Below are 128,227 nucleotides of genomic sequence, written 5' to 3' on the forward strand. Positions count from 1 at the left end.
ACACAATGGTTTCAAGTTGTCGCTGCTGCCATTTTGATGGATGGCGTACATAGAATTTTCTTACATCTCATCTCCTAATCTGACTTAAGTATCCTCACAGCCAAACCTAGCTGAAATGATTTTTGTGTTTTCTGCTCGAAATTTTAGAGCTTTTATTATCTGTGGAAACTTAGGATGACACGTCATTAACCGCATGGATTTATTTGTTTTTTTATTTTTTTGTTTTTTGGAAGCAAGCTTTCTCTTTTCATGTAGAAGCCCTTGCTTTGGTAAGAAGATGTTGGCCACAATCCACAATTTAGTCACTATTACTTTTAGCATCAGCAGTCTTGCAATTTCTTCAGCGTACTCTTAGTCTTGTTCCAGCAAATTCAGAGTTCATTGGTACACAGTGTCTGCCTTAACAAAAAGTATAGAAAATATTATTCTGTAATTTCCATTATCTAAATGCTAAACAGGCATCTTTCAGTGATACGTCAGAAAAGCTACTCATTAATTTACCACTTTGTAATTGCATTGCATTGAAGATAGACAAGACCTGCAATAAATTCTTAGGTATAGTCATCCAAATCTCATACATTTTTTACTTACATTGCAATTGTTGACACTGTTACTGTCTTCTAAATGATAAACAAGTCTAGCTTTACTTGAGGCATATATACAAGTACATTCATTTAGTGTGTGTTAACCACTGTGCACACCAATGAGCAATACGATCAGGAAAGGATAACTGGAATTTTGGTTCTCTGCAAATTTTATGGATAAGATCTATTTAGCAACAGAAAGTTTCCACTTCTACCAGAACACTGAATGGAAGAGAAAGTTAGGTTCAGTTGCATATAATGGTTGTCTGGTAACACACCTGGGATTACAAGTTAGCAGGGTCACTGATGTAGGCTTATTTAATCACCAATACAGAGAGAGAGAAAAAAAAAGGGAAGAAAAACCCAGCAAAACATGTTGCTTGTCTAGTTCTGTTTTTTAGTATTTTGTGAGCAATGCAGTGATGCCAAGCTTTTAGAAATATATGTTCTAGAAATGTAGAAACAGAATAGAGGGCTGTTAGTCATTGCTTTTGTTGTAGCAATAAGAATGCCAGTTTTGCCTTTGGGCTTGGATTAGATTTATTTTCATTCGCCTTGCATGTCAGTTTTCAAATATACAACACACTCTGGATGCTCCTCTTCATGCTCTTCTGCTTTAATAAATATTTGTTGATACACCTTTTGTAATAACTTTGGACCTGATCCCGAGTCTGACTTATCTTGAAAGTAAACTTTATTTAATAAGATCACTCGTGTCTTCAGCTACTACTCCTCATCAGTAAGAGTGGTAGAATTAAATTCTACATAAATGTAGACTGATGAGATTTTCTAAGCACGTGGACTTAAATCTATACTTGTGTATTCAATTTCTAAAAAAGTATTTTAATTAGCTCTGACATTGAGTACTTACAGTGAACATCATTTGCCACGGGCATTTTTTTAACCTCAGAATGCCGTGATTTAGACAGCTGTGAAAAATTTTGCAGTCAAAACATTCTTGAAATTGTTGGTTAGCAGATACAGTTCTCACTGCCATATTCTTAAGATTACTTTTTTTTCTCCCCAAACACGTTCCACTTTTCTGTCAAAAAATCTTCTCCAGCCAAACTGGTGATAGATACAGAAGTCTGTGCAACAGCTTTCCCAAAGGAAATACCTTTTCCCTTGAAGTCTTTTATTTAACTTTCTCCAAATCTTTTATTTCTCTGTTTAAATCAACAGTGATTGATGACAAATCATACTGGCCCTTGAGTTTCTTATGCCATAAAATGAATCTTTCTGTTTTTTGCATAGGTGGGCTCAGTCTGTGATCTTACAGCTGGTAATCTGTGCTGAAGCATAGTTCAATAAATCATAAAGGGCCTTATCATTGGTTGGGGAAATTCTCTTTTGCAGCCCCCCGGAATCTTATCATAACGAACAGAAGAACTGTCCAATCAGCCAGCAATCCCTACTAGAGCAACTTAACCCAAACAGAGAAAAGGCAAAGCCAGCAAAAAAAAAACCAACCCAATTTGTTTCCATGTCATAAGATGTCATAATTCTGATGTGGGGAAGGATTGGTGAAGTTGTTTTTTTTTTTGCTTCTGAGTTATCCTCTTGTTTGGTAAATCCTTATGTCTCATCTTTGGTGTTCCTGCACTCCACTGGAAGATAATCATAGGATTATTTAGGTTGGAAAAGATCTTCAAGATCACTGAATCAAACCATTAACCAGACCTACAAAGTCCTATCACTAAGCCATGTCCCTTAGTGCCACATCCAGGAATTTCTTACGTAAGTCTAGAAAGAGGTACTCCACCACTTTCCTGGACAGTCCATATCAGTGCATGACCAGCCTCTCCGTGCTTCTTAATATCCAACTTGAACCTCCCCTGGGGCAACTTGAGGCCATTTCCTCTCATCATATCACTTGTCACCTGAGAGAAAAGATCATCACCCTCACCACTGCAGCCTTATTTCAGGTAGTAACAGAGAGCAATGAGCTCTCCCCTCAGCCACCTTCTCCAGAACAGAAGCCCCAGTTCCCTCAATGACTTCTCATAATCCTTTTTTTTCTGGTCTCTTCACCAGATTTGCTGCTCTCCTCTGTGCATACACAAGCATCTCAGTACCCTTGTCATAGTGAAGGGCCCCAAACTGGGCACAATATTTGAAAGGTGGTGTCACCAATGCCAAGTACAGAGGGACAGTCACTTCCCTAGTCCTGCTGGCTACACTTGCTGATACAAGACAGATTCCCAGTGGCTTTCATGATCACCCGGGCACACTGTAAGCTCATGTGAAGCCAGCTGTTAATTAGAATTTCAGGCCTCCAGCCTGTACTGGGTTGTTGTGACCTGAGTGCAGCATCTGGCACTTAGCCTTCTTGAGTGTCTTGTGATTGGACTCAGCCCATCCACTCAGCTTCTTCAGATCTCACAATGTGATAGAATCATAGAATTGCTCAGGTTGGAGAAGACCTTAAAGATCATCGAGTCCAACCACAACCTAACCATACTACCCTAACTAACTACCCTAACTAACAACTTCCACAAAATTATGTCCCTGAGCACCAGATCCAAATGGTTTTTAAACACATCCAGGGATGGTGACTCAACCACCTCCCTGGGGACCCTATTCCAGTGCTTAACAACCCGTTCTGTAAAGAAATTTTTCCTGATATCCAACCTAAACTTGCCCTGGCACAACTTGAGGCCATTTCCCCTCATCTTGTCACCTGTCATCAGTGAGAAGAGACCAATCCTGCTTTCACTGTAAGCACCTTTCAGATACTGGAAGAGAGCAATAAAGTCTTCCCTCAGCCTCCTTTTCTTCAGACTAAACAGCCCCAGTTCCGTCAGTCTCCCCTCATAGGCCATATTCTCCAAACCCTTCGCAAGCCTTGTTGACATTCTTTGGACCTGCTCCAGCACCTCGGTGTCCTTTGTGTACTGAAATGCCCAAAACTGAACACAGTACTCCAGATAAGGCCTCACTAGTGCTGAGTACAGGGGCAGGATGACTTCCCTGGTCCTGCTCACCACACCATTCCTGATACAAGCCAGGATGCCACTGGCCTTCTTGGCCACCTGGGCACACTGCTGGCTCATATTCAGCCGACTGTCCATCAGTACACCAAGGTCCCTTTCCATCAGACAGCTTTCCAGCCACTCCTCCCCAAGCCTGTAGGGTTGCCTGGGGTTGCTGTGACCAAAATGCAGGACCCATCACTTGGTCCTATTGAAACTCATATAGTTAACGTTGGCCCTTTGTTCCAGTATGCCCAGGTTCCTCTGTAGCGCCTTTCTCCCCTCAGGCAGATCAACACTCCCTCCCAACTTGGTGTCATCTGCAAACTTACTGTGAGTGCACTCAATCCCCTCATCAAGATAGTTAACGAAGATGTTAAATAGAAGTGGCCCCAGTACCAAGCCCTAGGGGACACCGCTCATGACCAGCTCCACTCCACTGACCACAACTCTTTGGGCCTGGCCATTCAGCCAGTTTCACCCAGCAGAGCGTACACCATTCAAAAAGTGGGCAGCCAGCTTCTCCATGAGAATGTTGTGGGGGACAGTGTCAAAAGCTTTACTGAAGTCTAGGTAGGCACATGGGCAGCCTTACCTTCATCCACTAAGTGGGTCACCTTGTCATAGAATGAAATCAGTTTTATCAGACAGGATCCACTATTCGTAAACCCACGCTGACTGGGATTGATCCTTTGGTTGACCTTTAACTAGTCCATGATGGCTCCTGAGATTGTCCGTTACATAACCTTCCTGGGCACCGAGGTGAGACTGATAGGTCTGTAGATACCAGGATCATCCTTCCACCCTTTTTGAAGATGGGAGTCACATTTGTCAGTGTCCAGTCCACCAGGATATCCCCAGTTAGCCAGGACTGCCAAAGAATGATGGAGAGTGGCTTGGCAACCAGATCTGCCAACTCCCTCAGCACTCTAGGGTGCATGTTTGGATCATCAGTAGTTTGCCATATCTACTAAACAGAACTTTAACATCAAGTGTGGAATGTAAATGCTGCCACTTGTCTAAAAGGAAGAGAAAAATTGAGAGAATCATTACAACAGCTTTTTTCAAGCATTCCGGTCCTACCTTTGTGTAGATGATGGCATGTATTGTCCAGAGGAGCAGAACTTCTTCACAGTCACTCTTTCCTCCCAAAAGAAATCTTAACCCCTTACATGCTTCTCATGTTTATGCCACACTTTGATCTATAGGGCATTGCAGATTTTGATGTACAGCAGTTTCCCAGTATGTGATGACCATTTCTACCAATGGATAAATATGAAAGACCTATTTTCATTACAAAAAATGGAGAAATTACACATTGCTTCCTCCAGGTAATCTCACTCCATCAGTCTTGTTTTTCTGAAGTGAAATTCTTGCATTTAGTTTTTTTGATTTCTGACAAGAAAAATACTTTTTTCAATTTTCTTTGCCTTTTTATCTTTTATTTTAACAACATCCTTTAAGGTCTCATTTCTAACTTTATTTCGTAATTAAAAGACATAGGAAGATCTCCTCTCTACTTTCTATCTCCACCAAAAATGAAACTAAAAAGGAAGGTTTTCTCTTGAGCATTCTGACTCTTAATTATCCTCTCAAATTTGATTATTTTTTTGATACTCAAAGTAATTTTGTTTGCCAGCAATTAGTGCTAGTGTGTTGTACAACAAACTGTTCCAAACACTGGGGGAGACCTCAGGAAAATAGTTTCCATGGCATTAAGTCAGACCTGCACTACTGTTGCTTAGTGAGGAGAATAAGACTGAGGCTGAACAGCAGCAAAACAGAGAGGATCTGTTGTTCTGGGTGTCAAACTGCCCATTTGGTCACAACGTCCAGCACTGCTGATGTGCCGTGCCACAGCTTGGATGGGGCATTTCAGTAAGTTGAATTTGTTCGAGATTCTTGGTCTGAAGGCCAGGTTATGATGTTTTTCTTTCTGTTTCACTTGCACAGTTCTGATGAATAAAAGATGATGCTAGCATCTTTTATGAAGGGGGAGATCTACAGAGTTCCCTCTATCAAAGCCCATGCTCTTTCCTTAGCTCACCACTCACATGCAGGAAGATTTCACTGTTCCCTGAAAAACATCCCTCGGCTTCTTTGGCACTGCTCCAAAGCTTCACAGATTCACCCTCATTTGGAGGTAGGCTACTGACTGTCCTGGAGCAGCAGCTCAGGGAGTCACAGCTGAAACCAGTGTTGCAACATTTTAAAGTAAAAAGTGCTATTTCTTGTGCTATTCAAGGGAAAAAGGCAAAGGGAAAATCTCTCTGTAGAGTCATCTGCAAGTGGGACAAGTTCAGGTATAAAACTGTGCAAGAACTGAAGACTTTTGCTTTAATTTGGATGAAGGTGGAACCCGGATATCTAGCTCTATTTAGACAGGACTAATAAATGTCCTTAATAATGATTATGAATGAGGTGAATTCATTCATTATGAAGTGTGACACAAATGTGCGCAAGAACTTCTTTACAGTGAGGTGACGGAGCACTGGAACAGGCTGCCCAGGGGGGTTGTGAGTCTCCTTCTCTGGAGATGTTCAAGACCTGCCTGGATGCCTACCTGTGCGACCTGGTGTAGGGAACCTGCTTTGGCAGGGGGGTTGGACTCAATGATCTCTGGAGGTCCCTTCCAACCCCTACAATTCTGTGATTCTGTGATGTCTGTGAGTTCCCACAAGGCATCCTGGTATTGCCCTCAGTCCCTCCCCCTCAAATTAAATCTATATGTGTATATATCTCCTGAAGAGAAAAGAGATGTGTTGGTCCTGCCTTGATTGCAAGCAAAATTTGTCAGATTCAGAGGCTTTCCCTGTGTTTGTACTGGACAGTACCTGCCTGAAAGCACTGCAGCCATCTGGGAGCTTTAGAAGCCCCAAAATGTTCACTCAGTGGATGAAGGGCTCGTTTGTGCTGTGGCTCACACAAAGGCCTCCTGTTGCACATCTAGGAAAGATGGGATGGATAGCTCAATACTATTATGTCTCATGCTCCAGGGGAAATAGGGCCCTTTTTAGTGCCTGCTGAAGGGCACACTTTACTTTACCCTTTTTATCACCCTCCCTTAAGCATTATCACCAGCATTGGTGCCCAAGTGGCATGCAACTGTGGATTTCTCTGGACTCTTCCCCATGAAGCTGTGGTTTTAGCTACTGCATTACACTGATTTATCAGTCCCTGTTAACTCTCCATCCCCTGTAGATACAGCCCTGTATTTTGCTGTCAAGATAGGAAAAAAAATCTTTAATGCACTAAGCCAGCTCCTGCCCACAAGTGCTCCATTAATTCCATCAAATCTATTTTGGTCTTATTTCTGCCATCACTTCTGCCACATTTTGCACCAGCTCAAACCAATAAGCTAAATTATTAAGCCTGAGAGTCTTGCTCAGAGAATATGGGCACTTTCTGAGCAGCACAGGACAAAGGTTAGTAGAACACAGCAGTGGAAAACAAAGCATAGAAGGGATGTAGCATAATGTCACTGGTTTTCAGTCCTAGCATTAATGCACTTAGTAAATTTTCCTTGTAATTTCGACTATCCTCTTCACAGTTAATTTTGTATCTGAATCTGAGGACTGGGGCTGAGAAGAACTCTTTTGGCAAAGGGGAGGCTACATTAACTATTTGAGAATTAAAGCAGAAATAGTAGAAATGGGGAAAGAAGCTGAAAAAAATTATCTGGGAAAATATGATCCATTGGACTTTCATCATGCTATAAAATGAGTGTAAAACAGACTCAATTTTTGTGAGCAACTTTAGTTTAGAATGGTCTCAAAGCTCTTCACAAATTCAGGTGAGTTTATTCTCAGTGAAAGATACACTTTCCACTGAATAATTATATGATTATAATGGGGAGAGATATGGGATATGGGAGAGAAAACTGGGAGTAATTCCTAGATTTTTTCCTCCTAACTTGAGGAGTTAGGTGTTCAAATAGTATATCATACCACCAACAGTGAATTTCATCTGTTAGTGTGCCTTTCCACCTCTTGATATCCATAGTAGGGACTCCAATTTTGTCCGTATAGTTCACCCTCTTCACCTTCAGAGAACTCCCCAAACAGGCAGCTGCTTTGTAAGCAGTTCTGCCCCCAACAAATGGCAGAAGTGGTGAGCTAATGCTTTTCAAGCAATGTCCTTTTCCCACTTGAACAAGTTGTGATGGAAGAATCATCAAATTTCCAATTTCAGGAGTTCAAGACCCTAAAACTGCCACTGTCTATCTTTGCCTGCTTTTTAGATATCTGCCACTTGTTTGAGATGGCATTGCAATCGCTGAGGACATAATGTCAATTCTGGAATCAATGAGAGAAATTAGGCACATCTTTTTCATAAGAAGAAGCACTACTTAAGATGCAGATACATAGATTCTGACCAATCACATTTTGAGACTTGAATTAAAAGAAATGTAATGTAGGCAGAGACTGGATTATACACGTACATCAACAACTGTGAACTTTATTTCTTTCATTGCCTTTCTTTTCTGAAAAATATGTTTCTTCTCCTCTAAAATCTGTATCAGAAGGGTGAAGCATGCTGATTTGTAAGATTTATTCCCTTTTTATTTCCTCATCACTAGTCTTCACTTGCATAAGCAAGGAAGCTTACTTCTCTGCAGCCCAGAGTTTCAGTTTCTATATTTCTTAGTATAAGCAATTCAGTCTCTTCCTAATCTTTCTTCTTACTCCCATCTTCACTCTTAAAAAGACTATTTTGAGATAGGCCAACCTAAGGATGATATCCCTAGTGTAAATGATTTATAAATGTGATTACAGTCTTTCTCATTTTATTCTTCAGACCAACCTTTTGTAGATTATCTTTCCATTTGTTTTTTTTATTTCCATCTCTGTTAGGTAGTGATCCTTAGAGAACTGGGATTAGTAATTTAGGACTGCATCCAGATTTATAGTGGCATTCAATTTCAAATTGCCACCTCACAATACTGCCTATTTCCCCATTTCTTTCTAGTTTTGCCAAGATTATCTTGACCAATATACTTTTCTTGTCTTGCTGTTTATCACCTTCCCCAGGGTAGATATGCTACACATACATAACTGAGCAAACCTAACATACTCTCTTGATGTGCCACAACAGTCATCCACCATTCATTTGGCTTTTTTTCTTTTTTTTTTCTTGTTTCTTACCCAGTTTCTAGTTTGTGGCAAAAAACTCACTGTCGTCATTGAACTTCTTTTGCATTCAGCATGAAGGATTTTTTAAAGGCAGTTTGAAAATCTAAATAAATTATGTCAATTAATTTTCTTTATCCAATAAAGTATTTTCCTGACATTTTGAGATTGCTAAATGGGAAACAAAACATGATCTTCCTTCTAGCATATTCACCCCTCCAGACACTATGGGCTTTAGAGGATGTATAATTATGGTTATCCCTACAACCACTTCACAGAGTATGCATTCAAGAGATTAGAATTTTTCTAATTAAAAAAAAAAAAAAAAAAAAAAAAAAAAAGATTTTTATCAGACATTAACAGTGTATTAGAATTAGAACAAATGCTTCTGAAAAATCTGATGCTTTTGATTTATTTCTGAGTAGCAAAAAGAGTTTAGACTTTGTGGAAACTTGTCTTTGTCTGCATTCAGCAGATAATCTTCCCTTTGCAAGTCATTTGTGCAGTCACTAGAAGGGAAAGACAGACAGTGTTACACTGATCTTTTAGAACATACAGGAGACCTCAATACTACTGATGTTTTCAATTACAACCACCTTGTTTGGCAGAAAAGTAATTGCAAGATTTAGGTGAGTCATTCTTCAGAACCCCAGATTGGTTACATGTCAAAGCATGCTGGCATACATCAAACACCCTTAAAACGTGAACTCTGTATGCTTTAGGGTTGATTTGGCATTAAAGTACTTTGACGTATTTGCTTATTTAAATAAACAGTTCCATTAATGAATATAAGCCATTGATTTGAACAGTCTTAAAAAGTAACTTTATGATTAAATAGAAGTTAAACCTGTTAAGTAGCAAATTAAAATGTTAGATCACACTTTTTCTTCACTTTTCCTCTGGAATCCTACATCACTTTTGCACAGGTAGTAAATGTGAGTGTTCCTTATGTACGTGGTCCAAATGTGTCATCCCTGTATGCTAATCCCCATAGATCTCTGCTGTATTTCTGTCCAATCACCATTTTTTCCACATTTTGAACTGCCAGAGCGTGTTATTAATGCAACTCCTTCTAACCAACAAGTAATTTTCTGTACATAATTCTCCTTGTTTTCAGCTGGGATGAAAAATACTTTCCTAAGCTTTGTAAAGGTCCTGGAGGCCCAGGATGAAATAAAATATTTCAGAGTGTGAGCAAACCTATCCTACAATAGCCATCAAAACCGATAACATGCGTTGCCTTAGGGAAGTACCTCTTCACTGCCTGTGCAAAGTATATGATTCAACTCCAGGACTGCCTGTACACAGAGATGCCTGATCTTACCCCATAGAAGAACAGTGGGCACCCTGCCCTCATGAACCAGTCTTGAAAATGCAGCGATGTGACTGGTGCTTTTTCAGGGTCTGAAGGAGCATGCTGATATTCAGTGGAGCCTGATGAACTTTACGTGTCATACGCTGCATTAAGTAGATGTACCATAAAGGGCAAAGCAAATGTCAGATGGAGATGGCAAGTCCAGGCTCAGAAGCTGCCAGGAATGTGGATATATTTTTCTTTTGACATCACCCACAGAAACATCAGGGTCTCACTTACAGTCTGGGGTGATATTCTAATGCTAGAAAAACTAATGAGAACCTTGTGGCCTTAAAATTATTAAGACAGGGATTCCAGAAAGCCTGGTGAAAACCTTTTGGCCTTAGAATTATTAAAACGAGGACACAGGACAACATTTTTTTTTTTTTCTGGAAAAGATTTAATCTCTTTAACTGATTCCAAAGGAATTTTAGACCTTTGGCTTCTTTTCCCATTTTATAAATGAGTTCCTTTCCACATGAATGTGTAGATTTTCTCCATGTGTATAGAAAGACAATTTAAATCAACTTTCATTTTTTATTTTACCAGACCATTGCTCTGAATAAATATTTAATGTACGATTTCCTGAAGAAAAACTAATTTTCATGATGGAAAGCCACTAGAAGAAATTTAAGTAAAGAACATTACTTCTGATAAGTTAAGACTGGTATTTGTATATTAAATGTTACGCCTTGAAAATGTTATTGTCAAAATTAAGTGATAAAAACAAATGGCAGATTCTCTAATGTGTGCCCCTGTACTATTTTACTCCATTGCCATGTGTTTACCTCCTTTTCTCTCTGGAGCACAGGTGAGCTATTTACTCAGGCTAATACTGGATGTAGCCTAAATGTGACTAATGTCGTTAAACCAATTATTGTAAAGATAGTCCTTTTTCAATTATTCTTTCTCATAATTTTTCCTGCCACATGCTTTTTTTTAATACATCTCTATTTACTTGTAATTCAGCATTTTCTTTTCAGATTCCACAGAACAGAAAAATAACCAAGTTCTTAAATTTTATGTTCAATTTCATACACTAACTACTTTTTTCTTTTCTATTTAAAAATACTTCTGTTATCATATCCAACTAATGTGGTGTCCTGTGCAATTTATCTTCAGAACACAAAAGGTTTGTCCACTGACTGAGCAAGATGTTTGTAAAGACTGTATGTGTCATAGCTCTGCTTTTAGGTATGCAAATCTCACCATCAGATGTCATATTTACAAGAAATGAGCTTGTTTCTATGCAGAAATACCATCATCTCTCTTTACAGCGGAAATATGTGTGAATGAAAACTTGATTTTTCAAGTAATTTTGGTGACTGTGTAGACACATTCCCAATTTGAAATTGTATTTTCCACTCATAAGTTTAAATTATGTGGCATGGAAATATATATATATATATTTTGTGAAATTAAGCATATTTCAGGCACAGTATCCAAGTATGTCTGTACATAACCATGTTGGCTCTAATCTATGTATCGAGTAAGAGTTACAGATAGTTGCCTTGGTAATCTACTCTAGCAAAAAAAAAAAAAGCTAACTTTTTTTTTTCATCAAAAATTGCAGCTTTTATTGTAACTAGGTATTTCTAATCAGGTGATCTGAATGGCATAAATCATACTGATTTATATCAGCTTCCTGTATGCAGCAAGTGGGGAGTCTTTAATTCATTGAGACTTCCCAACTTGCTTGAATTTTCCATTGTGTCTCCTTCTATTAGTAGAATGGCATACAGTTTGTTCTCATCAGTTCCAAACTATCATCAAAATACATCCACATTATTTTCTTGGTGGGTCAAACAATTCTCTTTGTGCTATTTTGAATAACATTGGGATTGCTTCTCCTTTGGAGGTTAAAGATCTTAATATTTTCTTTAATTTGCTGCTAAGGAAAATACTTTCCAGAAAGTCATAATTTGTCATGCTGATATAGGAGTTGTTAAATACTTTGAACACAGCTTAAATAAAGTCTTTAAACTTATGAAAGACTTTATCAGAAGAGCTTCTTTGAAAGAGAAAGATCTCATACAGAGAAAAAGCTAATTAATATTGGCAATGGATTCACAAAAAAGAAACAATCTTCCTTTCATGTAGTCAAATAAATGACACCTATTTACTCACTGAATCAGAAAAGTTGTCACCTTGCCAAACATTATAGTTCTGTGGTCCAAATACCAGATTCTAAAACTAAACAAAAACAGATTTTCTCACATGTACTGGACAGTTTGTTCTCGGATCGAGTATGTCCTTCTTGGCAATGTGTTGTGAGCTCAAGTGGTGTCTCCAAAGGGCTGAGAATGGCCCAAGGGAAAGAGAAGGGTTCTGAGGGTGGGAGAGTCATGACAAGAAGGTGACTGATGGGCTGCATGGGCTTTTATGGGCAAGAGCCCATAGAGAAAATACTAAAAAGAGCAGAGACTGACCTCTAACCCACGTGGCAGAGAGAAACATGTTATGGATCAGAGAGAGCTGGTTGCAAATCAAAAGTCACTGTGGTCACAGTAACCATGCAGAGAAGCAAGAACTTGCCTGTAAAGATGCAGTGGGTGGATGAGATTTGTTTATATACAATTTTATTTCTATTCTGTATGAGTGACTACAAGTTTTGTCTCTTTAAAAGGCTAATTATTTTGGCTTATATTTAACAAAATCTTCCCTTCAGATGAAAAAGTGTTTTGGTCTTCTGGTCTCTACCATAATGAAAGCATCAAGACATCCACCTCGGAGCTTTACCTGGCTCTGACTACATAATATTGTGCACATCTCCTGTTTAATAGTACATAGGGTTTAAATTTACCAGAATTGGTGACAAATCAAGACTTCCACCCTGTGAAAATGGCAGGATTTCAAAATTTGTTATGCATCAGACAAAAGAAATATTGACACATCTTTCCATGCATCAAATTTCATTCTATTCTTTTGTTTTGTTTTGTCATTCTAAGCTGAACAACACATCTTGATATTTCCACTCTGAGCTCAGCCAAATTCTTGCGATTCATCTTCATTCAATTTACTCCGCAACTTGAGCAGTAAATATTGATGACCCAGCCTTCATACCTCCACTCTATGTTAACTCAATCCATGAAGCTTAATCTCAGCACCGTATAAACCAGTCCCAAACTAAATATTTCATCTCCCAGTGACATGATGAAATATTTTATCCTCTGCTTTTGGGTATGGGACTTGTGGTTTTTAATTTTGGAAAATTCCCAATTAAGTCTACTTTTCATGAATAAAAATCGCACTCTTAATCTGAAGAATTTTTGTCCTAGGGAATGCAGTAACTCTGAAGTTATTTAATACTAACTGTTTTAAGTTGGCAGCATAAAGCATGTTTTTTTCTCCCACTGGCTGCTTTCCCCATTTGGACTCATCCAGGACTTTCAGAAAAACCTCAAAACATCATAAGAATGTATATTTTTAATTACCGTAAGAACGTGTATTTTTAAATACAACTTTTCTGGCATTCCCCTTCCCTTCCCTTCGTTCAAGACCTGCCTGGACACATTCCTGCGTGACTTAATCTAAATCTTCCTGTTAAGGTAGGGGCATTGGACTGGATGACATTTCAAGGTTCCTTCCAATCCCTGACATTTGGTGATGCTGTGATTCTGTAACTGCTATGGAGAACTTAGAGACATCGTAAAAAAAATACTTCTTTCAGTTCTTAGCCACAATTCAAGCATTTAATTTTTTAAATGAAATAATTCTTCTTTTTTCTCTCCTCTCCTCTCCTCTCCTCTTTTCTCCTTTTTTTTTTGTGCGTGTGTCTTCTTTTTTCCCTCCTGATTCACTGTAATTGCATTTTCTTTGTAAAGTATTAAGTTATGAGTACGGGTCTCTAGATTGTAAACCTTATATTTCAGTACAACTATTATTATTTTGAGTACCCTTTTGTATCTAGGGCCTTAATTCAATTCCTAGAATAACTGCTATTTTCAGATTCTGCTTTCCTGCTTCCCTGTTGGTACTCTCTCCTTATCTCCTCTTGCACAGCATTTCCTTTCTCCCCTGCTAGCTTTGTGTGATGTCCTCCAATTACCACAAATACTACTGCTGAAAACTGGGAAGGATCATCCAAAAAGCTTCTTGGTTCTGTGGGAAAGGCACAGATAATCTTGGGTTGTCAGAATTTATTACTTACTTATTTATTTGCAGGCTGAGATCCTAATCTTTAGTTTTAATTGATTCAAAGTAATTTAGAGGTAGTACTCATTTTGGCCAAGCAGCTTACATCATTAATCATTCATGCTTCTCTGGTTTTAACCAGAGTTAAAAACTTGGGAGGTATGTCTGAGATGTTAAATGGCTTCCTAGTCTAAGTGCAAGGGAATATTTTAGGTATCTATCCTTTTTGCCTCATTTATTTTTTAAAGAAAATTTGAAGACACAATGATGAGTACCTAGGAAACTCTTAGAGCCATTCTTTTCTCCTTGCTTTCTTTTTACTCCCCTTTTCTTAAATATAATTCAATATTGAAATCGTGTAATTGTCAGGGTTTAGCTTTAGTATGCTGTCACACTTTTGTGCTGCTTTTCTTGTTTCCACAATAGCTTGTCCGAACATATTTTTGAGTTGAGAATTTGATAAGAACTGTATCACCTTTTTATTATGTGTGCCTACAGTTGTCTTCAAACACTAATAGTTGTGTACTAATCTACATGACTGACTAAAAGGTAAATGAGAAAACACTAAAGAACATCCCATTTCCTCAATAGTATGCAGTTTTATATCTATATGTGTATGTGTGTGTATATTTACACACAAACATACATGTATCCATTCTAAGCCTAACCAAAGGTTATAACTACTCTATGGCCATGTGTGAATATCCTGAAGTTTTAAAAAATATACTTTTATGTTGATGTTATGTCCAATAGCCACAGTATTTATGATATTTTCTGTGTTAAGTATACAGAACTGTATAATATCTATCTGATCATATTACTGTTTTTGTTTAAAATGGCCTCAATATAATGTTGCCCACAATGGCTCTGCTTAGAACTGGGGGAAATGTAGACAAGTAATTAGAAAATATTTTGCCGTATCTATTTTCTTTTCAATGTGTTGAGAATTTGACTTTAGATTATGTCATTTTCTTCTTTCTTGATATCAAATTATGATAGATGTTGACTTATTGTACATAAAACTACTTTCTTGGAACCTCTGTTATGAAATTTCATGCTGAAATAACGTATTTTCAATCTCAGTAGTGTATTTCAGAATATAAAGTCCTGGAAACAGCACAAGTGCCTTTCAGTGCACAGGTACTTCAGTTAAAATAATCAAATGTAATGTGGCACACACGCAACAACTGGATTCTGTGCCTGATTTGAAAGCCCAGATGTAACCACTGAAAACCATGGGAAGTGAGGTCCAGTTTGAGAATGTGAACTCATGACTTGATCTAGATTTAGTGTGTTCTGGTTTAGGAAACTCTAACTGTTTAAAAGCCACTCTGTAATAAGCAACCAGTAAACAATAACTGGTTCAATCTAACTGTTTTCATTTTGAAGGAGATACAAAAGGAAAACTAGAAAACTATAAAGCAAACATACAACTAGATAGGAAATAATAGCATGTTATCACACTACCCGCATGGTTTATCCTGTTCTGACAGCAGCTCCTAACTGCTGCTCCTAACTGCTGCATACATCTGATTTAAATGCAGAATGCCTAGCAGCAGTTACCAAGCTTTGTGTTGCTAGTTGAGAACTGTTTCCACAGTTTCCCATGAAGGAAGCTCTTTCACATTTCTTATTTCAAAGGAATAGATCTATTCCTTTGCAAGACATTTTCTGTTCTATTTCTAATCCAGTGCTAAGAATTTTAATATACTTAATTTTCACTTGATTTGTTAATCTACTTGATTGTTTATACAGTGATCACTTGTGTAGGTGCCTCTGGGATGTGCTTTCTCTAGTATTTTTTATAAATTTGCAGTTCTTTGTGATGCATAATTATCAGAAGAAGTCATCTTTGTTAGGACTCTTTTCAATTATATGGCTGTTGCATTTCACCTTCCTTATTTGTGTAAGGTGATTTCATCCAGAATGTTATTTGTCTTGCTCATTATTATGCAAAAGAGTATTTCCAAATAACTTTCTTCCTTATCTATAATTTGCTTTCTTATAGCTCTTTCTGACTGCTTCAAAATTGCCTTATTTGAATTCCCATAGTTTGACTCTCCTTTCAGCAGGAGAACAGGACAACTTGGACAGTATATCAAAGTATTTTGAAGTTGCTGGTATTGCTGATATTAGTTTTCTTTCCTTCAAGCTCAGCTTTTTCCTACTTCCCCTTTTTGCCCATCATGTTAGCAATATCCTTTCCTGCAGAGCAAGCATCCTTGAAGTAATATGGTGTGTTGTAGTTCTCTAATGCTACTTCTCTTGTTCTATTTCTTCTCCTATTTCTTCATGCTGGAAGATGTCCAATAATACAGCTCTGCCTCTAGTAGTGCAGATATTGTGATACTTAAAAGAGTAGCAAAGTGACTTTTTAGATCTTCACACTTAAATGAGGCAATCTTGCTTTTTTATTTCTTTGTAGATATTTAAATACAAGGAAACATTTACAGACTCTGAAAAGAATTGCTCAAAGGGATAGACCACAAGCAGGTTGGTTAAGATATCTAGGGACACAAAAATTCTAGTTATAAACCTTCAAAGCTCAGAAGATATAAAAGTTCTTGGCCTACTTCTGATAGCTGCAAATATGGCTTTCTTACACCTTCTAATAAACATCCCTTAGAAGAGGTAATCTTTAGGTGCATAAAGGAAAATACGTGCATATGGACACTGTAACTGAAGCAGCAAAAGTATGGTCATCGTTATGGCTATCTTCAATGACAATTTAAACTGATGCAATCAAGTGTCTGTACTGATGAATTGCTGAATTAGTCCCTTGCACATATTGACCTGAGTGAAAAATACCTCCTGACCAGCTTCACAGTACAAGCTGCCTGTGCCAGGGTCCTTTCCCAACAGACAGGTTGGAAGTGGCTACCCTTTTTCAGGGGCTATGAGGACAGCATGGGCACAGCCAGCCAAAGCCATCTGGCCTGGGAATTCATGAATAAAGCATGGAATGAGTTAGTTCCCTATATAGAAGTCACTTTCTTGTCCACTGAGTGCTTGATGAGGTGGTAGCCAGCAGTGAAACTGCTTAGGTGGATGCAAACAGAAAGAATTTCGTCAGTTGTTTTGTGCAAGGATTGCAAATGAGATTTTGCTGAGGCAGACCTTGAAGTACTGCCACAGATCCTGAAGATAGGTTAACAGAGGGTTACATTTCTACTAAATTCTTATTACTGAGATTACAGTTTTCCAGACATATGCTGGAGGACATATATAAATAATAAGGCTCAGTTATTACTTCATAGGCACAAGAGTAGCAAACACAACTGATTAAGTCATAACTAGAATATGGATTTTTGCACCATGATGAGTTAATAATTGAGTCATTAGAAAGAGATCAACATTTCGTAACATAAAACACAAAGGCAAGGATTAAGGAACAGTTTCTAGAGCTTCTACGGTGAGTTAGGAGCTCAGACTGAAAAAAAAAAAAACAAAAAAAAAACCATGTATCTGATAGTGATCCTATGATAGATTGATATGATAAAGCCATATAAAAGGAAAACTAAACAAAATTCCAGAAAGAGTTTACCTGGAATGTAATGTACAATTATGCAATGAATTAAGCATGATAGAAGGCAAAGAAACATAATTAAGATAATTAAGGGGAAAAAAAGGTTTTCTTCTGAGAGGAACTTGGCATTCTCAGTCTAACAAAGAAGAGGTCTATAATGTTGCATGCTAATACACCAGAGAAAAACTGTTTGAACTAAGGACAACTGGCACAAGAACAAATGAGCATATAGTGGCCATTAATAAATTCAACCTAAAAAGTAGGATTCTAATTATAAGAGCAACACAATTTTTGAACAGCTTTCCTAATTGCTGCCAAAAAATAACAATTAAAAAAATTTAGCAAATTTTAAAAAGTTGTTAGAGAGCATGATCACAACCATGTGAGTAAATGGTGTGATTGAACAGCAGAACTCAGATGCTTTTTTATGACCTATATTACTTGAGGGAGACATTACACAAGGTTTTGGGTAATAGAAGCAAGGATCCTGGATGTGTGTGTGAATTCAATGCACACTAACAACAACATTTGTTTTTGCTGATTTTTTGTTTGCCTCACTTAATACTTGTTTTCTGTATCTCTTGTTAATAAAGAAGAGTTTGTATACTTGATTAATGTTTTACTACTGAGATGTTTAACTACATTTTTTTTATTATTAAAGAATCAAAGTAATTAAACATCTCAGTCATTAGATGTGCACTAATTCTTTCAGTAATAATGTATTGTTACATTTCAGTTTGGCATGCTGATGCACAACGCACATTCCCCTTTCCTCTTAGGTTTCCATTGGTTGCTATAGTTACCAGCCATTTCTCCCCTCACGTCATTTATTGTAGGCTAAATTCCTTATGACACTAAATATCTTATGCCCATCTTGCTGTTCCAATTTCATGGAAAGGCAATGCACACAGCTTGAAATAGGAAGAAGACTTAGGTAGAAATTAATATAGCTCATCTGCATGACAACCTTGGTCTACAGGTCTGCACTGCCATATATTTGCAGTCTATGTTAACAACAACCCAGCAAGGTGTTGCACATGCTGTAAAAGAGACTGTCTCGATATTTAGTATTTAATCTATTAAAACATTTGGCTCTGTTCACACACAGTTGGGGGACCAATTAAAAGTCCAGAAAAACCATACACATTTTCTCATGTAATTAGGCATTTCAGGGCATGCTATTAAGGGCCATCTGTTTTCCTGGTTGACTAAAACTGAGAAATGAGATGTTTGCTTTTGCAGTTGGGGTTCCGTCTGTCTTGAGTCTATATTTGATTAGTGCTTTAAGGGGTGGAAGTTGAATTTATCTATAATGGTCTTAATTTGCATTATCTGCTAAGTATGTTTCATCAGATAGGATGTTGAACTGCTTACCATTCTAGATGCCCTTTATTTTTTCCATGAAAATAAGTTTCTAAAGCAATTTTCTCCATCATTTTTCTTGTTTACTTTTCTCCATCACCTTTTTCTTTCCCCCCCACCATTTATCCCATTTTTCCATGAAGTACATCATCGCAACTGGAGAGAAATCACTGATTTCTCATGCTTATTGAATTTAGCCAGTAAAATCAAGCAGATCTTAGCATGAAAACAAAACATACATTGTAAAAATACAAGAATGGTCTCACTGTCAGCTCTGTAACTTCTGTGTAGTCCCACCAAAGGTAATGTAGAATATGTGATAAAGCAGAACAACGTGGAGGTACCCAAAATAACTTTTAATTTCAGGCATTCTTGCTATTCTACCAGCTCTGTGTGTCACCTTTAAAGGGAGAGCTCAGCCCCTTTGAACTGGTACAGCTGGTTCTCCACATCTTTCTCTAAGTATCTTAGGGTAGGTTCATTTCACCAACATTTAGAGAAAGTTACTTATCAAGGGGTGAGTTACTTACCTTTATCTCTCCTTTTAAGGTCAGCAGATAATTATGAGGATTTCCAAGCAGCGATTATTTTCCCTAACTTAGAGAGGGTATATAATTCTATGTAATTAGCTTCCTTATTTGTAGTGAGATGAATCACCCAGGAGCCTGCAGCTCTTAACGCTAATTGCTAAACTTTGACTTGTCTAACTTTTGACTCCCATAAAGTTGATTTCACTCCCCCTTAACTCCACACCCGGCTTCCTGGCCTGCAATAGAAAGAATTCAGCATTTTCCAGCTGTTCATAGATAACTGGAGATGTTCTTCCACCCTCTTGAGAAGCAAGGATATGCATTTTTCTGCAAGGACAATAGAAGTGCAGCCACTGTGACCACGAAGCTACAGCTGTTCGTGATGCACACCATAATGAACACAATTAATAAAGTAGTCCAAAGTTTATTATCCAGTGAGAAGGAAGTGTGAACACTTCTGGATGTAATTGGAAAGAGAATTAAACCTCCTTTTCAGAGAAATTTCCCTGAAATAAAAAGTTCTTTTTTTTAAAGTGAGTGAAGTTGCTTGAAGAATACAACGAAAGCTATTAAAACTTTGACAGATGTTCTGCTCTGCTGAAATGTACAATTGCATGTTAATTTTAACCTAAACGACATAGAGTGTGTCAGAACTTTTTGTTACAATGCTTTTGCAGACTGAAATATTTCTCTTTTTTTTTCCCCCCTTCAGAAATTACTTTGTCTCAAATTTGTAGTTATTCTGTAATCAGAAAATTGGAAAAATACTGAATTATTATTTCAGGATTTTTTATTTCTTAAATAATGCTTGAAAGCATCAAGATTTGGGGGAACTGGGATCATCGGAGAAAAGGAATTTTCATCATTTTTTGCACTCTACTTAAAGGGTGGACCTCTTTGCAACCTCTTGCAAAGGTTTTTTTTATCCTGGGAGCAATCATGCCTGCTCCACTGTGATAATGATGTACAGCATTTTACATAGATTTTAATAACAAATCACTGCAGATTACATCATTACAATAGCACTATGTTTACGGCTGTTGTTATACAAGAAAAAATTTTCTGTGCATTTTAAGACTTGTGTGTTCCAGGTCCATATATGCACACAAAAGCTGAAGTCCAAAAAATGGCAGTGCAAGGAGCAGGATGCAGAAAGGTGACTTCTCCAGACCCCTTGGCTTTCCTATGCACTAGGGAAAGCATGCGGGCTCCCCAGGCTCCTCTCCAACCTCAGTAAACATGTATATAGTACTTACAAGTCTTCATTACAATCTGAATAGCTACAATTTCCATACAGTTTTGATTGTGTGGCCAGAAATTCAGTGAGGTCTCTGCTAGTCAATGGCATGAGCTCTTTTCCTTCCAGTACTTCACTCAGAGATACAACAGCCCATTGACTCTCAAAATCTAAAACAAGATCCAGTTTTGGTGACATCTACAGCTTTCATTCTACACAGTAGGTCACAGGAGACCACCACCTCCTGATCCAGCTGTAAGGGTCCATGAAAACTTTAGAGATGTTTTCTCTGACTGCCATGGAGACAAATCCCTCTTCACGTCATCACCCCTCCTGCATTCCCACTGAGAAGAAATTGTCTGTGGAGTTTGTTTGTTCTCACTGGCAGATGCTTTAAACCCCACACCTTTGTCCCTTGGCCTAATAAACTCTAGACATCCCTGCAATCTGTGCCCAGGTCCCTGCTGCACATCCTTATGAAATAGGTCTGGGCTAAAGCAGCAACACAAGAAAACCACAGCACCCAGCCCATGGGGAGCTTCTATATCACTTGAATTAACTTGCCTTGTTTAAATCTTACATTAGTAGAGATACAAATGGGTACATGTATGTGAAATCTCTCGAGTTAGGAGAGTATTTTAGACTCCATGCTTGATCTTTATTTTAATCAAGGATATAAAAAATACAGATTGAATGTTAGACATATTTTAACAGGCAGAAAGAAGGATGAGTGAGAGCTTAGCAGAATAACACAGGCTAGGAAAATAAGATTCAATGACCTTTTCATCACTGGCTTTCTGGGTTTGTAGAGGAAGATAATTTATTTTCCCTATCCTTCAGTATCTTTCAGTACAGTGGAAAACTTACTTTAAATCAGCCTTGAGAGGACAGATCTTAAATATTGGAAGTTTATTACGGGTTATGATCAAAGAATCACACCTTGCTATTTACTTGGGTAAATAAATTACATGTGTAGAAGCAGAATTTCAGTATAAAATAGGTCATCAAATGATGACGTGGCAAGGCATTCTGCTCTGACTCTGGCCAGAGGGTACTAGAGGACCTGTGGTATCGTATGAGACATATGTACCATGAGCTAAAAAAACAACTGGACGTTAGGGAGCCTTTGACAACCTTCACAGGAAAAGATGGGTTATCACTTTTAAATCTGAAATTACAGATAATTACATTTTCCTCCCTCAGTTCCCATGTAGTTCCAATTAGAGATGCTATTTCTCATTTCTCCTCCCAAAGCGTGGCACGATGCTGCTATGCATTATTGAGCAGCTGCCTCATTTGACCCCAGAGGTGACTGCTTTTGGAACTGGATGGAGCCAGCCGCACGGATTCCTTGACTACACCACAGAAATATTGTGACTGGTTTAATTAGATAATGCTCAAGAAGTGTTGTGAGATACTTGGATTAGAAGCGTTATGTAAGGCCAAATTAATTATGAGTATCAATACAATCTTGATCTAAAGAGTAATTTGAATAAAGGATAAAATAATAATGAGATCTTTGTGAGTCACATACAAGAGTGCTTTGCCTCACTGTGTAAAATTTCTCCCACATCATTTAAAACGTTTCTGCGGAGCAGAGCAGGGAGGGCAGTGCCGCTCAGAAGTGGCAGAAATACGCGCTGCTGAGTGTGAGTCACAGCTGAACTCCAACACTTGCTCCTTTGTTCGTGTTACAGGCATAAGACATCCTGTTCCCTACTACAGAATTGCCTGCAGTTACCTTGATAGAAGAGAAAATGAAGAACCTGGCAGACAAAAAGTGTTGTTTGGTCTTGTTTAGAGGAGCGGGGGTTTAGCTTCACTCCATGTACAGATCTCTGGTAATACAGCACAGCCATTCTCATCACAGGTGAAATTCTGATGTTTCTGAAATCAAGGACATATTTCCTCTGACTTCAGCAGAACCAGGATTTCAACCATTTTTTTAGTCCCATTCTCTTTCAGGTAAGAAAATACAGAAATACTGAGAACAGCATAAACGTATATGCCATGTAGACAATTTCCCTACAAAAACAAAAAATGGAAAAGTCAGACTGAACTGATTTGACTGTTCCACAAATCTCTCTTGATAGCTGGGTGGCCAGCACAGCTTTCCGCTAAAGCTTTTGGCCCGGTAAGTTTTATACATTTTATTTGATATACCAAAGTAAAAAGTTTAGTATCAGATTTATTTTAATGAAATTTGAATGTATGGAGATCAGACTTTTAAGTCTCAAGGTCTTTTATTTCCTAGGATAGATTATTTTGATTAAATAAATATATCTACAGGATATAGAAGACATCTGCTTTAGTATGAACTGAGCTGCTTCTAGATCGGCACTGAGTCTAAGGGATATCTGCAGAAACTAAGTAAACTTAGTCACATGGACTTTATAACTTTCTACTTAAGTTTTGATAAGTATTTTAGGGCCTTTATGACACGGGGCTGAAACACTGAATTATTTAATCATATTAAGCTAGTTAGCACAGAAATGTGAGTACAGAATTGTATTTTACTTTTAAAAGTAGAGTATCTTTGCAGATTTCTTCTTTTGTTTACTACATAGTTGAACATTTGAACTGAGCAATCACTGTCTTTTCAGGTATTTTTTTATCCCTTATTGGTAGTTCAGGTCGGCAGTGATGATTCTGCTGAGAGAAGCCTGAGGGCTATCAAAAATGACTTCAAGGGACTGGGGAGGGTACTTGATGGAGCGGGCATGCAGAAGGTTTTCTCTTCTATCCCTTCAGTGGCGGGGAAGGACACTGAGAGGCTCAAAAAAAAAACCTCCTCATAAATAAATGGCTTAGAGGTTGGTGCAGGCACAAGAATTCTGTTTGTTTTTTTTTTTTTTTACCATGGGGCAATTTACTCGGCTCCTGGCATGATGGCTGCAGATGGAACTCTCCTGTCTGCAAGAGGTAAAAGGATCCTAGCCTAGGAACTGTCAGGACTCACTGAAAGGTCTTTAAACTAGGTCAGAAGGGGGAAGGGGACAAAATGAGGGTTGCTGGGGTTGAACAGGTAGTTTGAGGCTCAAAACAGAGCTTGATGGGTGATGAGGGTGAAGTTCGAAGGGATGGAGGGTGGCAGGGGGATGCTGCTTCCCTGAAGTGTCTGTACACTAATGTATGCAGTATGGGAAATAAACAGGAAGAGTTGGAGATCTGTATGCAGTCACACGGCTACGATCTCATTGCGATCATGGAGACGTGGTGGGACAGCTCACATGACTGGAATGTTGTCATGGAGGGCTATGTGCTTCTTAGGAAAGGCCGGCTGTCGAGGCGGGGTGGTGGAGTTGCTCTTTATGTGAGAGAGCAGCTAGAATGTATTGAACTCTACCTGGAGGAGAGCGGTGTAGCAGTGGAGAGCCTGTGGGTGAGATCAAAGGGCGGGCTGGTATGGCTGACACAGCTGTGGGTATATACCCACATATGAAAGGTGAGATGGGAAAAGGCTATAGTGAATATCTCAGCAACTCTACAAATAGTAGAAAATGCCACAACAAACGCATTACGAGCAATCCAAGAGGAGGCATCCTCTTAGTCCCAAGTAGTACTCCAAAACAGAATGGCATTAGATCTATTAATAGCTAAAGAAGGAGGGGTGTACACAATGATAAATCAGAGTTTCTGTGCTTACATACATAAGGATCTGAGAACAGACTTAAAGAAAATCTGGGAGCAAACAGAAATCCTGCATATTTTGTACTGCGTCCAGTTCTGGGCTCCCCAGTACAAAAAAGACAGGGACCTCTTAGAAAGAGTCCAGCGGAGGGCACAAAGATGGTGAAGGGCCTGGAGCATCTCCCCTATGAGGAAAGGCTGAGTGAACTGGGTCTGTTCAGCCTTGAGAAAAGAAGACTGAGAGGGGACCTGATCCAGGTCTATAAATATCTGAGGTGTGGGGGGCAGAATGGTGAGGCCAGATTCTTTTCAGCAGTGTGTGGAGACAGGACAAGGGGAAACGGCCGGAAACTGCAGCATAGGAAGTTCTGCACAAATGTGCGCAAGAACTTCTTTAGGTGAAGGTGACGGAGCACTGGAACAGGCTGCCCAGGGAGGTGGTGGAGATATTCAAGACCTTCCTGGACATTTACTTGTGCAACCTGGTGTAGGGAACCTGCTTTGGCAGGGGGGTTGGACTCGATGATCTCTGGAGGTCCCTTCCAATCCCTACAATTCTGTGATTCTGTGATTCTGTACTGGACAAATACCTCTAATGACTAGTCTTCACATGAACCCCTCTTACAATACCACATTTTCACATGCAGACTTCCTCATTATGTAAAACTTCAGTTGGCCAACTACAGCAGAGCATATGAAAGATGTTCTGAACATTTAGTTCTAGTTCTTTTACTTTTGTTTACTTCCTTGCTTCATTATAATGAAATACACATTTCTGTGTGTCAAGGATTATAATTACTCATGTCCGTAGAGCAGCTCACTAGAGACTATAATTATTGCTCGCATTTTGGCTCAAGGCAAGAATTAGACTAGCAAGTCTGACACGGTCATGACTCTTACATTTTAATTTGTTCACCCCCTAGTAGCACCCAACAGATCACCTATGCCTCTCCTAATTTCTCATTACAGAGAGATGAAAGTCCTGCCTCTCTTTTTTTTTTTTTTTTCTATGAGGATGCTCTTCATTCCTTAGAATGAAGTTCACATTACAAAGTTGCAGAGCTGTCTAAATTTTCACCTGCTGCACAGAAAAGTATGGCACATAGGGAAAAGAATGGACATGGGTCAATGTCACAGAAACGTCCAAGGCCATGGAAGCATTGGGTAACAGAGCTTAGTGCACAAGGCTAGAAGGCATTTTCTTGTTTGGGTGAATTCAGCGAGGTCATGGGGCAAACTACCAATCTACCATGGCTGGAGAGATATATACAAGCTGGATGCAGCATGTTACTTATGGGCCTGGTGTGGCTGCTGAGGCATCCTTGAGGATAGATGTTGCAATGAGAGTCAGCACCTCCCACTGATAGCCACCCCTTTGCTATTACATAACTGACAACTTCCTACTTATTTCATTTTCCCTCTGGTACGTAGTTCAATTTCCTGAGAATTCATCTGCCTCAATCTATCAGAAGTCTCCACATTTTAACATGCCGGTAAGGCATTATGGTTTGTGCTACATCTTGGACTATAGTAAACAAGTTCTATCAAACAATACAAGCAGGTAACGTCCTTCCTTAGTCTATTACCTGTGAATTACGAGCCTCTAAACCACTGAAAAACACCAGGCATTCACATTTTGTCTGAGTTGGATGAGTCTGACTATTTACAAAGATTTTCCTCCACAGAAGGGAGCCCTGACCATGTCGAGACATAAGCTGTGGGACCTTGATTTGGAAATGACAGCCCCAGATATAATGCTAGCATCAGCCAAGACTTCTCCATGAGGCCTTGATAAGCTGCCTGAGTGCACGCAGAAGTGGCCTTTCTCCTCTACTTGTTACTACTGAGTGAACAGAGCAGCCATGTCTTCGTCTATACCAGGCATGTTCAACTCAGCCTGCGGGCTGCATGCAGCCTCACACAGCTAGTAATGTGGCCCGTGATTAAAAACTTCTAACGTTATGTTTTTTTTCTGCAACATTTTTCGTGAGCTAATCCAACGTAACTAGCAATAGGACTAGAGGGAATGGCCTCAATTTGCTATGGGGGAGATTCAAGTTGGAAAACAGGAAATACTGCTTCTCCCAAAGAGTGGTCAGGCACTGGAGCAGAGTTCCCAGAGAGATGGTAGAGTAACCGACAGTGGAGGTGTTCAAGAAACATTTAGATGTTGTACTGAGGGACATGGTTTAGTGGGAAACATTGATGATAGGTGTAAGAATGGTAGGACTAGATGATCTTGGAGGTCTTTTCCAACCTTGGTCATTCTACGACTCTATACAGCTTGGCTGTGGACTGCATAGAAGGCAATATAACATTGTATAAATACTTTTCAGAAAGAGTGGCCAGGTGCTGGAACAGGCTGCCCAGAGAGGGTACAGTGCAGTGCTAACTCTACCTTTTGTGACCACCACACAGGTGCAGTCAAATCAAAACCTGCCTTGTGGGAACACAAGAAAAAACTGTTCAGAGCAGCAGCTGTGGAGCAAGATAAGCAGTAGAGAACCAAGGACACCTTTTGAAGAACAAAGAACGTCTCATGGATCTGATTGGATAAGTGTCTGTGTGAACAATTTAAAAGTGTTTGCAGAATGCCCTGTTAACATGTATACATGTTAACATGTATTGAGTAATGCTTAACAGTAAAGTGGACTAATAGCTTTTAACCACATTGGTGTGCTGTTATGTCTCTGGCCGTGTTCCTGAAATTCCATAGGCTTCCCCACATGCCTATAGTTTTACATGCATAGGTGAGTACTTCTTCGTAGAGACAAATCATAAGGTGCTATGCTTAATTTGTAAGGAAATCATGTCAGTTTTCAAAGATGACAATTCGAAAAGACATTACATGCAAAAAAACGCTACCAAGTTCAATGCATGTCAAGGAAAGTTTCCAATGGAAAAAACAGTGGAACTGAAAAAAGTCTAAAACAAGTAATTGTTGAAATGATAAAGTTACTACTCAAACAGACTCTATTATATAAGTAAGTTATGCAGTAGAGAACTTGAAAGCAAAAAAAAAAAAAAAAAAAATCAAAATAATTTACTGATGGTAAGTTTATTAAACAATGTATGGAAAGTGTGGCGGATGTAATTTGTTCCAATAAAAACAATTTTTCTGACATCAGTTTGGCTCACAAGACTGTAGCCAAGCAAACTGAAGAAACAGGAAAATGCATTGAAATAAATTTGGAGAGTAAAGCTGCTAATTTCAAATTTTACACTTTGGCAACAGATAAAATAACTGATTCTAAAGATGCAGCTCAACTGGCCATTTTTATTAGAGATATTGATAACAAATGTAATGTCACTGAAGAAATGGCTTCTTTGGTGCCACTGACAAACAGCTAAATCACTTGATTGTTTTAATAAAATATATAAGAAATAAACTGTTTTGTTATTTACATATATTAACTAAACTACAGATTTTATATGCAGCTCAATGTTCACTCAGTGCCACCCTAGAAGGCCAAAAGTTTGGACACTTGTGCTCTATACCCTTTGCTTAGGATGTTACTTTCACTCTGTCACCATTTACAGTTGGCTGCAAGGACTTTACAAAAACCATGTCTATCTTGAAGCCAGGATAAGGAAATACAGCACCTCCAACCTTTTCTTCTTTTTTCTGCATCATGATTAATATTCTGTCACAACATTTTTAGTACTAGAAGCTAGTTGCCAGTTTGGCCATTAGGCGCTTTGTTGACTGGGATATCTCACTTACTGTTAAAGTGAAACAGGATTATAGTTTTTAAATTCAACATGGGATCAGAACTCGTGCGAGTTCCATGCAAACACAACTGGACTTAAACGTACTATTTATCTCCTGCTTGAATTTAGCCCTGTACAAGCTCTTATAAAACAATATTTTTTTGATAAATTTTTTGATAATGCAGATAATTTTCTGCATTACAGAAATGCTGGAAGTGGTAAGATGGACTCACTCAAGTGAGTGAGTTAGTTGTAAATATTGCACTTTCTGTTTTAATAACTGTGTTGTAAATGTTCACCAAAAAAGTGTAAATCAAAAAGCTAGTTCCACATAATTTAAATCCACTTGCTTCTTTTATAAGACATCTCACTGTAGGATTTTAGTTGTTTTCACAAAATTGCTTTAAAAAAACAAAAAGATTATTCTGTAGTGTTTGCATACACTTGATATATATGTTTGCAACTGTTTGTTCTCCTGAGTTCTTTTATTTACGGAATAAAGACTGTTTAAACTTTTACTGAGACAACTTGTAATTTCTTTATAGCAAATAATGAAAGCATTTAAAGAAGCATTTAAAGAAGATTTAAACACAAGAAAAAAGCTTTTCCGTGAGAGCACAACTCTTGAAAAATAACATCAGCTCTGACACTGAAATCTTTATTATTTAATGAAATCTCATTAAGAAGTACTTTATTTCATATATGTTAGGAATTTTCAGTCCAAGAGAATGAACTAATGTGTACTGTGGGAGAGAAAGGCACTGGGAAAATATTACAGCAAGACATCTCAAATTTAGTTAGCTCAGTTGCTGATAACAGCAGTTCATGGCATATATGTGCAGGGAAAAAAAAGAGTCCTGTCCTGTCCCTTCCTTCCCTACTCACCAGCTACATTTATCTATGTTGATACCTAACTTGTCTCACTAGCCCTCTGCTCTGCATCACTGTGACCCAGGTACATCTCTTAACCCACCTACCACATTCAACAGAAGCTCTCTTTGGCCACCACACAAAACCCAGCCAGCAAGCCCAGGTGTGGACAAGGCTGCCAGTACCACATAGGAGGCTCTGGCTTCTGGTTCCCAAGGCACTGATGTACTGCATGCAGCAGCAACGAGCCACACTCACCAGGCAACACCTCCCACCTCCATGGTCATGCACAATTGGGTACCTTCACAGCAAGCAGGAGCTGCTGCTCTGCAATGCCTCTGTACTGTCAGTGGCACTTGCATTCCAGCAGAGCAGGGAAATGCATTAAGACCCTGAAGCTGCAGTTTCTCTCACCAAACTCAGCTGTCTAAAGCTCAGAGATCTAGGTGCTGCTGTGCTCTCTTCCTAGCTAACGGATGGAGACAGGAATAGCTGTACTCAGAGCCAAATTTCCCAGAGGATCTCACCACTTCCTGAAGGCATCTGCCCTGAATCTGTGGGGAAGACAGCTGGCTAACACCAGCTGCATGTGACACTGATAACTGCTTGAGCCACTACTACGTCTCAGGAGTTACCAGAGTTTGCCCTTAAAGTACACCAAGTGCACTTCAGTGTTAAAAGAGCTCCCTTCCCTCAGTGGGCAATTTGCTCTACATAAGGAGAGAGATGCACACGGTCCTTGCCGTACCCGGTCCTGATATTTCAAATTTCCCTTGAAGATGTTAAAATGCAAGAGCAAAACAAACAAACATTGTTCTCAGTGAAATACTGTAGTTAGGAGGCTAATGAAATAACTATCCCACACCTTTCTACACAGGTTTGCCAATATCCCAAGGCTACTCTGAGTTCACTGGAAAGCATTACAGTGACTCACTTTTGAAAATTAATAAAACATAAAATCACACTAGCTTTATCTGAGCAAAATTAAAGATGTAAGCAAAAGAAGTGGAAGCAGATCATTTGCATTCCTCAAAGGTTATTTCTGGACACATGTAAAAATCAAAGGGGGAAATTTAAGTTGATATGGTCAGAAACCAGTATATTTAAAGTACTACTTTCAAGAGCATCTCTGAAGTATTGATCCAATTGAAAGTGATATAACAAAAAAGAAAAGTATTCTTGTTATGTGAAGTGCTTTTTAAATTAAGAGGAAAAATTGACCTACTGAGTAAATTCACATCATTCAACACCTGCACAGAAGATAAATGTTATCAGTGAAACAGGAAAAAAAAAAACCAAAAAACACTAAGCCTGTTTTTGTTCAGTATAAAGTTTTTTACTTAAAATTCCTAAGATTTTTTCTTATGTCAATACCATTTGATTCTTTATATTAAAGATGTTTCTGAACAGAAAACCGAAGTCTTTTATTTGCAAATAAGAAATAACTTGAAATTTGATTAGATACATTTGATCAAATGGCAAAGTATGGCACCAGTAAGTGACTGTGAAGCCCTTCAAGGATAGTAAATGATTTGCTTGATAAAAAACACACATGCTGCACCTTATCTTTCATAACAGAGCTGTTTTGTCTGATTGTATAGTTTTAGAAGTCAGTGAAAAAAGAATGCTTCACTAAAGTGAAAGTCTTGATCAGGCACTGCTGCTTCTTAAAGCTGAAGTAAACACAGAAGCACATTTCTTAGCACACTTAGATCAAGCTTTCCATCTGCTCACAAATAGAGAAATCAGGAGTGGGTGTAGATTAGGAATTTTTCCAGGCCCAAAAAGAAAGATGGGGGGAAGTTTCTCCCTAAATTTCTTGTAACACCATACCTGTCTTCTCTTATGTATTTTCTGAATGAGATTTTCAACAGACAACGTTGTGTCACGTTGGTGACAAACGTGGGTCAGCATAACCATCATGAGTGCTACTGGGAGTGAGCAATTGTAAATATTTCTCCTAGACTGACCCGAGGGACACCTGCTCTTTTAGACAGTCCCAAAATACATATATACATGGATATAAAAGGCCAAGGCCAGTTATATAGATGAAGCTCAGTTAGTTGAATAGTCTCTGAGCTTCAGCTGAAACACTAAGGCTGAGGAGAGAGAGAAGGGTCTTCTGCCATCCCAGACATTGCAGGTAGTGCTGAGCTGGTGGAGGGGCAAGCAAACCCTAAATCCCACACCTCTTGTGTAATTCAATTTCTTCTCTGAATTCAGTAGACACCATATCTTCTTCTTTCAACCATTATTGAGATGAGGAAAAATAGCTTTCCACATCAAACAGTTGCATATCTTTTGTCTTTTCAATTGGTTCATCAGCACTGTCTTCTGAGATAATAGCAAGCCACGTAAGTCATGCTGCTAGATTATTGGAATTTGTTTGATCCTGTGCAATGTTATGTTTTCCATTTCTAGCTCAGAAACTTATACCAGAGTAACAGTTTTCAATTTGTTGAAGAACTCACTCCTAGTTGTTTCTGCTTGACTGCCTTTCTTGGACGCTGGGTTGTTTGGGTTTTCTTTCTCCTGGGTAGAAAGGTATTGCTTATTGATGCAGACATTCCTTTCTACACTGCATCCATCCCAGAACATGGAAAATGAATTATGCAAGTATGAATGTGTAAATACACACGTATACATACAACAGGCACTGAGACCTCTGAGATCCACACTGAAAATTAAAGAGTCTGTTTGATATCAGAACACACAGGTGCCAAACTGAACTAAAAATTTGAATAAATCTTTACCTTATAATTTCTTCCTATTGAAACTGCAAATTTAACCAATATTGGTCACCGGTTGTCAATTAATTTTCTAAACTTTTTGATTTAAATCTATTTCTCACCTGTTTCAGAAGTGTGAGATTCCATAATTACATACTATTTCACTAAACATCCTACTTAATCAGCTCAGTTTTCATTTACTTGTGAGAAGAATATCAAAGAATCTCAAGATTTTCTTTGATCTTCTTATAAAGCTTTAGAGATCTCTGCAAGAATCAAGATAATGTTACTGATTGATACAAACAAGTTTGACACGTGAGAAGGAAGTCCTTGAAATGACTGAAATACTGAAATTCTTTGAAGATCAGATTTCTTGTAAAAGATATCTCCCTCAAACAACTGACTTGGGAGTGCTCAATGAAACTGAAAAGCTTCATAGCTTCCCAGTTAAGCTAATACTAATTCTATTAACTAAGCATATTAAGTATTAGAAACAACTTGCCCTTTTGTTAACCAGTTTCTTGAAAACCAGTTGTAGCCATCAACCCTGGTGTCATGGCTGCACCAACCCAAAAAGGCTTAGAGAAATTTTGACTCCAGATAGTTCGAAGAGCATTTTCAACAGAAAAATAACAGATGGTTTCCAAGCAGCTTTTCATTCTTTTTCCTTATATCATTTAAGATGGATTTTTATTTTCTTAATACCAAGAAGGATCTGGAAAAATTTAATGATGGTTACACATAAGATATTGAGTATTTGAATAAAATGTGACATGCTGCACATTGCAAATGACAGAAGTCATTAAAAACTTTAATGTTAAAGACACTTAAGTAATTTAGGCAATATATTGGCTAGCCCACACATTGGTGTTTCAAGATTAATATTATACTTTTATGGATTGCTGAAATGCCAGTGGTCAGTTACTTTCTTTTTTCACCACCTTATCACAGAATCACAGAATTGTAGGGGTTGGAAGGGACCTCCAGAGATCATCGAGTCCAACCCCCTTATTTTGTGGTTGTCATTAGCAATATCACCTAATACTTTACTGAACTTTCATTAGCCTGTTTTCCCACTGCAAAGATATATTTCTTTTCCCTGCAGCCTAGTACCAAGACATACTATAAATAATATCATCTTCAAAATTTAGTGCCATTATTCATACATGTAAGAACACAAAAATTTTTCAAAGACCAGCAAATAGAGTCAAGTCAATCTTGGACAGCATTGTTAAATTATGATTTTTCTACTTAGATTTGTACATTCATTGAATTATAGGATCACATAGTTCATAAAAAATACTAGGTTATTTCTACTGATTTTGCAACAATACACACCATTACATTAGAAAAACAGAACAGGAAAAGAATGAGAATTGTGTTTTTCTATTAATCATTGAACAGCGTATAAAATTCTACTCTGAGCTATTTGAAGTTTCACCTGAAAATTTTTAGTGGCAATTGGTTATTGAAATACACATATAACACAAAAGAGAACTTTATTAACTGCATTAAAATGGAAAAACAGATGTCAAGCACAAAGGATTCCACAAATTATTAAATGTTCCTTTAACACCATCCTTCCGTAAGGTAGCTGCATAAAGAGATCACCTAGTTGTTGGATAAAAATACCAAGCCAAATGCTGTTACTTCAGCCTCTCATTTTTTAAAAAAGTTGCACAGTGCCAAAGTATTTCATTCCTATAATGTGACAGTTATTTTTTCTCAGTCTGCTTTTTTGTTTGTTTCATGAAATGAATGAAAAAAGGATAACAGGAATAAAAAGTGGAAGTTGGGTCTAAAACTATTTATAGTCTCACATTTCCCTGTTGAAATGCTAAATATCCTTGACCTGAGGATAATTGCAGCCTTGGGTGGCAAAGGGCTTAAAGAGACAGGTTTCATTGGTAATTCTCAGGCTTATAGACTACTTGCAGAAGAAGTCCACCTGTTCAGTCCACATCTACATCCCCTGACATGGTCACTCTTGTCATGTGTCATCTTGGAGGTTTGTTGGAGAGGTATGACAGAAACAGCCTTTCCTAATCCAGGCTGGTGCAAGAAGTGTCTGTCTCTTTTATAGCATGATTCCTTTGCATCACCCACTGATTCAAACCATGAAATTAGATTCACTCTGAAGAAGAAATATAGAGAAATCATTCTATATTCCATCCCTGAAAAATCTTACTGTAGTGTAAATTACAATCAGTGAACAGAGGATGGATAAACAGATGTTATTCTGTTATTCTGTGTGCATTCCTCTTTTGTTAATATCATCAATAAGAAAAATCCCTCACCTTCTCAGGCGGGCTGGGAAATACAAACATCTGAGATTTGACTAGCTTATTTACACAGGTATTTTTTGCTAAATAGACACATTTTTGTATCTTCACTGCACGAACAAGACGAGGTAAACAAATACCCCATGGAGACTGCAGGTACTTATTTAATCACAGGACCATTCACTTGATTTTCTTAAGCTCTCTGCATGTTACTCACTTGATTTCAAGCCCATCTATTAGACAGAATAAGCAATTCACCAAACTTTTAGATTCAGACATCGAAACAAGCCTCATTTATCTGATCAAGTAAATTGAAAATAAGTTTTCACAGTCTCTGACACATTAAAGAAAAATCTTTCCCTGGCTCTCCCTCACAAGCTTGCACCTCGTTTCCAGAAATTCACTGGAGAAGAAACCTGTCAACTACCAAAACTGTTAACACTAAGACTGGAATTAGACAGAATATAGAAAAGTGTTTCAGAATTAAGGCAGTAAAGAAATACGGCAATAATAAGAGCATTCTTATGCTTCTGTTTAGTATTTCCTCATTTGCGTTATTGGTTTGCAGCATCTGCATCTCCTTAGAATACAGGCTAAAAAGAAGGCTTTAAGATAATAGATGTAGCTTTAGGCAAGAATGCTTAAAGGAAAAGGGACAATTTAATATTTTCAAGTCAGTGGAACTGAGTGTGGGCAGTAAGGAAGAGGGGCTTACCTGTAAATTTAACAAGGAGCAATTACATTCCTGCAAGCTCTAAATCTCTTCCCCACTCCCAATTAAAGGTATAGATAACTCCTTGTTGTACAGCAGCTGACAGTTCAGATGATTGAAAATCAGTATCTATCAGTCTTTGTTCACCTCCTGTTACATAAGGGGAATATCAGCCATTCATAGAATACATGGGGGACAAAAAGAGCTTGACTAGCAGTGTAGAGATCATTTCCAGTATCATCCATCAACTCTCTCCAGCAGTACGTGACTGGGTGTTTCACTTGCAGAACACAGGTGGAGCTATCAAAAGAAGAAACAACAGCTTCAATTACCCTTTCAGGCAAAATTTCAAGATCCTAATGACTTTCTGAAAGTCTCTGCATGGTTTCTTAAGCTTCTTTTATTTGCTTTCTTTCCCTCAGAAAGATAATTGCCAGAAAAGTTTATTTGAACTAGCAAGAATTCTTGAGGAGTGGGGAGAAAGGAAAGGGTGTGGGATGTTAACAAGAACAATCAATCAACTCCTGAAGTCTCTCTTCAGTTTGCTTTAAAGCTTATTCAAACCTCTAAACAGATCTGTAAGAAGCTTTAATACTCAGTACCTCATCACAGCCTTTCAATGCTTAAAGAGGGCTCAAGGGTTAGAGACTTTTTACCCCTTGTCCTATTCACTAGAGTTTACAGTTTTAAATTAAACAAAGATAGATTTAGATTAGATATAAAGAAGCAATTCTTTACTATTTACTATTGGGCCCTGGAACAGGTTGCCCAAAGAAGCTGTAGAGGCCTCAGCCCTGGAAGCGATCAAAGACAGGTTGGATGAGACTATGAGCAACCTGATCCAGAAACCTTGGATGTGGCCTGCTGTACTGGGCTGTGAAGCTTTTAGATCCATCCATTAAACATTATGTTTCAGTATTTGTGCCTTGAAGTTCAACTACTTCATTAGTAAAATCCACCAGCAAAAGTTGCTTTCAATGCATAACACTGCTGTCTCATAGCCGAGAAGGCTACAGAACAGTTCCTGATAGATCCAAGGTGTTCCATGTCTCTCCACAAGTTCTTCAGAGGCAAGAGAAACTTGCTCACGTATTTCAGGACTTCAGTAGCAGAGTTAATGCCTGGGAGACTTGACCTGCATGGCTTATCTTCTTGAGCACTCTCGTAACTCTGATATGTGTTCTTGTCTTTAAACAATCAATCTTGTACCTGAAAGTATATAAAAGGAAGACTGACAAACTAAGCTTTGCAAATAGGAATCCAATAGAAAAGTTAGGATCACCTCTAAAATATCTGTTAAAACATCCATGTTTTCATATTAATTTTCAAGTTTTGTATTCTCTCTCTCAGCATTCCCTATTCATTTCACAGAAGATTCCAGGATGATCTTTAATTTATCATGGGGATTTTTCAAGGAATTTATTAAGTAAGAGTTTAATGAAGGTAGCTCATAATATCTTAGTGATACTAACTGTGGAGTAACCAAGGATACCTAAGACATGAATTCCATCTACCGTTATTCATGGATCCAAACCAACAAGCCTACACCTTCAGATTTTTGGTACAGGCAGAACTGAATGAAAAGCATGAATTGGTACTGGTCCTTAGAAGCAATGACATTGCTTCTGATAAGTTCTTTGCAACACCAGGCAAAGCATCATAAAAAATGATAAAAATTATATGTAGGAAAAAGTCAAGTCACCCACTCGACAGAAGGTCTAGCTATAAAAAACACCTTCTCCAGGAGTAGTCTTCATCCAAGCTAGTCCTTAAAGGACCCCAGAGAGGGGTGGACCCAGAGTCTGCCCCTTCTGGTCACTTGGGAAGCACAACTGAATTACTTGCACCTCTGCTTCCTGGGCCATCACCAGATGCTCAATCATCAGTTCAGGCCATGACATAACAGTTCTTACATAAATGGCTTACATGTGCAGTATTCATTTGACTAGGTTACTTGCTTGCCTGCCCTTGCAACTATATGGAAGTCTGGTAGATTCTTGCTAAAAGCTGAAAAGCAGCAAATCCTTCTGTTGTTTTCAGAAGATGCAATGACTTCCTGGCCCTGACCTGAAAACCTACATCTCTAAGCAACGTGTGGAAGGAGCTGAATTAAACCTGTCCAAAACATCTTCCGTAAGAGAAAAATAATCTGCAATCTTTGGAATATCTTGAACACTTTGTACAATGTTATATCTCAATGACATGACATTGAAAAATTAAATCAAAACCTTTCTGTGTCACTTCTGCTGCTTCAGGATTGTATTTCAGTCTCAGATTGGCAGCAGACTCGGGCAAAGTAAAGATAGCAGGTACTGATCTACACCGATATGATTTACCTCTTTTTTATTCATTGACCTAAGTGATTGAAGATCACCCCCATAAAAACTGGCACCAAAAAGACCTGATCAGCTGTTTTTCACCTCACTAGTTATTTTACTCTACACCTGCAGCAGTATTTTTATATATGGAAAGAAAAGATTCTTGCTTTGATCTGAAAATTTCCTATGACTTTTTTATCAGTTCAATCACACCCAAGTAGCATATTTTTGTGTTTAAACATACTGCACAGAGATTTGCATCAAGAAAAGCAATGAAAGAAGTTATACTGATTCTTGGTTGATGTTTCCCGTTTCTGTGCAGAAATTTTCTACAGTTCTTTCTTCTAGTTTCTGAATCTTGGTGTAATTTTCTACTCTTACTATTACCAGGTATTATTTAAAGAAGAAGACATTACAAGGTGCTTGGTTGTTTTTATTTTTCTACTTCACACATCAGAAGAAGGCAATCTCCTCAATAAGCTTTAAAAACATACTTTAAAATGAGATGTTGCCAAATATTTCTACAACCTTTCAAAATCAAAGATATATTAATCTCTATACCTTTTGGTGTTACAAACATAATGTTAATAACATAATGATGTAACAACATCATTTTTGTAGCTTTTACAACTATGTTTGCTATGAAGCGGAATACTCCTCCCTCCCTCCCTCCCTTTCTTTTTTTTTTGTCTCTTTCTTTGAAATTAATCAATCAATCCCTCACTGAAAAGTATCACATAAACACCATGTAAGCCAATCTAGCTTCTAAGAAGTGTGCCTAGACATTAAAAGGATCCCGTTAGCCTTCATTATATGGGGGAAAATAATTAAAAATATGGGAACAATTTCATGTGATTTTGTGGAGTCTCAACTTTAAGTCTTGAATTTCACATTTATTTTTCATTTGAAAACAGCAATTCATATTTCTACCATTTTTTCTTTTTAGCTTGAGCTGTTTTAATCACCTAACCATTAGTTGTTCATGATTTTATTATATTAATAACTCAGAAAGTTCCTTTTCAATGATCTCCTTTGAAAACTCACTAAGCCTTTACAAAAGTCTGATCAGAGATGCATATATGATTTTATAGCTAAGGACCTGTCAGCTTTTCTATTATAAAGTTTTACTGTCAAGGACATTTACATCATTTCTAAATTCCTTCAGGGACATCTGAATGATTCTTTCGGGGTTTCCTGTATTTGTTAGGAACTTGAAAGTTCTCTGTGAGCTACTTAAAACATTTAACAGAGACTTTCTTAGGTCTGTGGTGCAAGCTTACTGTATACAAGTCATGCAACTGTGACTTAAGTACAGAAAATCAGTACGGGATGACATTTGACAGAGTACTTGATAGCAGGGTTTTCAGGTACAAATCATGTAGTATCTCTGGGAGTTCTCAGATTAAAAAACAAAAACAAAAACCCTCTGTCTTGCAAATTTGCAAAGATTTTAGGATTCAGTTTGGAATGACAGTTTGTACACATGCTAAAATCTACTCTTTCGAATTTATAGTCAGGTTACCTAAATACTTGGATTTGAAAACTGCATTAACATCTCTGTTGTATCAATGTATTTGGAAAATATATAGGGATGTTTTACATAGCCACATCCTGGCTTACAGCTGCCACTCCTCCAAAGGAGGAGGAGGAAAACAACAACAACAAAACATAAGCTCTACTCTCTAAGTTAACTGTTAATTAATATCTTTGTTAATCACATTGGTTGAGTAGGATAACCAGCTCTGTTGGGTAGAAAGCTAGTAAAGAAGCTGAAGACAGAGTTTAATTTCTTACTCTGTGGTTGATTCCTTGTGTCACTCTGTTTAATAAAGTTTAAATAATGGCACTTTTCTACCATAAAAATGGCCTAGGAAAAAAAAGGGAAGATGCTCAGCTAAGGTAGTAATGAAGTGCTCAAAACTGTCTAAAAGCTGAAGCAAAGCACAAAGGAGAAAACAGATGCCAGCCAGAAGTCTTCAAGTAATTTTCTAACAGTCTTTCCCAGTGCTGTAAGAGAGAAAAATAAGTTAGACTCTGGGTCTGACCCACTGGGGGCTCTTCTTATGCTTTCTGTGCGCTTCCATGTTTGGTGTCACTTCTACTGGAGTTACCCGATATGGAGACCCAGGTGAAACCATATTATCTGAGACTCTAGGGAGTGATCCATGTTACACTGGGATAATCTCTTTGCCTGTCTATGAATTTCAAAATGCCATAAAGTCCCAGAGCATTCAAATAGTTTATCCTTCTCTGTTTTCCACAAAGAAATTAAAAACGGTGAGGACAAGTTGGTATTCACAAAAATTGGCAGAACATTTTCTAGCTAGGAAAATGAATATATAGGTAATTATTACAGAGGGAGAGAGGTGTTCACCAGTGACAACACAGGCTTCTTTGAACTCTGGCAGTGCCTTAAGAATTCTGGAGCAGTCTGGAACATTTGAAGTATTATTCCTTGAAGATATTTGATAGTGTCATGAGGGTTACCTAAACAAGTATTTCAAATGAAGAAACAAAAAGGAAAGCATACTTTTTACTTTTTATACCATCTTGCTTGCAATGGCCTTAATTATGTTTGAGAATGAGCATCTATCATGACATTCAGAGGTTTAAGAACCTAACCTACATTTTTTCATATTTGTTCACCACCCAAAAATGAATTATTGTGAAAGTGTGCTAAAAATCCACTTTGGCTGGGCCTGAGTTGTGGAATATAAGCAAATAGATTTTGAATCATTTGAAAAATGTTTAGTGTGCCCTTTTATACCTCAATTCAAGTAATATTTAGCTTGACTTATACCTGCCTTTGGCATGTTTAAAGAAATCTGGTTTTTAAATCACCAAGTTATGCATCTTAAAGCTACATACCTCAATCACAACTGTGCCTCATTGCATATTTATTAAAGGGCATATTTTCCCTTGAGAGAAAATGACTTCACTGAGAGTCATACACATATCTGTGTGTAGAATTTGGTGATAAAGCATAGATAAAATAGTAGAGTTGAACAGGGAATGAAAACTGTAAAAACTACTGGAAAATAGCTCCCACCCAAATGCAAGGTGCATGGAAATACAAGAGGATTATCTACATAAATACATTGCTTGGTCCAATTTCACCTCAGATTCTCAAAGATAAGTGCAGAGGAAAACTTCTGATTAAATCTTACTTTTAACTCTTACAAATCTTAAGGAAATTACATATAAGCTACATATATCAAATGTTACATATATTCTACCCAACTTGGATTACTTCATTCTTAGATATGAATTATCCAAGTAACCTACATAAGAATTTCAGTCTGCTGATTTGCTGTTTTGTTTTTCATTGTCCTCCACATCCTTGAGGATTCAAGTTATGCAACAAATCAAGCTTATAGTAAGGGCTGTTAAACTAAACGTTATTATGCACTGATTTTATAGAAACAGTGAATTTTACAAAATAGTGAATTACTTTAACAAAAAGGCTAGAATCAAACTCAGAGCTGAACTAATTCAGTTAATTTTATGAACATCATTTACACAGCAGCTTTCACAGATTTAAATGAAATACTCACTCACAGGAACCTTAGTGATGTTGTAAATCATGATCACTTGGTTTAGTTCCAAAATTATGCATATCATAAATTTATGGTCGGCTTCATTGTATATTCTGTCCTCGTAATCATTTATTTTGGACAAATTCCTTAATGAGTAATTGAGAAACCTTGTTAACTTTTTTTTTTCTTTAAAGTTCCTCATGATGTTTTTTTTTCCATTTATCAGAAATATGATTAAAGACAGCATGTGTATTTTGTCAGATGGACAACTACCTCTTAAATACTCCTACAGAATGGGTATTAGTGGAGTCTTACAGGCACGTGCAACTTTCTCCAGTTAAAATATACACAGCCCAGCCTCCATGGTTCTTTTCTGTAACCTGCAGACCACTTATACCCTGTGTATTTTGAGATGGCTGCAACAGGATTTGTTACAATTCCACTGAATCTGAAATCCTGTCACTTGAGCCATGCCATACAATTGCATGCAATGTCATGCAGATGCTCAAACTATCACCACCATTTTATTTCAGGCATGGGAACCACAGTAACCCATCTCTCTCATGCTCTCAGCAGAAGCTCTTCTCCACAGCAGGAGCAGCTCAGCAGCTGGAAAAAAAGATTTTTTCCAGGTTCTTCCTTCCCAAATGGGCTTCAGGAACCCCAGGAAGAGGGGCATATGAGTTTCAAAGCAGATTCAGTATTGACTGGAGCTCTCTTGATGTGTTAAAATTACGTTCAAACCTTTAGCTGTAAAGGACAGTAGCCACTGAACTGGGATGTGATTTTTCTGAGGGAAGGAAAACTGCCTGTGTAAGGTAAAAAGTGTTTGCTTTATCTTTAGAAGCCAGTTGGAACATATTAGTCAGATAACAAACATTATTTTCAAAGCTTCTTTATGATAATTTGTTTCACTTTTTCACTTGTAACTGTCTGCCTATGTATCAATTAATCTAAATGTGTGTACATACATCAGTATAAGTACATATTTCTGTACATGACCTATCCTATTTATAGTATGTATTGCATTAGAAATTAAAGCTATAGTTCTAAAAAAATCAAGGTTTTTTGAACAGTATTTCTTTTTTCTCCTGTCTGCTTTCTCTATTTGCTAGATACAAGGAATTCTGGGCTTCAGGAATCTACATGTTAAAAAATTTAATCTGAAGCCTACATTTGACAGTAGGAAAAATGAATGTGTTAACTGTTTATGCTTGTTAAACACAGTGGGACACATTTACCATTAGAGCAAACTGACAAAACTCCTTTGAATTGAATGAATCCATGATAATTTACTTTGCTGATTAGATTGTCCTCCACCTCCCCATCTAGCAGAGCAATGTATGTCTTTTGAGGAAAGAAACTGCCCCAGTTTTGAAGATCAAACAGGACTGCTTGGCCCACAGGAGTAGGTCACTAACCACTAGTTATGTGCATGCCTCTGTATGCGAGTGTGCATAGGCTTCCACAAAATGAGAAAATATTTGCATTCCTTTTTGTGGACTGAAGGAGGAAAATTACTTTGGGCTACATCCAGTTCACAGGCTCTAGGTCTGGAATAGCAATGTCTTCAAACTCTGAAGCACAGCCATCATTCTGATTATCTGCTTTGCCTTTTTTCTTGACCTGGATTTGTGGGAATCTTTTTGTATTGGTTTCTGAATGGTGACATTCTTCATGGGAAAGGTTTTCTTTCTGCCTAATGTGTACCATGTAGAAGAGAACTGAATCTGTTGTCATTATCTTACGTGTGCATCTAATTTTATAGTGCTATATAAGTGAGACCCTGGAGCGTGTTCAGAGAAGGGCAACAAAGCTGGTAATGGGTATGGAGCACAAAGCTTATGAGGAGTGGCTGAGGGAACTGGGAGGAGGCTCAAGGGAGACTTTATCTCTGTCTACAACTGAATGACGGTTGTAGAGAGGTAGTGCTTGGCCTCTTTCCATGTAAGCAGCAATAGGACTAGAGGGAATGGCCTCAAGGTGCTCCAGGGGAGATTCAGGTTGGACATTAGGAACTAGTTCTCCGAGACAGTGGTCAGGCACTGGAATGGGCTGCCCAGGGAGTTGGTGGAGGCATTCAAGAAACATTTAGATGTTGTACTAAGGGACACAGAATCATAGAATGGTTTGGGTTCAAAGGAACCTTTAAGATCATGTAGTTCTAACCCCCTGCTATAGGCAGGGACACCTCCCTCTAGACCAGGTTGCGCAAAGCCCCATTCAGCCTGGCCTTGAATGCTTCCAGGAAGGGGGCATTCACAACCTCACTAGGCAACCTGTTCTAGTGTCTCTCCATCCTCACAGTAAAGAATTTCTTCCTAATATATAGTCTAAACCTAGTTTAAAACCATTTTCCCTCAACCTGTTACTACGTGCCCTTATAAAAAGTCCCTCCCCAGCTTTCCTATAGGCCCCTTTCAGGTACTGGTAGACCACTATAAGGTCTCCTCAGAGCCTTCTCTTCTCTAGGCTGAAGCCCCAGCTCTCTCAGCTGGTCTTACAGGGGAGGTATTCTAGCCCTCTGTTCATCTTCATGGGCCTTCTCTGGACCTGCTCCAAAAACTCCATGTCCTTTTTGTGTTGACAGGCTCCAGAACTGGATGCAGTACTTCAGATAGGGCATCATGAGAACAGAGCAGAGCAGCAAGAGCGGAGTAAAGGGTCAAAGTTGTTTAATGGGAAATATTAATGATAGGTGGACAGTTGGACTGAATGATCTCAGAGGTTTTTTTCCAATGATGGTGATTCTGTGATAGCATTTAAATAAACCACTCTGAAATATCTCTTCATAACAGAGCATACCATGGTAACCAATGACATACTGCCTCTTATTGGTAGCAAGTTGTTTCCCTGTTCTCAAATTGTGTCTAACTTTTTACATTGTTTTTGGAAAAGGGGAATTTTTACTGCTTCAGCTGCTGAAGTGTAATCTCCTTCCTGATGGTAATGCTTTATTTGTGCAGTAACAAAGAAGTCATTGCATAACTCTCTGAACATCCTAAATCAGATGATTTGTTTAGAATTGCAGATTATGATCAAAGGGGCTAATAATATACCCGAACCATATTTCTGTCATCATAAATACATACAAAATAGAGCAATTGAAAACACTTTACAATCCGTTTTGAAGAGTGTGATGCCAAGTAATCAAGACACATGATGCCAAAATTTTTATTCTTAATTAAATATGCACTGTAACACAGAAGAATGAAAGCATGAATGAGAAGACACTGGCACTGTTAGTGATTTTCACTCATTCTTCTCAAGTTAGTAAGCACTTGCTCCACATCAGCAATACAAAACTGCAAACTACATCATTTGAGACAACATATTTTGTACGTGTTTTCAGGCACTTTCGTCCTACGGGTAAATTGAGACACACTAAAACATAAAGATGTGTAATGAATTCTGACAAACTGTAGTGCTCCAAATGAAAACTTTTACTTTCACATTTGCTTAAAATGTTGTTGATACTGTAGGCATCCAGTACCAGCAAGGCCTGCATGTTCTACAGTGACATAATTTATTTATACTTAACATTTGATTGAAGGTTGTGCTCTTGTGTTCTTAGTTGACCGCTGACCTGTTTGTAAATATTCAGCATATAGATTGATTAAATACTGAAATTGCATGACCTCTAATGTGATTAAACACCTGCACTGATTTTATATTTAATTATTAATAAAAGCAGCTAATTATTTTGCATGACCTTTTGCCACGAATATATCTTTTGACTGTTTTTCAGATCAAAAAGCACCTTCAGAAATAGAGATCAAAGGAATTTATCTTCAGCTAGTAGAATCGGCTCCCTTTATGATCTACAAACTGCTTGTTTGAAGTCAAAGCTTGGTTTTACTTTTGCTTTGCCTGAGATTACATGAACTGCTAATCACTCAGTGTTTGGATATTAAAATGGAAATTGGATCTTATTTTTTATTTATTGGTTATCCTTAGCTTGCACACATGCACAGATCTGCATATGCCCACTCACTGTTACTTGATTACAAAGCTGATCTGTTAGATTAGATAATCACTGAGAATACTGAGGAAAAAGTTAATACAAGCTTAAAAAAACATTCAAATTATTTTTGAAATGTGTTCTTCCATAGACCAGAATCATATATCTCAAAGTGAACCTGCAGTTGATTGCACCCTTATTTGCTGCATTCTGATGAATAATAAAGAGATGCTCTGTTTAACCATGGGTTAAACAGAAGGTGTGGGTGGGGGAGGGGTGGGGAGGGGAGGAATCAGCTTTTTCCACCTTGAAAATATTGATATTCTTCCATTTTAAATAAAACCCTAAGAGCTAAGAGTAAAGAAGTGCAGGATGCTGGTATTCTGCAGGTTGCATACAGTGAGTTTAGAAGTATGTGACAACACTCCTTTTGACTACTACTAGTTCCAAATCCAAAATAAAAGGGCCATGCAGCTAAAAGAAATTTAAGTACATCTTGAACAATTAAATATAAAATAATCAAGCCTAAATCATCCTATCCCAAGACAGCTGTTTAAAAGCAGAAGGTCTCAGATTTGGTGCCTCTCAGTTAGCCTCCACTTGCAGGTATGACTCATACTCTAAAATAAAGCAGTTAGAGCCCCTTTCTTTTTTAAAATAGTAATGAACTTGCTTCTGCTTAATTCTTCCCCTTGGAGGTAAAAGTACTAATGTCTCTCAATCTTTTCTTTCAATCATACCTAAAAATATTACGTGAAAAGATGGATGTTTTGTGCTACATAATGAGTGCCCACTTTGAAAAGTATCTGCATCACTTGCATGCACAGAAGATGCACAGAAAAGAATAGACACATTGTGTCTGTAAAAAAAATATTTTTTAAAAAAGTCTGAAGAATATTTTATTTCCCTATTTTTTTCCCCTGGGCTTTCTCGAAAATTCAGTACAAAACCAGAATGAAAATATACTCTAAATTATTCAGTCAAGCTTATTTCTATCATTTGAAGTCTGAAATGAAAGTTCCAACGTGTTAATATTTTTCTCTAGTTGAGATGGTAAACTTATTTTTCAAATTAGATTTTTTAAAAACACAGTAGCTCAGAAATCTAGCACTATGTCTCTTGATAAAAGAGCTTTTATGAAGGGATGGGCTTAAAGTGTTAAAAACAAAGCTGTGCAAGTAATCGGAGAATAAAAAAATGGGCTTGAAAATTGTAAAAGTATATATTGCTTGTCACATCTCTTTACAAAGACCAATCTTCCTATACTGAAAAGCCTCATACATTCTGATCAACCTAACTCCATCACATGAAACTGGCTGTTACTGTTTTCTCACCTTGCCTCCTTCCCTCCTCAGCTGCAGACTCCATTTGTGGTCCAGAAGGCCTTAATACAAACTTTTCAATACTTCGTGTAAAAAATATAATTGTACATACAATAATAACTTATTTGATAAGGGGAAATGGTTTAAAACTAAAGGAGGGAAGATTAAGATTTGATGCCAGGGTTTTTCACTCACAGAATGGCAAGGTGCTGGTACTAGCTGCCTAAAGAGATTGTAGCAGCTCCATCCCTGGAGGTCTTCAAGGCCATGCTGGACGGACCCTGGGCAGCCTGATCTATTGGCTGATATCTTTACAGAGACTCAAACACCATGATCAAGCTTCATTCTCAGTACTGCTACTAACTGGGCTTGACACCAAGCACACATCAGTGCAAAAACGTGTGCAAGGCCATTTTAGGTGACTCAGCTGATAATGAGCTCCAAATAAAAGCACTACTGTATGAATGGAATGTTGTTTCTGCATTAGAACAAGATAATTTACTAATAGTTCTTTTCAGAAGGGTCTTTTTACTTCATCAGAGGTCTCTGATAGTCTTCGCATGCTCAGCAGATAGATATGGTCACAGAGATTAGATAGATGGAGTAATTTATAGGTAGAAAGAGTTGAGCTCTTGTTTGCCCAGCCATCTGCAATACCGCTGAGCCTTGAGTTAAAAACAAGTTAGCCCACAGTGTGACAAGCACATCAATAGGCTCGTTATGTTGAAAGACTACTAATTTTTGGTGCTGGACACACAAGACCTGTGTGACAGAAAACTTGAGAAGTCAGACAATGAGCAGTACACATGTTTAGACAGCAATGATTTATGTTTAGCAGGTATCCATATGTTTAGTTAAGCGTCGGGAGGATTTGTGAACCTGAAGTACGCAGCCGATGAGGAACCAAGGGAGGAAGTGTTGGGTAATAGGGCATAAAAGATGTAACGCTGTCTCTGCATGTGCTTCTCTTTGCAGGACGTCCGCCATTTCAATCGCAAATAAAATCTGCAGAGCAGGGCCCATAAAGCCTTGGATCGGGGTGACTGCTCTCCTCAGTGCGGTCCCTCAGTACAGAGCCGGGCCGCTACCCTCGAGGAGGCCGCTTGGAGCCGAGGTGCGGCCGTGGAGCCTGTGAGCACAGCTTCCCGCCACTGCTCCCCTCCATGGAGCCGAGGTGCGTCCCCCAGGGTGGGGAACTCGCTGCAGGTAAGTTGGGGCTTCCTGGCAGCCTCGAGCTCGGTAGGCTGGGGAGGCGGTAAGAGAAGCTAGGCGAGCTCGCGGCCTCAAGAGATGCCCTCGGCCCGCCGCCATTTCGGGGCCGCGGTGGGGCGGTGTCTGTCGGCCGCGGCCGTTGCGGCGTCCACGGACTGCCGTAGGTGGGCATGGCTGCAGGCGAAACTGATCATTTTTTTTTTTGTTTGTTTCTTTTTTAATGCAAATAACACTTAAGCACGTTGTATTGTTGCTAAATTGTCTTCTATAGGTGCGTTTTTGTTTGTTTGTTTTTAATGCTGTTCGGCTTTTAAAAATAAGTCTTTTTTCATTCCGTGCTTTTATCAGTCACTAACAGAGCAAATTGTTTCCTTTTCTTAATTTGAACGAAGTAGCTCTTAAATTGAATTAAAGTGCAAAGCATTATTTATTTTGTGTGGTCTCGGTTGTGAATGCTTGGCACCTCACGTTCTTAGTTTGCTGTCTTTCAGTGCTTCATAAATTATTACTCAAATGCTTCGTTGTGATTATAGTTAAGTTAGTATCTATAATGTAGTAAAGCTTTGGTCTTTTACTGTATATTTTCCATAGGCTTCTAGGAATCTATCTCTGTGCCTCGTCTCAAGAACATTTGCTTTCTTCTGGGCCGTGTCACCTTTAATTCTTCCAATATAAAATTTGGGTAGGAAAGCCAAGCCTTCTTGTAAGTTATTTAAAGGAAACTTCTCCACTGAGAAGTACTGATGTGGCAGGTTTAAGATCCTGTATGAGAATGGAATTACTTGGATAAAATTTGAACAGTATGGTGGTGTTCTATTCAATGTATATGGGAAGAGAAAAGGTGCAAAATAATCTGTGTAATCTTCTAGGCTATTTATTTTTTTTTTTAATCTGCTCTGAAATCCTGCATTTAGGAACAGCTTGTTGCACTTGTTGTAATAGGTAGAACTTGGAGGTACAGCTACTTGTCAGCCTGAGATTATGATTCAGGGTCCAGAATACCAATTGTGGTTTTATATTTAATGTAACTGAATGTTGTTGGCACATGTGAATATTTGTAATTGACTAACGGTCTGACTTCCACTTATAAAGCTGTAATGAAAAGCATATCCTTAATTTCCAAAGCAAGTGGAGTTACATCCAATTGGTTTGATTACAGCTATGTTTTGGAAAGTAAGCATCTGTGTCATTGTAAGAGCAGAAAAATGCACACCATTGAGTTAGACGTTAGTTTCTGAACAGCAGGCTTTATATGATAAATTCCCTTTTGTGTCCACCCCTGAAAAACGTGGGATTAGTAACAGTAATGTGTGGTAGATTGACTAGGTAACATTGTAAATAACACAGCAAAAACAAACAAACAGATCTCCTTGAAAAATAAAACCAGTGCAAGATGAATTCTCCACTTGTAGTTGGAATGTATACATAATTTAAAGCAATCAGAAATCTCTTGCTTATGTTATGTTTTCTTACTTGGTCTATTCTGATGGGAATAGAACAAAAGCAGAATCTTTTTACCTCTTTAAGCCATCTGTATTTCATACACTGTCCCTGCTATCAATTGTTTGTAACGTTTCTTTAATAATAGTGATAGGGTTGAACTTTTGAGTGATTTAGGATACTTCTTTGTAAAATCTGGTATGTTTTTTTCTCTTATAGAAGCGTCACTACAACAGTATGTTGGGGTGGCTGGGGGAGGGAGAAAGGTTTTAAGAGAACCAACCCTGTCAGCTGATTCTGTTCAGAAAGCAAGATGTCAAAACAGCCCAAACCTGCAAAGAGCTAAATATGTAATATAGGTATGGCAGTATTGACATTCTTGTTGTTGAGAGAGTAGTTTTCTTTGGTATCTAAAAATGGGAGTTTGCACATTTTCAAATGTGAGGAAATAAAGTACAATTTCTTCACATGATCTCACTGAACTCTAGTGTATACTAACATTATAAAAGGCTAAACAGGTTGGTTTATGCACATTTAATTCTGGATGTGCTTGATGCTTCACTTGTCTTACTTAGCACACGTATGCAAAGTTTTCTGTTCGTGAATGCTACTAAGTGTTCACAAGGCTGTTCTCTTATTTTTTTTTTCCTATGCTTTTTGTGTTTTGTTAATTTCTTCGGAGATATTTAGAAGACCTAGGATTACAAACTTCTTATAATAAGTGCTAATTTTAGCCCTGCATCATTTCCCTGCTTGGTTAGGCACTTTTTTGAAGATCTGAGCTTTAGTTGCTTGTGGTGCACTCATCTCTCTGAAGTTTGCTGTTCACGAGATGTGTTTGTGCATCATGTCTAGTCACCTGAACTCCCTCTGTAGCCCAGGAAGGGAAACAAGTGTTTCTGGGGCATGACTGACTTAATCACACGGCAGATGTACGAATCGCTTCTCTCACTGTTGACTTTAGAAATCCCTGTTTCTGCCCATTGATCTTAACGGAAGTCTAGACAGTTAGCTCAGCTGAAGTCTTCTACTCTGTAGATTTCCGTATTCAGGAGGAGATAAATCCTGCCCCTTAAGTCTCACTGAAATCCGGAGGGGGTTATGCTTGCTTATGTTCTTAGTGCTAGGCAATGTTTTATATAGTTGGTGAATCTAAGAAGCTCTTTAATTATTTTTTGGGAATTTATCTGACTTCGTTTCAGAGGTCAACATGATTTAAGAATTAAATGGTTTGAAGAAATAAATTTCACAATACGTTTTAATTGAGTTTCTTTGTGCTTTTGACATTTCAGATTTTTTGTTTGTTTGTTTCAGTATCATTTTAACATCTTGTTCTTTTTATATAAAAGGAGATATTTGAAAATGGCTATGCTGAAGGTGTTGTTTAGACTAATGGTAATAAAACTGAATGTTTCAGTAAGTATGTACATGTTATATATCTTTGTTTAAAAATGACACTGCCAAGCAGCATTGGTTTAATAAACATTTTACATATTTTACAATAAAAGCTGCTTAATTGGAACACAAGGCATACTTTAGTTCATCTTGATTATACAGCTGTCCCATTATCATTATTTATTATATACATAAAAGACAGCATTATGTTAGGCATACTAATTAAATCAAGTTTATTTCATTGTTGCTTAATGTTATAGCCATATGTGTCTGCAGCTCAGTTCTGCTAGAGCGCTTGCATCGTTTAGTGAACTATTTTGTGTTCCATTATAACAGGTCAGTAACTTGGTTGCCATCATGTAGTGCATGAGATCACACAGATATGGGTGATTTTTCACCTTTATCTGCAGCATGTAATTGACAAACCTGTTGAAGTGAAAATTGTGCAGACAAAACTGTTTTTCCTATTATGTTTGTACCATTAATGCCAGACCATACACTTAATTTGGATTGTAAACTTTTAAAATATTTATAATGTGATGTTGTGTGGGACTGTGAAATAACTTTCAGCTGCACAGCAGCGGTGGCAGCAATTTAGTGCTGCCCTCGTAAGTCCTTTAGTTTGTAACCATCTATTTCAAGTATGAGGAGAACAGAGCTCTTTGATGCCTGGAAGTTAACTGCATTATAGTCTATTTTGTGTCTTACTACATGAATTCTCAAAGTCTTCAATTTTGGATGATAATGGTCTGAACAAGAAATTGATGTTCTCAAAACAGTAAGGTTTTTGTCAGAGGCATTTGAAGTTTCTTCCATTATTAGATGTGAGTTACGTGTGTGAACTTAAGGTTGATACCCAGGTGTGATGTCCTGTAACAGCAAACAATTCTTCAAATACTTAATGATTTCAAATAAGTTCAGGTTTTGGTTTTATTTTTGAAGGCCTTGCCACTTTAAATCTGAGTATTTCCCTGTTTCTGTAAAGACCACTGAAACTAACCCTCCTATCACTGTGGTTTCCATGTCTTCAAGGTCAGCCAAAAATTTATGGGTAGGGTTCAGACAGATGAATTATTTAAAATTCACCTCCCTTACCCACAAACACTTCCTGAAGGACTTCTTAAAAGTTCTTGAGCAGAAGCTTTGCCTGTGTGAGCTGATTAGCTAATCCCTCAATGTCTGGTTTAGGCAGGCGTTTCTGTGATAAGAGCCTGATAGAGGAACCCAAAACTGCCTAGGGAACACTCAGCTCATCCCAAGGTCACTGTTTTGGTGGGGCTTTTTTGTTTGTTTGTTTTACTTCATCACTTTCTTTTTCTCCTTAGTGAGTAGTCCATTTTCATCTGACCGCTGACTTTAAGTTTAACCCTTTCTGAGCTAACTGAGGTTAGGGAAAGGTTCTTCACCAAGAGACTTCCATAATTCCAATGCATGTTTTGATATTCTTTAACAATAATGTGAAGTCTTTGGAATTTAGAGTAGTGCTACATATATGAAGTTTCCAACTGAGAATAAAGCGAACTTTAAAGATGATTATCTAAAATATATGTTTTTTTTCTTATTTTTGAGTCTTTCTTTCTGTTTACTTGTTGTGGGCAGCCTCAGAACTGGGGTGAGATCTGTCAGCATGGTATCTTCCTGTACCAAGTGGTACAGGAACTGGTGTAGGAATTGCTACAGGAACAGTATGAACTGCTGCATCAAATGCAGCTGCAGAAACAGCAAATCACTGTAGAAAGGTAGCGTTTGTGTCTCAGATTTAACCTGATTATTTCTGCTTTCTTGCTAATTTTCTTACCTGAAGGAATGGCATGAAGCTGCTTCAGAGGAGGGTCAGATTGGGGATTAGGCAAAGATTCTTCACCAGAGAGTGTTTGGGTACTGGAACAGATTCCCTGGGGCACAGGCCCAATCTTCTGGAGTTCAAGGAGCATTTGGACATTGCTCTCAAACGTAGGATTTGAGAATTTTGGGTGATGCTGTGTAGAGCCAGGAGCTGGATTCAATGATCCCTTGGGTCCCTTCCAAGTCGGAGTATTCTGTGATTATATCTAAGGTCCTCAAAAGATCTTTTATCACCTCTTTGTTCCCCTTTGTCATCTACCATTGAGCTGTTCAGGGCAGCTCGTGACTGCTTGGTTTGAGGTAATCCTAAACAAGTATATAAACTGGGAGAAGAATTCTTTGAGACTTAGGGGTCCTGGTTGATGAAAAACTTAACATGAGCTGGCAGTGTGCTCTTGGATTACAGAAGGCCAATGGTATCCTGGGTTCCATCAGAAGTAGGGTGGCCAACAGGACCAAGGAGGTGACTGTCCCCCCTCTGCTCTGCCCTTGAGAGGCCCCATCTGGGGTACTGCATCCAGGCCTGGGGCCCCTGTGCAGGGAAGATGAGAAGCTTTTGAAGAGGGTGCAGAGGAGGGCCACAATGATGATCCAAGGTCTGGAATGCCCCTCCTGTGAAGACAGGCTGAAGGAAGGCTTGTTCAGCCTGAAGAAGGGAAGGCTGCAAGGACACCTCATGGTACCTAAAGGGAGTTTATAAACGTGGGAAAACAATTTGTATGAGTAGATAGTGATTGAAGAAGGGGGAATGGTTTTAAACTAAAGGAGGGGACATTTAGGTTAGATGTCAAGGGAAAGCTTTTACTGAGAGTGTTGAGGTGCTGGAACAGGTTGCCCAGAGAGGCTGTGGATACCATGTCCCTGGAGGTGTGTAAGGCCAGGTTAGATGGGACCCTGGGTAATCTGATCTAGTTCTTGCTCTAGTGGCAAGCAACCCTACCTTTGACTGGGGAATGGAATCTTGATGATCCTTGGGGTGCCTTCCAACTCAAGCCACTCTACAAATTTATGATTTCTAAAATTTTTTTGTACTTCTTTCAGCATCTGAACACTTGCTCAGTGATCTTCCACAGCTGAGACTTATCTTTAGGTTGGATATTAGGAGAAACTTTTTCTCTCAAAGGGTGGTCAGGCACTGGAATGGCTGCCCAGGGAGGTGGTGGAGTCGCCGTCCCTGGCAGTGTTCAAGAGGCGCCTGGATGAGGCGCTACGAGAGATGGTTTGGTGCTTGTGGCACCGATAGGAATGGGAGGGTGGTTGGACTAGATGATCTTGTAGATCATTTCCAACCTTGTGATTCTGTGATTCTAAGTAGGGTTTGAGAGCAAGAGGGCTGGTGATAGGTTTCCTTCTTTGTGTCAAGAATCTGGAGACACCAGGCCTGTTTGACATCTGTTTTAGCTGATCCTGTCCTCTGACTGTGCTCTCAGTGAGGTTTGAGGCTTTGCATAGGAAACTTGTCATTGGTCTGTATGCCTTAGTGAGGGTGCTACTTCTAGCTGGGCTGCTGAGAGAATCAGAAACCTCCTCCTTAGCACTGAATGCAAACAGAGCTTTCTAAGTTGTTATTATTACTGTAACTTAGGTACCAGACGTGAATGATTCTTCTTTCTATTCCTGTTGATATATTTTGACATTAGGAGCTAGGATGCATGATGACTTCTTTCTGCTCTTGTCATGGTCTTGTTTTGTAATTTCCAGTCTAAGATAATTTCTGGTTTAGTTCTTAACCTTTTTCTTCCTAGTCTATAGTGTCATTTCTATGCTGATGTGAGCAAAAATATTATTGATATAACTGTAGCTGCCAATATGCTTTTAGAGGAATGCATTCACAGTTGCTTGTCTTTGGTGTGATACTTCCTGAAAGCAACAGCTTGCCTTGCAATTTTTGCTAATGCACAGTTGGCGAATCTCTAGCAGCATCATCCAGTGTGTAATTTTCTAGGAGCTTTTTATACAGTGGTTTGTGAGAGAGCAGCTTTCCATTTAGGGAGGTGTGGGAAACTTGAATTGGTTTCTGCAATACCTGCTTTTAGTCCTGGAAACATCTCTTTCTGTGATCATAAAAGGAGAACGAGATGGGGATAGGAAGAGCAAAAGACAAGAGAGAAATAAGCTGTTTATTCTCTATAAAATCTTCATAAAATTCATTGTTTCTAGAAATGCATGTAGGTATATCACCGCTAACCGTGAATTACCTGGTTTCAAGATTCCAATAGTATTATTTCTCCAAATATTGGGGTTTTTTCGGTCGTGTTTCTAAAGAAAACCATCTTTGTTATCAGTACTGTTTTGTGGATTTTTTTGGCTTTTCTTTGAATAGCAGCCCTACGAGAGTTTTTTGCACAAAAGTAATTCCCTTTTTTCAGAGTAAGAACTGTGACTGCAGAAGTCTGTATGGAAATTTAAAGAGGAAAAAGCCTCTTTAAATCCAAATCTCATTGCTTAATTCTGTGCTGTGAGGATTAATGTGGATTGCTGTTAAGTGTTTTGATAACTGGTTTTAAAGCAAAGCTAGAACGGTTTATGTGATTTATTTATTTATTTACTACTGTGAATCACTGGATATTTCAACTACAAGGGCTGAGAACTTGGAATATTCAGAAAGGACTTCCTAACTTCTTGGCCTTCTAGTAGCGTAGACATCCTTTCAGTAGTGGATTTTCAGAGGATGTATGGACTTACTGATTTACTTTCATAATGAAGAGGTATGGGCCAAGGCATATGAAGGGCAGGATCATAAAGCATCAGTGGTCAAACAGACAACTGATTCTTTGCTGTATGAGTGGAAATAAACAACACGATAGAAAAAAGGTATTGATATTGATTTTTTTTTTTTTTTTTTTTTTTTGTAATGATAAAAAATGTGTGGATAGTCACAAAGCACTCAAATTAAATACTGTTTTTCCCCATACCTTCTTGCAGCTTTCTTGAATGTAATTTGTGAAAAAATGCTTGTACTGACAAAATATATTACAAAGCAGAAAGTTAGTATTGCCTTTCTCTTCTATAAAAGCAGGTGAACCAGAAAGATTTTGCAAAGAGTTCCCCAGAGAACTCAAAATGAGAAAACAGCAATAAAAATCCATTTGAAAGAAGAATTTGTCTGCCTTAATCTATAGCTCTGCTCTGCAGATAAACTTTGTAAGAATGGAGCTTGATGTGTGTGTTGAGTGATACCTGGGTGAAACTTATGTTTAAGACAATGAGAATCTGGGAAGTGTATTTCAAGTTCAAAGGCAAAGATCTTTGATCCTTAAAAGTTACTACATACTCTTCTTTCTGTGTGATTCTAGGTATCTCATTTTATGCACAGCTTTGATGGTAGCTCAATTACTGGCATGGTTCTGTGTTTGCAAAGTGCTTCCTTTGATGTATAAGGCAAAAGAGCCTTACAGCAGATTGTTGTCCCACAGCAGTGTAGATTCTTTTGGGGGGAAGTAACTTATGCTTTTCCCATGGAATTCTTAAAAAACTTGTGTGAAATGGATTTTAAAAGGCAGAAATCATGCAAAGATATTGTTTATGTATTGAATGATGTAGGTATATAATGGTATAGATAGTGTTGGCTAGTTTCTGAGATCTTGCTGTTTCATTAATCATTTTCAGTACACTGATGCTTAGGCTAATTGTTTTTGCATGGGTAGAGCAGAAATGTAAGATTTCAAGTGGAGAACAATAATTCTGAACATGGGTCTAGATGGATCCCTAGGAATTTCTATCTTACACTTTGTGCTCATGCTTCAAGATGTGAATGGTGTGTATCTGAATGGGTGGCATGCAAGGAATGTACAGGAATGTTCAGTAGCATAGGGAAGGTGGGGAAAAAAAACCCCAAAAGGCATCTGTTTTTCTAAATGCCTCTGCTGGGTAAATAAATACATAATGTGAGGTGACTTATGTCTAAAGTTGAGGGGGAAATTATCAGTTTAGTGATTCAGACGATCTGGTGAAAGGATGGCATGAAATGCCTCACTGAATTCTGTGCTGTTACTGTTTCAGATATTCAACACCATTTATTGTAGTGCTTCATTCATAGCTTCTTGGATAAAAAGATTTAAAAAATAGGATGATTGAGAATTTTTGTGTTAGGGCTAGGAGAAAAGCATAGGGAGGATTTTATTCAGTGAAAGTTTCTTTGCTGTTGCAAAGAACCTTATTGATGTGAATTTGTGTAAGTTACATGTGAACACGTGAATTCCTGTTTTGAATGGAAAGGACTGACTTTACAGTTCTTGATGGCAGGAATTGAAGAAAAGGCACCTTTACTCCAGCCTGAGTCTGCATTTTGTTAGCAGTATCTCTGAAAAGACTTTTCTGCAAGCGTGAGATATGATGCTTATGAAGACTTAAAACCAAAGGTACAGCAGTACCAGGTATCCAAAACTGGAAGCTACCAATATCCTCAGGTGTTTGTTTTTATTTTTAGAGAATTTTTAAAGTTTTAGAGACTTTTTGATACCCTATCAAGAAATCGTATGTGTTGGGTCTAAACTAATATAATACCTTTCTTCAGCCATAGGGTTTTAGTGATTTTTTTTCTTTTATTTTTTTCCTAGGATTTTTAGCATTTTCACTTCTGTTTTAGTTGAAATAACATTGCTATTTAATATGTTGCTAGTATAAGCCTGTTTGAACTGTTTTCTGATTTCCATAATTGTTATCAAATGCTATGTTTATTGGTGTTAGTACTGAAGCACAGCTCATGGATGTTTTAGTCTCACATTGTAGACTATGTAATTGTAGTTATTTATATTTCTTCTGTTGTCCTAGGTTGATTTTTGGATTGTGGTAGAAATAAGATAATTGGTCTCACTGTTAAATGGCTTTCAAAGCTAAGGAAAGTGTGTGCAATTTGCTTTAATAAAATCATGGTGAAGGTATTTTTTCTTTTTTTCTTTTTTTTTTTTTTTTTTGTATGCAATAGGAGTCAAAGACAGAAGAGAAAATCAAATCTGGTATTTGAAAATATCAAAACTGGCACTGGCTTTTGCCATTATCCACTCCAAACCACCAGGAAAGAGCTGCAAAGAATACACTGAGCACCTTGCCAAACTTGTATCTGAACAAGACTTCAACTGGAAATGGAAAGTTAAAGCACTAGAAGCTGAAATTTTTCGATTACGTCAGGAGCTTCTTTTGAACAAGATCTGTCAGAGAGTCTGCTTGGAAAATGGTGAGTTTCTGAAATCATTTCTGACAATCGCCATGCTGCAGTAGCAAGAAATAAAACAGCTTTCGTGTAGCCTGCTCTGTTTCTTGTATGTAGATAATAGAGTTCTAAGTGCTAAGGTGCCTTCGTGGCTTTCCAGAAACCCTTAGACTGTAGAACAGTTACAGAAGTTGTGATGAGAGATAGCTTGAAAATTTAATACTTTGTCAGAACTTATATTTTAACCCTCAAAATCAACATGTGTCATATGGAATAATTCCAGAAAAATACAAATATTACTGTATGCATGTTAATTCAAAATATTACTCCATAGTCTGCAAGATGCTAGTGTCTTAAAGACATTGTTTTTTTAACTACTTTAAACAAGCTTAAAATTAGAACATAGGCCTAATATGTTGAAAGCATGAATCCCTGATACATATGACAAGGAAAGGTAGGACAGGCAGAGAACTATACGCATGCTCTCTCTGTTAATGTGAACAGACACTGGATTCTGTGGGTATTTTGTGGAATCACAGCTCTCCAAGATCATCTGGTCCAACCAGTTTATTATTATAAATGATGTATTAATGTAAGTTTGACACTGTAGGGTCCAGGAAAACCTTTTAAGTAAGGAATATGGTAATTAAAGACTATTTTAGCTGGAAGGAAGGGTATCTAGCTAGTTACTTTCAAAGTTGTGATTATTATTATTATTTTTTTTTTTTTTAAGGAAGTTATCTAATGGAAAACTTGATGAGGCTTTAATGATGTAATGGGAATAAGTGCACTCACAGCAAGTTTACTGATGACACTAAGCTAAATGGTACAGTTGATATAACAGAAGAAAGGGATAGCATCCTAGGGGACCTGAACAAGTCTGAGAAGTGGGGCCAAGTGACCCTAATGAGATTCAACAAGGCCAAGTGCAAGTTGCACTCAGGCTGGGGCAATCCCGGATGTGTACAGACAGACTGGGAGAAGAGAGCATTAAGATCAGCCCTGTGGAGAAGGACTTAGAGGTTCAGGTGGGTGAAAAGCTTGATGCAAGCCAAGAGTGTGTATTTGAAGCCTGGAAGGCCAACAGTGTCCTTAGCTATATCAAAACAGATTGCCAGCAGGGCAAGGGGGGAGGCGATAGTCCTGCTCTACTTTGCCTTTGTGAACACCTGCAGTATTACATTGAGGTCTAGGACCTCCAGCCGAAGACACAGAGCTGTTGGAGCAGATCTAAAGGAAGGCCATGAAAATGATCATAGGGCTGGAGCATTTCTCCAAAGATTAAGGTCTGAGGGAGCTAGGCGTGCTCAGCTTGTGGAAGAGAAGGTTCTAGGGAGACCTCCTTGTGACCTTCCAGTACTTAAAGGCAACTTAGAAACAGAGGGAAGACTGATTTATTTATTTATTTTTACATGGGCTAATAGTGACAAGATAAGAGGGAATAGTTCTCTGCTAAAAGAGGAGAATTAGATTGGATGTCAGAAGAACATCTTTATTTAGAGGATAGTGAGGCATTGACACAGGTTGCCCAGAAAAGCGGTGGGTGCCCCATCCCTGGAGGTGTTCAGTGCCAGGTTGGATGGAATCTTGGGAAGCCTGATCCAGTTGTTGGCAACCCTGTTGACAGATGGGGGTTTGGAACAAGATAATCTTTGAGGTCCTTCCTATGCCATTCTGTGATTCTGTGGTACTGGAATGCTTTTATATTAAAACTGTGCCATTTTTATTGCCTTGTGAAAAGATTGAAAAGATTTCTAGATTATAAATTTAGCTGGGAGGGGTAATGTGTTAGACTTTACTTAAAGATTTTAATGATTTACTTTTTTTTATCACTAGACTCTCTAGAAAAGTGATTTACTAACTATTCATATTTAGTTAGTCTTTATATGCCTCTTTTCTGCCACTTATTCCAAACATGAATAGTAGTTGTGGTCGTAAGATGGGAGATCAGCAGAACATGTCAGTAGACTGCAGATTAAATCAGTTTGCACTGCTAGTAAACCTAGTTAGAAAACATTTTGACATTTTAAATATTTATAGTTGTTCACATCAGCCCCTCCTATCTCACATGATGTCCAAGATGAGTAGGACATTCACATTTTTTCACAAGGGCTTTCCTTAACATTAAAAATTCCGAGTTCTTGGAGTCTAATTTTGATATGTTTGTCTTTTGTGGTGTTTCTTTTGTCTGATTTGACTCTTCCCCCTATCGCCCACCTCCCTCCAACCTTTGTATGGTGTATAAAGTTTTCTGATAATGAAATTGAGCCATCTGTTCTCTTGGAAGGAAGATACTCTTAATCAGACATGTGACTGCTGAGTGAGCATTCATAGTTAAGGTTAAACTGGAGACATGCTCAGTCTCTTATATTTGAGTAAAGAAACTGATAGGATATCAGTTGGTGAGTTCTGTTCACTCTTCTGTTGGTCTAGTTGATAATTTGTATCAAGAGCAGAACAAGAGCTAAAATTAAAGGAAGATGATTGTAAAGGAAGATGATTTGTAGGGGCAAAACCTACCTGAAATAAGGGACATTCTACTACTGAAATTTTCTGCTCTGGAAAATAAAATTCTTCTGTGTTGTGCCTGTCTTGAGATTTTCAGGTTTTTGGATAGGAGTCTGCTGCTGAGATAGGAAGGCACAAGGAGCATGACTCCCTTTTGGAAAGAAAGTAGTGTAAATGGGGTTCCATCCTGTTTGCCTGAAGGTTGCTGTCTAGACACCAAGTTTTCTACCTAATGTTGTACCAGAGAAGTTCCCCTTTGGGCTGAGAGTAGATGGGGTTGTTCCTAGTGCCAGGTGTCTAGAGACACCATGGATTTTCTTCTGCCTCCGTTTGTTTCTACAGCCATGTATTTGGACTTGGCTTTCTGCCTAAAACAGTGCAACCTTTTAGAAGAATTCAGATCCTCAGCTTTTCTCTGGCTCTCTTGTATTCTGTTTAACAATTCTATTAATGCAAAAATAGCAGGGTTTCGCAATCTGTCACCAAAAATACTGTCACAGTAAGAGTCAGATACTGTTAGTCTCCTGCTGCCAATTGAGAGCTAAAGAGTTTGTCTTTCAGCCAAGGTTCACCTTACAGCTGAATCTTCCTTGCACTATGTTCTGAATAATAATAATAATAATAATAGTTTTTTTCTGAGGCTTTGGGGATTATTAGAGATGGCCTATGGAATTTTATTTCCTTCATGTGGGAAACTTGTGAGCTCTTTGAAACTGTGATGGTTGTTTTCTTCATCTAAGGATAAACACAGAATGGATGTACAAGCACTTGAAGAAGAAAACAAAAAATACCTGTTTTTAAAGCCATTTTATCTGAATTATTTTTATCCAACCTTACTAAAGACCCTAAGAAGTGTATGTATCCTTGATGAAGGGGAGAAACATGGTTTACTTAACTAATTTGTTTTTCAGTATGAGTTGCTACATTTTAATGTGCTTTTTATGACATTGCTGTGGTATGCATTCACTGACTGTGTGGAAACACTTATTTGACTTCATGTGAAGTTTCTTTCTGAATGCAAGGACTTTGGTATCCCTTTCATATGGTGGTACTTTGTATGTCAGCCATCCAAGAAGCAAAGCAAATCTTTCTGTAGAGAGACTGTGACAGACTGTGCTAATGTAACATCATGCAGTCCAACAAGAAGAAGTCCTGCATTTTGGGAGAAACACCTCCAGGCACCTGGGCATGCTGGGAGCCACCCAGCTGGAAAGCAGCCTGGCAGAAAAGGGCCTGGGTTTCCTGGTGAACTCCAAATTGAACATGAGCCAGCAACTAGCCCTTCCTGCGAAGAAAGTTAGTAGTATCCTGGGCTACATTAGGCAAAGTGTTGACAGGGAAGTGATCCTTCCTCTGTATTCATCAGTACAGTACAGCATCAGTAGTGCTGATGCCGTACCTCGAGTGCTGAGTCCAGCTCTGGGCTCTGCAGTACCAGAGGGACATAGACAGGAGTAAGTCCAGCAGAAGGCCACCAGGATGATGAAGGAACCAGAGAATTTCACCCATAAAGAGGCTGAGAGAGTTGGGGATGTCATCAGTGTATAGAAACATCTGAAAGGAGGGTGTAAAAAGAACAAAGCCAGGCTGTTTTCAGTGGTGCTCAGTGCCAGGTCAAAAGATAATAGATATAAACTGGAATAAAGGAGATTCCTTCTGAATGTGTCTTAATTTCAACTGGGATGGAATTTGGGGGATTTTTTTTTTTTTTTATTTTATTTTTATTTTATTTTTTTTTTTTTTTTTTTAATTTTTTTTTTTTTTATTTTTTTTTTTTTTTTGTCAGAATGTCTGGTATGATGCTATGTTTTAGTTCCAGAAGAAAAACAGTGTTGATGATACACATGCACACGTGTAAATATAGTTATAACGATGATCCTTTTCCTTTTCTCTAGGTTAGTAAATAAATAGTTTGATCTCAACTCATAAGCTGTACTTTGCTTTTTCTTTTCCCTCAATTATCTCCCACAGGGAAGCTGGGGGAAGTGAGTGAACAACTGTGTGGTGCTTAGCTTCCTGCTGAGTGAAACCACAACAATACAAGGAAGCACTTCTGTGCTGTGCTGGTGATGGAGCGCTGGCACAGGTTGCCCAGAATGTTTGTGGGGTCTCCTGGTTGGAGATGCCCAAAAGTTACATGGGGCAAGAAGCAAAGAGTGTTGGATCAGTTGACCTCCTGAATTTTCTTCCAACCTTGTAATTCTTTGTAGTTGTTTATTTTTCACCTTGCCAATATTGTCCTTACAGCTATGCCTATTGGTTTAAAAGAAAAAAAAAAAAAAAAAAGTTTGACTTTCATTTGATTCAGATTAGAATTGATGTAGAGAAGGAGGCACTACTGAAGAATGAGAACAAAACATTTGAACACTGTTGCCTCTTTGCTTTGGGAGCTGCATGAAAAGACAAAAGGTCTTATAAAGTATTGATTGATTTATTCACAGGTGGAAGCACCTGTCATCTAAAGCAAAATTCTTAACCATGATCAATTCATCAAATCAACGATCGTACTGTTTCTTGGCAGCCTCTGCTGAAGAGATCTGGAAAAGCTTGCAGCTGTTACTGCAACTCAAGAAGGCATAATGGAATACTCAGCCCTTTTTTGCCTGGCAAATATCTGGGGAATGACAATTTAGAGGAGATAGATACGTTGCTTTGACTGTTTTAGGCTGATAGGCTTGACAGATTCCAAGTTAGTTATCTGGGACATATTAGCAAAACTTGTACCGCCCATGTCTTTTGTTTTGCTTATCTTCACCATCAATCTTGGTTTATATTATTCCCTTTTTGTGCAGGGGACAGAAATATACTGAACTGGTTGCTTCTTTAATAAAAATTAATAATAAGGATTTTTCCTCTTTTTTTTTTTTAAATATTATTTTACTCATCCTTTCTTGTATCATTTACAGAAGGTCTTCATCTTCCCTCCTGTGTTTTTAGCTTCAACAGTAGCATGTAGTTGCCAGCACATCCTTCTGTGGTGTGCCTGTGTGTGAAGGTAGAAGCCGAATTCTCATTCACTGTATGTGAGCAACATGACTGTTTTTTGGTTTGGTTTTTTTTTTTCAGCTGTTTCTTGCGGTTGCATTTGACTTTTCAGGATTTTGTCCCCTGATTTCTGCTTACTGCGCCAAGACTTTTGTGGCAGTTTTTACCTCTTTAAGGAATAAGAAATAGGGACAAAAAAAACATTTTGTATCCCTTGTTTTAGCTTGTTTACTTAGTGTGTTTCTCAAGATATTTAGCTGTACCTGTGGAAAAAGGAAGCAGTTTTCTTCCTAGATTAGTATGAATGGAGATGCTTCAGTCTATTTTCTTCTTGTTGTGAGTTACTCTTTCTGCAAAAGCAGAAGCATACAGTACTAGAATAAGCCAGATCTGAAGTAGAAACTGATAAACTTTACAGAACTCCATGTAAGTATGCTTGTTTTGAGACAGAGTTCAGCTGTATCTTCCCTTTCCGCTTCCCATGGGTTGAGTATTTCTTGCCCAGCAGATAGTGACAGAACTTCTGGGTGCTCAGCTTAAAGCCCCAACTTTTCCTCTGGAAGTAGAAGAGGGAGTCAAGTCCTGCTCTGTTTCGAGTAGGGAGAGTGTTAGCCAGTGAAAATATTTTCTGAATAATTTGATACAAACTTCTGAAAAGGAGAAACTTCACTGTGACTTAAATAGCACCTTGTGGTGTTTCCCTTCCTGCTTACATTAACAAGAGTAGTGGGAGAACATAATTGGTGTGTGTGTGTGTGTGTGTATATATATATATATATATATATATTTATAATTTATTTATTTTTTGCTTCCCCTCCCCATCTCTTTCTAGAGAGAAGACAATTAGGTGAATTCAGGTCAGACCAAAACATTTGCATATTTCTCAGTGAATATATCTGGAATCTTAGAAAGAAATGTTCCTCTTTAGTGGAGCATCTTTGGCTTCTTTCTTTCCCTAAGTTACTACTTCTAATGTGAGAAGATTTCCTGTTGGGCGGAAGTCAATGTTTAGTTTGTTGCTATGGAAAAAAGATATGTTTACTTTTGTTTCATGTTTAGGGATGTGGTATGAAGAGATTTTTTTTCCACCCTCCTCAGTGACAAAGGTTGCCTTCTGTCCATACAGATCCATAAGGGGAGCCCAGTCTACCTAAGCACCATGTCAGCAGTTACTTTCTCTAATGCAGACAGTACTGCAGTAATGAACAATCAGTTGACATCAGTGTACTCTTGTGCTTCTACCAGCAGTACTAATGCAAGTGGGCAGCATTGCAAATTGCCTTAGAACCATAAAAGTATTTTAAGGAGGAGAGTAGGACAATAAAAACAGATATGAGGTGACAACATTGAGGTTAAAATGTGCTTGGTGTAGAACACGGCTTTTGGAATAAGATGATGAGATAAATCTGTTCCCTGTAATAGTAGTGACACAGTGAGGAACTTAAGGAGAGCTGAGGCCTTTTCAAGATAAGTGAATTTGCAATCTGGAAAAAGCACCAGCTGGGGCATAATCATTCACTGAAATTTCAGAGTACTGCTCCTTCCGTGTATTGCAGGTCTATTTGGGTTGTAGAATTTTCTCTTTGAAAGCTGTCTGTTTAGTCAGGTAGAATTGCTACAGTTGTCCTAAACACATACTTGGAACGATGGGATTCAAGAAGCATCTTTTTCCTTCCAAGTTTCTGTTTGACAAACTCCCTTAGAAGTGAAAACAAGCCAATTATCCCAGCAAGACAAAGTTTGTAGTTATCACGTGCATTTCTTGTATTTGTCAAGTTCCTGATAAGGTGCACAGTAATTTTTAGGACTGAAGCTCATGCAAGCAAGTGGGATTAATAATTCCTTTCTTTTGGTAAACAGAAAAATAATACTGGGAAAAAATGCATATGTAAAAACTAGTTTAAAAGTGTTGCCATGGCAACTGGAATTCTCTTGCTTGTAAGTCTACTATGAAGAGCTAAGAATAAGTCAGATTGTTCTCATCAAAGGCAAAGTCTTGGAATGGCTGATGTTGGAAGGGACCTCTGGAGATCACCTAGCCTGACCTGCACAAGCAGGGCCATCATGAACCACTTTCTCAGGACTATGTCCAGGCAGCTTCTGAATATCCCCAAAGAAAGTACAGCCTCCCTGGACAGAATTAGCTTAACTGAAACTTAAGTTTAAATTCCTCAATTAGCTCTTCTTTTTTTATTTTTTATTTTGGGAAGGAGTGGGTGAATATGTAAACATAAATGCCAAACATTGGCATTGTTTTAAAAATATATATATTTTTAGAAATGTATAACCCAAGTGATTTCTTAAGGAGAGTATTTCAACCTTGTAAGGTCATAAAGAATAACTGGAGCTGTATTCCAGTTAATAAAGTCACAGCCAGAGGATTGCTGTGTGTACTGGCTGATATTTGTCACTTAGAGCAGCTAAGTTTGTTTGAAGATGTAAGCTATTTTTAATAAGACCTTATACTGTACTTGCAGTTCAGATAGGTAGTCTTCATGGGTAACGTGAAGCATGTCAACCTAAAATACCTTAGCTTTTAACAGAAGAATTTTCCAAGCTGGTATAAAATCCACAGAAATGCTTAAGTTTTGAATGCAGGTCTTCTAAAAATTTTTCTTTAGAAGAATCCTGGAAGCTTATTATTACTATTACTTCGAACTATTCAAATAATAATAGCTTGAATATGTGAGAGATCTGAAGAAAATTTGATGCATACAGAATTATACCTTGGTTCCAGATCAGGACATGGTGTGCTAACCACATAGAAGTTTGACAGATTTTTTTTTCCCCCTCAAATAGCTTTATTAATAATAAAAACAGCAAAACAGAAACAGGCTTTAACAACAAGCCTATGAAGAAAATTAAAACTGTTCATGTATGCCAGGAGAACAAACTTGATTCACCGCTCATGGAAAGTGCACCTGCAGCAGATCCATCAGTGAAAGTTACATGCAAAATAAGAGTGCTGAAAAATCCAAAAGTGGAAAGTTGAAAGAAATACAAATTGCTTCATATATTTCATCTCCATTTAGAAGCTACTGACAGAACACTTGGAAGCAGAATGCAGTGTCAACAAAGGGGTTTCTAAGGTTCTGAACATTACTGTTAGTCTCATTTTAATGTGTTTTTGTAAGTGAACTGCGCACATTTCAAGCAAGCTTTGTGTTAATCTATGTGCACTCACAAGAAAGAGAATAAAGACAATGCCAAATGCTTGAAACTGCACTATTTTTTTTTTACTTTGCATATTTCCAGTGGTCTTTTCTCTTTGTTTTTCTTACATCTGCCACCTTCACCTATCCTTTGAGAGAGTGTCTTCCACCACCATCCTTCTGTTACAAATGCTGCCTTTCTTATTGGGTAGGAAGAACTATGAGCGTTCCTTTGTCTCTTCTGATCTCTGAGAATCCTTATGACTGCATTTCTGGCTGCAAGCACTCTGGCAACAAATGGTTTTCCTGTACAGATTAAGCAACTGATTACTCCTCTCTTTTTTGTCTGTGGTGTCTCTGGTAAGGTAACTATTCAGAAGTGACAGAATTTGTTCCAGGGCTAGGGTGGATTTGGTGTTAAGAGAACTCTTCTTTCTCAAGAGTAGCTGGAAACTCCACTTTCTCTGACCGTAAGACAGGTTGGCATCACACTTCTGTGGTAAAAGCCACTGTGCCCTGTGGTCCAGCAGCTATATGTTGCATTTTCATGTTGCATGTTTCACAGGGTTTCTTCAACCTTACTTACATACTGCTCGCAATATAGAAGTCACATTCTTGTTCCTTGAACAGCTGCTGATTTTCAGGCTGGATGGTTTCCACAGTGGTGGATATGTGTAGAAGGGTGCCAGTTCTTCAGCCTTTGCACCCCAAGGCTTTTCTTGTATCAGCACCTTGCTTTATCTGGTGAGCACATAATTGTGGTATTCAGCTCAGGATCTTCATATGTGGAAAAGCTGAAGTCCTAAAAGGGAATTGAGAGTCTAAATATTTCATTGATATGATGTGACATTTTTAAGGAGACTATAAATTATTCATGAAAAAATATTTCATTACCTATATAAAAGCAATGTATAATTTTGTGATTAGTGTATAATGCTCAGTATTTTTTGTTTCTTCAGTGTTTTTATAGTCACATTTTCTTGAAATTGCCACTGAAAGATTGTTGTTACTGTGAGACAGGCTTAATACTGTTCTTTTTTTTTTTATACTTGATAACTACATGGTGTGAACATCAAGACTATTTTCACATTTAAATGATAGGTAAGTATGAAGTGATCAGAAAGGAGGAATCCTTTCAAGAAATAAATGCTGTTTAGACATTCTGAGGGAAATCATGAATCTCATTTCCTATTTGGTGATTTATTTATTTATTTTAAATATAGCTTCTCATTGCTCTCCGTGTAACTGGAAAAAATAAATCACCGAACATTTTTTAAAGTGTTTTCTGTATTAATGGAACTGGAAATGTGTTGCTACTGGGGCCTTACTGTAACACTTTTCTGAAAGCTGATCGTGACAGAGAAGTTTTCTATTTCAGTGAATAGAAGCTGAGGCACAAATGCAATATTTGTCTCCTGCTGGTAGGAGTATTTTGTTGTATATGCTGCATCTTTGGTTTTGAGATGATTTTGTGTTTGGTTCTTACATATATTTATGCACTGTTAATTTCTTCTCATCGTACTTTTTCTTCCTCTTTTCTTTCACGTTATTTTTTTTTCCTTCAGATAATTAAAAAAACCTTAAACACTTTTTTCGTATACTTCTGTGCTTTGCTTTTTTGAACTCCTGGAGTTATGTCCCCATAAGTAGTTTCCATGTTATCCCACGGGACTAAGAACTGAACAAAATATTCATTAGTGATCCTCTAGGACCGAGACTGGAGGACCTATGACTAGATGGGTTCCGTAGAAGAGCTTTTCAGCACCAGGAAAAAGAATTTTCAAGTTGTTTTTTTTTTCTGGAGTATCTTTTGCTCAAAGCAATAGGGAGAGAGGACATGAAAGACTGATACCTGTTTTTGTTACTCAGACTGTGCCAAGAGTGCTTTTCTTGTTTGCTTGCTTACTGAGTTTGGTTTGCAGGGCATCTGGAAACTCTTTGGTAATATCTAAAATCCCAGGCTCTGCTTCTTCTGTCTTGTGAAAATGTCAGTTGATTTCCCCGCAGTTAGGCCTTTCGTTGTGAGTCAGTTGATACTGTTCAGTTTTGCCTTTGTCTGAATGTTAAAGGGGCATGAAACTAAAATAAATTTATATATATAAAAAAAAAAAGTTAGTGTTCGGTATAGGGAAGAATTTCAGTACTCTGAAGGTGGTTGGACGTGGAAATGGCTTCCTAGTGAGGTGGTGGTTGTCCCATACCTGTCAGTGTTCAGGAGACATCTGGACAATGCCCTCGATAACGTGCTGTAACTTCTTTGATCAGCCCTGTTAGACGTGGTCAGGTGGTTGGACACAATGGTCTTCGTTCCCTGAAACAAACCCACAGGTTTTCTACCAATCAGAAGCAGTGCTGTTAGGATTGAAACTCAGTACCAGAGTATGTTTTTAGTGACTGAAGTCATGGTCAGGATTCAATTTGAAACTGTGCACTTAATTAAATCTTTATAAACTTTAAGCAATAGTTTTTTTTTCAGTAGTATATGGAATATAGCAGATTGCTGTCATGTGATGCTTTCAATATTAAAAATGCTCATTAATTTGTCACGTATGCTTTGAAATGCATTGTGATATGCTGTTATTATTTGCCAAACCATTTATATATTTTTAATTCATTTGGGAATGCAGACTCAGAAGGGTACATTATCGCTTGTGGAAAATGTAAGCAGTTTAAAATTGAGTGGACCGTGTGTGACTGCTCCGGTAAATGGGGCACAGCAAGAGGTTGAGCAGACAGGGCTCTAGTTTTGTCTTGTAGCACTGAGATGATCACGTGTGTTGTTTTTCCACTTCACTGCTCTAATATCTCTTGCACGTTTTAAAAGTAATCTTTTGCCATAGGCTGGATGTAGCACAGTCAGAGCCTCTTGTCATCTGTCTCTATGCACCGAGGCATCAATTTCGTCTAAGATGAAATAAAATGATAAAGATTGTTACACTGCTCTAAGTAAAATAATTTCTTAGCAGTGCAAATGTAATAAATGCCATCTGAAATACAGTTTGTATGTTTTTGAAGAAAGTGTAAAATAGAATTGAGATTTTTGAGTAATTTTCTTTGTTAAATAATAATAAGTTCAAGTGTAATGTTCTGTTCAACTCTGACTCTGTTAGAATTTCTTACCTGGCCTAGTGCAAAAGAGTGTGGGTAAAGGAGGAAATATTATTTAATGCAGTTACAGTAATAAGTCCTTTCTATTTTTTTTTTTTTTAACACCCTGAATTAATGAGAATAAATGTAGTGAAAAATGTTTTGGAAGGCAGAAATCTACATGCATTTCCTTTCCTGGGAATCAGTGGTGGTACAGATATACGTCCACTTAAATTTTCTATTTGATGTCCACTTCAGTTATCCCTGTGAATACTTTGAACCATCAGAAATCTCAAACTCAGAATTGTTATACTAATGTCTGCATGAAACCTCTGGTTCACAAATGTGTTACTTCCTAATAGTTTTGACTTGAAAAACATCACCTTCCACAGCAGCTAAATGTCAGTCATGAGTAGTTCTTGGGCAGTAAGCACATATCATGTGATTTTTGCATGGAAGCAGAAGGAAGGCAGAAATGGGGCATACTTTTTTGATGTATATAAATGTTTCAACTACACATAAACGTAACTTTCACATTTGTATTTCAGGAAAGCCAGGTGCCTCTGCTGAAACTCTTCTGGATGAGGAACGTATAAATCCAGTGAATTACTCAAGCCAGTTACAGGACTCTGGATGTGATGTGTCTAATGACTATGCATTCGAGTCTTTAGGGACAGCTTCTGATTTCCAAGACCTTGAGCATACTGCCGACACATCTAAACACTGGTTGGAAATAGTTCCCTCACTGAATTTTTGCTGTTCTAGCAAGGAGGAACCTTTGACTGTCCCAGTGCAGTTTTTTCAACATCTGCTTGAAATAAGAAAACTGTCAGAAGGAGGAATGCTGCAAGCAGACTTCACAGAGCTTGAGAACGATTCTTTCACTATATGCAATTCATTGTCTCAGCTGCTTGATGGGCTAACTGTTTTTTACAACAGTCCTAAATTTCCAGTTTCAAGTTTTCTTACTGAGGCAGTTTGTGTTTTGATCAGATTAATAGCTGACACTAAATTATCTAATCATGTTCTGAAGAAGTGTTTCAGGAAGCTTGAAGAATTTATGAAAAATTTAATTCAGATTATTTTAAGAAACAGCAATGTCAATAGGGTAAGTTTTAAACATCTTCCATCTTTTCTATACCACTTAAGTGTTATTAATATTATTATTATTAATATTATTAATTATTAATACTCTTCTGGTTTTATGCTTTTTAAAATACTGTCTTGCTACATTTTGAAGAGTACTTCTTATGGGTGGTTTTTGTGGTTGTTATTGTTGTTTTTTGTGTGGTATGGATGGTAAATGCTGCAAAGCAGTTGGAAAATTTCTGCTTATGCATGCAGGTTCTTCTGATCTATTCCCAAGTATAGGACTTTTAAACTGTTAAAAAGGCACTAAAAGAAATTGGTAGAAGAAAAGAGACAAAGCAGGTTGTTTGTCTTGCTGAGTATCTGCTCAGAAAATACTCAGAAAATAATGACCATATAATTTTTATTATTATTCTTTTTAATGCACCTAAATAAAATGTTATTTTGCTTCAGATCACATCTGTAACTCTCTAGACATTTGCAGAGTTGGGTTTTACAAGTAAATCCGCAAATGAGTAAAGAATACAGGAGTGGCACATCCATGGCACATAAAGCAAGTAGGACTAAGCAGCATTTTGTCTATATTCATCACTTTTTATTGTTCTATGCATCCCCTTTAAGTTTCATCTTCTGGTTTAAAAAAAAAAAAATCCCTAGTTTTTCTTCACAGTAATTCTACTGTATGAGTTTCATTGTCTGTCTTAAGATTTTTTTTTTTTTACTTTCACTTTTAGGATAACTTTAAACAGATGTGGTGGTGGAATTGTTTGAGTGTTAAACATCTCACTGTAGTGTCTACATAAACATATCTACACCCATGATAATAAATGTAGTTTGTATTCATGGAACCTGAAGAATGCTGCCTGGATCTCAGGTGTCTGTTGTAGGATGAGCTCTCAAGTTGCCTTGAGCAAAATGAGAGGTTGGACATCTTCTGTGCCTGTAGATACAAATGTGCGTTTGTCCTAATTTAGAATGAATCCCTGGGTCACTGTGTGTGTGTAACTCAGAATGTAAACATAAAAAAATAATACCCAAACAACCAGAACCGAAAAAAGAACAGCATTACCAAATTAAAAGAGGGGAGGGGACATGGATGTGCCTGGATTTTGTTTAGAGGTAGAAAAAGTAAAGCTTTCCGAAATAAATGTGTCATACGGAAGTTTTCCAGGGCTAGAGTGTTATGTCGCTAACACAAGGATGCTTTATGTTTCAGTGTCACTGTAGCGTGATACTTATTTTTTCTGTAGATGTGTCCCTACTCTGTATCTTGAAATGATGTCAGCGTGCTTAATGTTTGTGTGATATCAAAAATAGCCAATGCAGGTGTGTCTCTTCTTACCTGTTTGAGCGATCACAGGATACAAAGAGAAGACATGAGTTCAGTGAGGCCTGCTTCATAGTTGATGTCTGTTCTTTCCACTTGTTCCTTTCCTCCACTCAAACTGGAATTTTATAAATAATAGAAAATAAAGTTAATTTTAGATGCACAACTGAGAGGCTCTCCAAAAGGGGATTATTTGTTGATTGGAGGAATCCAGGGGAAGAACAGAGCACAAAGAGAAGGTAAGGGAGAAATGTTACAGATTAAATGAGAGAAAATATCCTGATTGTTATGGAATGTTTCAAGTCTGCAACATGCTTTTAGATATCATTCAGGAAGACTGGAATATACCCACATAATTTGCAAGTGGCATCTTTCCTCTGAATAACTTCACTAAACAGATGGCTTTTTATGAGATGTTTTATATCTTGCTTCTACTGCAGTATTGACTGAACAGTCATTCATGTCAGCAGTCAATACTTCAATCAAACAGCTTTCAAAGTCTTGAAAAGTGTCTAGGACAACAATTAAGGGATAATCCTGATAATTTCCAGATATCCAGGAAGAGGGGAAGATGTGTGTGGTAACTGCAATGTTTATAAAGATTTTTCTGGAAAAAAAGAAAAAAAAAGAAGTATATTTCCACAATTTTGATTTGTTTAAAATGAGCTAAAAATGGAGATAAACATATACATTCCAAATTAGTAGTGGAAGTTGTACAAATAATTCTTCACGTGCTGTGTAGCAGATACCTCCCAGAGACACTTCATGCTTCACTGTTAATCATCACTGTTTACTCAAATGGTGATTGAAATATCAAGATTATAGGTTTAAAATAAAATCGCCATTAATTACGAGGCTGTCATCTGAAAAGAGTGGCAAACTATGAATTTTGGTCCCAGGAGGATGCTTAAATGCCTGCAGTATAAAACCATTACGAACTGTGTTGAATCTAACCCTACTAGCTGTCAAAAAGCGTTTGTACAGCCAACCATCGGTGCAGCTGTAGGATCTGACGCAACTTTCCCTTTGCTGTCCTCACCTATAAAACTGTCAGGATCTGTCAAGGAGGACAAAGAGCTGAACGAAACACCTTCAAAAAGTGAACAAAGACCCAAATGGCTGTGGATTATGCTGAATGCCTCATCTTCAGAAGTAATCTTGGCGTTTTGCAGAGTGAATTAAATAACGTTAAAAAAAACCTTTGAGAATCGTAGGAAAGATAATTATTTCTGCATTAGACGTAAAGAAAGAAAAACAGCAGTAAGATTACTTGCTTTAACTACCGAGTCCCATTGTTTGGGAGGTTTCTAATTATAAAGCACTGGAAGTGCTTCAGGAGCCAGAAAGACATTTACCTAGAGCTTCTCTGCCTGGATTCAGTTGCGTAAAGATGTGCACTTTGGATGGAATTTTTGACCTGAAACTACAGATAGACACAAAGCAAAGAAAAAACATCTTTCATTTAAGATAAAGAGGTAGAGTAAAAGGAAATATTGCATAAAATGTAAAACCATTTAAAATCAAAGAACTCCAATTAACCTTTTGAATTTCCCTTTTTTATTTTTCTTTTCTCCCTCCATGTACAACTGGCAAACAGTCTTTTTGCAAGGAGCCATCTGGAAGTATCTAGAAGGGGTCTTAATTCATTGCTGCTAAGGATGAAGAATGAATGTGCTGAGGATAACACTTATCTTTGCTCCTTCTGCCAGCATGATCACACAACCCCGTTGTGCTGACACAGAAAAGCTTGTGAGCATCTTGTATCTAATTCTTGTACAGATGAGCTCTCACACTGTGAAATTTGTGACAGTCACTGCTATCTTTGGATCAAGCTCTTATCACCCATTTGTGAATCTTCATCACTGAGACTCTTGGAGTTTCACGTGAATGTGTTGCTGTTGGTGTGTTTGTTACCTCTCAATGTGTGAATTGTTCATTCAGTTAAGAGTCACTCCTCTATCAGCGGAGCCACTGTCCTATTTAGACAGATTCTTTGCAAGTCCTGCTTTGTTGCAAAGAGAGTAGTGCAGTCCACTTAAAAGAAACCTTTGTTAGACTGTGCTGTGTTCTGGGAGCCATCAGCTGTACTTTTCAAATGTTCTGTTCTCAGTACCTGACAAAACAGACATCCTTGCTCCGTGATAGTTGTGCTGTATAATCTTAGCCCCAGCAGAGTAGAAACTTTGCTTCTTCTGATGAGATAGAAAGCAAAGGGATGTTTCTTCTGTTTAATCAGTCTGTTTGAGAATTGACAACAGCTATCTCACTCCCCTTTCTCAGAATCATACTAAATGAATGTACACCGTGCCTGCTTTTTTGTCCTTTTTTTGATCTGTCCAGCTCCAAGATGCATTACTTACTCTATTTTCCATGGTGCGCCGGAACTAACACTCCTGTCTCCTGTTGTACAACAGTCAGGGACACTGGGAATTCCAAACTCCTGCTGTGTTCAGAATGCTGTTTGTTTCATGTTTCTAGGGAAGGTTTTGCACAGCTCCTTGAAGCAGAGCATTTCTGAGAGGACGCTGAATTCCTTTTACATGGAAAGCTTCCTGGAGCCTGCCTGCAAATCTGCTGTGGGGAATTTGAGCTGGCTATAATTTCATAGCATATGGAATTAGCTTTAAAAGTCAAATCGATGTAACATAAATGGAGTTACTTTGTACATGTCTTATTTACATCCTTTGTATATACAGCTGTGCAAATCATCAAACCAATTATTGGTAAGTGATTTAGAGTGTAGTTCAGTACTTTGGAGAGAACTTTTTTGTGTTGCTTCCTTCAGTTGAACAGTGTTCAACACTGTAGAGGCCATATACTGCCATGGGGTTCTGCATTACAAAGGATCGATGTGATGTGATCCCTGGTGATGTCACACTAGTTTATCAGCATCTTGATGTTCTCTGCTCTAGTTGTCTTCCGTTAGGTGTTGCTGATAGTGTAATTTGAAGTGTAGCTAATGGTTCAATTATGTGCCAAAAGATCCTAGCCTTCACTATGGGTTCCTTATGGAGAACTGTGCCCATTTGTTGGACCTCTTGTTTTAAGCACTGAGTGAAATCACTGAAATAGAAGGCAAATTCTGCGTTGCTTGAAGGATTCCAGACTGCATTTGTGCTGTGTAGGATTCTCAGGCTATACTATTTTGTAGTGCTTGGTTTTGTTCAACAAATATGTCACCCATCCATCACCCCCACTCTTCTAATCTCTTTCAAACAAGGCCCAGAAAGAAAAGAGCCCCGTTTCAGTGAACCGTGATTGTTTCCTGCTTCTTTGCTCTATTTAACGCATCAATACTGACAAAAGATGCTGTCAAGAGTCACGAATTGCCTGCACCATTTAACAAAATGAAAAATGTTATTTGCTGTTTCCTTCCATTTTCTTTTTTATTTATTTTTTTTTTTGCCCTTGTACGTTGAGAATTGGCTACTCTATCTCTAGGAAGCTGTTTGAAGTTTTTTTGTGTGTTAAAGAATATCTGAGAGGATGCTGAGACATGAACAGTTTGTAGAAAATGTATCCTGTTTGAAACTTTGCTGCCCATTTTAATGTTCCTTGTTCATGTTCCATCTAAAAGTCTTCATGAAGAATTTTGCAAAAGTTCAAATATTACTAATAGTATGTGTAGTAGAAAAGCAAATGGAAGAATTCCTGGTAGTCGCTTCATGCTTTTATAAGAAAGGAGTCACAAACATTGATGAAAATTCCAGGTTGGAAATGTAGTACAGCGAAAAGAAGAAAAAGGGAAGTAATTGAATCTTATTAGCAATTGTGTTATGAAATATATGGAAGTTTGTTCATACATTTGAAAAAGTACCATGAACTAGAACCAGAGTTTCAAATCCTTTCTTATCTAAGATACAACTTGAATGATTCATTAATGACTGAAATTGCCAGGTAGAGAGCAATCTTATAATTTTTGATGGTTTAAATGTGTGGAGCTGGCAGTAAGTTCCCCCAGATGAGTATGGTTTGCAGAAGTTCTGTCAGCAACTGCCAGGACAGGACTTTACTCCTCCGTTTACAAAAATCTTGCCTGCTTAGGGGCAAGTAATAATTAAAAATAGTTTCTCATATCACCAGTGGTTCTCAAGTATGAAACTAGTGGGTTTCAGTTTTCTGAAATTAATTGAGTTCAAAGGGGAGTATCGTGGCTCTTGAGAAACCGTGCGTTTTGGTTGGCCAGAGAATTTTGCGTACATAGTGGAACAGCAGTTCATTTACATGAATATTAGAATGCGTAGCTGGAATTTTATGGTCTAGTAGGAGTCAATGTTTGAATCACTTGATTGTTGAATTAAATTTTCTCAGCAATCTGTTGTCCTATGTGGAGAGCTATTTAAGTCAAATGGTAATCAGTGTCCATTGTCTTGTAAATCGCTACAGTCTAAAGCAATCATCAGATTGACTGACTCATTTACTTCAGCAAAGTGGATCATAGGAGTAGCTGAACAGGAATGAATGAAATAAAATTTTGTCTGCCTCTGAGACTTTTGTCCACCTTACCAAAAATCCTCAGATGATATACGCCATGAACTAAAGCTACAAGTTTTAAAGAGTTATGGGATGAAGTTAGCTGAATATTTTTTTTTCTACCATTAGGACAAAGGTGTTGTTTTGTTTTTTTTTTTAATGGTATAAAAAATGCCTGTATTGCTGTAAATATGCATTGAAGTTTTGATCAGTTTTTTTAAATGTTTGTATGTATTGAATAACCAGAACCATAGAATTTCTCTGTTCTTTTGCCTATTTGCTTTTCTTGCAGCTTAAATTTGTCATGCTTCTCTAGGAAATACTTGTGTGCCCAAGTAGGATGTGTGTTTTTCTTGCAGAAATAGGTTAGAAATGAAATAACCTCTATAGAGCCCTGTTCTCTAAAGCCAATCGCAAAAGGTATTCCTTGTATAACTTTCAGTGCTTAATTCTGCAGTGAAATCTGCAACCCTGAACAAGGTACCTGTTCTCTTCAATCAATGAATGCTAGGTACTTTGCACTTCTAGTGGATTTTGTGGTGTTCAAAGTTGCTGGCACGTTGTGAACAGAGGGGAATGAGAGATTGAGAGATAAACATCAGAAATCCATTTTCATTTCCAGAGATTGTCTGAATCTTAATCAACTAAATGAGACATTGATTTGCATTCTTAAAATTCCTTAATGGTAACCAGCTCACACTATATTTTTTAAAGGTTAAAAATGAAACAATACTGATTTTATGTGATTTTATCCAGTACCTATTTCTAAGCAGTCTTCAGATTAAAAAATTGAATCTATAGCTCTTCTCTTCTGGCTTAGCTCACTCTTGTTGCTTAGTGTCTTCTGCATCTTTTAGGGTAGTGCAGGCACCCAGCATCAGCAGACAGGTGGCAGTTCTGTACACTTACAAGCTTCTGACCATTGCTATCTAAGAAGAGAGGATCAAGAGGAATATTAATTTGCATCTTGCAGACAAGGAAGACTTTGCATTTAGAGCTGCTTATAAATAATCAATAGCTTACTCACTTTAGTTATTTAAAAAAATGGGCAGCAGCAGCACGCATTCACATGAGCGGTTGCTCTGAGATTGTAGTTTGTTGAAGTTAAGAAAACAGAAACACTGTTTTCTTGTTGACAGTGTTTACTGGTCCCAGACTCTTGGATGATTTAGGTGTGTAGATGCCTGCTTTATGAATCGTAGAAAAGGTTCAAATATTGACCCCTGCCAATGTAGCATTGCTTAAAGTAGTGATGAAAAGCAGGATTGCAAGTGTATTAAGTATTTAGCTGGATTTCTTTGTAGATCAATTTCTTGTATGTAGTCTTCAGAGGTACTCATAAATTGTGTGTTTGTGCACCCTAAAGTAATACGTCTTTTCTCTAAAAGCAATGGGGCTGAGGTGCTGTAAGCAAGATGGAAATGAGTACTACCATGTTGTGATAGAATAAGAGTTAAATTTGACTGTGATTTACAGTCCTGAATTCTTTTAAGATTATCTAGTTCATGCTTTGATTTTGGGGATATTTTTTTTTGTTGTTCTTTAAAACAACAACTCAAGAGATTACCACACTACAAACAAGAAAAAAACCACACAAATCCACAACAGAGTTTATTATATTTATTTTATCTGATCAACAAGATGTTTTTGTTTTATGTCTTATATTTTCTTGAGTTACATTCAAAATTGGAAAGAAAAAAATTTATCTCATTAAACTGAATGGAAAAAAGTAAAACTAAGCTTAGAATAAAAGACTTGAAGATGGTGTTATTGTGACTATAGAATTTCTAATAAAGCACGTTCTATAATTAAGAGAAAGTTATGAGGAAGCTATTGGGTAGCAGTTTTTCTCCATAGCATACAAAGCTGTATGTCACACTGTCCATCAAAAAGGTTTTCAGCCAAAGCTCAGCAAAACAGTACTGAGGTACTGCAATATAAAAAAAAGAAACTTGCAGCAAGGAAGTTGGTTGTCCTAGCAGAGAAAATAAGTTTTAAAAGAGTTTTAGAAGCATGAACAAGATTATAAAGGAATGAGTGCAGAGGATGGGTTCACAGCAAAGCTTACAGAGCCAATAACGTAACAAATTCCTGGATTTGGAAGACAGGAGAAATAGCACAGAGTAAGCAGGGGAGTAGATGAATGACAACGACCAAATTAACGAAAGAAACAACACAACAGTAAGATAAGGCATATTAATGCTCTCTGCAAATAAGTGATTACTTTCAATTGACCTTGGTGATTTAGGCGTGAAAGTTAGGATGGATTAAACATAGTGCAAAGATAATGTAAATTCAAAGGCAAAAATATTGCTTTGCTTTTAGTACCCCATAATTTGACGATACCTGTTTAATTATTTGCCTTTGTCTTATGTTGCCACATATGCCAGTTGTTTGGAAGAAGAGTGCTGTTAATTGGCATGACAGCTGTAAGCAGCTGAAAAAGAAACTAAGGTTCAATTTTCATAGTCACAAGATTTACTGAATCATGTAATTCAGGAAGGAATTATTTTGCTTGCATAAGAACTAACAATTTTGAAACTCACTTTTTGAAACTGAAAGAATTGAAGTCTAACATATTCTAAACATATAGCTCATATTTAAAGGTTTTTATCCCAGTTTTCTGGAGAAACAAGTTTGAGCACTGTTTGTCTTGTTGATCACTCTTTTACTTACTAATAACTTTTGAAAATTATAGCCTGTTTGAAATTGCATGGCAAGAGCAGTGGAAAGTCAAAAATACCTTCCAGTGGGTTTTAAAATTGGCACGTTGCAGGAGAGACCAAATCGATAGGCCTGAGGCAAGCAGAACATTGATACTGTGTATTCATTTTGGCAACACACATCCTTCCCAACCACTGGGGAAGGTTGCTGGGCATCATGAGAAACATGGGTAGAGAGTAGAAGCTGGAGTGTGGAATGAGGGTTATGGGCTAAGCGTCTACCAGACTCCATTGTTTTCTTGTTTCTGATATGTTTTTTGTCAGTTTGTTTGTTTATTTATTTGCGATCTGGTTTTCTGACTACTTCTGAGAAATCCTGAACAGCGCAGGTTTTATTGCATCTATACAAACTCAAGGGATTAAAAGATTTCTGTTGTTTTTTTTAATGTCTGGTTGATAGATTTGAGAGCTGAGGAAGTGCTTTATTTTTAATGAAACTACATACTATTTGAACTGTTATCAGTTTGAGTGTTTCTAGAGTTTAATTAGCAACATATGAACATCACTTTTAAGAACGAACTCTTGCTTTTCTTCTGTATTTGTGGATTGCTTTCTAATCTAATATAAATTTGGTGTGTTTTTAATGTATACAGCCTCTGAGGGTTTTTTTTTTTTTTTTTAATTCTTTGCTTTCTCCTTTTTTTTAATGTACTAAGATACACCAAAACGCGTCAGTGAATCTGTGCTCTTTAATAAATCACTAGCAGGTGGGATTTTTCAGAGACATCAATACTCATATCTCAAGTTCCGTAAGTACCATCATTATAAAATCCCTATGTACTTAATTTAGTAGAGGCTTAGGCTTTAAATTTGAAGATTCCCTATCACTTATTCCTGCATAATTCCTACTAGAAAATGGTAACTCTTGCCAAAGTAGAAAGAATATAGACTCTTTTTTGAAAGATTCTCTTTCGAGAGTGTTCTTTGGGAAGAGTAGCATTGAAAAGTACTTTATCAGACCTAAGGCAGGCTGTGCTATTTGATTTTTGTCTCTGAATTATAGTTGAATCAATGAGTTTTGCCTGTCTAAGGAGCATGGAGTACTGAATAATGTCTAATGAAAGCTCATTAGTTTGTGAAGGTGTCTTCAGATCACATTTTATCTTTTAATTCCTTTATTTGGTCTCATTTTGCTTTTTTTTCTTCTAGTGGTAGCTGCAGGTATTTTTTAATGGAACATTTAACTTTAACATTTTAATCTTGCAGATTTTCAAAGCTATATGTACACAATTTCTGAATTTTCTTTAATGTCGAGATTTATTATTTATCTGTGTCAGCATGAAGACTTGATGCTAATAAGAAAAACTTCACCGTCTTTTATAATTTTCTTGTATTTATGTGGAGATTACACCTAAAGGAGGTGATTAATAGCAAAGATTCACTAACGTTTGATTGTTAAGATTGTGAATGGGAGATTGTCTCATAATGAGCAAATAATAGCCAAGCCAATTGGTTGTATTAGGCTGCTAAACAGGCGTTACATCAACTATTGACCATTGTGGAAGTAATTGGAAAGCAACTGATTAACGGGTGAGAGGAGGAAGATGCTGGATTGCTTTAGCAGAGTGTGACCATGCTGACCCTTAGTCATGAAGAAATTAAAGCAGGGTGATTGTATTTTATTACTTTCCTCAAGGATGTGTACTCTTGGTAGAATTGAAGGCTAAATAACTTACAGGCTATATATATGAAATCTGTATATATTCAGGTAGTACATGAACTTGAGAACTTGAAATGTAAACTGCGATATCCTTGAGATTATAGCTCTGTGGAGAAGCGAGCAGTAGAGAATGGGAACCAGTACTAGTTTCACATTGGAATGAATATAGTCTCTACACCATAAATTACTGGGATACAGTTGAAAGATCTGTGCTATAAATATGCCTGAAGATAATGAGTCAGTGTGGGTGCTTCTTTGCTTCCATAGGCTTATAAAAAGTGTATTGTCTAGGACTAATAGCTATGTAAGTGTCTAGTAAGGTGTTATTAAAGTTGTAACTCTTAGAAACCTTAGCTAATAAATGATAGTTAATCTATTTAAGATGTGAAAATAAGTAAATAAATCTGTAAATTGTATTCTTGAACCATGGAAACCTGAGCATTTCAATGCATCTTAAATGCCATCACAATACTTAAAAGACTGATTGATTTCATGCTTGTGTAAGAATTGCTTTTTAAGTAAAATGAAAGATACAATTAGCAGTGTTTTTGTTGGTAGTAGCAGTATTTTAATAGAAACTGGAACCAGTTGACTTGGCAGGTAATGTTTTGAAACAAGGCAAAAATGTAAATCCATATTCATTGATGTTGAAAGATCCAATTCCCTACTCAAGCAGGCTCAGTCAGGGCAGGTTGTCAGGGGCTGCGTTCAGTCATGCACTGAATATCCCCAAGGATGGAGACTCCACAATCTCCCTGGGCAACCTCTATCACTGATTACTATCACAATAAATATAAATAAATAAATATATTTTAATCATATTTATATAGAAATTCCTGTGTTTTGTCTGTTGCTTCTTGTCACTTCACCAGGTACCATTGAGAAGAGTTCGGCTACATCTTCTTTACTTTTCCCCATCAGATATATAGATTGATAAGATCTCTCCAAGCCTTTTCTTCTAAAGCTGAGTAGTTGGAGCTCTATCAGCAGCTTCTTGTGTTTCAGACATTCCAATTCTTTCATCATCATCTTTGTGGGTTTCACTCCAGCATGATTCCTTCTTCTCTGCTGGAGAACCCAGAACTGAACATCAACACTCCAAACGCCTTTCACCAGTGATGAACAGAGGGTAAAGATTAACTCCCTCAATCTGCTGGCAGTGCTTCAGCTCTTGCAGACTGGGGTGGTGTTGGCTTATGTCATAAGGACATATTGCTAGCTTTTTCAACTTGTTGGTCACCCAGAGGTCTACCACTCTTTCTGCTTTTGTATTGTCTTCGAACTTGCAGTGGAGTGCAGTCTGTCCCATCATAACAGAAGTTACTTGTGAAGATGTTAAATAGCTTTGGTGCCAACAGTAAGCCCTGAGAAATACCAATAGTGAGTGGCCTCTGGGAGGATGTTGTACCTCAGATCACAGTTCCCCAAGTGTAGCCAAATTGGGCAGTTATTAATTCCTCACACTGTCCACTTACTCAGTATTTCATACATAATACTTCAAAATTTTGTTGAAATGGGTTCTATGGGGGACAGCGTTGAAAGTCTTCTTGTATCAAGGTAGGTCGCTGTTCTCCTTGCACCCATTCAGCTAGACATCTAATCCTAGAAGGCTATCAAGTTGTCTGAGCATTCTCTTTTGTAAGTTCACATTGATGACTCATCATTACCTTCCTGACTGTCAACTGTTTGTTTTCCTGCTTTTCAGGAAGATTTGTCCCATTCGGACTTGTTAAGTGGTAGTTTAGTTGAGAATGTGAATATATAGAGAATCATAGAATCACCAAGGTTGGAAAAGACCTCAGAGATCATCTAGTCCACCTGTCCACCTACAGTATTTCCCCTCTAAACCATGTCCTTTCATTCAACATCTAAATGTTTCTTGAAGACTTCCAGGGACAGTGATTCTACCACCTCCCTGGACAGCCCACTCCAGTGCCTGACCACTCTTTTCAGAAAAGAATTTTTTCCAAATATCCAACCTGAACTTCCCCATAAACTCATAGCCAAACAAAATGGACAAAAAACAGCAGTTGGTCTGAGTACAGATAAGCATAACCTGGCTAGAGGAATTAACTACTTGCAATAGTGCTTTTGAGTGGTTAAGACAAGGTCAGAGTACTGTTTTGTCAGTCAGGAATATCCATCTGCAGTGTGTTAGCTGTTTCAACAGATACTGTGCAAGTGCTACTGAATAAACTGAATGCTGTAGGGGTATAAAGTTTTATATTCATTATATTTAATTTTTTTTCTTTCAATTCTTGCATTAGAAAAACATATTCTAGTAGTGTTATATTAAATGTTTTGTTGCTGTCTAGAGCAGTATGTTATGTAAAGTACAGCAGCGTATAATTACTGTACATTGCATTTATGGAAACTAAGAAAATAGATTTTGTTTGTTTTAAATAAAAAGGAATAGCAATCATAATTCTCATTTAAGTTCACGTAACTCATTTTGTGGTTCAAGAGACATGCCTAAATAACAGCCAGTTAAACAACAAATTGCAAATGAATTGTTTAAACTTGAAAGTCCAATGCATCTTCTATCAGTTTGCATTTAATCAAGTTTATTCTTGATAACTCCTTTGACTGAAACATCCAATATATCTCTTAGCTTGTTTATTTCAAATTATTTGTTTGTTCATTTGTCTATCTACGACAAAATTAGGCTCTGTCTGTGCAGAGTGATCACTCATTTGCTATGACAGCAGGAAGAGCATGATGGCATCTAATGCCCAAGAGCTGCCCCCTGCAGAGTTTGCACCCTTGGAGACATTTCTTTATATGGTGTAGTGCTAAACTTAAGAGAGCACATGATTTCTGGGTAAAGCATATGGGTTTTTGTAATGGTATATGAGAATATAGATCTCCTATATGCTGTATTACCTTAATGACATACATAATTTGTAAGAAAAAGGAGTTTGATTTCATTCTTAAAAAAAGCGTGTAAGTCTTGTTTCTGTTTAAGGGATTCATTTGGGGTAAAAAAAACAAAACAAAACAAAACAAAAAAACAGGTTTTGAAAGATTACATTTCTTTTTAGTTTCAGGCACTGGATGCTGTGTCACACACTCTTGTTTTGCTAGGAAGGAACAACATACTTCGAAATTCTTTAATGTCTTTTCTACTGTCAGAACTACAGAAGTTTGCTGAGCAGATGTTGCAAGCTTACCAGGTACTGCCATCTTTTCTTCTGGAGAAAATCCAAGCATTGTTGTTATTTTTTTTCTATATATATTTGTTTCATGGAATGTGGTCAGTTCATCGTTCTACACAATGTTGTACAGAGTCTGGCTAGGATGGAGTTAGCTTTCCTCACAGCACCCATATGGTGCTGTGCTCTACACTTATAGCTAGAATGTCATTGATTTACAGCAGTGTTTTGGCTATTGCTGAGCAGTGCCAGAATAGCATTTTAGTCAGTTGATCATGCTATAAAATGTGCAGATTTAAGAATCCTAATTCATCTAGCAGATTCAAAAGAGATATAAAGAAAAATAAAAATTCCTGATAGGCAAAAGTAAAGTGATCGGAGTATATAATAGGCTGTATAGGTTCTAAGATCATGCTGTGTAATTTGGAAAATACTTGAGTTAATATTAAGAGTTAGTTGAAATTAATTCTTTAAAGATGTAAATTGTGAGCTATGCAGGCATGTGACTTTGGTATCCAGCTGGATCCGCAAAGAATTGTCTCTTTTTCCATTTGTACTTGAGATTGAAAGTTGCATTATTTTTCTTCAGAATTAAATTTGTTGCTTCACGTTATATTAATTTACATGATACAAATGTTATCCAGCACTTAAAGCTGTATTTTGTTGATTGTAATGAATAGGAGATGAAAAGGGAAATGGAGTGGAGATAATATATTTGGTAAAATTGATTTTTTATATGGATTTTTGTATTGAAATGATGTGGAGTTTGAATAGATAGAACCAGCATAATTTTTTTCAAGTAAACTGTAAAGTTGGAAAAAAAGAGAGAATGAGTAGATGTGTCTTTTAAAATTTGGAGAAGATGTGAAATCATGTAGGTTTTCATATATTTTTCATATTTTTTTTTTTCAGTGGTATACATCTAATTAAAAATGGTACGGTCTCGCTTGAGAATATGACTTGATCGGGTAGCGTCCTACAAGGGTCAATGAAAAGAAAGCATGCAGCTTGTTATTAAGTGAAAAATGAAGTCATTTGTATGTCTAAAAAATATTTATCATAGGTGTATCACCAACACTGTGGTGCTGTTTAAAAAATATCCTACGTGTTGCTTGAGTAGCCTTTATATTTTTCTGTAAATCACAAAAAGGAAAGATTACAAAACTGTATTATTTGAAGTTGAGAAAACTAGAGTAAATTAATATCCTATGATTTTAACCACAAAGAGTTCTCCTTAAGCAGTAGCAACTTGGATTTTTCTACAGGTAATTTGTTTTTATTACTTGCAGTGTAATTTATATATTTACAGGAAGAAAACAGAAGATTGGATTCGTACATAAATATTAAAAAATTGGTGATTTAATCCTTGAACAATTCCTATACAACAGCTGGCATAGTAAATGAATTAAAAGTCTGTTTCACAAGGATGGCTTGATGCCCTTAGTTGTTGTGTACAACAATTTTGCAGTTTGTTTTTTAACCAACATAAGCAGAAAGAAATGCTATAACTTGTGCCAGGAATAGGAGTTTATTCTGTAGAGTTGGTACAGTGGAAAGTCTAAAAGATGCCACAGAGTTTTTCCTCGCTAATAAGTTGTTTTCCTATGTAACCCTTACACAGAACACCTACCATCTATCCTGCCCTTCATCTGGAGGATTTTTGTATGAAATGTCTTTGTGTAAAGAGCTGGCCCAGTTTCAGAACTAAGGAGAATTTCTGGGCAGACAGAAACTTGCATTCAAAAGAAAAAAAATGAAGATTCTTTTGATCTGTTTCTTTATATTTACTATATGTAAAAGAAAAAAAAAAAAAATCAGGTTTGCAACATGCACTTGTTACTTGACTTTTTCAGCTTCAGGGCCAGGCCTCTTTTCAGGTAGACTCTTTGCTACCTATAGGTCTTCTCCTGTTACATTTTACTTACATTTGTGCTTGCTGCAGATCTTTTCTGTTATCAATACATAATACAGCTTTCCAGATTTTATACTTATCAAAAGCCTTCACAAAATGCTTCCCACCTTTAACATGAGATGTATTTTCACTATTGTGCAAAGGGAAGCATAGAAAATTTTCTGACTTTATGAATTTTAAAAGCTTAATAACTTAATGAGGTTCCTTTTTACCCCTTCTCTAAACAGCACTTTCTGTGCACCCCTCTGAAGATCTTTTTGGATCATCTAGTTCTCTCACATCCAAGAATTTAGAAATGTAAATTTCTAAATTTAATTTAACTTTCCATAAAGAAAGTTTACTGCTCTGCTTCTATGTCCTTCCACTGTTAAAAATCTGCCTTTGTTCCTGAAGTGATATACCCTCTTTTATGTGTTTATTTCTGTTTTTATTTTCTTCCCAGCAGTGTTGCACAGGGGTGATGAAGGCATATTGCTTTCCGATTAAGGAATTTGTGTATTTGTATTTTTCCCATCTAGTGTTAACAATGCTACCTGGGAGTTTAATTGACTTTGATCAACCAATTGCAAACTCAGGGCTGGAAAAGGAGTTTCATATAGTCCTACCAAAGCTTAGGGTGCTTTCTTTCAACTCCTTTTAAAACACGCTGCCTTTAAGTATCCATCAGAAGAATAACTGAGTTTCATATACATAGGAAATCTCCAGTATTTTAGAGTAATAAAGCAGTCTGGAAATGTTCATTGACAGCATGGAGGTCAAACTTTGTCTGGGAAATGGAGAAGACTCCAGGTGACGGAATATGTAAGTACAGGAACTGCATGCAGGTATCTCTGTAGGTGACCTTTTTAGAAGTACAAGATCTTGACAACTGCAAGTCCGTGTAGTTCCCTGTACATAACTAGAGTTCCGGCTCGCTGAGAAATGAATATTTTCAGTTTCATTCATTTGTGTATTTAGTTTTATGTTAATTTATCTACATTCATGTTTTATTTTTACTTACAAACCCATATACATTCTATAAGTGATCATTTTTCTGAATTTTTTGCTTAACGCAAGCTTCTCTTCTTAGTACAGTAGAACACTAAACTCCAGTATTTCTGACAGCCTGATTTACAGATCTGTTTCTGAGTGTTTCTGACTTTATGGAGCAGTACCTTTGGTAGGCACTATCCTGAAATAAGTTTTAAATCCTTTTTCTTGTTTTATAATAAGTGTAACAATGCACTTCTTAATTAGAAATATTTAGAATAACAGTTTTAAAAAAACATCTTAAATATATAAATTTGCAAATGGTTAAAACTTTGTTTGATTAACTTCCATTAACTGAATGTTATCATTATCCTGCTTTATTACTTAAGCAAAACTTCTATTAATTGCAAAGCTATTTCATGTCTTCCATTTCAGAAAATGGAATTAGAGACTCTCAGGTTTAGTTATGGTAAGAGATGAATGTTGGATGTCCAACAGGAATGTTGGATGTCTTTTTGCTAGCCTGCAATTAATTCCTAAATATTTGGTGAACCACAGAAATTGCAAATAATGGCTTTTGCATCCAAGCGAATTTCTTTGATTTTGTACAATTACTTAAAGTGCTGTTTTCTAACATTGAATTGGATTGAAAACAAAATTCCTTTTAATTTTTCTAAATGGATCCTGTAGACATTTCAAAGTTTTTAGTTTAATTTTAATCGATTTGTAAAATGCTTGTATTCCCGATTATGTAACTTTCTGTTGTCTTGACTCAGGTGCAAGACCTTGCACTTGGTTTTGTTGAACTTCATGAGATTCTCCTGAGTCCACTGCTTAAGGCTGTCTAGGTCTCTCATGATGACATCTCATTCCTCAGATGTGTCAGCCATGCACAATGTGGTGTCATCTGCAAAATTTTTGAGGATGCACTCTATCTTAGTGTCAGTGTCATTGATGATGATATTAAAGTTCCAGTACTGTCTCTTGAGGGAGGACAGCACTCAACACTGATCTCCATCTGGACATTGAGCCACTGACCGCTACTCTCCGGGTACAATCTTACAACTAGTTCCTCATCCACTGATCTGTCCACCCATCAAATCCATATATTTCCTATTTGGAGAGAAAAATGTTGTGAGGGACTGTATCAAAGACCTTAGTGAAGTTCAGCTAGTCAGTGGCTCTTCCCTTGTTCATTTGATGCCATCACAGAAGGCCATGAGATTGAGGCAGGACTTGCCCTTGATGAAGATGTGTTGAGGGACATGGTTTAGTGGGAGCTATTGGGAGTAGGATGATTTTTTAGGTCTTTTCCAACCTTGGTGATTCTATGATTCTATGATTCTATAAGCCTGCTGGTTGTCCTGTATCACCTCCCTCTCTTCCACACATTCCTTAGCATAGCTTCCAGGAGGATCTGTTCAATGATCTTTCCTGGCACATAGATGAGACGGACAAGTCAGGAGTTTCCTACTGTTGTCCTTTCTACCCATATGTCTAATCTCTTCAGATGTATGTTTGTGTTATAAAAATTGTAATAAAGCATTTACATGGGATAGAAAAATTCCTTGCTACTTTTCCCAGATATGGTGTAAAGTGGCTTAATTTGTTGATCAGAAGAAAGTAGCTGAGCATATTATGTGACTAAAAGATACTAAAATGATTGTTCAGCCTGTTTGGATTTTTGCATTTTCTACTGTTGACTTTTACTTACATATCAAATTAGTAATACTTCACCCATGTAAAAGAAAAGAGTTATGCTATGAGACCTCATGAAAATAATTAAACTTGCATCTGGACATCTGTTCATCCTTTTTAAGATGTCATTTCTTTTCTTGTTAAGCTGGTAAGCACAGATTGTAACATACTTCAAACTGTGAATGCTGAAAGTTGTTGCAAAATCGTGCCCTGGCTAAGTACAGAATTATATTTTTATTCCATATGACTGTTGATACTACTGGAAAGAAAGGAATTAATGGTTTTATATAAGAACCAGTGGATCTGCTTTTTTTTTTTTTTTTTTCCTCAAAAATACATACGTGGTTTGGAGATACGTATTTGTGAAGTCATAAATGTTTCCCCTGAAAGACAGCAGCGAAAGAATCATTCAGGACTCACTGTATGTTAGAAGAGGGCCATATATCTTTGAAGCATACACCTACCTTTGTGTCTGTTCTCTGTTAAAGATTGGATTTTAAGGTGCATACAATACAGTAGGGCATGTCAAAACCAAAAAATTAAAAATGGCTCATACAGTTTCTCTTCTCCCTCATTCTATCATGAAATGATAGCATTGAGAAAAAAGGAATTGAGAAGTGTTCTTACAAAACTAAAGGGTAGTAGGGTAATGGTTGGCAAAATTGGGGATGACACACAATGAAAAGAACTCAGGTGTGTTGGAGAATTGAAGCACCAAATACTAATTACATGAGGAGGACTTGACATATCTGTTGTCCAGAGAATTATTAGTCTTAATTTTGGTGAATCATCTAATTCATGAAAACATAAGTACCAGAAAAAGAAAAATACCTGATTCCAAAATTCAGGATATGCCATTCCTTAACAAATAAAAAGGTAGTACTCTTAGAAACCCTTGTGTTTTAAATCATCTGAAAAATCTAAACTTTAAAGAGACTGTTTAGAAAAAAAAATAAACAGAAGTTAACATGATAGTAAATAAAAACTTAAATACTTGAATTCTTGATACACCTTACAGTAAATAAATAAGAGATGAATGCTTATCTGGGTTTATGATGCAGTTTGCTTTTACTACTTCCTTATTTACTTCTTGTCCTTTTCCTGTTGCTTTCTTTACAACTCAGTTAGTCCTTTGGTAAACTTGAAAGTACACTCTAAATAGAAGAAGCAACATACGTTGTGTACATGGTCATTATTGCCTAATCAAATAGATGTGCTCCTGTTAACTTGCTCTCTTCACAGGACAAGCCAAGCTTTGATGTATAAAACAGCATGATGTTACAGAAAATTAACCACAGCTTCCTTACTGCTTTTGGTTATCGGTGTTACCTATGTGAATTAGTGTCTCTACCATATGTGCTCTTAGAAGCTCATTTTGTAGGTGAGGTAATTTTTAATATCAGGTTTACCTTTTATTTTGGACTTGTTTAAAGTCGTCATTATGATGTTCTTCTAACACAGCTTCACCAAATGCTTTTCAGGAAACAGTATAAGTGAATAGCTCCTCTGTCAACAGCTTGCAATACATTTTCTGTTAGTATTTTATATCTGCATATAATAGAAATGGGAAGCATTGTAGTCCTAGAATTTCTAGCTAGAAGTTACCACTAAATGGATTTCTGTTTGAAAGAGTAATTACAGTTTAAACTGTCTTCTAAATAATCACCTAGTTAAAAATAGTAAAATCTAAGTGGAAGCTAAGGAAGCTAGTGACTTAACAGTACCACATCTAGGCGGAACTGCTGTTCCAGGTTTGCCTCCAAAATGAGCAGACCTCACTGCTAGGTTTTGAGTGATTTACAAGCGATAAAGAGAGTGGTTTGTGGCTGGGCTGTAAGGATTGGCTGTTTGAGGTTTGTTTTGTAGATAAGGTTTGAGTTCTGGCTTGTGTGGCTGAGGTGTATGGTAGATTAAATCTAGTTCTGTAGTTTAGATTTTTGGTGTCAGCACTCATCTGGGTGGTTAAGGCTTGGTGTAGCAGGGCAACAGTGATATTAATTATGTTGTCCAGAGTGGGAGGTAGGTTTCAGGATTGAAGGCAGCAGGAACTCCCAGGATTCACAAGATTTCTGACATAGATTTAATTTAGAGAGATAAGATGTGGTGAGCTAAAGTTAAACATGTTTATAGAGCTCGACTTAGAGTTGTCATGCCAAGGGCTAATGAATTTGGAGTATCAGTTTTAATCAGGCCTTCTTGATGCAGCCTTCTCAATCCACAGCTAAGTCTATGAATGAAATGTATGCTTGGGTGAGTGCAAGAATGAGGAGTTTGTTAACGTATTTGCAATACGAGGAGATTGGAGATGCAGGAAGAAGATGCTGTACTAGGTTGGTGTTGAGGGAGAAAAGCAGTAGCAGCTGACTTCATTTAGATCTGAGTATCAATGACGTGGTCTGGTGTTAAGCTAGAGAGCAAGGTTTGTATGGCCATGATTTGTGCAGCAGAGAATGTCTTGGAAATGTTGGGAGTATTCCCGATAGAGGTATGCTTCAGCAAAAAAATAATTTATATGGTTTGATTAGATTTAGAATTAAGATGTTGTTGATTGTATTCATTAACTTGAATGAAATACATGCAACCTGATACTTTTGTTCATCTGAACCACATTTGTAAATGTACACATTCGTAGAAAAATTTACAGTAGCACAATTTGTATTGCTTGTCTTACAGGCTTATTTCTTTCCTGCTGAAAGACATTTGAAATTAATGCAGCACTAACAGAATTAAAATAGTTTTAGGAAATAATTGTCTTGAATCTACTCAAGTTCACTTTCCTACTGTTTAAGATGGTGCATTTTCTTTTGGTTCCAGTAACAGCTGGCAAAGGAAGAAATAAATTGAATCAACTTCACAGGGAAAGAAAATGGGGAAAAAAAGTACAGGAAAAATAGGAGAAAAAATTAGCTTTTTGATGTCTTTTTTTCTTTTTAAGTGTTGGCATTCCAAGTTACATGATTACAGCTCAACCTTTGAAGATTTAACTTGTGTTTTGTATTTTCTTTTGTCTGTCAATCCCTGAATTTAGCTGGCAAAGCACAAGTAAATCTATAGGTGTTAGGTCTTGAAACTGTTGGCTTTATTTCATCCTTAAAATTAGTTCTTTCATTGAAAGTTACTCCTAGTCTCTGTGTTTTCAGAGTATCCAACTTCTAGCTGAAGTTGCTGTTTTAAAGAACTCTTTTTTTTTTTCATGTAGCCTCATTATTTAATGAAAACTCTTTTACTGAGCCTAGCTATTACAGTTCCCCATGGTATCCTATATTAAATGTATATGAATGAGAGAGAGGTTACAGAGATTAAAATCTGAGTAGTACTTCTGCCTACAGGAATAAATTATTGGCAGAGCTCAGTTTAGGCTAGAATATTCAGTTGTTCAGTTTGACTCCTTCCTACAGTTGTGAGCTACAATTCAGTTCTGTTAACTTGCTTAAATAAAGTAGTTCATCAGATGACCATAGAGTTAATAAGATTGGAAAGGAGCTCTGGAGGTGATTTAGTGCAGCCCTCTGTTCAAAGAAGGTTGCTCAAGCTATGTCTAATCAAATTTTGAACTTTTTCAACTATGTAGACTACAACATTCTTTTTGTCATTCTTTATCTTCCATTCCTCGAGAACTCTTTCAGTTTCCAAGACCATCCAAAGATAATGGCCTTGCCATGACATTGCTCATCTCTCTCAACAATCTGCATTCTGTCTGCATTCCGTCAGATCCAATGGTCTTATATGTCCAGTTTCTCGAGATGTTCCTCAACCTTGCTCATCTCCACTCAGGGTAAATTTTCCCTTTTCCAAACTTTCCCACTAGTTTCAGACATGTGATGCTCCAGAAAGCTGATCTTACCAATAAAGTTCAATCTGAAGAAGGCACTATGCCCTTCATCATCTGTTCCTTTGCTACATTTTTCCTTATCTTCCTTTTGCTCCAATGTACCTCTGAAAATTTTGATGCACTTCATATTCCTATCCAGATTCAGTTCCGGATAGAGTTTTATTTTCTTAACCCTGTCTCTTCAAATTTGGACAGTGTCTTTATATTCCTTCAGAGTTAATTACCTGTCCTTGCTTCCACACCTTACTGTTTCCTTTTTTATTTTTCAGTTATGTCAGAAGCAACTTGTTCATCCATGCAGGAGCCATGCAACTTTTGCTCACCTGTGTATCAGGTTGAGCATTCTTGAACTTGAGCCTTGAAAATTATCTCTCTCACATGCCTCTTCTCTGCAAAGTCATATCACGTTGCATTTTTCCCAAATACATTGCTAAAGAGGCTGAAATATGTTCTCCTGATGCCCAAGGTGGTGACCCTGCTTTTTCTTTTTGATAAATTTTTCAGCAGTAGGTGAGATTATAGTTGCAAATTAGTTGAGTTCTTGAGGGAAATATTAAGTCATAAAGAGATAAGTCACTTTTCCAACCAGCAAGGAACAGACTTTCTCAGGAAGTTTTATAGATGCTTCAGTAACACCCTCAAAGTTAGCAATCTGATTTATGTGAAGATAATTTTTATTGAATGTAGACTAATAATTTTCAATTCGTGGGAGTATAAGGTGAATACTGAGACATGCTCTTAAACTCCTCCTTTACATTGAATTCCCTTTTGTATAGGTAAGACTGAGTATGGAAACTGTTCTGGAGGGCTCTACATACTGGATTAGTCCCTAGTTTTCCATAGCCAAAAGATATTTTTGAATAATTTCAAGCAAGAAAACATAATCATTAACAAATGCTGCTTGGATCTCTTAGAAATTGCTTTGGCTTTCATCATGCTGTATATCAATTTAATTTATTGAATTACAATTTAATCAATTGTAATTTCAGCTGCAAATTTTCTTGATAAAGCCTTCTTTTGTTTGCTTATATTAGCAAATTTATTTTCTGCTTTCTATACTTCTGAGAAGTATAGAACCATAGGATGATTTTAGTTGGAAGGGACCTCGAAGATCTCATCTAGTGGTGGGCTGGAATACTCACCACTATATCAGGCTACCCAGGACCCCATCCAACCTGTCCTGGAACACTTCCAGGGATGTGGCAATCTGTTCCAGTGCCTCTTCCTCCTCACTGAGAAGATTTTTTTCATAAAATCTAATCTGAATTTCCTCTCTTTTCATTTAGAACCATTAACTCTTATTTTATCACTACACTTATAGTGTGCCCTTCTCCAGCTTTCCTATAAGCATCCATAAATGCTAAACGTTTGTGTTCTCTGACATAGAATTGTAGATTCATTAGAGTTGGAAAGAATCTTTAAAGATAATCTAGTCCCACTGTCCTGCAGTGAACAGGGACATGCACAGCTAGATCGGGTTCCCCAGGGCTTGATCCAGCCACACCTTGATAGTCTCCAGGAATGGGGCATCAACCACATCTGTAGGCAAGCTGTTCCAGTGCCTCACCATCTTCACTGTAAAGGGCTTCTTCCTTATATCCAACCTATATCTATCCTCCTTAAGATTGAAGCCATTTCTCCTTGCATTGTCACCAAAGACCCTGCTAAAGAGTCTGTCCCCTTCTTTTCTGTAGCTCTCCTCTAGATACTGACAGGCTGCTATCAGGTCACCTGAGAGCCTTCTCTTCTCCAGGCTGAACAGCCCCAGCTTTCTCAGCTGTCCTTGTAGGAGAGGTGTTCCACTCCTTGGATCATATTTGTGGCTCTCCTCTGGACGTGCTCCACCAGGTCCATGTCTCTCCTGTACTGAGGGCTCCACATCTGGATGCAGTACTGCAGGTGAGGTCCCACCAGCACAGAGTAGAAGGACAGGATCACCTCCCTCAACCTGCTGACCATGCTTCTTTTGATGAAGCCCAGAACATGGTTGGCTTTCTGAGCTGTGAGGGCACATTGCTGGTTCATGTCCAGCTTCCCATCCATCAGTACCCCCAAGTCTTTTGGCAGGGGTATGCTCTATCCTTACAATCCTCAGCTTGTATTGGTAGTGAGGGTTACGTTGACCCAGGTCCAAGGTCTTATATTTGGCTTTTTTGAACCTCATGAGGTTTACCTGGGTCCATTTCTCAAACCTGTCTAGGTCCCTCTGGATGGCATCCCATCCTTCAGGTGTGTCAACTGCACCACACAGCTTAGTTTCATCAGTAAACTCACTGAGGCTGCACTCGACCCCGCTGTCCATGTCATTGATGAAGATATTAAAGAGTTTCGGTCCCAGCGCTGACCCCTGTGGGACACCACTCGTAACTGATCTCCATCCAGACACTGAATCATTCACCACCACTTTCTGGCCTCAATTCTGCTGCCAGTTTTTCATCCACTGCACTGTCCACCCATCAAATCCATATCTTTCCAATGTGGAGAGAATGATGTTGTGGGCCAGAGGCCTTACTGAAGTCCAGATAGATGACATCAGTGGCTCTTCCGTTGTCCACTGATGCAGTGACATCAAAAAAGGCCACAAGGCTGGTCAGACAGGATTGGTGAAGCTTGGTGAAGCTGTGCTGTTTCTCCATTGTCACCTTCCTATCTTCCATGTGCCTTAGCATAGTTTCCAGGATGATCTTTTCCATGATCTTTCCCTGCACAGAGGTGAGACTGACAGGACAGTAGTTCCAGATGTCTGCAAGGTCATAAGGCCTTGTTTTCACTTGTTTGTAAGTTTTGGCAAATGCTAACCTTTCAGGCTGAGTGTTTTCCTAGAGGTATCTACCTCAGGACTTTTTATACGTTTTTTATTTTATTTTTGCTTTGTCAGTGCATGAGTGCAAATTTGAAGTTCAGTGTGTGAGAGCTCACAGCTTTGATAAAAGCCAGTAGGAGCTGTGTTTTGAATTCGTGCATCTCTGTGTAATGCCAGACACTGTGAAATCACATCCAAGTTCTCTAAGTGTGCCATTAGAAGATAGTGTGATTATTTCAAAGATTCTGTTGTAATAAATAAAAACATTACCTCTCTCTAAAACTGCTAGTGAATTATAAGTAATAATGTAGTGTATGTGAAATTGTAGTAATGATTGTCATTAAAAAAATAAATCTGTATTCAGAGCAGAAAGTGAATGCTGTGCATTTTATGTTCATGCGTATAACAAGTGTAGAAAAAGTACTGAATAATAATATTCCTTCTATTTCAACATGATTAGTAACAGAAGCAATTATCCTTGTAAAAACAAAAACAAAACAGTAATTGATCATGTTATTAAAACTATAGACATAGGAGAGTCAAATTAGGCTTACAGTATCGTTGTGTTGGTTTAAAATTGCTATTCCTAATTGAAAGCAGGTAGCTAGCATCAAGAAACCATATATAATAAATCAGACAATTATTTTACTGTATTAAATAACAGTTTGAATTATAACCCTTAATTTTCTCAGTGTTTCACAATTCTGCTTATGAGATGTTTGACCAACCCTTGGAATTATATACAGCTGGCTCATTTCTGCATGGTGGTTGCTCAGGTATCGCTTGAAGTTAGGTACACAAGGTCTGTACAGTAGGAACTGGAATCATCAGAGAGAGGATGAATGGTAAGAGCAGCTGTAATAATGATTCAGAATGGGAGAAGTTGCCATTATGGCTCCTGAAGTGAACAAGAAGAAACACACTGGGTGATTAAGTGTTATAAGCATGTTTTGTTGTTATTGTTAAAACACTTTAACAGTTGAAGAGTAGATTATTGGCTGCATCATAGCATGTATGGATTGAGCACACAGGACCGGGCAACACAGATGACTTCTCATTTATGATGGTCTTCAAGTACATCCATCTTTTCGAAGAGACTTCAGGATACTTAACCTTGGGAGTTTGGACTGGAAATTAATCACCTGAGGACTACTTCAGCTGTAAATCAGAACTGTGCTCACATTTATTTATTACATTAGTATTTCTAAGTATGATCAAAATTTGAATCGGTTGCAAACTTAAAGGGAGGGAGGGAAGAAAGGAAAACTTTACTGGATACGTGATCTGTAGATTTATGTGGAAAAAAACTAGATAAATTATGAGCGAAGCATAAGCAGTTCTCTACATGATTAACATTATATTATATCAACTTGAGTCAAAAGTATTAACTGAATATTGACATATTTATTATGTATTTGTTGTTTATTTAAGAAAAATCCATTTTTACAGAAGTATGATTGGGTTCCCTTTTAGCTGGGAGTTTATAGTTTTCTTCAGGTAGAAGATACTTCACATCGGTCATTTTATTATGGCCCCATGTAAAGCATAATATGATCATTTCTAGTTCTTTATGAAAGCTCTCTTAATGCTGCCTGCACTTATCAGTGATGTTTGCCTTGGTAGTCTGCTCTATCAGATGCTCTGACATAAATCTCCCTTCCCTGCAGAGAGTACCAATCTTAGCAAACTTGAAGTGCTCTGTTTGCATTCAAAAACTTCTTATCAATCAGTGCTGTTATTATTCATGTAAGATGGAAAGAGTAACAGTAGTATGTATTCAGTAACAAATGCAAATATCAGGTTCAAGGAGAAGACAGTAGTGTGAAACTCTTCACGATTGTGATCAATTTCATGCCATCCATATTTTTTGTTTGAACAGTTTTAAATTACAGTGCAAGATAATTGAGGAAGAAGTTGGAGATTTTGAGTGGCTACAGGGGTACAAAAAATAAGATATTTGAGATTGCTCTAGCAATTCAGTCTTATTTGTTCTTAACAGGAGGAAGATGTGTTAAGCTTTTAGTTCAGCCTCCTCCCCTTCCCCAAGGATATGATTGCTGTATTATTTTGGCTATGAAAAACACATAGCATAGTTGCCATGGCATTTGTTCTTTCTCATGACAGTCTAAGAACCTAAGAGGGCTCTTGCTGTACTGAATGACCTTGGCACCCCACTGGCCTCAGGTACTGTGGCACAACAACCAGCCCTGACAGCCCAGCAAGCAGTAGGTTTTCCCTTTAAAGCTGTAGGGCCATTTGCTGCCTTATCACCACAGCACATCTGTCAATTTCAGGTAACTGGTTGAGTCTTCTACCTAAAAAGTAAGGGCAGAGGAACCAAAGCCAGGCATTTCCCATATCTCTGTGGGAAGTTGTAAGGAGACTTTAGGAAAAATCTAAGAAACTGTTACTGTTGCTGGTATGCACACCTTGTTCTTCTAATAGGCAGTGTAGTATTAGGGGAGGAAAGGAATTGGTTTTTTTTTGTTTTTTTTTCCTCACTGGTACCAGTATACAGTTGTGGTTTCACTGTGGGTGACTGAGGGTGACTTATGTGTGCAGAATTAGTGGCTCCCAATGAATTTCTGCATTAACCAGAGCTGGTTTAATATATATATGGGAAGTTTTTGACTGGTATATTTTGAGGAGCTTCTCTCAGTGTAGTTATAAAATTGGGCTGACAGTACAGCCTGTAGAATTTTATTTATTTATTTATAAACGGAGGCAGATTGATTTAATTGTCCTAAGGATCTGCGTAAGAAGCGGTGAACAATTATCTGTCATTTTTTAATTGTTTATATCACTGAGAAAATTCCTAATGTAAAAGCATTAATCTGAAAAACAAACTCAGATCCAGTTGCAGCTGACATATTTCTAACAAAGCATTCAAGACTTTGTTGCTACAGTGGAATACTGGCAATTAATGTGAAATCTAATAAGTCAGCTTCTGCTAAGTTAATAAATAAAACATAGGTTGGTTTTACTAGCTGCCACTCGTGTCCGGAAACACAAGCAGTGAACTGTGATAAATTGGCATCATACAAATACTGCTTGAAAACTAACTATAGTCTCTGAAATGATTAGCCATAATAACAAAGCTTACTTTTCCAATTCTTCACGGTATTTTAAAATTAATTAAATATATAGAAGTAAGTTATGATTTTATTATTTAATCAAGTATCTGCTACTATGAGGGTCTTTCTGAGGCAGAAGGAAGATCTGTGTCCTTTGATGCTCCTCATTTGCAGTCCAAACTGTGAAGTATTCTGTTTGTATTGTACATAGCACAATCTTGCCCAGGAAGTGTTGTGCTTTTTTAATATTTAGAGTGAACATAGGTGGCAGAACCTTGTTCCTGTTCATTCATAACTTTATATAGGAATATAATACAAAGGAAATCTACTTTGCAGGCAAAAGCCCCATTGCCTTTTTAGCAAATGCTTTATCCTGTTGAAATAGATCCTCCATACAGTAATCTAGGGCTTAATATACACACATCTGATGTTTTAATGTGGATCTTGACATTATGAAAGAAACATCAGAAAGGCACTCTGAAAAGAACATTGGGAGCATCCCTTATTAAAGTGTCAAGCTGTTGCAGATGCTGTTTTATATGCCCTTTTTTTCAGTTCTGCACAGAATATCATAGGAAATAGCCTTTCATTGTACTCTGTACAATTGTATAGCAGTAACTTGACTATTTCTGCCTTTTCTGCTTAACTACTTAGTTTTCATGCCTGCTTATAGCTAGGGTCCCCTTGTTTTTCTGTGGTACTGTTTTTATTTCTAATATGCTTTAATGTTCTTTTTATTTCCTGTAATCCCTTTGGCTTCTCTTATCAATCACTTGTGTTCTAAATTTTTGCTTTATCTTCAGTATCGTTAATTGCTTCTTCTTCTATGTGTAGATTACTTAATGCTTTATCAGTGTTTTCATGTTTTAATAGGTTTGTTTTTACATCAGTATACTTTTTCTTCTGTAATGTTGGCACATGTGTATTCCACTGACAGATGATAAGAAAAAATGGTGACTTTCATAGTTTATCATCTGTAATACAAAGCTAAGTGCTTTTCTGAAAGATGGCTTAAATGCAATTCCTAGTTTTAAAAAATCATGGTTTGTTCCTTGAGGACTTTAATAGTATCATAGAATCACAAGGTTGGGCCCCTCGCTGCAAGAAAGATATTGAGGCCCTGGAGCGGGTTCAAGGAAGGGCAACAAAGCTGGTGAGGGGTCTGGAGCACAGGCATTATGAGGAGCAGCTGAAGGAGCTGGGAATGTTCAGCCTGGAGAAGAGGAGGCTCAGGGGAGACCTTACTGCTCTCTATAACTACCTGAAGGGAGGTTGTAGTGAGCTGGGGGGGCATCTTCTCACATGTAACTGGTGATAGAAGTAGAGGGAATGGCTTCAAGCTGCGCCAGGGGAGATTTAGGCTGGACGTTAGGAAATACTGCTTTTCTGAAAGAGTGGTCAGGCACTGGAATGGGCTGCCCAGGGAGGTGGTGGAGTCACCAACCTTGGAGGTGTTCAAGGAATGTTTGGCTTTTGTGTTGAGGGACATGGTTTAGTGAGAACTATTGGTGATAGCTGGATGGTTGGACTGGATGATTTTGAAAGTTTTTTTCCAACCTTGGTGATTCTGTGATCTAGTTTCAACTCCCTGCTGTAGGCAGGGACACCTTCTTCCAGACCAGGTTGCTCAAAGTCCATCCAGCCTGACCTTGAATGCTTCCAGGGAGGGGCATCCATTCACAGCCTGGGCAATCTGTTCCAGTGTCTTGCCAGTAAAAAATTTCTTCTTGATATCAAATCTAAATCTACCCTCTTCCAGTTTAAAACCGTTTCCCCTTGTCCTCTTGCTGCATGCTGTTGGAAAAAGCCCCGTCCCTGCTTTCCTGTCAGCATGGTAATATTAACATTCCTGTGGGAATATTAAATGCACAATGACTGGGAAATTCACATCTATATTGGCCTGCCCTCTCTACAGCATCCCACGCTTACTCCCCACTTTATTCTTCACACAAGGCATTTGCACTTGAAGGAGAGGATATAGAAGCCTGATACAGGCCTATGCTGTAGGAAGTCAGGATCTGTAAATGGCTGTTAAAAGCTACTTCAGATGGGCTTCTGGAGCCAGCTAAATTTATTCTTAAATACATTACACAAAGAACTGCTGATCACTTTCTATGTTACTTGCACCATGCTGGCAGGGTTCTCTCATGGCCTAGCAAAATGGTAGTGAGTATGCATTCGAGGGAATGAAGGCTTGAACTGTCCTAGGTAAAGCCAGTAAGTGCCTGAGCCCTCATTATAGAGATACTATACTAACTATTGCTGTTTTATAGGAAAACAAACAGACAACAACAACAACAACAAAACAGTTTTTGGTCTTTTGAAAAATAATGGTAAGTGCTATAGTGGTCCTGTCTCTGTGGTGGGGCAAAAGTACATATTGTAGCCCTGCTTACATGTCCACATTAAGAAAGACTGGAATACCAGACAAACTCTCCATCATCACCTACAGTCCAACCTTTCCAACCTTGGTAATTCTGTGATTCTGTTGGAAAGGACCTACAAGATCATCTAGTCCAACTGTCCTCCAATGTCAAGCTTTGTGGTTCCTTCAAAATTTAAAATTGAAGGATACATAAAAATATCACACTACATTATTGTGTTCTTTAACATCTTCATAAACAACCTATTGTAGAGTACCCACTTTAGCAGAGTGGTTGGAATCAATTATCTGTTGAGGTGCCTTCCAACTTTTGCAATTTTGTGTGATATTGACAGTGCGATTGAGTGTACCCTCAGGAAGTTTGTGGATGATACCAATCTGTATGGTGTGGTCAACATGCCCAAGACACAGCTTGTCATTCAGAGCGACCTAGACAGGCTGAAGCAGTGGGTCCAGGTGAACTTCATGAGGTTCAACAAGACCAAGTGTGAGGTCTTGTGTCTAGATTATTGAAACCCCTTCTATCGGTACTAGCTAGGGGTTGTAAGGATGAGCAAAACCCCTGCTGAAAAGGACTTGTGGGCACTGGTACGGATAGCAAGCTGGACATGAGCCAGCAATGTGCCCTCACAGTTCGGAAAGCCAACCATATCCCGGGATGCATCAGAGGTAGTGTGGTGAGCAGGTCAAGGGCATCTTGAATGTTTTGTTAGAAATATGTCAGCTGCAACTGATTCAGATTGTACACCTAAGGAGTATGTTTGTTTATGATATGGATGACACTGGAACAGCTTGCCCAAAAAGTTGGTGGAAACTCCATCTTTGGAGATGCTCAAGGTCAGGCTGGCTGTGGCTCTGAGCAACCTTGTCTAGCTGTAGATGTCCCTGTTCATTGCAGGAGAGTTGGACTAAATGCCCGTTAATGGTCTCTTCCAACTAAAACAGTTCTGTGATTATTTAGTATAGGTTCAGATGTGTGAACACCAAGAACATGAAATTATTTTTAAGGAGTGGAAATACTTATGTCTGTTTCTTTTATGCAGGCATTTAAATGCAGGCATTTGTTCTGAAGAATCTGGATTTGTTTACTTAGTTTTTACACTCTTCCCTTCCCTTCCAGGCTAGTTGTACTGTAGAAATGGCGGGGAATTCATGGGAGTGTAGTATTAGGAAAGGGAAAATAGCTGTCATAACACAGCAGCAGAAAGAAAAGCATTTTGAGAATTAACTTGAAAGTAAACAAAGTAACAGCAAAGGAGGGTTTTTGTTTTATGAACTGTGTAGAATTCCAGACTTCTACAGTCCGATGTACACATACACAAAATAAAATGTCACCATCTTAAAGAAAAGCTAACTAAGGACAGACTTATTGTAACTTCTGAAATTCTGATTTCATATTGCAGTTGACTGCTTCTGGTTCTTCATTTTGTGAGTGCCTGAAGCTAACATTTAAGCAGTATTTGTGATTTTCTTGTTAGAGTACACTTCTCAAACTGGGCTAGCGTGTCACTATCGACTGTTTGGCTTTTTGCTGTCAGTTTTTGCAGCTTTTTTTCACAGCTTTCTGCAACCTCTGTATTTCTTGATTAAAGAAAACAAGCAAAACAGAAATGCTCTGTCTTGTAAAACTTCAAAAGTTCCATCAGGGACATAACTGAAGAGGTAACAGTGCTTCCACCCATGTGTGCCTAGTTCCCACAGTGAAATCTTTCAGTAAGCTCCTAATACAGTGTTCAGGAAGAGTATTTAAGGACAGTCTCAACAGCAGTAGGTACAACAAGTGGGAGATAGCTCTTCTATGAAGTAAGGAAAGTTTAAGAAATGGATGTTTCTTAAATTTTGTGGGGGTTGTTTTGTGCAACTCACCTGAGAATTGCAGTTTACAAACTGAATTTGATTTTCTTAGTTGAACCAAAATCTTTTATTTTGAGTTAGAAATGGAAAGGACAAGATTTCCATATACTGTTTTAAATGAGGTCATTTGCTAACAGTGCTTCTAATGACCTATTTTCCTAGGGTGTTACTTTTGTCAGAAATGATGTCTTTGTAAAGTTTACAATACAGTTTAATCTCTGATTTAGACTTAAGATTGCCCTGCTCTTTGCAGTTTACTAAGTTTCTACCATGTGATATGAAATACCACTTCTGTAATATTCACACTAGATTAAGGAAGGAAGCAAAGCAAAATCAGTCCAGTATTAAATAGGGAATGTAATTCATACAAAATACTTGTTTCTTGTGTCACTCTCCATAATACTCATACACTACAGAAGAGTTAGTAGAATCAGGACTACACCTGCCAGGCACATTACATTTTTACAATCTTGCTAACTCATAGCTTCATGTCAAAAATATCCTTTAGTACCTTATTAATCTTACAGGTTATCTATATTTGTGTTGCTTTCATTCCTTCTGTTTTGTTACAAGCCTGGTTAACATCCAGAGTTCCTTCTTAAAATGCATCCTATTTGGTGATGTTTGCCCACAATGTCAAAGGCAGATGTTGCTGATATGGCAGTAGGAGTTGAACCTTCCCACCAAAATATATAACAAAATATGACAAAATATAATCCCATTATATTTTGTCACTGTGCAACAGATGTCAGCAGATGGGCAGTCTGATAAAATGGTGTTTCACATGGAAGTGTGTACAAAACAAGGTGTGGAATTGAATTCCTCCATTTGGCAAAAATGGCACCCATTGACATTCATTGACACTTGAATGTTTATGGAGACTGAACAGTGGAAGTGAGCTCAGTCAGCAGTGAGTGGTGTGTTTCAGCAGTAGCAACAGTGCTGATGCAAAGTTTTAAGAGTGTAGCATGCTTGTTCATCACTGATAAAAATGCATAGCTAATGAGGGTGACTATACTGAAAAATAGCTGAGAATTTTTACAGCTGAAAATTTGCTCAATCAAATGGTGTCAGTGTGCTCTTTGTATCTTTCATGGTCATAAGTGGTAATACCATTATAGAGACCCATGTACTTGTCGTATGTGCATTAGTCTTGTAAGTATTTGTATTATTATGTTCTAATAGTACTGTGCTGTAGCTTTCTAAAGCAGTTCAGAACTCAGTTGTCGATCCCTTTAGTGAGCTCTGCAGCTTCTGGAATAATCACTGTACTTAAATAATTCAAGTATTTAAAAAAAAAAAAGACTTAAGAAATACTTTCGGATTTGCGCAAAGTCAAAATAAACTAAAAGATATGCTGCATTACTGTATAGTTATTCCCAGTTAGTAACTGCCTTCTCGAAAGTTTTTAATATAAATGCAAAGGGGGCATTTTAGAAGAAAAATAATTGAAGGCTATTCAAAACTGCTTGCAAATATGAATTTTACAAAACCGATAGAATGGCAATTACAGTCTGTATAGAATATTAATGTGCTACTTTACATGTAGTAGGTCTTTAATATGAGCTCATTTCATAGGTAAGCCAGTGTAGGTTGTTTTCAATATGAAATACGATGGGCAGCTGTGTTAATAAAACCTTGTTGCACATAGAGCTGTCTCTTAATATGCAATTAAACACAGTTTTAAATTGTAAAATAAATCATACTGCAATGCAGAAGCAGCAAATTAAAAAAAACTCCAGGTACTCTGTCATTTTGTAGTAGTTTAGTGTAGCAAAGTGGTGCTTACTATTTTAGATTTAAATTTGGAAGATTTCAGTTAGTGTAATTTTTCATTTTTAACTGTAATGAATGTTTATTTTCTTTTACTGCTATGAATGAATTTCACATTATTTGCAGAAAACAGGTTGTGTTAGCTGTTATTTCCAGGCAGAGCAACTATTTTAAACTTCCTTTGTTACTAACTACTTAGTAAAATACTTACTAGGACTATGAGATGAACTAATATAGATGTAGATTTTGAGTTGCAGTAAGCTTGGTCAGCTTGTCTTAGAAAATACATAAAGAATAGAAGGGCTTCAGATAAGAGCAGCAGATCTGGAAACCTGCAAGGTCATCTCTTGAAATTGTTTTTTAAGGAAGAAAAAAAAGTGAAGTATACAAGGCAGAGAAAATTTTCTTAGTTCTAAGAAATTTTCTCTTGTTCTAAGCTAACATCTATTATATTTTCTTTCTCCGCCTAAAGATCCAATGCCAGAAATTTCTTGCTACTTTCTCCATGTGGGAATTCCATGAAAATTCTCACTATATGAGCTAATTCTCTGGATTTTTTTTTTCCTCCCTTCTCTGCTTTACTTTTTATCTTTGTCCTATTGATATCACTTCAAGTTTGTTACTTTTTAAGGTAGTAATTTTCAGCCAGTATTTTATGGTTCTCTGAGTATCCAAAGGGTGAGAAAGAAAATCAAACATGTTTCTAACATTTATCGTGTTCATAGAAAACTGACCCTGACGTTTTTAAATGCTTCCAAAACTTTTATAAGTTTCTCAGAAGGAAAAGGGAGCACCTAGGCAGCTGGCCAGGATGGGAATGTCATGTACAAAGTGAAACTACTTCCTTTTCCCGGGAGTCTCCCACCTTCAAGCACTAGATGTTTCTAGGAATAACATATGTTGATTACTTCCATAGAAATATTTTTAAGTGATACATAGCTTATATGTTTTCAAGCTGTTTTTCTGGTACAAATGACTTCAAGGTGGTAAACAGCATTGGTTTAGGAAGAGGGTGATATTCAATATCTGACTCTCCATTCTGTTACATTAGGACAGATAGCAGGACACTATCTCTCCTGCTAATAGCCAAATATATTTCTTCTTGTTAAACTTGTACACATTTCCTTGACACTAAATATGTGTCTCAGGACGGGCAAGATGAACTTAGTGAAATATATTTGTCCTGAGTGATGATGATTTTCAACTTCTGAGTAAAGATGGAAGAAAACTGCCTTTTCAAGTTCTACTGCCCTTTTTTTTCAGCATTTAGAATAAATTCACAAATCTTTGTACAATTTGTGCTGCTAGTAACTTTATCTGTTAACTCAACAAAATAGCAAGAGCCACTGACTGTACCCAGAAGAAAGTCTTGTGTGTCATTCTTAAGCACCAGCAGAACATAAATACATGGTCTGCTATCATTTTCATTCTTGCTATTGAAAAATCATGGTATATTAGAAGAGTAACTCTTGAAACTACCTTAATTCGTTTACCTCACCTTGTTTGAGACCATCCAGCTTGAAAATTTGGCTGAGAAGTTTCTGTCTTCAGATCACAAAAATCAGCGACTGACTTGCTGTTGCAAGTTCTGCCATTCCATGAGCGTAGGGATTCTACTTCTCACAGTCTTCCTTTTCTTGGCTGTTGGCTGAACACATGCATAGGAAAGGCAGCACATTTCATTCCCTCTTTACAGATCAACTGCAATTATCATCTCCATGAAAGTCATGAGAGGGAGTACTTCATTGTTGAATGTATGTATACTCTGTGCTTCTGGGCAAAGACTACATTTTTTTGTCCTAGGCTGATCGCTGAGGTCTTTCAGCCTTTAGGCAATACATGCTTTGTCATCAGATGTTGACTCAGTATCCCTGTATTAGTAAGGCCATCTTAAATCTGACAAAGTCATCACAAAAATAGCCAGTGTCAAGCTATCTGATGAACTGATAGATTAAAAAAAAAAAAAAAAAAAAAAAAAAAAGAACCAACATAGACAACATAGATTGCTTGACTTTTCATTTGGTTTAGCTGCATGGTGGCGGGAGTTGTTACTTCTGAAGTTACATGGGATGTAGATGGTGGATTGTAATTATAGAACAGTGATACTCTAGAGGTGAGACCTAGAAATGTGACAGTGGAACTGGGAAGTTCTTTGCATCATCAGTTTCTCCTGGCTAGATATCAGGCTGTCTGTATGTCAACGGTTTACGGGCTGGTTCGGCCCGGTTCCGTGATGAGCGGGGTGGAGGGATCTGCAGATCTGCGCCTCCGGAAAAAAAGGAAACAGGGGACCCCAAAACAATTAAAACAGCGGCACCGATCTGAGGAGAAACAAACCAATTTACTAAGTATATTATCGGAATGCAAGATAACACACTATAATACAATATAATCAGAATTGAAGCTAATAAATCAAATATAATGAGAGAGAGAATGTCTGAAAGGTGGATAGGCCTCACCACAACGCTGAGGTGAGATGCGCAGTCCAGTTGAGCAGCAGGGAGACGGGAGCAGCGCCCACGACCAAGGGCAGGCGAGAAAGAGAAATCAGGTGACGTTGCCAGGAGTTAAACCTCCTCTCCCTGACCGCAAGGTCCCCTGGGGAATGTAGTTCTTCTTCTCTTCTGGGCAGGTACCCAGGACTTGAGCATTGACAGTTAAAGTCCCAGTGCCCCACATGATGTTATGATGTGGAATATCAAAAGGCAAAAATCACAAAACCATGACACTGTACAGATTCAAAGTTCTGCATGAACTGGACCTTGCTCCTATTTTTTTTTTTTTTTCCTACTGATTTCAAGTAGTTTTCTTTCCAAGACTCATTCTGTTCATCGTGATATTGCTACAGGTAGCAATGGATGAGCTTGATACTCCCTCTCAAACAAAGGCCGTAACATTCTTGTGAGAAGCATCTTCTAGTTTTAGTTGGTAGTGACTACCTATTTGTTCTTTCTGATGACATAATGGATGAGGTCTTTCATTAAAGATTTTAGGAGCAAATTAAAAGCCCTTAGCAACACTCCCTGGTTGTTCCACCAGTAAATCCATTGAAATGGGATTAGAGTCACCCAGTTGAACACCTCTTCGAGTTTCACAAGGTACCTATCCTCACATTGGAGACGTGCTTAAAAGGCCTGATACATTCCTTTTTCAATTCTCTTATTTTTCGCAGTTTTCACTATTATATGTAGTATGTGCATTTCTTGAAGAATAGAAATCTGTGTGTAAATTGTATTAGCACAGCTAGAAGCTGCTAGTTTTCCTGTATGCTCATTCTGAATCATACTAACCCTCCTTCTTTTCAAGGGTACTGTTTCCAAAGATCTTTTAGGACAGGTTGGGTTTTTTTCCTCCTTTCCAGGATGAGCAGTTTTCTGTAACATAAAAGAAGGCTTTGCAACTTATGGACTCTTATCTTGAAAAGATATAGGATGGAAATTGGTCTACAACACAGTCATTAGGTTCCTTCATCTGCATTGAGTTGATAACTCTTGGACTTTCAAGGTCAGGGGTAAAATACGTACATGAAGTGCTTTCTTGTTTGTTGATAAATTCATGTGTTTTCCAGGGGCTAGGGAAATGGGAATAGGTGTTGAGGCATTTTTTATTCTTAGAAGAGATAATTGTCAAGAATCCTCATTGTTCCCTTTATGGGAAGGTAAAGCCAAAGAGTGGTATTGGCCTCAGGCTGCCCTGGTACAATTCTGAGAACAGAGATCCCACTGAGGGAACAAAGATGGGAAAGATCTAATTTTCCCTTTAGAATTAAGGAATTCAAAGTCTTTCAATTCTTATTGGCCAGAGGACTGAAGACTGAAAAGATTGTTAAATGAACCACGTGATGTTAAGCCCTCCGTGTATGGGAGGGAATCTAAAATACATGGTAGTAAGGAAAAGAGATGGACCTGTGGGGGAAAAAAAAGAAATAGATTTTTTTAAAAGAATTTACTAACCGGAATGCTTAAAATTATTTCAAAATCAATGGCTATATGCCAATATAGCATAGAAGGGGTGGAATTAAATTTAAATGAATCCAGTCTGATAGCAGAAACAATCACAGCATGAGTTCCTTGTTGGGTAACGTGGTGTCATCAGGGAAACCTCTAGGAATATATTTAATGTCTACTCTGAAGCCATTAAGAATGTAGCAATATTCTTTCCTGTTCGTCGTCTGAAAATCGCTTTATTATCCCTGAATTTTTCTCTCTGCTTGGTTAGTGCTCTTTCAGGGAATAAGTGAAGTAAAAATTAAAAATAAAAAAAATAAAATAAAATTGGAATCAGATAGTGACTTTCTTCTAATGAAGAAACTTTAACCATTAAAACAAGAGTTCTATTAATACTGCAGCTGTTTTCTCTCATTGGTTGATAACTAGGTCGTACAGACGACATCTAAAAATAGGCAACTAAAAATTTACTAGGTACAGCATAACAAAGGTGATTGGTGCACTTTAATCCTGATTGCACTTAATTTATTTCTTCTCTCATCTTTTAATGAGTCAGTCTGTAATGATTTACTGTCAAATTTTTCTTAATGTAATTCCTGCAGTCTATGTATTTAGTATAATTTGTTAATGCTATATTTTAATATCTTGAACAATAGTTTTAACGCTTTCTAATAAATTAAGCATTATGTTAAATTGCATTAAGTGTGCAGCATTACGTCTGTTTGAAGTAGCAAAATTTGATAGCTGAAGAAAGAAGAATGCTATTGTATTGCTAACAGGACTTAGAAAAGTATTGCTGCATTTCTGTATGCATCTGCCATAAACAGAATCAACCGTTAGAGATTTTTTTGTGCAAAATAAAGTATCAGGTATTTTAAATTAGCACATCTGGTCCATGGTTAGAAAGAAGCACTGTTTCATTTCTTCTTCCAGAACAATTTAATGTCATCAATATAGACACACACACACACATCTCGTCTCAAACTGAAGTTTAGCTATCATTTTGGAAAGTTAGTTATCCTTTGAAGTGTTGGAAATTTCCTAATCTTAACAGGGCAAATTCATAATAAATATTATGGCATATCTAACATTACATTCTTACTGCACAATAAATCTGACATTTGTGTTGCACCCAGTCTGCTTTGTGCGCATCTAATAATTGGCAGGTACTGTGACACTGACAGGAGGAACCTGTAGGTTACCTTAATGTAACACTATTTGTTACCTTCTGGTATGATGCTATTTGTTATTTGACAACAACAGTCATGTTGCTGTCTAATGGTTGGAAGAATTAGGGACTGTTCTCTGTAATCTCCTTGAAATTGTGTTATGCTCCTTAATTATTCAGTAATTGTATGTAACATGATCTTATTGCATTTTAAAACTCTACTTTTCATACAAGCAGCATCCAGTATTGTGAAGTTCATAAGCAATACCTTGTTCCTGTGGGAAGATCAATTAAAAAAAAAAAAAAAATCTTTTCAGATTCATTATTCAGAGATTCAAAGAGCAAATGAGTTTGTATCAGATCAGATTAGACCTTACAGTGGCCTTTCAGTACCTGAAGGCGGCCTACAGGAAACCTGGGGAGGGACTTTTTATAACGGCAGATAGTGACAGAACAAGGAGAAATGGTTTTAAACTGCAAGAGAGTAGATTTAGACTAGATATTAGCAAGAAATTCTTTACTGTGTGGGTGGTGAGATACTGCAACAGATTGTATAGAGAGGCTGTGGATGCCCCCTTCCTGGAAGCATTCAAGACTTGGCCTTGAATGGATGGGGCTGGATGGGGCTTTGAGCAACCTGGCCTAGAAGGAGGTGTCCCTGCCTATAGCAGAGGGCTGGAACGACATGATCTTAAAAATCCCTTCCAATCCCAACCATTCTATGACTCTATAATTGTTTCTAGTGAATGCTGGAATTCGTGATTCTACTCCAAACCTAATTCCTGTAAATTTCTATTACGTCACTCTGTTTTTTAGGTTTAAGAATCTGATTCTGAGGGACTCAATGAAATGCAGTACATTGCTCATCATTTTTAGTGTTATTTTTCTGAGATATTTGGCTTACTGTAGATACTTGATGTATTTGGTAGTACTGTTGCTAAGGTACTCTTGGATGCCCAAGTTGGGGCTCAAATAGTGCTGAGTTGTTCCTCACAGAATCCTTGTAAAGGACGAAGTGACTTGTACTTCTCCATCAGCTGTCAGTTTTAGGCAGTGTTAGTGATCTGTGCTGATGATTTGGCATAAAAACAAATGATGTCAAAGAATGAAAAATCACATGCTTCTCCTGCCATATGTAAATCTTCTAAATTTTCTTTAACTTTCTTCTAGGTCATTTCAAATTCCCAGATTCATCATTTTGTGATGACATCCTGCTAGCACAGTAAATAGGTTCTGCTGTAAGTGGCAGTGTGCTTGCTGAAGATGTTATACATTCAAATTTTTATGCAACTGCACTTTCTAGAAGCTTTTTTTTTTTTTTTTTTTTTTTTTTTACTTAATGCCAATTCTGTCTTTGCCAACTACTGACAAATAAGACTTTCAGAACAGTTCAGATTGGAGATTCGGCCATGCGCGCAGCGTTAATTGCACAGCAGAGATCTTGTCCCAGACTACATTAGATGGGGATCTTAAGTATTCCAAAGTTGGGTATAGGAAGCCTTTGCATTAGGTTCAGCTTAGTATAAAATATCTCAATAATAATAAGGCTTAAAACACAGACCTTTCCTCTAAATCCTTTAATGATTGGTTCAGATTATATTGTAATCTAGAATTGTGTTTTTCTTAATACATAATCCTGTCTGTGAAGTTTCTGCTTCAAAATTTGAAGGAAAAAATATTTGGTTCCTAACAGCTACATTGTCATGTGAGCACTTTCAAGTTTTCTTTGTTGTGGGTTCGTTTGTTTTTCAGTGTTCTGTCAGAATGCTACAATGTGTTCATACAATACTGCAGAAGTTTGTCATTTTCAAAAAACTATTTTTACATGTAGCTGTCCTTAGACAATCCCTCCTGGCATTCTGAATTTATAGAGCCAGTCTTGAACTGCATATCGCTTCTTTCCAGCAGAGGTTCTCCTATGACACAAGTTGCAAACTGCTACTCTGAAGCTTTTAAAAGCCTTCTTTTTGTACTTCTGTACTTCTATAGCGTTTAAAAAGTAATAAATAAAATACATGCAAATTTCTAGAAAACTACTGGTCTGGGATTTTCCAAGACAGCATGACATTAAATTAATAGAAGAGTAAACTTGCAGGAGAAACCATAGTTGCAAACAGTCGGACCATTTAGTTACTCTAATGCCTAAAAAGATTGTAGGAAATAATCTGTTCAATTTTATGTTTTGTCATGTTCTAGGCAAGGGAGTAGTTGCTTCTATAATTAAGCTTTACAGCATGTATGCAATCTTTTGGGTATACTATGGTGTGCTCTTTCCTGATATTTCATGTTGTGCATGATTTTCGAGTAAATATTTTGTTTCTATAATTCCTCACAATTTTAAGCTGAATAAATAACATTGTTTTCATATGATTGAATTTTAGCAGTCTATTCAGTAATTATTCTATAGATATATTCCATATATACAAATTTTGTTGAACAAGTAGCACTACTCATGTCTATTGTCTCTAATATTCATGAAATTACCCTACTATGCCTTTAATGGCTTCTTGTTAAATTCTGCCTTTGACAGTATCCTGTGAAAGTTTGGAGGAAGTTTTTGGTTTTGGTGACATAATTCCAGTGGAAAACTGGTGTTTTATGCAGATATTTGAATCTTACTGAGCTACTTGAGGTGACCTGGTCTTCGCTAACAGAGAAGGACTGGTGGGAGAAGTAAAGGTTGGGGACTGTCTTGGGCAGAGTGACTACAGAATTGTAGAATTCTCCATTCTTGGCGATGTCAGAAAGTGGCCAGCAAAACTACCTTCTTGAACTTCCAGAGGGCAGACTTTGATCTGTTCAGGGCACTTGTAGCGCGGGTCCATTGGGAGCTGCTTCTCAAGGGTAAAGGGGCCCAGGAAGCCTGGACGCTCCTCAAGACCAAAATCTTAAAGGCACAAGAACAGGCTGTGCTGAGTGCCGTAAGGCGAGCCGCAGGGGAAGACGACCTGTGTGGATGAGCCGGGAATTACTGCTGAGACTCAAGGAGAAAAAGAGAGTCTACATCCTCTGGAAGAAGGGACAGGCTGCTTGGGGAGATTACAGAGAAGTAGCTAAGGTATGCAGGGAGGAAGTTAGGAAGGCAAAAGCCCAACTTGAGCTCAGGTTCGCCTCTGCAGTAAAAGACAATAAAATATCCTTCTATAAATATATCAACGGCAAAAGAAGAACCAAATTCCCATCCTCTACTTGATGCAGCAGGGAACGTGGTCACTGAAGACAAGGAGAGGGCTGAGGTTCTCAATGCCTTCTTTACATCTGCCTTTAACACCCAGATCAGTTATCCTCTGGGCACGATCAGTTATCCTGATAACTGTTTGGCCCAGCCAGCACGGGTTCGTGAAAGGCAGGTCATGCTTGACCAACCTCATCTCCTTCTATGAGGCGACCCGTTTCAAGTGGTGTCCCCCAGGGGTCAGCACTGGGGCCCATCCTGTTTCATATCTTTATTGATGACCTAGATGAGGGGATTGAGTGCACCCTCAGTAAGTTTGCAGATGACACCAAGCTGGGAGGTGGTGTTGATCTGCCTGAGGGTAGGGAGGCCCTTCAGAGGGACTTAGAGGGACTTAGATAGGCTGGACTGCTAGGCTGAGGTGAATGGGATGGGGTTCAACAAGACCAAGTGTCAGGTCCTGCACTTTGGGCACAACAGCCCATGCAGCGTTATAGGCTTGGGGATGAGTGGCTGGATGAGTGTGAAGAAGAGAAGGACCTGGGGGTGTTGGTTGATGCTCGGCTGAACATGAGCCGGCAGTGTGCCCAGGTGGCCAAGAGGGCCAACGGCATCCTGGCCTGCATTAGAAATAGTGTGGCCAGCAGGAGCAGGGAGGTGATCATCCTCCTCTACTCAGCACTGGTGAGGCTGCACCTTGAGTACTGTGTTCAGTTTTGGGCCTCTCACTACAGGAAAGATGTTGAGGTCATGGAGCGTGTCCAGAGAAGGGCAGCGAAACTGGTGAGGGGTCTGGAGCACAAGTCTTATGATGAGCAGCTGAGGGAGCTGGGATTGTTCAATCTGGAGAAGAGGAGGCTCAGAGGAGACCTCATGGCACTCTACAACCTCCTGAAGGGAGGTTGTGGTGAAGAGGGATTTGGCCTCTTCTCCCAGACAACAAGCAGGACAAGGGGTAATGGCCACAAGTTGTATCAGAGGTTTAGATTAGACATAAGGAAGAACATAAGGAAGAACTTTTTCTCTCAGAGAGTGGTCAGGCACTGGAATGGCTGCCCAGGGAGGTGGTGGAGTCGCCGTCCCTGGCAGTGTTCAGGAGGCGTCTGGATGAGGAGCTGCGTGATATGGATTAGTGCTTGTGGTGGCAATGGTGATGAGGAGACGGTTGGACTGGATGATCTTACAGGTCGTTTCCAACCTTGTGATTCTATGATTCTATGAAAGAGAGAGCATCAGTGAAGATACGACAAAAACAGAGTTTGAAATCCCATTGAATGAAAGATCAAAAATGCTTGAAAGTTTGTTTTGTTTACTGTAAGTTTAAATAAGGAATTGTATGTGGTGTGAATTTTGCACTGAAAGAGCATGTAAATCAGTTTGAACTTCCTTGCAGGTTGATGTGGTTAATGGGGATTATGATTACTGGGAATGCTGTTAGGGAAATATGCATTTCAAAAACAAAACAAAAAGCAATTAAAGAGAAATGCTGATCTTCTAAAGACTAAATCCTGAGGCACAGCAATTTGTAAGATAATTACCTTTTAACAAAAGACAGTGGTATTAAAATCAGAACAGAAATATTTCCTGTAAAGTCTTTCATCCATGCCTGCCTTGAATATTTTAGAGATGCTTGTCAGCACATTATTGAAACACTAAACGGCAATTAGAGAGACCCTCTATTATCCTACTGTGTGCTTACTTATTCGATGCATGTTGATTTTTTTTCTGCTTCAGTTTCTACGTAGTAGTTATTCACATACTTGCGGAACACTGAGTTAAGTCTTTGTTGTTGTGAAGTAAAATGCTCTATTATTCAAACATACCTGAAGCATTCTGAAAAAAAGTGTGTGTTGTGCTTATGACAAGAGCACAGCAGTGCATAGACTGAACAGGGATTTCTCCAAGGAGAAGCAACATGTCAAGAACAGAACTCACTGTTAGAGTTGATCTTCATACAATGAGAAAGAGATAATATCACTGTCCGAGGAAGCAATTCAGTCATTCTTGAAAGATATTTGCTACAGCCTCTGATTCACAGGCTGGGGAAAATATTGGTTTTACCCCTGATGATGTATTAGAAGAGAAAATTTTCAACTAGGATGGTGAATTTGTTCACTGAAAAATTCAGCATTTGAATGGTAATTTCCAATCAGTCAATTTAGAAATTCTTCTACTGGAAAGTAAAAACTATTGCTTAGTGACTTGATTTTGATAATACAGTTGTTAGGACAAATATATTGTTTAAATACTGCAAATGGTTTCAGGGCAACATTTTTTCTATATGTATCCAAAGTGAGCACAAAAAATAATAATAAAAAAAAATTCTGTGGACTGGAATGTCTGTATTTAGTTTGCTGCTGCCTTGTTCTTTAGTCTCTTAGCTCTCCTTGGACCAACCCCTTCCATTTCCAGAATTCAGTACAACAAATCATGGATCACATTCAAATGCTATGAGAAAAGAGACACTGAAGCAGTAGGGAACATTTTAAAGTAATGCACTCTAATTAAGGTATTTTTAGGATAGAAAATGACAAATACTGAAAATATGAATATGGTGCTATTTACAGTCTTGTCTCTGTCATCATTTGGTTGATTCTGTCACCTAATCATAAAATACCAGATTTTGTGAGTTGAATCTGTTATTGCCTGGCTTTGTTTTGATTACCACTTAATGAAGATGTTCTTTTCCAAGTTTTCTTGTACCAAAATATTTCCAACTTTTCCATTATGTTTTCATCACAAGTAAAGCACAAAGAACTTTCTTTTGCTGCTGGACTGTATTTTTTAAGGATGTTGTTTTCATCTCCAGACTTCTCACTTTGTTCTTATTGTAGCTCAGTAGATCTGACATGTAAAACCCCGAAATTATGAAGAATTTTGATAGGAAACTGTCAAATTCTACTGTTCATTTACCAGAATCATGGAAATACTTCATTACCCTGCTGGGAGGTTACTGTGCTTTTTCTTGAACCCTATTTTGTTTTCTTTAGGGACATTCTCTAGTCTCTGTTACAAACTAAACATGTCTTCTAGATTAAAGCACTAAGGAAAGCATTGGAGTAGCTCACTACTAAAACAAGCAGTCCCAGGATTGTCTGTCTCTGGAAACATGTAAATGATACTCAAACATTTTCTAACATTCTGGTCATGTTGCACTTCAAAGAGGAGGTATTTTTATCCATGCCATGTGGGATGTCAACTTACACAAGTTCTGTGGCCTCTTAGCCCACAAATCTTTATTTTCCTGCCAAGAAATCAGGCTGCACGTGTACCTGCCTGTGCCAGCAGCATTTTGCAAGGAACCGAGGGATACTGAAACTATTCACTGAGATGGCGTGTTGGTTGGTGATAGACTGTTTTAAGATAGATATATGTTCTTTGCCTGTTCCTCAGTCCTCTAAAGAATTGATAGGAGCTTTGGTTCCGTTCATCTCCCTGAGGTGGGAACAGCTCATGGAGAAGTTCCTGCTGGGAATGGATGGGTAGACTTGGTTGTTCTGTCCTCGGTACTCCCTAAGTATGGGAGTGCTTATTTCAGCTGAGCTGCAAATGCTGCAGCAAGCACTGTCTCTGCTTTGCCTGAAAGGCAGCATTAGCATAGCTTTAGCAGGTCGTGCTTGTTTTGGTCTTTGTTTTCTGGGAGAAAAAAAAAAAAAAAAAAAAAAAAAAAAAAAAAAAGTATGCATCTGAAAGAAGTACCAGCTTTTAGCACTTCGTATTTCAGTGAAATCTGAAATAGGCAGAGAGACACCTCAGGAACATACAAATTACAGCTGCTGAATAATAAAAATTTTCCAAGATACGGAAAAAAAATCAAGAAAAAATTTGTAAGAATAAAACTCTTACAGTATGGAGATTTGAGAAGGTTTGGGCAGGATAATTTTCTGTTAAAATAGCCATCTAATATGAATGCCACTTTTATCCCTTTTTAAATATCAAATCTGTTGTATAAGCACTCATGTTTCCAGTTTGATTCAGATTTGTATGAGAGCTTTTGAAATTTCTGTTTGTATTTTATGTACTTTATATAGCATACATTGATATTTATTGCAGCACACATTTAAACTCGGTTTATACGTAGTTCTGGAAACCCTAGTTTCCATACTGGTTTCCCTGAACATATTCCACGTCTTTTCACCTTAAAATATGCTTACATTTATAAAGGTTGTGTTGTCTTCACAGTGTAGGTCCTTTGAGGCATAAAAGGAGTAGAAGTTATGTGCCTGCACTCAGAAGGTAGTATCGGTCTTGTGATGCTGGTGTAAAGTTTTAAAATCCTCAGAGCTCCAGAATGTCACCAGGAGCAGAACACATGATTTGGTTAGCTGTTACTTTTCATTTAGCTGGAACTTTATGAGAATACTGTCTGTCTTTATAGGACAGCTGAGCACTGATCATGTAACACTCTTGTGCTTTGGCCCTCCTTTTCACTGTTCTTATATCTGTCTTTTTACATTTCCATCTCTTTCCAAATAACCCGCCCCTAATTATATTTTCCTCGCTGGTGCCTATTTTGCTGTGTCTGCACCCAGATTTGGTGTTGCTGATACTACTGTCCAGATGCAGTGTTAAAACTTGTATTGCTGACACAGTTGCTCATTTGTCTTTGCTAGTAGATTCCTCTCTCCCCAGAGTCCCCGCAGTTCCCCTTCAGCTGGCTGTGAATCTCCACCTACAGTCAGCCATCCATGACTTGTGTCAGTTTCTCCCATCGTTACCTGTCATATCCCACAATTTGTTGCATGATATCCCGGAGTATCCATGTCAGTTTAGGTTACTGTAACCTTGAGCTTGAGGGCTGAGTGGTCATTCACCTGAAGAACTACAAGTAACAGCATGCTGGCACTTGTTTTCTGCAAGCACATTTTTTTGTCATCTCTGGAGCAGTCGTTTCAGCTTCTGATTTCCTAAGTGCAAACATCTGTTGTACACAGAATAAAAACATTGCAATCCTTACCTTCCCCTTCCAGATCTCATTTCCTACATGGAACTGACCCAGTTGAAAACTCCCCCTGATGTAGAATAAATGTTAGATCTCAGCTAGATGTTTTATTCAGAGGGCAACTACATGAGCTAGCAGTGGTACAAAGTAGGGAACACACGGCCTTCAGCTCAGCAGGAACATGGACTAACTCTCTCCCAAGCATGGCTGGGTTCTCCTCACTTGAATTGCTGCTTGTAAAAACTCATGAAGTCACACTGAATATCCCAAGTTGGAAGGGGTCCACAAAAATCAAGTCCAACAACTGGCTTCACACAGGACACCCCCAAAATTCAAACCTTATGTATGAAAGCATTGTCCAAACATTTCTTGAACTCAGGCAGCCTGGAACCGTGCCCACTGGCCTGTTGTGCCCAACCACTCCTGGGCCAATTGGAAGACTGCATTGGCTGTTTCAGCAATACCCTACGATTTTGTAGAAATCACTGTATGGGAAGAATGTAACACTGTTTACATTAATTATTTTAATTAGCCCTGTTTTGGGGAAAAAAAAAAATATGCAGCTATGAAACGTATGTTGGAAGGAGGGAGAAATGCTTGTGGTTAGGATAGTGACTACAGGTAAGCAAGGAAAGAGGAAATCTTTATATTGTAGTAGCCCAAATTTTGGAAATAATTTTTAGAGAACTAAAGTTACCTGCCTTAAACTTGTAACATTTAACCATCTAACATTTAATTATCTCAATTTTGTGTCCCTGGAAATGTGCACTGAGACTATCAAACAGCTGTAGAGAACTGTAAAGAACTGATTCAAAGCTAATATTTACTCTCCTGTTTTTGTTTTGTATTTATATTACTAAGAGCGTTTAAGTAAATGTTATAAATGGGCATGAACTACTAAGGCAAGAAAACTAATATATTCTGCCATCATCTGGGAATTTTTACTGAGTCCTATTGAATAACCCAGCCTTTGGAAAAGACATTCACTGTTCCATGATGATTACTTGAATTATTTCTGTGTGTTTACAGACTTTTTTTTTTTGTCCAATTTATTTCTGTAAATGCCAACTCCTAATCTGTCTACTAAGGCAGCAGTGGCTTGAAAGCGTACGCGGGGCCATCTGATAATATGTTGGCTGTTGCTTTGCAAAAAGGAAGTATAATAAAGGCCAACATGAATACAGATTGACTTTTAGCATTCTGACTGCTATTGCTGCCTAAATTTTTGAACATTTTCTTTTAACATATTTGAACTGTTGTGTTTTGTTTTATTTTCCATGATAGTATTATAAATAAGACTAGTTATAGAATAGTTACAGAATTTCTCCCATGCTCTCAGAGTATGTAGTAAAAATGTCTGCTGTGGTTACTCTCTAGTATTTGAGAAGATGGAGGAATTTATTGCAGCCTTTGATTCATTTCCTCTGTTCTGCATTTGATGATATAGACAGATGAATTCTGATTAATAGATTGTCTGATGCAGCCAGAATATCCTCATACTCCTGGTTTCCACCTTATGTAAAGCTCAATCTTCTATAGTTAATAATCTTTAAAAATACTTTAACTCTGAAAAATGTTTTGGATTGTGAAATCAGAATAAGAAAATAATTTCTAATGTTAAATTGAAAACTGAACTGTCTACAAAATGCACTTTACTGTTAAGAAACATGTTTCAAAATACTTGGTGAGGAAAAGAGGAAAATATGTCAAGGACTGATCTCACTTAAAAAATAAAAAAAAAAAATAAAAAAAAAAAACAACAAACAAAAGAAAACCAACAAGAACAAAAACACATTTGTCTGATCTGTGAAAGGATGATTATCTTAAAATTCTTTCTGAAAAACAGGGTCAATATAAGACTTATTTATTGTTGATATGAATATATTTTGGAATTATCGTTCATATGAAAGGCCTGCATTATGAACATAACTTCTGAACTTTCTTGGTGGATTAGGTATGTTGGTGCGTGTGTATGTCTGTGTGCATCATGTACATATGCTGCTACTCATATACATTGGTGAGCAAGGAGAAAGGGTTGTTACCTTATTAACCATCAGTAGCTGTAAATGTTCCTGTCTACTAATTCTAAGGCATAAATTTCTGTTGGTAGTAATTACATCAATTAGTGTACAAAAAAAAAAAAGTTTTGTGGAGATTATGTTAAGTGGGCTGGAAAGGTTTGTAAGCCTTGAACCAGAAATTGTTGTAGATAGATTTTTTTTTTCCCCCCTGGTATTATAAAAGTGTTTTGAAGTGCATTCATCCCTTGCAAATTACCTAAAAAAAAAACAAACCAAAAAACAAACAACAAAAGGCTTCCTCCTTGCTCTCATAGAATTACCTTTTGTGTAGCTAAAATAATTTTCTTTTAGGGAAGTAATACTTGTAGATGAAAGGCAATTAGTTACCTTGAGGTTTCTATCATATGTAATCAATTAGGTAGTTTACTAAGCAGCAATTAGGTGCACTTTTTGAGATCCACTGAAAGTAACACAATTGTTTAACTGCTTCAAAAAGCTGAAGGTCATGGGGATAAGTGGAGTGACATAATTCGTTTTTCTAAAGTATTTTCTGTTGATCACTCATATGAAAGGAAGATATGAGTAAATTTCCAAGTCCAGTGCTTAAGACTTAAACATAGATTTTTGCTTATAAAATTGTACTTCAAACATTCACATTGTAGAAGCTAAAAGCATAGAACTTCAATTTATGTTTCTGTGTTTCTATTTTGCTGTGCAGAATCATACTTTACCACTGTAAGTTATTTTTTCCTATAATAGTTAATGAGAGATTAATATAATTTAATAAGCCATGGATGTTCTGTTACAGAAGGAAAGAAAATGTATTTTCAGAATGTTAGTCATACGGTGATGATATAGTGTCTTCTAGCATGCAACAGCAAAAAATCATTTTCATCATGCAAATCATAGTTTGAAGTTATAGAAAGAGGTTTTCTCTAATTATATAATTGGATTTAATTGGACTCTAGAAGTATGTAAGTATTTAATACTGTGTTTTTATTTTTTTGCTATCTGTTGTGTCAGTGTTGAATTGTCATGGGGTTTTGAACTACAGGTTATTCTTACCAAGATCAAGAGAGACATAATGGAATGTGTAAGGCTAGGGGTAATACTTTCAGTAATTAACTTGATTTTCAAGATGTATAGAAAACTCAGAAAAATAACTTTACTACACCAGGAGTTTGCAGTAAGGTGGCTGTAGTGTCTTACCGTTATCACTGATGTAGAAGCTGACCTGAAAACTTTACATTGGAGGCTTCAAACTCTGATTGTGGATTGAAGAGCTACTAGCTCACAATAAGAGTAAACAGTCCCCTTAGCCACCATCTTCCACAGAGGTATGTGCCTTACAAAGGGAAGGCAAACTGCTGTACTTTCATTAGATTCTAGTGGAATCAAAAATCGCTTACTTGGTCAATAAAAATAACAGTTCTGTTATATATTTCACACACGTTGAAAAGTCTAGCAGCATACTGTTGAGGGTGGTGCCGATTTAATAGATCCCTGTCAAAGCCTAGATCCAGTACAGCCTGGTACTACAGGCCCAAATGTAGACATGTTAGAACTACCCATCCATTTTCTAAAATATGTACTCGATTTTCTAGCAAGTTTGATTAACTTCGAAGTTCTAATCAATCAGCTGTTGTAATTGCAGTCTTTTTCAGAGCAAGTTTATCTCATATTATTGGTAGATTTTACTATTAAGCAAGATCCAGAATCTCACTCCAAGGAGCCAGCTCCACAAGGTTTAAGGTTCTGTCTTATCAGTTGTTCCCTGCGTACAGCAGAGGCTGTAAAAACTTCAATTTGAAAAAGCAGTTTCCAAATGCAGGACAGGTACATTAGAATGAATTCTAAGTTTGGCAGACTGGCTCTTTCCTTTTGAAATTGACTCAAAGCTGTAGTACAGATTTGGATATTTTCTACTGATACTGAGAATTCTAATGTGTTTCGGGTTGTTGTTTTTTTTTTGTTTTTTTTTTTTTGTTTTTTTTTTTTTTGTTTTGTTTTGTTTTCTAGAAGCATCATTTGAATAACAATATTTCATACTATTCATACTACAGAGATTTTTTTAAACTTTTTTTTTTTAATATCTCAGGAAGCAAAAACCAAACAAGTTTAATCATATGTCTAAAACAAGAAAAGTTTTGTTGTTGTGGTAAATCTATAGATCATAATTACATGTCACAGTCTGTGGATAATTAGAGAAAGTCTTATATGGACAAGATGTTATGTTGACTTCTCATTTGACAGTTTGATGGATTGTTAGCTGTTTGACTTCCCAAAGAAGAAAATTTTCCTTAGAAATCATGTCTGAATATATAGCCATTCTAATTATAGAAATATTACTTCAAATTTTACCATTATTCCTTCAACTATCATCTGAGATAATGGGCTTCAGAAGTATTATCATACTGTGTTTATGCATCAGTTTTTCTTTATTCCCAGATCCAGGCGATGTATGACATTACCCAGTATGAGAATATTTTTACTTTGTTTATGATTCTGGAACAACTTCTTCACAATGGGACAGAAGAAAGTAACACTTCAGACTCAGGCTATGATGGAGAAGAGAAAATCAAATTTCTGAAGAACCTTGATCAAGTTATTCTTCACCTTTCAGATGAATTCCCTTTGTTTTCTTTATATTTATGGAGAGTGAGTGTTCTTTTGAACTCAGCTCAAATACAAATTGATTAAAACAAGCAACCTACTTTAAAGCAGTGCATTGTCATGAAACTGGATTGGAAAATGTTTGAGTCAGGCAGGGAAACTGTAGTTATTGAAAAATATTTATTTTAAACTTCTATGCTATGCTTTCACTTCAGAGATAATGAAATTTATTTCCAATTTTAAATATTCAGAAATGTAATAATTCAAGCCCTGTTCGTTTGTTTTGTTTTGTTTTGTTTTTAATAAATACTATTTCGTGTAACAGAAAACAGTATATTGGTATTTGCATACACAGTGAAAATGGTAACAAAGAAAATAGTTTCAGGTAATGCTTCCTATAAGCACTCTGAACTTTAAAGTCAAGAAATAATGAGTGTAGAGCTAGGCTTCTGTATTAAGAAACTGTAAGGTGTGTACCTTCTGTATGCTTTAGAGACATTGGGTAGTTGGGCATATTGATAACATGAAATAAAAGACTGATCATCAGAAAGCAGGTGTGTTGCCACGCTCTGTGTGATGCAGCAGAGGTTGCTGTCTGATGATGAAATGAGAAATAACAAAAAGAATAGTTTTAAACTTGGTAACATCAGTATTCTTCTAGGATAGTCTTAGTTTTTTGTTTAATCACAGTGATTATCTGACCAAAATAAAATCTGATGCTTGGTTTTGCAACTTTCTTATTCTTGGCTTTACTTGCGTATGCGTAAGCATCAGGCCTAATTCACTCTGAGTTGACTATTGACTTCAAATTAAATTTAACTCCTTCTGTGGTTGCTTTAGACCTTTTTGTTCAAAATAAATGAATAGTGATAAAATCTCTTTTGTATGCTTATGTACTGATTTTTTTTTTTTTACATTTTTATTTCTGTGCAAGTGTATTGATAGTAATTATTAAATTCATATATTTATAGAAATATGTAAGGCCTGTAGAAATGAGTTCAACAATAGCTTAACCAATACAGAACAGCTTTGATAAATTTGGGGCAGGAGGGTACAAGTTTTACGATGATAGCATTATTTATAGTAAATAAATATCGTTTTAGTTTTGTTGTGTCTTCTAGTAGGGTGTATTCATCAGAAATAGAAAACATTTATAGCATTTACCTTATTCTTTCTTTAGAATTTTTTTCAAATCAATTTTTAATGCCCAAAACATGCTCTGTGGCTTTATTACTGTAAGTAATTGATCTTGTTAATATTTATTTTGTTGGTTTGAATGCACTTATTTAAGATAATAAACCTATTTTTTCTACATAGTTAGAAGATAGTAGCATTTGAAAAACAATTTACTTTGATGTTGAATTGGTATCTGAAAAGAGATATTATAATTGTTCATATACTATCCAGCATTGGTATGTTTCTTAAACTTACTATTTACTGTGTTCTATTGTAACATTTAATTCTCTCTGTTAGCAAACTTTCAACAGAAATCTGTCTTATGCCTGCAAAAAGAATATCCACAGTAGAAAATTAGATAAGTCTTACTAAATTAAGGAAAATAAATAAGGATATAAATTTGGCAGCCACACAAGAATTATTGTGCCTTTTCAGTTGTCTTATTAATTTTTATTTAGACAAGGTTCTTCCACCTCCTTACATAAGTTCTGTAAGAGCAATAAAAGCATGATTACAAAGAGAGCAAGGAAAAAAATAAATAAAAGGGAACTGGTATCCATTTGATATGGTAATTTGTGCAACATTTGGTCCTTTTCATATTTGGAAAAAAAAAAAAAAAAAAAAACACTTCAAAAATGTCTTGAAGACAGGAAAATAACAGAATCTGAAAAACAGCAGAATGTGTATTGTTTCATGACTCCTTTCCTGAAAGGCTTCCTTCCTTGCAGAGCATTGCATTTTCTCATCAGCAAACTTTCTAGGCCACTAGAGGAGTAATAGATGTTTTGGGAAATATATGCATCATTCCTATGTTTTGAATCAACTTCTGGCTTGAAACATTATTTATGAAATCTTACAAGGTTGTTAAACAGTTTGTTATGGAGTTCTGAAAATATTTGAGCAGGGTGAGAGTCCCCATTGTAATACCATTGTAGCAGTTCAATTACTAGCAAGTACTGTTTACCCCTGAGCTCTCCTTGTCTGTTTTATTGCAAAATTAAATAGTTGGTTAATCCATGTTAGTGAGCATATTTCAGCTTTGGTGGGAGAAATAACCTCTACAGCTGGAATAGCTGTTTATATCACTGTCTGAAGTTTCCTGAAGAAGTAGTTCACCAATGTGGGACTTGCCTCAATAGGATGATGGCACAGATGTAGACATGTAGATATCTCTGTGTAGTTGGGGTGTCTAAGGTATGAAAAATCTACAAAATGGAGCAATATTTTGTGCTGAGTCTCCAGCTGCCACAGCAGAAGAATGCAGCTCTCAAAGAAATCCTGTGTCACACATGCTGTTTTTTTTGCTTGCAGTTGCCTCTAATACCCTGGAGCATCTTTAGTAGCACTGTCACTATAAGTGTTTAGGAAAATATGTCGAGCAGTGATGGTACTTGGATATGTAGCTAACTATGGCAACAAGATGCATTTCAGTGTCTTGCTCTGAGAATTAAATCTCACCCTTGAGATATCTGTGTTTTTGGGAGTAGAAAAGCCTAAGTTTAAGTCCATGCTCTTCAGACAGTTTCTGCTTTTGCCCAGTAACTGTTAGCTATGACTTATGGAAACACCACTGTCTTTAGTTTTGAAACAAAACATGATGAGAGGGCCAGTCCTATGTTTAGATTTTATAGATATATATTCTGAGGCAAGGGTTTGTATCCCAGCTGCAACCCTTCTGCAATTTGGACTTACTCAATGTCTTAAGTACTTGCTGAGTAGGTATGTCAGTGTTCAACTTTTAAATATCTGGCCTCCAAAGAATCCCAAATCCAGTGAAAAAAACATATGGTCTTTGAAGAATGGAGAATATTAGATGTCTCTAAAGAACAGTCTAGAAGTCCTATGTGCTGAGCATAACTTATCCTAGGCTCAAAGAACAAGGAACTGTGAAAGAAGAAAGTGGTCTGACCTGTTGTTTCCTGGGAATGTTCTACCTGAGTTAGCTGTACAGTTTTAGTACTAATAATTCAGCATTTATTTCATCATACTGATTTTCTTTTCATGAATGTATGCACTTCATAAATTAGCAAAATGCCAGTGTTCTGAAAATGCAAAGTATTCAGGCTTTTATATAGATGTATATATATATATATTGACCTGGTCAAATTATATTCATTATATATTTTTGTATATACTTTAAATATTTATTATATATTTATGTGATCAAATTAGCATTGTTAATTCATTAGTAGCCAAGTGGTTAGTATTTTGTAATTTGTAACTTTTCCACATTCATAGCTATCCAGGTGATTTTCTTTTTAACTGTCTGCATCTATTTTAAATGGAATTTTATGTTAGTGTGTCTTATTCTATGAGCAGCAAAATTACAATGCAAGGAAAATAAATGTTTGTTATTATTATTAGTGCTTCTCTATTGACTGTTCCATTCACTTAAGAATTTTACATGTCTGCTAACAAGGAATTTTGGAGTGACTTGAAATGAACTATCTCAAAATGTTATTATAAGCTTAATTTGAAACCTTTTAAAAATATATTTATGGTGTACTGATTTGAGATAGTTCTTGCTTATATCTGTTGGTAGTAGTAGAAATGAAATTTTACCTCATTTTAATCCTATATTAACATCTTGTTGTTGTTCTAGTTTTCTGTGTGCTGCTAACTTATAGTTTACTTTGACACAACATTCAGATTATGTTTATATGATCTTAGGAGAACTTGTGTTGAAAAGGACCTCAAAAGTCCAATCAAACCTCATGCTTGAACAAGTAGGGTTTGTTTTGAATTTAGACCTAGTTGTTTGTTGCTAGTTCAATATCCAGTCTGATATTGAAAACTCTAAAGACAGATTGTACAGCCCCTCTGGATAACCTCCTCTTCTGCTTGACTGTCTCCATGGTGAAAAAGGTTTTGCTTATAAACAGTGTAAACCTCTGTTTTATGCTCAGTGTCTTTAGTCTTCCCACCACATAGAGCCTGGCCTTGTCCCCTTCGTATCTTCCTCATAGATCTGGAAGCTGCTTTTAGATCCTCCTGAAAATATCTCTTCCTCAATCCAAGCAAGCCCAGCTTCCTAAAGCCACCTCACAAGGCAACCCTGACCTTCCAGGAGGTTCTCCACTGAACATGTATCCATTTATCCTCTTTTTATTGGAGGAGCCTCAAATAGCAATTGTCTGATGTGAGATAAGAAATGCTGAGTAGAGGTGAGCATTACCTTTCCTTGAGCTACTCTTATACTGACGTTCAGGTTGCTGCCAACTAGATCCCCAGGGCTGTTTCTCCAACTGGGCACTGCCAGCCTGTATCATTGCACAGGGCTTGTTTTTCCAGGTGGGACATCTTGTATTTGTCTTTGCTGAATTTCATGGTCTGTCAGCATGTTCATCCAGTCCACGTTTGTATCTCTAATGGCAGCTCCACTTTCAAACACATTGACTGGGGCTCCCAGTTTGATGCCATCTGCAAAGTTGGTGAGGATGCCCTCCATCACCTTCTCCAGAGTAGCTCCTTGTGATAGTCCACTTATGACAAGCATCCAGGTACAATCCATTAAAGGTTAACCTGTTAACTACCATCAAATCATTTTAAAACCCACCTGGTTTTGCATCCATCTAGACTGGAATCTCCTAAATTTGACATCCATAAATCCAGTCATTTTATCCTAAAAGATAATCAGGTTGGTGTGGTATGATTTACCTTTAATAAATCCGTGCTGCCAATTTCCAGTTGCCTCTTTCTCCTCGATATGTCCAGCAAAGTGCTCTAAGAGGACTCTCTCCACAATTTCTTCTCCAAACCCAGCACTCTTCCTTCCTCTGGAAAATTGTTGGTTTTGATATCAGAAACAAAGGAATATGTTTTAAGTCAGAAAAAGAAACATTGAAAGATGAATTGTTTAGTTTACTATCTGCTACTTAGTGACTGACCCCTTTGAACCTTTTTTTGAGGGAAGAAGGGTGGGAAGAAGGACTAACTCCATGGGTGGACTCTTTGTACCTGTTTTCAAGAGTGATTTTCAAAAGGTGTCAGAATGTCTCACTGATGTTTGTTTATCATCCTGCAATCAATATCAAAGCTTCTCAGGCCTTAGAGATAATGGAGAGTCAGATACTCTTTCATTTTATTTTGGTAGCTATCCATAAAAAAGATCCCACAAGCTGATATAATTCCATGTTATCCTTTCCTGCAGCTGTCCTGTCTTCAGAATACAAGGAAAAAAGAGACAGATAAGATGAACAAAGAAATGAGACAAACTCTTATTGGACTTCCCAGAAAGTGTAAACTCCAGTGAAATTTTTTAAAAGCCTTCAGCAGTGTAATCTTTTTGAGCCATGTCCAAGCTGCATGATGAAGTAACCTGATGAAGCCTTGCTGTGTCCTTGCCATTAGGCTGGAGCTTGCATTCCCACAGCCTAGTGCTGTGTCCTAAGTCCTGTGCAACCATAGGGTCTGCATTACTGGTTGGTGAGCATTGCCAGAGGAGCCACTGGCACTTTTGGCAGAGCAGTTTGCTACAGCTCATCTGAATAAAGTTAAAAATAGTTTCCTTTCTTAATAGAAATCTGGTTGAATTTTTTCATATGTTGCCTTTTTAAAAATAAAAATAAAAATGTTAAGCGTTCCCTCATAAGTGGGTAATTAAATTGCTAAAATCCCATTCATTGTTAATTTTTCCAGCTAATTATAACTTAATTTCTAAGGCAAAAAAATTAAACCCTTTACTTGCTTCTTTTCTTGTGTTTGTCTGAAGGCTCTTTTAACAGAGAGAATTTCTAAGAAATTATGCAACATTTTAAACATTAGAATATAATGGAATAGATTATTTTATAGGCTTTTGGAGCAGCAATTAGTTGTGCCATTCAGAAAGCATTTTGTACTGTTTGTTCCTTAGAAAGTACATTCATATATTAGAAGTTAATAGAAGCCAAAGGAAGCCTGTTCCGCACGGAAACCACTTGAGTCCCAGTTCCTTGCGGCACTAAGGTATTGTTACAAGCACTTCTGTGTAATACTAATGTAAGTTTGTTCAGCAGCATGCTCTACTTCCCTTTTCTTTTTTTTGGTCCAAGTGATTATATAAAACAAAATTGACATTCCAAACTGTAAGAAGTAAACAGACTGTGAACTTTAGCATTCTGTTTGGCACTTGTAGTTTTTTATTCCAAATGAGAAAGAAAATCTGCTTAAAATAATTTATGTTGCCACAAGAAAATAACTGAAGGCAATAATTGAAACAAGTGAGTTAAATAAATATGTGTCAGTCATGTGTATCACCGGAATTATTTTTGACACCTTCTGTTTTTTCACTTACTAGTTTGTATTAGTTAGAAAGAGTACTGGAGGCAGCTTACTTTCAATTCATTTTGCTGTGAAGTTAATGATTCTGTGCCAGACAAAGTGCCTTTATGTTTTTTTGGTTTTTTGTTTGTTTTTTTTATATATATAAATGAATGTTTTTCATGACTAACAGGGGAAAACATTGACAATTGATGTGATCTGTTGCATTCTGTGTGTGGACTTCATGCAAATATCACATCTACCATTACTGTTAACACCCTTCCCTCATTTCTTCAGCTTTGGTTAAGCAGACTATACAGTTAGAGTTTATCAGCTCCTGTTGGGCAATTAACAAGATTAAGTATTTAAATTGTGTCATCATGATTGTGTGTTTTAAAACAAAATGTTCAAGAGGCTTTCTTACCTATTTTATTTTTGCAATATGTTACATCTTTATTTTGGTTGCTGCAAGCAGACAAACAAAGCTGTTAGATTTTACACTCCTTACTCAGGGTAATTTAGTGCAGGTGGGGTTGTTTTTTTGCTTCAG

General features: G+C 37.4%; 1 protein-coding gene across 1 annotated transcript; it reads left to right on the forward strand.

Annotated features, from left to right (window-relative positions):
* Window positions 1–47,062: 47,062 nt before the first annotated feature.
* Window positions 47,063–121,350, forward strand: MEI4 (meiotic double-stranded break formation protein 4). The gene is made up of 5 exons (XM_042827213.1): window positions 47,063–47,105; window positions 56,719–56,967; window positions 69,224–69,783; window positions 82,989–83,120; window positions 121,099–121,350. Exons 1-5 carry the CDS (start codon window positions 47,063–47,065, stop codon window positions 121,348–121,350), a joined length of 1,236 nt encoding a protein of 411 aa, XP_042683147.1.
* The last annotated feature ends 6,877 nt before the right edge of the window (window positions 121,351–128,227 follow it).

The sequence above is a fragment of the Centrocercus urophasianus genome, unplaced genomic scaffold (genome assembly GCF_019232065.1).
Source record: "Centrocercus urophasianus isolate 14NV4802_14NV808 unplaced genomic scaffold, USGS_Curo_1.0 seq_10, whole genome shotgun sequence".
Taxonomy (NCBI): domain Eukaryota; kingdom Metazoa; phylum Chordata; class Aves; order Galliformes; family Phasianidae; genus Centrocercus; species Centrocercus urophasianus.

Bases quoted from the DNA above. Each gene is read 5' to 3' on its own strand.
- MEI4 (XM_042827213.1), top strand. From the start codon at position 47,063: ATGGAGCCGAGGTGCGTCCCCCAGGGTGGGGAACTCGCTGCAG. The intron at 47,106-56,718 runs GTAAGTTGGGGC...TGTATGCAATAG, and splicing joins GGGTGGGGAACTCGCTGCAG to GAGTCAAAGACAGAAGAGAA. The intron at 83,121-121,098 runs GTACTGCCATCT...CTTTATTCCCAG, and splicing joins AGATGTTGCAAGCTTACCAG to ATCCAGGCGATGTATGACAT.